Here is a 144,179-nt window from a genome sequence, read left to right as displayed (position 1 = left end):
GATGAAGTGGGAAGATGTGTATGCTATATTGTGAGGTATCTGAATGTTTTTTCTAAAATTATGCCCGAATAATTTTAGTTGAACAAGTCCTTCTTCATGGCAAGCATCCTCATGGAAGTGATTTGTCTAATGCCTATGATAGCTTCACAAAAACCACTATCTAGATAGTTTTTAAACTTGTATACAGTCCATGATGTGCTTCTGATATTAGCTACAAGATATCAATATAACTAGAAATAAAATTAAATGTGGTTCCATACCCAAAAAAACACCAATTCTATTACTCTTTTTCATGATTCTTACATCTAAGTCTACCAATGAAGGAATGCTTAAGGTATCTAAAAAGATGTAGTAAATTTAAATTTTCAAATTTATTTTGAGGTTGAGAAAAGAGTTGATGAATATTTAGAATGCAAATAAAGAAATAAAATATTAACTATTGTGTGAAGATGAAATTAAGCCTAAAGTACAATATATAGAGAAAAAATTTAAGGATTTTAAGGAAGAAAAAAGATTCTTAGAGGATAAAATTGAGAAAGTATTTGATGAGAATCTAGATTATTGAAGTTCATGAGAAGAGGCACATAGATATTGTTGGATACAATTGATTAATTTTGTATTGTCTTTGATGTTACACAAATATCATATCATTATTAGTCAGTATATGCCAAGCTCACTTGGGCAGTGAAGATAGTTTTCTGTGTCTATTGAATATTTTTGTGATTGCCTAGATTAGAAAATAGTGTCTACCAAGTTCACTAGGGCATCAAAGGAAAGTATGCAGAAGATGAGTGTTAACAGAGCTGACTTAGTTAATAAATGAAATTTGAATGGAACCAATGCTAATCGAGCTCACTTAGTTGCCAAAGGATCTTTGTGAGTTTGTACTATTAACAGCTTCTATTGGTTAACACAAAAAATTACTTCTAAGTTAGTTTCTACCGAGTTGGGTCAGCTAACGAAGGATTTTTTTATTTTGGCATATTAAGATTAATTGATTTATCTATTGATTCTAGCTGACTAAGGTGATGAATATTAATTATTCTAAGTTTTATTTGAGCCAATTTGACAATATGAAACATATAAGTATAAGGTTAAGTTGTGGTTTCAAAGTATGGAAGTGTAAGTATGAAGATGTTATTAAAGATTTAATGATGAGAGGAGGAAGCAAATTTGAAGGATAATAAAAATATCCTTGTGGAGTAGAAAAGCTATAATCAATTAGGAAGGATCAAGTACAAGCTAGAACATAGATCTGTAATCAATAATTTAGTTGCATTCAAATCAAGTCATCTCATTGTTACTCTCTAACCATTAGAGCAATGATCTAAGGGATCTGGGATTTATTTTGTATTTTGTACTGACATCTAAGGGATCTGAGATTTATTTTAGTAGTAACTGATTCATCCCTCTCCTCTCATTTACTCCTCTATATTTCAAACAATTGGTATTAGAGCTTCTGGCACTTGTAGAGAAGGTTTCAAGGACCTAAGCTAAAGATTAGGATGTCTTGTAGAAGAGAGATTCCTAAGCTGAATAGAGACAATTTTGCAGTGTGGGAAGGACTTATGAGGTTACACTTGGCTACCATCAGTGATTTATAATGCAAATATCTTGATACTGAATACAAGACTCCCACTAGAACATTATCTATTGAAGATATTTCAAAAAAGAAAAATGATAACATCATGATGATTGATATTACATCTACTCTTAGTTATGCTAAATTTCATGAAGTCAAAGACTACAAGACAGCTCATGAAATGTGGATTAAACTAAAAGACATATATAGAGGGGATGACAATGTAAGAAGAGTTAAGGCTAAAAGTCTTAGAGGTCATTTTGATCAGATGAAAATGAGAGAAGATGAGAACATTGCAAAATATGTGGAAATAATCAAAGCAAGTGTAAGTGCAATCAAAGTATCTAGAGGAGACATTAAAGAAAAAATAGTTGTAAGAAAGGTACTTAGAACTCTTCTTCCTATTTATGCAATTAGAGTATCTATTATTCAAGAAATGAGATGTGATCCAAATAATAAAATATCTTTAGATACTCTAGTTGGAAGATTGATAGCTTTTGAGTTAGATAACTTTGATAACTATATTTCTAGTTCAAATGTTATTAAATCTACTTTTAAAGCTAAACTCTCACTCAAAGAGAAGGGTAAGAAATCAAAGTCCAGTCAATCGAGAAGTGAAGAAGAAGAATTAGAAGAAAATTTAGACAATGATCTTGAAGTTGTTGAATCCCTACTTGCAAGAAAGTATTCCAAAGGTAGAGGAAAGTAAAAAGGTAAAGTTCATCTAATCTACTTTTCCTATGAAGAAGTTGGTCACATTGTTGCTAGGTGTCCAAATAAGGAAATCAAAGATGAAAAGAAAATAATTAAGCACAAAGGCAAGAAGGATTCCAAGAACTACAAGAACTACAAGGAAAAAGGTAATAAATATTTTTTTATAGCTAAAGATTCTAATAACAGTGAGGATGAAATGGTGTACATTGTTGTAAAATATGAGTTTGATGATGAAGGAGATAAGATGGCACTTATCTCTCATGTTAGCAAAAATGATATATATATTATTAACAGTGGATGTTCACATCATATGACTAGAGATAAAACAAAATTTGAGCACATCGAATATTATGATGGAGGAAGTGTGAGATTTGGAAATAATGAACCTTGTAACATAAAAAGAAAAGATATATTTCATTGACTAAAGAACTTGTATTTGACAATGCTTATTGAGTTGAAGGACTAAAGCATAATTTATCAAGTGTGAAACAGTTGAAAAACATTGGATTCAATGTAGAATTCATGAATGGACAGGCCAAACTATTGGATGGAAAAAGAAATTTGGTTGGATTTGGCAAGCAAACAAAAGGTAATCTATTTTATCTTGATCTCAATGATTGTTCATGTTTTATTGCTCAAGTAGAGGAAAGTTAGTTATGGTACAAAAGGCTATGCCATGTAAACTTTGATAATCTAGTTAAGATAAGAAAACATAGAAGAGTAAGAGGCATTACTAGTTTGAAGAAACCTAATATGGGTTTATGCAAGAATTATCAAATTGGTAAGATAGGAAAGACTAGTTTCAAAAGAAAAAGCTATCAGTCAGAAGAAGTCTTAGAAATTGTTCATACAGACTTATGTGGACCTATTGGAATAGAGAGTTATAGTGGAGAAAATTTTTTTATTCTTTTTGTTGATGACTATTCTTGATGCAGTTGTGAGTTGGTACGGGTGGTGTGGCCCGTCATTAGTGGTATCAGAGCAGGAGTTCCTGAGCGTGCGGACAGATCGCCGAACGTGAGGCAGTTTGCACCAGGACCTTGAGTTGGTGTAAGTTTGTCAAAAAGTTCTTGATTGTGTAGATAGATCGCCGACTGTGAGGCAGTTTGCACAAGGTTCTTGTGTTGCATGAGATCTTTCTTCTAAAGACTTGATTATGGAGAAGAGAAAGAAGAAGATGACTTTTGTGATTGGATGGATTCTGAGGATTCCTCGACTTGAGAAATTTAGAGCAAGAAATCAACAATCATTGCTAGTTGATTTGCAGAAGCAAGTGAATGAATTAGAAGCTGAGTTGCGAAAACGAAGAGCATGTCACCAGAAAAGAGATGTTGATAATTCTTTGGATTTGGAAAAGGAAGATGATCCAGTAGAAGAGCAAGCGGATGAAGAGAAAATTATTTGCGAACCAGAAGTTGAAGAAGATGAAAGAGAAGAGGAAGAGCATGAAGATAACCAGATTTGTATGCCAAAAGTAGATGAAGGTGATTGGAAGACTAAAAAAATGGAGGAAGAGTATAGTGCCTTAGTTGGAGATCAAGCAAGTGGAGTAGTTACATGCATTGTTGACGACATGAAAGAGGCAAGCGCAGATGAATATGTCAAAGAGGTAAATTTTTATGGATCATGTGATGTTGTCTTTGATATGAGTTTAAAATATATTGATGATGGTTTCCATGAGGATTTTTTTAGTCATGTGTGGTATGTAAAGGAAGATTGCTATGGTGTTGTTGGGTTTAGTACAGGTGTGATTAATTCAACAAGATTGGATGAGGATGAGAGTTATACTTGGATAGAGTTCATTGTGAAGGAGTATTTTCAGCAGCAAACAGTTGTTCCGACTAGGTGTTGGAAAAGAAGAAGGAAGGAAATATATCGGCACCGGGCACTTGTTCCAGCTATGTGTTGGAGGAAGAGAAAAAAAAAATGTCAACAGTGGCTACTTCATTTTGTGGATCCATATTCACAAAATTTTTCCTACCATGGGAGTCGGATGCAGGAGCATCATGCATCGGCAAAAAAATAAAATGTGGAAGATTTGTATGTTGGTTTTCTTGTCCCTATTGAGGTAGAAGCTTGTGGTGAAGATGAAGATGGTTCTATATCTTTCTTTTGACATCAAAGTGTGGGACACACTTTTCTATCTACTAGGGGAGTCTGATGCAGGAGCATCTTGCATGGAAAAATTAAATTATTAGAAAAAAAAAAAGAGAAAAAAAAAGGGAAAAAATAAAAAATTGTGGAGGAGAGAGAAAGTGACGAAAATGGAAGGAAAATAATTAAAAATAGAAAATAGGAAAAGTGGAGAAAAGAGGAATCTCTATTTTCAAGGTGCATGGGTGGCATAAATAGAAAATAATAAAAATAGTTGTCATTCCATTAATCGAGGTGTGTAGGTGGCATCTTAGAAGTTTGTGGAAAGTTCCTTAAATCATGCATTTAATATTTGTTGGGTGCTTAGTTGTATTTGGGTGGGAATTTAATATTTATTTAAAGGTAGTTGTATTTACTTTTTATCCCACATTGGTTGTGTTTGTAATGTCTTGGGTTAGAAGTACCTATTTAAGCAAGGCTTATTATCATTTGTAATCAAGTTCAAGAAATAGAAGTTCTTGAATTGTAAGCTCTTCGAATGTAATCTCTTTTAAGGAAGCTTGAGAAGTAGAAGTTGAAGGAATGGAAGCTCTTCTAATGGAAGTTGGAGAAATAGAAGCTCTTCAAGACAAGCTTTTCAAGTAGAAGCTCTTTGGATGTAATTTCTTGTAGAAGCTCTTGGTGAGCAATCTCTCTTATATTGTAATAATTTGGAGTTTTTCCATTTGGATAATATTCTAATGAGTTTCAAGTATTAATGGAAGTTTTATGAAGCATTTTGTCATCTCTCTATCTCCATATTGTTGCATTTTTGGTTGTGAGTTGGTACGGGTGGTGTGGCCCGTCATTAATTCTAAAATGATGACTGTAATGTATCTAAAAGAAAAATCAAAAGCCTTTCAAAAGTTCAAGTGGTATTTGGCAAGAGTGGAAAAAGAAACTAGAAAGAGGTTGAAATGTTTAAAATCAGACAAAGATGGTGAATTCATCTCCAATGAATTCAATAATTTCTACATTGAAAGAGGAATTAAAAGACAAGTGTCAGCCCATGGTACACCACAATAGAATGGTATAGCTAAAAGAAGAAACAAATCTATCATGGATTGTGCAAGAACCCTAATGATTGAAAAGAATGTTTCTCTCAAATACTAGAAGGAAGCCATCAACACTGCAGTTCATACCTTGAACAGAGTATATTTGAAGAAAGACTCAAATAAAACTCCTTATCAACTATGGTATGGCTACAAACCTAATGTAAGTTACTTGAAAATATTTGGCAACAATTGTTATATCTTGAAAGAGTCTAGAGAAGGAAAATTTGGTGTAAAAGGTGATGAAGACATATTTCTAGGATACTCCTATGGAAGTAAAGCATACAAATGTTTAAATTTGTCTACTCAAAAAATAATAGAAATTCTACATATTAGAATTGATAACTTTGAAGAAAAGAGTGAAGAAAAAAGCAACAAAAAGCCAGAGGATTACAAAAGATTTCTTTACTATGAACCTAATACCCTACCAAATCTATATGAAAGAAAGGAAGCTTCATCTCCTAAGTCCCCAAAATATCCAATAGTTACTGATTTATAAACAGTGCAACCTGAGTCATAATCTGAGGGACCCAAGCTTGAAATTGAAGTTCATAATGATGGCAGTGGAACTCATTCAAAACCTAAAGAGCCTTTGTTAGCAAGATATGTCAAAAGGCATCATGCACCTAATTTGATCATTGGAAAAAAATTTGATAGAATAATGACAAGAAGAAAATTAAAAGGTACATGTTTAGTTGTTGAATTTGAACCTAGAAATGTTAAAGATGATCTAGAAAATGAAAGTTGGATTGAAGCAATTAATGAAGAGATAGAATAGATAGAAAAGAACAAAACATGGACTCTTCCTCCTAGACACAAAGATAGAAATGTAATTGGTTCAAAGTGGGTATTCAGAAATAAGCTAAATGAAGATGGAAAAGTTTCAAGAAACAAAGCAAGACTAGTATGCAAAGGTTAGCTTCAAGAAGAAGGCATTGATTATGGTGAGACTTTTTCTCTTGTAGCAAGACTAGAAGGTGTTAGAATTGTACTAGCATATGCAACACATAGAGGATTTAAAGTATATCAAATGGATGTTAAATCTATATTCTTGATGAGGAATTCTACATCGAACAACCAGAAGGTTTTGTAGATCCCAGCAAAAGAGACATGGTTTGCAAGTTACACAAAGCATTATATGGTCTCAAGAAAGCTCCCAGAGCTTGGTATCAAAGACTTCATAATTACTTGGTACAAATTGGCTTTCAAAGAAAAAATGATAATAGTAGTCTATATATAAAGGAAGGACCAGACAAGAAAATTTTATTGGCAGAAATATTTGTTGATGATACTCTATTTATAGGAAATGATGAGTTGTGCAAAGCATTTTTGGAAGAAATGAGTAAAGAATTTGAGATGTCCATGTTTGGTGAGATAAAATTCTATTGGATTGTAGATACAACAAAACAAAAATGATATTTACATCACTCAATCTAAGTATATCAAGGAAATACTAAAGAAATTTGAAATGGAAGATTCAAGACCAGTTGGAACCCCTATGTCTACTAGATATAATTTTTCCAAGAATGATGATTCCAAAGAAGTAGATCAGATCACATATAGATCAATGATTGGAAAATATTAGTAAATAGTACATACAAGGCTTGATATTAGTCTAGTAGTTGGAATAGTGGCGAGATTCTAAGCAAATCCTAAAGAAAATCACATGATGGCAATCAAAAGAATCATGAGATATCTAAAAGTAACTGAAGACTATGGCTTATGGTATAAACTTTGAGGAAATTTGGACTTGAAGGTATTTATTGATGTTGATTGGGTAGGAAGTATTTGTGAGGCCTCACCCTAACCCATCATAGCATAGATATTTTATTTACATTTTGATATTTGAGACCTTTATATTTTGATAGCTATTCAAGACTTAGATGGACAATAGATTGTTTTATCTATTGATTTTGATACTATTGTAGTGTTTTACATTATGATATGCACTAAGAACTTGATATTGTGTATGAAATGATTAAACACATATAGATGAAGATTTATGACATGATGTTATTAGATTTTAATGTGATGCAAAATATTAATTTTATTTTGATGACTTATGATATGTAGATGAATGATTATGATATGCAAATAAATGTTAATTTTATTATGATGTCTTATGATATGCATATGTTGATATCTAATGTTTCGAACTAGCTATTAAAATGACAAGGGAAGGACATTGAATTTGAATTATGAAATTATATGCATTTATGATATTTGTATTTTATATGACCTCCTTGGACTATTGATACTTGAATTTAATGTGTAGCAAATGGAACCATGGAAATTTTGGGGGAAACAAGTTCCAAACCTTGTGAACATAGTTTAACCAACACGTATCTTTGGAAGATTCAAAAGCCTTGTTGTGAAAGTATTTTTCTTCATAAATGTAAGGTTGTTTGCTTGCTGAAATGTTTAATCACAAAGATGCATTAGGAGCATGTCATAGTAATGTGGATGTGTTTTTATGTTGTGAACTTTGTGTGTAATTTACATGTCATTTAGGTTTTTGAACATGGTGGCAATTTACCCTAAAACTAATTACCTTATTAATAAGTAAGTAAAACCCACTTGACAAAGGGAAGGATGGGTCTCAATCATTAGAAATTCGAATTTGGATTGATTAGGGTTTTGAGGGGTCATTAGGTGGTGCCAAGGTGTCTTTTATGTTAAAATAAGTTACCCATATGATAGTATATCAAGTTAGGGACCTAATTTTGACAATGTGAGTACCTAGACAACCTAGGGGGGCCCTTTACCCATGCATTCTTCCTTCAATTCGAATTTGCAGTTGTCACATGTGTTTTCTCCCATGTTCCCACTAAATCAAATATAGAAAAGTTAGAGGAGACAAGTTTGTAAGAGTAAGTGGCTAGATGTCTTTGCTAAAATAGTTAGTGAGAAGGCCTTATTAGAGGGTCTTGGTCAAATTAGTGGGTTGTTCACCCACTCTCTAAGCTTAGAGATAGTTAGGTTTTGAAGGGAGATTAAGGGAGCTCTACTAAAACTATCATTGCCTTTAGCTTGGACAAAGGTTGGTGTCTCAAAACATTTTTTTTTCTTCCTTTCTTTAAGTATGGAAAAATAAATCTACAAGTGTGGAGGATTTTTCAATGGAGTATGCATTGTATTGTGAATCTTGCATTGTGGACTTTGGCATTGTGTTGTGGAAATGTGAATATGTTATGTGTTCTTGAAGATTTTCTTTTGGTTTTGTTTTCTTCTTGATTTTCTTGTTTGAATGTGAGTGTTGAATGTGTTCATGGGTGTGAAGGCTTTACTCACCCTTGTGAGGGAAGAGAAACCTTGGGTGAAGGGCTTAGTTGGGCTCAACATTGTAGTTGAGAGAGTTACCTCATGATGAGGATTTTTTTTATTCCATGGAGTATGGGTTCCATTCAAGCCATATACCTTTGTTATTTTGGGAGATACAATGGGCTTCATGTGAATAAGGAGAAGATTTTTATGATGGCCTTGAGAGGAAAAATGCAATGACAATATGATGTTTATGTTTGGTTATGGCATCTCCTTTTTGAAGAGTCCACCTTCACCCAATGTGAAATGATTCCAATGGTGAATCATTGTGCAAGCCATGGGAGGGAGTTTTTTTGTTTTTGTTTGTGTTCATGCAATGGTAAGTGATGTATGTGTGTAACCTATTTGGGTCTTGTTTCCCCTACTTGGTGGGTGGCTTCATAGAAGCCTAGGATGGGAGGTGAGCCTCCATGGTTCCTAATGTGTGTGTTATGTGTATTTTTGATGAAGATGTATCCTTTGAAATTATTAGGGTTTCATCCTTGATAAAGTGGAAAAGATCCAAGTGTCTAAAGAAAGATCAACATTCATGTCATCTTAAGTGGGTTGTGATTTCATAAGTCTCTATTATTATTTCATTGGATGTAAGGATATTGTATCATTGTTTATCATCTAAAATTGTGGAAGGAAGGATTAAGAAGTTGTATATATATGTTTTACTTATAAGGCTTAGATGATCATTTGAAAATGGATGTGTTATGAAAAGATTAGTATGAGTTGTAAAAAAAAAGATTTGTATCATTTTTTATCATTTGAAATTGTGGAAGGAAAAATTGAAAGGGTGTATACATATATTTTACTTGTAAGGAAATCTTCCTTGGGAAATTTGGTGTGTTATGAAAGAAAATTTGTATGACTTTTTCTCCTTGGGTTATTTGTAGATGATTGGTAAACATATTTCATAAATGTTATATGGAAGAATACATTTGGGTGTATTTTGTTCAATTTAAAACATATTTGTATGCTATCAAATTTATGTGCACTCAATAAAATGGAAGAAAATTGTTGAGTTGATAGATCATTTTATTTGCATGATTGTCACTTCCTTTGGACTCCAAATTAAAAAAAAATCCTAATAGGTAACACCATCAAATCAATCACTAAAATGCCATTATGGAATGAAATAAAGTTTGCTTGAGAAGAGAAAATGCACAATGCAAATCTATGAGAAATATGGCTATAGGTGCCTATTAACCTTTGTAAAATGTATGGGAAAGGATTTAATTCTCTCCCCTTGATTATAGAGTAATATTTTAATCCATTAGGATATACCTAGAATCTTTTGATTTGAGGCTAATAAAATAATGAATAGACTAAGGCTCGAATAACAACTATAACCTTTTTCCTAGGTTGTTGTGGGAAAAGAGCATAATAATTCTATGACTCTTAGGTTATCATATTGAAGATTTTCATATATATATATATGCAAACTAGGGCATGTCAAATCAAAAAAACATAATAATAAGTTTAGACACACAACCCTAAAACTAGGGGGTACTTTAAGAAAGAAAAATAAATAAAAAAACCCATGCATTTAACTATACAAGATAATTCCCACACAATATTCCTTAGAATTTCAAATAAATAAAATAACATTTCACCTCTCCCAAGCACCTACTTTCTCCTTGGAAGTATGGACACATCTAACATTAATGTCAGGGCCTATTCCCAACACCCCCACCCTAGGCTTTTCTTAGAACTTTAATAGTTCCTCAAACTCTTACTTGGCAGCCTGGCATGCACCTTCACCTTGGATAAAGGTAAACAATGATTGTTGACTCCTCTTTAAGTGTTTTCATAGAGCAATAAACTTGTCCCTAGGCACCCATTTTGGGAAGGGAGATAAGGCCGCCCTCCTAGGGAGTATCACCTTAGGAAGGGAGGAGAGAATTAGAAATAAAGAGATGTGACTTTTGGGGCCCCATAATTATAGTATTTTAAACATGAAATGGTTGGAGTTGGGTAGAGGTAGGAATTGTTAAAATAAACATAAATACTTTTATGTTATAATTAAAGGTCTAAATAATGAATAGGATGGGTGGAGTAGGGTAGTTTAAGGATAATGTTAATTGCTAAAAAGAAAGGGGACTAGTCAAATTAGTAACCACATGTTAAGGATGATGTGTTAGGAAAAATTAATACTTTGTTATTATTCAAGGGATAGCAAGTAATTAGATATTTCCTTTTTCTTTTCAAATATATTTGTCTATTGAAAAGTTGTTAATTAGGTCATGTAGGAAACTTTCCATATGATAATAGAATACATAATTCATAGTTAAATTATTTTGTGATAAATAAAATTAAATTAAATTAAATTAAAAATAAAATATTAAAAATAAAATTAAATAATAATAAATTATAAAATAAAATGTTAAAATAGAATAAAATAAGAATTAAGTAATAAAATAAATTAATAATATTAATTGTGGATGAATGATTCTCTTTGAAGGTATCACTATGTAGGAAATGGAAAATAAATAATCAAGGATCGATTTAAAATAACTAGGTGGTAAACCACTATTTAAATTGGAAACTACTAAAGGATAAGATGTAAGAATTCTATTGAAATAGTACTAACTATACCCTAACATAGGATGTAATAAGTAAGATTACATGACATAAGGTTAGACCATTGAAACCATGGTCATATTTGCAATCAATAGAATACTACAGTCGCATGGATATACTACTCACACTTCATATGTATACACAAAATGATTTATTGTGAGAATTGGATGTAGAATTAGAATGATAAACTAAACCACCCTTTATGTCATAACCTAGATCCCAAATGAATGTTAGGAGATAATTTGGTACTACTGGGGAGAAAATGAGTACCCGATTTCAACAAGAAAAAATAGCTTTATCATCTCCAAACTCAAAGATCAAATTTGTAAAATTCCAACCCCTCAAGGAAATATAAGATGTTATCTAGACAACTCATTATTCACTAGAATGTTCATAACTAGCATAGATCTATACATAAAATCTAAAGTACACCTTTAAAATAATAAAAAAATTGTTGTGTTTTACCTCATAAATTTAGGGCATGATAGTATTGATGATAGAAAAAGCACTAGTGGTGGAGCATTCTTTCTTGGTAAAAGACTAGTGTCTTGGACAAGTAAAAAGTAAAATTGTACATCTCAATCCATAGTAGAGGCAAAATATGTGGTAGTAGTAGTTAATTGTTCTAACATTGTTGGGTTCAAACAATTGTTGGAAGGAAAGAAGATAGAGATCAAGTATCCAATAGTTACATATTGTGATAACACTAGTGCAATCAATATATCAAAGAATCTAGTGATGCATACCAAAACAAAGCACATTACTATAAAATATCACTTCTTAATAGAGTTGGTGTAGGATAAAGAAGTTAGATTGAAATATGTTAATACAAAAGAATAAATTGTAGACATATTCACCAAGCCATTACCTAAGAATGCATTTTTGTATCTAAGAGGTAAGCTAGGGGTCATTCCTCTATCTAAAGTTTGCTAAAAAAAGCTTAGTGATGCATCAAAGCAAATGAATCAGTAATTAAGGTATATTAGTATCAACAAAATTATTGCCTTTGGCATGTGTTATCAAAGAGGGAGAATTTTTCTATCATATCTCTAAGAAATTTTTGTCATTCCAAAGAAGAAGAAGTTTGTTGTAAGAGGGAGAAAGTTCTGTGAATGAAGATTGAACTTCGCATAAGTTGTTGCAGGTAGAGGAAAAATGTAGTGAAAGGAAGATCTCATACTAACAGAGGGAGTTCTCAAGAATAAATCCAAAATTTTATTGTGTTGTGACATGTTGTGTTGCCATCAAAGCCAAAGAGGGATATTGTTGGATACAATTGATTAATTGTGTATTGTCTTTGATGTTACACAAATGTCATATCATTATTAGTTAGTATATGTCTACCAAGTATTCCTATGATTGCCTAGTTCAAAAGGCAATGTCTATTGAGTTCACTCGGGCATTGAAGGAAAGTATGTAGAAGATGAGTGTTAACCAAGCTCACTCGGTCACTCGATTAATGAGGGAAATTTGGATGGAACTAGTCCTAACCAAGATCACTTAGTTGCCAAAAGATCTTTGTGATTTTTTAGTGTTAACCAAAATTTTGTTTGTTAACATAAAAAATCACTTATGAGTTAGTTTCTACCGAGCTAGGTTAGCTAACAAAGAATTTTCTTATTTTGGCATATTAAGCTTAATTGATTTATCTATTGATTCCAACCAATTGAGGTGATGAATATTAATTATTCTAAGTTGTATTTGAGCCAACTTGACAATATGAAACATATAAGTATAAGGTCAAGTTGTGGTTTCAAAGTATGGAAGTGTAAGTATGAAGATTTTATTGAAGATTTAATGATGAGAAGAGGAAGCAAATTTGAAGGATACGAAAAATATCCTTGTGGAGTAAAAAAGCTATACTCAATCAGGTTGGATCAAGTACAAGCCAAAATAGAGATTTTTAATCAAAAATTTAGTTGCATTAAAATTAGGTCATCTCATTGTTACCCTCTAACCATTGTAGGAGTGATCTAAATCTCTTAACAAAGTTGGCTTAACAACTATTTGCAAATTCTCTAATAAGGTGGTAGTTATATTGAATTGTCTCAAGACCTCTAACAAGGCCACCCCTAACATGGTGATTAAATCCTTTAACAGGGTCACACCTAATAGTGTGTTTTGTAATCTTTAATAGGGTTGGCTCCTAATAGGGCTCACTTCAAAAGAGTTAAAATAGTAACTAGTTTCAATTGGTGGTTTTTCCCAAATTGGGTTTCCTTGTTAAATCTTGGTGTCAAATGTGTTCATACTATTTTATTTTGTGTGTTTGAAACTAAGGTAAATTAATGGTAATCCTATATAACATCTAAAGTTTTTATGTTAAGCATTTACCAAGCATATTCAATAGTTACCAAGTTATAGCATTTTATGTATGTTTACTAAGCTTCAACAGTATTCAGTTTTCAATTTGTAGTTTGTACTAACATCTAAGGCATCTAGGATTTATTTTAGTAGTAATTGATTCACCTCTCTCCTCTTAGTTACTCCAATTATATTTCAAACAAGAAGTAAGTGGTGTAGTCAGCATTAGAGTGCAAGTGACTATATCACTTTGTAAAGATAATGCAATAGTGGAGAGAAAAGCTTGGGATCCGAGATGATCAACTCACAAACACTTATGACCAAGAGATCATAAAAACTTCTACTCTAGGAGTCTAATGCGAGTGGATTCAAAGATTTCTATATCATTTGAACATTTCACTAAACCCCTGTATGACTTGGGCTTCATACTTTTCTACACCTCTGTCTACAAGAATTCATATCTTCATTTTATATGATTATAATTTATATTTTATATTTTTCTAAGGTTGTTAAATGATTGGCACATATAAAATTGATAGTAACAAGAGGGGGAGTTATCTTTGGACCCTAAATCACACTCCCCTTTTCAAAGTGGTTCTTTCCCAATTTGTTTGATATTTTCTATTGTGATAATTGAGTTTTCAATCTTATACAATTCATACTGTTGAAAAAAAAATCTCTTCTTCTCTTTTTTTATTTAACGTAAAAATATGTAGATATATTTTGGGCTTCATTTTGTAGGCCACCTTCATTATGATACTAGATTTACATTTAGGAATTCCTTTTATAACTAATTTCAATTCCAATATGATAGATAAATCAACACTAATAGTTTCTTATAGAAATAGATTGATAGGTTTTCAAGAGCTAGTTGCAAAATTATGGCCCCTAAATGTTTTGGTGTCTAGAGGATATGATTAATATGGATAAGAAAATAATACAATCCTAGTGTTTGAGAAGATGTAGGAGGCATTGATGAAACCATATCATGTCACAATTATTTGTGCCATGTTTTCATGTAGCAATGTAAACCTATTGAATGAAGGAAAACTATAATTCGTTTCAGTGGTATAAGATTATGGCATCATGCCAAATATAAGACATTGTGCCTACATTGCTAATCTTCTTACTCATGGTGGACTTCTTCAAGATGTAAAATATTTGATCAAAAATATTTCATTTGAACCTAATATTGTCATTTGGGAAGCTATATCAAGAGCTTGTAGAATTCACCGCAATATGGAGTTAGTAGGACTAGCTGTAGAATGCCAATTTAATCTGGAAACACACAATGCTAAAAATCATGTGCTTTTGTAAAATACTTATGTTATTGCTAGTAGGTGGGATGATTTAGATAAAGGTGTAAAAGTTTCTAAAGGAAAGTTAGTTAAAGAAGAACAAGGGCTTGGTTGGATTAAGGGAAAAGTAATTGCACATCATACCAGTGAGTTTTAAATTCTAAATACTAAAATGTGACACAATTTTGTCTCGATGTACCATCTTACATCTTTTTTCTCCACAAAAATCAACATTTCCTCAATGTATTATCTTACATTTTCATTTCCACAAAAATCCTATAGCTATGAACTACACTATGTTCCATAATATTTTGTAGCTACCCTACTCGATTCTCTTTTTTTTTACTTGTGGAAAATGAGAGTGTTTTGTGGTACATGCAATCTCATTTTTTTTAAAATCCTACATTTGTAGTGATATATAATAGCTTTTATGATTGGATAAAGATTCAAGAACCTCTATTGATTAGTTTCCTATAGTTGTAGAAACATAAAAGCATCTATTTTTTGTAGCAGTAGAAACATGGAATGTTTGAACCATCATATGAATTAGGGAACTATCAATATAATATATACTCTTTTTATCAATTCCACAAAACATAAAACTTCATTATTATAATTTTTGTTTTACAAATTGATAAATAACTATCTTCCTTATGTAACAGAATCCTAATTAAGAGGTGATAAAACAACAAACATTTAACATATGTCACTATTGGCATTACCAGTGCATCTCATGAGGCACACATGCTAGTTACCATTTTTCATCATTAAAAAAAAAATATAGCAATATTAGAGATAAAGATCTCTGTCACGGCTATAATCTTCAACAATCCCAAATTGATCTTAGACACTATCGGATCTATAAAAGGGCATTTTTTTTGTGGATGGTGGAGTTCAATATCATAAGTTTCTTTTTTTAGGATTTAGCCTCAAAGAAGGATGGTTTGGATTGCTTAGTTGTATTATCTCTACCAATGGATGGAAGTGGCAGTCAACCCAATGGAGCATTGTACTCCATTAGTTTTAGTTTAGAAACCAAAATGAAAGCAAGTATAGTGACTGATGAAGACTCTTCAATACATCAAGGGGACGCTTCTCAAGTAAAAGCAAAAAAAAATTACTTGCCAATGCTTAAAGTTAAATTATTTAGTAGGTTTCCATGGGTTTCTTGTAGTGACATTATCTTTCAAACTTATTGATTGGATAGTGACACTATCTATGCTTAAAGATAGTTCTCACTAATTAGAAGTGATTTTAATATATCCTTTATGCTATAAAAGGATTATCATAGTTGTCTATTGTATCTAACCATGCCTATTTGAGTTTTCGGGTGAGGAAACTTATATAACAATCTCTAAATAAATAAATACATACATACATACATATATATGTGTGTGTGTGTGTGTCTATGTGTGTGTGTGTGTGTGTGTGTGTGTGTGTGTGTGTGTGTGTGTGTGTGTGTGAGTGTGTGTGTGTGTGTGTGTGCATTTCATGAATACATTTGAATCTTGTGAATCTAAAAGATAATAACATCACTTTGAACACTAACATACACAATCAACCATCTTATGGTATTTTTAATGATGGAATGAAGAAAAAACAAAGTATAAACCAAATAGTTGAACTTAGTTTTTGAATGAAAGTTGTATGTCACTGTCTAGGGTTGATATAAGTTGACCTAAGATTTAGCCAACTTCAATAAATAAAAATTGTAACAATGGATATCCCTCAAGGTAGGTGAATGTAGGACTACAAATATCCTACAAGTCTTATATGCTTCTAACATTACAAAATTCAAATTTAGTTCAATTTACAAGGAGATCATTTGCATGGTTATAGGCACTCATAGATCAAATTCTAGTCATGGTGCAAACATTCCATAGGTGCATGTTAGACATGGAAGAAACTACACTTTCTTGTTTTATTTTCTTCTAGCAGTGGCATACCATATTCATCAACATTTCCTAATATTTGGAATATTATCTAATATTACATACACAAAAGCTTAACAATGTTTAATGAAGATTCTTTCAAATCTTTGTTTTCTACATGATGCATTCTTAGCAGCATACCATAACCACTTAGTATTTTATATGTATAAGCTTAAACTGATTACAAAACATGATGCATTGTTACCAACATATCACAAACATTCCATGGTCTATATAAGATTTATGGAGTTAATATGGATTAGATTAAAAAAGAATAGAAAATGTGAGATCAAATTTGAAAGAAGACCCTACATTAATAATAATAAAGCCTTTTATTTTTGTTTAAGAATTAAATTATAGTTATAAAATGTTGAAATTGGGTGAAAACTAACTTTGGTAGAAGAAACTATTGTGAGACATGAAATAAGGGTTTTGAACTAAAATCAGAAATAAGGTTCTTACCTAATGGCGTTGATAAAGGGTTGTCAAAAAAAAAAAAAATTGGACTACTACAAACCTCCACCTCCTCTTCATCCTCCTACTCACCTTCCTCCATTGCTCATGTGCATAGTTTCTTAAGTTCCTCATCTATGACCAATCTTTTGGTGCCTCTAAACCAATCTTTTGGTGCCTCTAAACCAACAGCTCCAACATGTCCACCAAAGCAATGAGACCCACAAGTAGCTTAGGAATTGCAGTATTTTAGTTAGGCTTTCATCCGATTAGGTCATTCCAATATCTATATCCCCACAGAAATACAAAGTTTTTTAGAGCTTCAATTTCTTCTTTATTCCCTAATTTGGCTTTTTCAAGTTGAGAATAATGAAACTTTGACTTCCCTCATTTCCTCTATTTCCCTCTCAATGTGAATTTGAGTAATAAAACAATAAGACATACAAAATGTAAAAATAGTTATTTTTATTAATATTTCATTTTATTTAGACATTATCTTTTAGATCAAACAATTATCGAATATCAAGAGCCTTCTTTTCTTAGAAAGACTAATTTCAATGATTGGTAGTTGTCAATAAATTTAGAAATGTGATTTTATTTTTAATATGAGACATTTTTTTTGGTTTGATCTAGTTTAATTTATCAATGCCTTATAATATATTATTTAGGATTTTAAAAGGTGTGACTATAGATAGTCTAGACTAGTTTAATCAATGAATTGCAAAATGAAGTTGTATTAGAGACGATTTAATAAAATGAAAAATTGAAAGTAGATTAATATTTGAAAAATTAAGAATATAAAAAGAAAAATTTAATATGATTTTTATTTTATTATTTTATTTTTAAAAATTAAAAAGTAATGTTTGATAAATTAAAACTTGATATTTTAAATATTCAATCTACTATTAATTTATCAAATTAGATAAATTTAAATATTTAAATCTGAATTTGAGTTAATCATTGAAGGTGTCCTTAAATTTGGCTTTGTTATATTGGGCCTCACTAACTTCAAATTCATTGTTGAATATTATGTGAATTCATTTCTCACTTTGAAGCAAATGGACATGGAACTATTTTAGTTTTTGCAAGATTTCTAGCATATCTTTGTGGTTTGGATGAAGATCTTGCCTCTTTTCAACAAGCTTGGAGCAACTCAAGGCTATTGAAAGATTGTTGGCAATCAATAAGTTGATCAATCAAGTAATAGGAGATGCATTGAGTGGCAAGTTGTTGGTAGAAAATATACTTCACTACATGGTTATTCCCATTAAAACATGGAACAAACTCTATCAAGACCTTTCAAATAGATAAATAAAGGTAAAAGTTGTAGACAAAGCATTTATAGTGACAATTATTGTAAAAACTAGGGTTTTGAGGCCAATGTCACTTCACATAGAAACCAATGTTTAAGTTGTAAAATACTATCATGGGAAAACATTTGTCATCCCCTCTAGTAAAGAGGATGTAAGGCAATTCTATGTTGAAACCTTAACAATGGAGGTTTCAAATAGTCTGGCTGAAGCAATTTTTGAGCATGTGTATATCAATTCACGAGACTTGTAAGTGATGTTTGATCAAAGGATGTTATCAAAAGAACATGCTTTTACAAAAATATTCTTAATCTTATAGAAATAATTCATTTTTTTCTTCCTTTATTTATTTTTACAAAATGAAAATGCATTAGACGTATGGTTTCATTTCCCTAATCAATTATCATCCCATATCATTCATTTGTTGCTTCTTTTGATTCCTATTGTTGCTTTCCTTTGAATTGCAAGCTCATTGCTCATTATTACTTCTAAGATAGTAACTCATGAATATGTGTAAAATTTATGAGGTTTTTTGTTTTTACTTGTAAAATTTACATCCATTTTCTCATATATAGTCATTCTACAAAAATATTGACCTTGGCCTACCCATATTAAGTTTTTTATATGCTTTAGAAAACTTCACCCCTTGCAACTACAAGTATGAACCTATACAATAATAATTGTTGATAATGATGTTATATAAGAGGTATTAACTATAGATGCCTCATAGAATCAGAAAAGAAATCACTAGATTTAATAACCTCTTATGACAAACTTCTCTCAACAAAAAGCCTAGGTCTATTAGTAGATCAATCAACACACCAAACAAACAAGCATTTATTTTTTCAGTAAAATGTTACAGAAAATGCACAAGAAAAAAGAAGATAAAAATTTAACCATTTCAAAAATAAGATTATCTATAAGTAATTAATAGTGACTTCTTTCATTTTCAAATGAGGTTGCATCTCCTAAAAAGGTGAATAAAATCTCCTACGCTATTTAACAAAGTGTCCTATATTCTACAAGATGAAAAGTGAAATCACAATTAGTATGAGAAAGAGAAGATTCAAGAGCCATGCATGAGATATGGAAAATAAAATCAATCCAATCCATTGATAAATAAACCTTAGACAAAGTGAAGAGAGGAAGTACAAATTACTAGTTATTAGTGACTAATTATCTAGTCACTTATTTAGTCATTTACTTGGTAGTTTATTTAGTAGTTTGTGTTTAGGTGAATAATTATAGGTGACTAATTATCTACTAACATATTTATTCATTTATATGGTAGTCTATTTAGTCATTTATATTGGGTTGATCTTGTGATTTTACCCAGTGATCAAACTAGTCATTTAGTTAGTCACCTATAACTATAAATTGCAAAGAAATAGTAGAATGCGATCAGTTTGAATCACATGAATAAAAATTCTAGTGCTGTGACTAATTGTTTTAGTCACATAGTCACCTATTTGCACAAGTTTATTAGTGTAATAGGTATTCCAAAGTGTATGCCAGTGTGCGTCTCAACTGGTAACTCTAGACTCCTTCCTTCGATTTCTTCCACTTGACCAGTTGTCACACATTTTTCCAATCAAATATTTTGGCCATCAATTACAACACTCAATTCTTCTCTTACTCTTCATACCAAATATGCATTTGGAGCCAATATGATGATTATACCAAACTAATGTTTCCTTATTCTCTCACCCAAATGTAAGAAAATACCTTCTACATGTTTAGAGTTTTTAAGTCTATTGTATATGGTTTCTACAAGACTAGCTTCTATTTTATTTATCAGAGAACAAGTATTCATTTGATTTTCTTGAAATATCATTATGTTTCCTTCTTTCCATAATCCCCATGGTATGAAGGAAGGAGAAATTGCCCATATATCTCTGTATAGATCAATTGTTAAATTGGTAGGCTAAATTTGAGAAGGTTAACCAACTTTCAGTATAAGCTTAGTACAAACATATTTTATTGCATATCTCATTCCAACATTATTTACTTTAAGGGAAGTTTAAAATGATATGATTTATGATTTCCTCTTCTTGCTCACAAAGTATACATCTTGAAGATCCTACATAGCCTATTTTTAAAACTATTTAGGAGTTAATATTCATTTCTAAAGTAATTCCCACAAAAAAATACCATCTTTAGGGGAAGAATCTTCATTCCAATATAAATTTAAATGAATCTCTATATTTTAAATATTTGAATAAAAAATATATATTGTACACATCCTTAACTTTATATTTTCCATCATTAGATCCTCTCTAAACATGATTATCCTTTCTATTTTTTAGTGCTAATTGTTTAGTGTATAGGATGTCAATGGGAATTATCTTATCCTCATCTTCTAGGGGAGTCTTGACCAACGTCTTCTAGTGCCACCTGAGAGATTAACTAATTTCATTTTTTTGTGATGTAATTGTATAGTTTATCTCCCCATAATTATGTCAAAATTTATTTGATTTAAAAATTAAAACCCAATGAATAGGTTCTTATCTTGCCCAAGAGTCCTCCAAGATTCCTACATCCTAGGTTAAATATTAAATGATGATATCTTTACATTCTATTGTAAAATTTAAAATATGAGATCCTTTAACTATTTTTTTTTAAAAGATGATGATAGGGCCCACTTAATTGATATATTTATTGAGGATTACGTAGGCCTATTTTCTCGTAGTTTCTCAAAATACATTCCAAACTAATTGGCTTCCAAAGCCTTATTTTTTCCATTGCATATTTTTTATACCATTTCCTATGGGTGAATTGGTTTTACAAATATTATTCCATTTGATCATTAAAAAATTTTCTTATCTTAGGGGCCCTACTAAAAGAAGTTTATGGTTTTTCTAACTTAACTTTTCTTGACAGCATCTAATATAGGGAGCACTAATATGTGGTATGTTGGGATAGTTGATATGATAGAGTTAATAATTGTTGTTATACTTGAATTTTTGAGCCATCTCCATTTCCAACTATCCACTTTTCAATATTTTTTCTAGATTACAAAATCCCATAACTATCTATTTTCTTGACCTTTGTCTTGAGGGATACCAAGGTATTTGCAAAAGGATTTGTTTAGATAAAAGATTTCAGATTTATCTGCATTCACTTTTTGGCCTAATTATTCAATGTATTTGGTGAGAATATACTTGAACTACCTTTCTTCTTCCTAATGCACATGCTTGGTAGAATTGTATCATCCACAAATTGTTGGTGAGTTGTATGTTCTAAACACTCTAGTACTTTAATGTTTGAGATTTTCCCTTGTTGATGGGCTTGTTTGATGGGTTTTCCTAAGGTTCATACCATATAACAAATAAGAAAGGGGAGATAGGATCCCCTTGTCTAATACCTATAGATATATTAAAAAAACCTTCAGGATTACCATTAAGAGGAATAGATATTTTGGGAGTGGAAATGCAACTAAAAATCATATTTATCCATCTCTTAGAAAAATAAATGTCTCTGATCATTTGCATAAAAATGCCAATCAACTTTTTCATAGTTCTTTTGGATATCTAGTTTTATTAACATATTATGATTCCTTCTAAAATTGATCCATTAGGGACAACATTAATTTTTTTAGTAGAGATTATTTTGGGTAGTAATTTCTTCAATCTATTAGCTAATGCTTTGGATGGTCTTTTCTATATAGTATTTTATAAGCAAACAGGTCTTAAATTTCCCAAATCTTTACATGAGCTTTTCTTCGGGATGAGGGACAATAAATTATTATTAATTTTTTATACCAAAATATGTGAGAGCTCATACTTTTTTAATTTCCTAAATAGGGATATTAACTAGGAACATATATAACTTTACTAAAGGATTATACATCTCAAGTGACAGTCATATCACAATCTAAGACATTATTTAATTATCAACCCAGTGATGTTAAATTTGAAATGGGTCAGCCTAATATATGTAATAAAACCCCTCTTTTAGACATCGAATCTTTCCTAAAGACTATCATGATGGAATGAAAATACTATAAATGAAATTAGTCTAATTCCTATTGCATGAAACAAGACTTATACTCAAATTTTGGAATAAATATCACTTTATTCCTAGTGGTCACAAGAAGAAAAAATACCTATTTATTTATATCTATTGAAACAATAATCATGGTGATCTTCTTCAGAAAATGATAACTAAAAGGATGAATGGAAACATTAAGAGATAATCTATTTTCTAAAAATTAAAGAGAGACAACTCCCTAACTAGTTCCCCTTTGTCTAATTTAACACACTATATTAAGAGAACAACTTCATGAACTTTATTGATAAAGACTTGGAGAGTACATAAAATGTTCTCTCTATTACATTATTTATAATAGTAAACTATGAATTACTCTTTATCTCTATTCATTTGAGGGAGAACAAGACTTATTTATGCATCCTAACTTCTAGCTAACTATTCAAATATTCCCAAGGAATAAGGAAACATTTATTACAACTTTTATCTATTTAAAATGAGAAAAGATAATGAGAAGAAAGAATGAGTTGAATCACTTGAAGAAATTATTAAGTGACCATCATAGATTGTTGAATCATAAAAGGCCTTTTCTAGTGGATCCATGGAGCTTTACAAGACTTATTTTGTAGTTTTAATGTACTCCACCCAATGGAAGATGTTCTTCTAGCAACTTATTTTATACCATTGAACACTCCTTGTTTGACACTATCCTACAGCAACCTAAAGATAGCTACATATTCTCCTCAACAATTGGCATCTATATGATCTAATAAATAGTCCTACAATAGTGGGTTAGCTTGACCCAAAACCTCATATATGACTCATAATTTCATTTATATGTTCATAAAGCATTAAATAGAGTTAAAGAAATAATTACTATATTGGCCATATGAATCTTGATGATAATGGCTCTTAGGAAAGTGCTTCATCTCATGAAATGAAAGAATATAATGTATTTTTTTATTTTTTTTAGACTGCAGGAATCGGTGCAACACAGTCCCCCTATAAACTGCAGTGCGCCTGGTAAACTTTTTAACGTGACTGGTAGTGCTGGCGCGACACACCCACCGGTACCACGAGGATGGGGGAGACTAGAACCCATGACCAACCCCCTGCAATAGGGAAGATTTAGCCAACTGAGCTAGGGGCCCCGCCCCAAAGAATATAATGTATTTCACACTACTTTAAAAATAGTAATTAATTAATGATGAAATAGTATAAAGAAATTTCATAATAATATATAGCACTATTTATAAAATGTCCACATATTATCCATAAGTACCACTTAGATTCTTTCCAACAATATAAAATTCATAAAAGAGTGTCTTAAAATATGAAACAAAAATAAAAAATAAAAATTAATATGAGCCTAACTATGCCAAAAATGGGGCTATCATTCTCATTAACCTAATCTACTACAAAACCCTACATTAGTTTGAATTATTTTTCCTTCTAAACTCCCTCGTATCTCCATTTATTTCTTGTCCACATTTTTTGAGAAAAGCTCCAAAAGTATCCTTTCATTGCCTCTAGATCATGCCAAACCCTTCCCCTAAATCCCTATCATATTTGTGATCAACACACCACATAGCCAGAAATGACCAAAGAAAAATAGGGGGTTGTATTACCAATAGAATTTAATCCTCATTCTTTTCTAAACCATTACATATATATTGTTTAACTCTAATGGCAGAATCTCTAGGGGGAATGAGATTATTTCATTTTTTGATGTACTAAAAAATATCCCCATCTTCTATGGTTGTGAATCATAGTATCAAGAAGATCATTATTGAAAATCCTATTGTATTGATCAAATACCTACCACCTAAGGGGTTATATATATGAACTAGACCTTTGATCAACCCACAAATTCTTTCAATTAAAATATATCCTTTTCCCACTCTTTGATTCCTTTCTAATTGGAAGAGGTTGAGTGGCCTTTGCATACTTATATGAATCAAACTACTCACTCCTAGTAATCTCATTTTTAATCAAAAAGATCAAAGCACTCATATGAATATCTACCCCATAACATAAGGGTTTTGAGACTATGTCTTATGGTAAAAGAAAATCGTGTAAGTAGAATTCATAGATTAAATATTTCATATGCTTAAGAGAATCCCTATATGTCTCATAAAAATCATAAAGACTTTTCAAGAGGGATCTTTTCAATTCCCTAGTATAATTGTTTAAAAATTAAAATATAATTCCTTAAGATACATTGCATATACCAAAGATGGTGATTAACATTCAATAATTTGTGGAACTAATTTTATTACTTGGTTAAAATTTTCCTTTAGTGATGGGCACTCACCACATCCTTATTTTGAATGATTTTCACTTGTAGGATTTCATTGCATACATTGTCTATTGATCAATCATCTTATTATAACATTCCATCACTATGGAAAAAGTTGCTACATGAAGAGGTGGTCTAATGGTGTCTCATTTTCCTCCCTCTTCCTACATATTCCCCTTCTCCTATTGATCAACTTGATCATGAGTTTCTATTAGATGTTCATTAGGGATTGCTATGGGAACTTCTTCTTCCACTCCTTCAAACTCATTATTACAAAGAATATCATCAACTCCAACTTTTGTCATTGTATTTTCTTGTTGATCTAGATTCTCTATTGTATTATTAGAATGGGTCTGTCATGGAGCATGAGGTTTATTTTCCTATGGATTAGATGGAACCTCATTCATTTCATCCCTATTTTTTTGACTACCTCCTTCTACATGTTTCTTTCCTTCCTTGCATTCCTCTATCCACATTTCTCCCTCTATCATTTGTTTTTCCACTTCTTCCTACAATATTTTGCAAGTTCCTCCTATTCTATCTCCTCTATCCTCTTAGGAACTTTTGGAATTATAATCACTTTAGGTAACTACTCATCTAGAATCACCTAATCTTCATTTTCTAAAAGTACCTCTTCAGCCTATACCTCTACCCTTTCACCTACCTAATGTTTTCTAATTTATTCATCTTTCAATTTCTCTACAACTTATGCCAAATCATCTATCCCAGGTCATGAATTCATTTATTTATCCATGGTCTACTCTACTTCTTCATGTGTTATATATTTAAAATGCAATTGAGGAGAGGAAAATGGTATAGGCTATGTGGAAGAGGATTTTTTGGGGTGAGGAACTAGACTCCAAGTTTATAGTGGATTACTTAGGTGTGGTTTGGCAATGTATTCTAGTACTTCTTCTCTAATGAGTGGGTACTAACTTACATTTCTTGGAAGTGGTGGTTGCAATAGAAGTGGTTTTCTCTAGATGTCTTCATTTAATACCCTTATTAGCAATAGTTATAGGGATTGGTTCCTATGGAAGATCTTCATACATTTCCCCTTTTCCCTTATGATTGGAAGGTCCAACTTTTGAGGATGAGGCTGTTGATTTTGACTTGCATATTCTTTTAGAAGAGGTATCTAATCTAAGGAAGATGATGAGACATAGGAAAATGACTTGGATTGAGAATATTCATTTGTAGAGTATTTTTGAACTTGAAATATTCTATTCTTAGAATAGCTTGACCCCTAGGGATGACATTCTAGGATTCATGTTCAAACCTTCTACAAACCAAAAATTCCTCCCAAATCATCTTAGAAACATTCCTAAGTAACCTCTCCACAAATAGCTTAATTAAACAATGATGGAACTGATGCAGGAGCATCCAGAGGTATAAGGGCAATCCTGTGTCACCCAAAAAAAATGTACTTAGACTTAGTTTTTGTTTCATGTGATTTTATTTTTGGATACCCATTTGGGTCAAATAAAGGTTCCAACTCTCACAGTTCCACTATCAGTGTGTTAGAAAATCTCAAAAAAATAGGAGCATGTAATTGGGCCATCATTTTGGCAAACTAGAAGGTGTGAATTGGCCAAATGAATGTATTCATGATTTAGAGAATTCTAGAAAAAGAATCAGGTCAATAGGCCCCACGGTTTGAAAGTTATTGCAATTTTTTGGGTATTGGAGACCTCCTAAGAATGCTTCAAAGTTAGGTTAGGGGCATTAAATGACCTCAAAAAGGGCCAAAAAATGGGGTACGAGAAAAGCTGGTCCACAAGGCCATAGAGCACTTCGAGAGCTTTCTGAAAATGTAAACGGTTCGTCAATCGGAGCTATGGTTCAAAAGTTATGCCTCCCAGAAGTTCGGTTACCGTTTCTAGATTCTTCTAGATTTGCACCGACTTCTATCACAGCTTTCGAAACCTTCTATTTGGTCAATGGATGCCTACTAGCACTTTCTAGAATGTACTCCTAGTCCTTAACCCTCTGGGGTCTATTTAAGGAGATTTTTGGCATTATAAAAGGTAGTTCGGAGTGGAGTTTGAGAGGAGGTACTGAAAAGAGAAATTATCTCTAGATTTATGCTATTGTAAGCCCTTAGGGCATGTTTTGAAATTTATTTTCTCTATACTATTTGTACTAGCTTATTTTCTCAGTCAATACAATTTCCCTTTTCTGTTGTGTCCATTCTATTCTTGGGTTGTGTCCCCATCAAGTGGTATCAGAGTAGGTTTTCCTGAGTGTGTAGACCAAGTGTCGACTGTGAGGCGGTTTACACCAGGACTATGTGGTTGTGGGTTTGAGTTAAGAATATGCCTCCATGAAGAGAGTGTGGTGGAAGGGCCAGATCTATTAATCCTGAGGAGGTTAGAGCCCTCCAAAGGCAGGTATAGGCATTGCAAGAGGAGCTCCGTAGAGGAGCAAATGTTGCCACAGGTGACGACAGTGAGGATGACAATGAAGAAGAAGTAATGGAACCAAAAGGGGAATTTGAGGGGGAAGTTCTGAATCATGCAGAGGAAAGGCTTTTTAGGGCCATTACTAAGTTTGGGAAAAGACCCACAATTGAAGTGGGTGTATTTTCAGGAAATCTGAAATCAGATGAGTTGATCGATTGGATCAATGAACTGGAAGAATACTTTGAGTATGAGGATATAAGGGACCCAGATAGGGTTAAGTTTGCAAAGGCCAAACTGAAAGGCCATGCCAAAATTTGGTGGCAAGAGGTTCAATTGGAAAGAAATAGAAGAGGAAAGGAGAAGATCACAAGATGGGATCGCATGGTGGACAAATTCAACAAGTAGTTCATTCCTGTGGACTACGAGCTTGATTTGTTTAAGAAGATGCATGGGTTAAAGCAAGCAGGAAGATCAGTCCAAGAATATACAGAGGAATTTTACTAACTCTTGATTAGATTAGGACATGTAGAAGCAAATAAGGAGAAGGTTGCTTGTTATATCAGTGGGTTGCGACTTAGCATCCAGGAGGAATTAAGTTTGGTAAGAATGACCAGCGTTGAAGAGGCATACCAGTTTTCCCTACGAGCTGAAGAGAAGCTGAATAAAAGGTTTGAAGGAAGACAAAGAGGGTGTGGTCAAGGAAGAAGGGGAAGCGGTAGGTCATCTAGAGGCCGCAATGAAACCCAAAAGAAAAATGAAGATGAGGGTACTAGCAGGAACCAGAGGAATGAGGGTTTCAACCGCTCCTGTGACCAAGACTTTGGAAATCAGAGAGGAAGAGGTAGAGGATGTGGACAAGGAAGAGGAGGCTTCCATGGTACCTATTTCCATTGCAATGAAGAAGGTCATCATGCCTTTGAATGCCCTCAACGACAAGGAAGGACAGATAGGAGAGCTGAGGGCCAAGCTAGGGTTGCTCATGTGGATGAGGATGCACAATCATCACATTCAAAGGATGCAGAAAGAGGAGAGACCTTGGTAAATGAAAGAGTCCTACTAAGTGGTGAGATTAAACTAGGGCAACAGAGGAGTTTGTTCCGTACTAGATGCAAGTGTGAGGATAAATGTTGTGACGTGATCATTGATGGTGGTAGCACTTATAACTTGGTATCAGAAGAGATGGTCTCTAAGCTGAAGCTCAAGAGGGAGAAACATCCCTAGCCCTATTGGATTGCTTGGGTAAAAGATGATCATAAGGTCTTGGTAAGTGAAAAATGTTTAGTAAAATTCAAAATTGGGAGTTACCATGATGAAGTTCTCTGTGATATTATTTAGATGGATGTTTGCCATCTATTCTTCGGTAGACCATGGTAGTTTGATAGACATGCAGTGCATGATGGACATGAAAACACATACTCTCTGACAAAGGATGGAGTTCACCACAAATTGAAGCCCATGAAAAAGGAATTTGAAAAGGTATGTAGCAGTGCTAGGATTTGTCTTGTTGATGAAAGGAAGTTTTTAGATGGCATGAAACATCATCATATGTGCTATGCTTTGATTCCTAGGAAAGATAAAGAAGGTAGTAGTGAAATGCCACTTGAAGTTTCAGATTTACTAGGGGAGTTTGGAGATATTATCTCTAATAATGTTCCAGATGGATTGCCACCAGTAAGGCAAATCAGTCATCAGATAGATCTGATTCTAGGAGCTAGTTTGCCTAACAAGGCTACTCACAGGATGACTCCTACTGAAATAGAGGAGCTAAATAGAAAGGTTTAGGAGCTGTTGAGGAAGGGCTTGATTCGAGAGAGCCTAATTCCATGTGCAATACCTGTAGTACTTGCACCAAAGAAGGATCGAGAGTGGAGGATGTGTACAGATTCTCGAGCTATAAATAGGATCACCATCAAGTACTGATTTCCTTTTCCAAGGATGGATGATATTATGGACTGCTTGAGTGGAGCTCAGTACTTCACAAAGATAGATCTGAAGAGTGGTTATCACCAGATATGGATTCGAGAAGGAGATGAGTGGAAAATAGCCTTCAAGACCAAGGAGGGTCTTTATGAGTAGTTAGTCATGCCCTTTGGATTGACGAATGCACCAAGCACCTTCATGTGGCTCATGAATGAGGTACTTAAGAAGTTCTTGGGAAAATTTGTTATTGTTTATTTGGATGATATTTTAATTTTCAGCAAGACTTTGGAAGAACATTTAGTGCATATTCGCAGTGTCCTAGAAAGGCTAAGGGAAGAGAAACTATTAATTAATTTGAAGAATTGTAACTTTGCAAAAAGGGAGTTATTCTATTTGGGATTTGTTATATCACCTGAAGGTCTCAAAATAGATCTGAAGAAGGTAAAAGCCATCTTGGAATGGCCTACTCCAAGGTCTGCTACTGAGGTAAGATCATTTCATGGTCTAGTTAGTTTTTACAGGAAGTTTATTAATAATTTCAGTGGCATATGTACACCCCTAACTGATACAATAAGAGGGGATAGAAAAGAGTTCAAATGGACTGTACCAACTGTGAGAAGTTTTGAATTACTAAAGAAGAAGGTAACAGAAAAACCTATGTTGGCACTTCTAGATTTTAGAAAGGTTTTCCAGGTGGATTGTGATGCCAGTGGCAGTGCTATTGGGGCTGTATTAAGCCAAGAAGGCAAGCCTATTGCATATTTTAGTGAAAAATTGAATGATGCAAAGAAGAAGTATTCTGTTTATGATCAAGAGTTCTATGCAATAGTTCAGGCCTTAAAGAAATGGAGGCATTATTTATTGCCAAAGGAATTTGTTTTGTATACTAATCATCAGGCATTACAGTACCTAAATAGCCAAGGTAAATTGAATCAGAGGCATATGAAGTGGGTAGAGTTCTTGCAGAGTTATACATTTGTGTTGAAGCATAGAAGTGGAAAATCTAACAGGGTTGCAGATGCACCAAGTAGGAGACAGTTGTTACTTACAGTAATGCAGGTTGAAGTAGTTGGGTTTGATGAACTCAAGAATTTGTACCCCAAGGATCTTGATTTTGCTGAAGCATGGAAAGCTTGTAAAGAGCCTGTTGCTGTAGATAGAACCAAGTGGTTAGACTATTTGATTCAGGATGGTATGTTGTTCAAAGGTAGTAAATTGTGCATTCCAAGGAGTTCCATGAGGAAAAATTTGATTAAGGAGAAACACAGTGGAGGGATGGCAGGACATTTTGGTCAAGATAAGACCATTTCCATTCTTAGAGAACATTATTTTTGGCCTCAAATTTCACAGGATGTGAAGAATTTTGTACAGAGTTGCCAGGTTTGTCAAGTTGCCAAGGGGTTTAGTCACAATACTAGCCTATATCAGCTATTGCCTGTTCCATCAAGGCCATGGGAGGACATAAGTATGGATTTTGTTCTTGGATTTACAAGGACACAAAGGGGTAATGACTTAGTATTCGTGGTGGTTGATAGGTTCTCCAAAATGGCACATTTCATTCCATGCCACAGAACTCATGATGTTGTCCATATTGCAGACTTGTTTTTCAAAGAAGTGGTAAGACTACATGGTCTTCCAAGGAGCATAGTTTCTGATAGAGATACTAAATTTGTGGGGTATTTCTGGAGGACATTGTGAAAAAAGTTGAGAACAGACTTGAAATTCAGTTCCACGCATCACCCGCAGACTGATGGCAAAATAGAAGTGGTAAACAGAAGTCTGGGCAATTTGCTGAGATTTTTAGTTGGGGATAAGCCCAAGGGATGGGATTTGATTCTACCACAAGCAGAGTTTGCTTACAATAACTCTATAAATAGGAGTACTAGAAAATCACCATTCCAAATTGTATATGGGAATAGCCCAAGGACTGCACCAAAATTGAGGAAGATAGAACAAGGGGAGAGGACAAGTGCTGAAGCTGAGGAATTTGCTGAACATATCAAGCATCTACATGAGGAGGTTCAAGCACACATTACCAAGATGAATCAAGAGTATAAAGCTATGGCTTATCAAAGGAGAAGACATAAGGAATTCCAAGTATGGGATCTAGTCATGGTGCACTTACGAAAAAGAAAGATTTCCAGCCGGTACTTACAACAAGCTAAAAATGAAGAAATTTGGCCCCTGCAAAATTTTGAAGAAACATGACTTAGGAAATGCATATGAAGTGGAGCTGCCAGACAGTATTCACATTTCTCCTCTTTTCAAAATTGCAGATTTAATAGAGTATCATGATGATGGTACAGATGAGGAGCTAGTGTTAGAGCCATGTCCAATTCCTGCTTCTAAGAAGGAGGAGATAGAAGACATTCTAGATCATCGTGTGGGTAGGAGTACCAGAAATAGGCAGTATGAAGAGTATTTGGTCAAATGGAAAGGATGATCGATCAAGGACTCAACTTGGATTTCAGCAGCTGAGGTTTCCCATTTGGGATTTCCTCTACCATTCATAAAGTGATAGGGTCACTTTTCAATCTACCCTGGGTGTCTGATGTAGGAGCATCTAGAGGTATAAGGGCAATCCTGTGTCACCCAAAAAAATGTACTTAGACTTAGTTTTTGTTTCATGTGATTTCATTTTTGGATACCCATTTGGGTCAAATAAAGGTTCCAACTCTCACAGTTCCACTATCAGTGTGTTAGAAAATCTTGAAAAATAGGAGCATGTAATTGGGCTATTATTTTGGTAAACTAGAAGGTGTGAATTGGCCAGATGAATGCAATTGTGATTTAGAGCATTCCAGAAAAAGAATCAGGTCAATAGGCCCCATGGTTTTAAAGTTATTGCAATTTTTCGGGTTTTGGAGACCTCGTAAGAATGCTTCAAAGTCAGGTTAGGGGCATTAAATGACCTCAAAAAGGGCTGAAAAATGGGGGATGAGTGAAGCTGGTTCATAGGGCTATATAGCACTTCGAGAGCTTTCCAAAAATGTAAATGGTTCGTTAATCAGAGCTACGGTTCAAAAGTTATGCCTCCCGAAAGTTTGATTACCATTTATGGATTCTTCTAGATTTGCACCAACTTCTACCGCAGCTTTTGGAACCTTCTATTTGGTCAATGGATGCCTACTAGCACTTTCTAGAATGTACTCCTAGTCCTTAACCCTCCGAGATCTATTTAAGGAGATTTCTGGCATTGTAAAAGGCAGTTCGGAGTGGAGTTTGAGAGGAGGTACTGAAAGGAGAAATTATCTCCAGTTTTATGCTATTGTAAGCCCTTAGGGCATGTTTTGAAATTTATTTTCTCTGTACTATTTGTACTACCTTATTTTCTGAGTTAATACAATTTCCCTTTTCTGTTGTGTCCATTCTATTCTTGGGTTGTGTCCCCATCAGGAACACATAGTTAAATCTACCTTTCTTATACCCAATAGAAATATTTGAAAATAAATATCAAAGAAAATTAGAAACATTATGTTAAGCATGAATTCTTGATGTTGTTGTATGGGGAGTTTTTCAGTATGTCAAATAGATGATTGATTACTAGTGTGTTGCATTCATGATTGTGTTTGTCATTGATGTCAACATATCATTTTTTTGGATAGTTCAACCATAGTTGTAGAGGTATATTTATTTGGTGAGGTTGATGGTTAGTGAGTTATTTTTTATCCACTTTGAAGAGAATTTGATACCATGTTATGATGTTATGTCTATGTTCGTAAAAAGAGATATGTAAATTTACATGATTTGTAGAAGATTTTGTGGAGAATATTATCAAAGCATTATTTTGGTAATCGAGTACTAATAATTATGTTGTATACTTTTTTTGAGGCTGAAGATCATTCATTAGGATTGGATTATGGTAGAAGATATGCCTAGGATGCTATGGTTAACATGGAAGAATCATATGTTCATTATGTTGAGATTTGTAAAGATTGTTCAACATGTTGTTCCTAGAAGGTCAATTTTATTAAAATCTTTATGGGAAGTGTTATTTGTAATGTAATGTGTAATGTAATATCTTAATGTGGTCCTATACCATTAATTATAAATTAAGAAATCCTCAAGGATGACTCAATACTTTTTTAAGGACATGGTATAAAGGAAGGATTATTTCATTGTGGCTAAGCATTTGTGTGGTCCAATGTGGATGGTTATTTTTTATATGAGATTGAATGTAAATTTGGATATGATTAGAGAAGATATTGATAATGTTTCTATCTTTAACTATTGTTGTCTATTAGTGTCAAACAATTAGTCAAATACTAGGTAGAGTCAGAAGGTCATCACTACAATTGAGCTACTCTATATAGGTTGAATCACATAAAGACTTGTAAATAAATATGGATATGTCAAGCTCTAGAGGATGTGAGAAAGTATTTGGTCATTGAACATTTTCAGTATAAGATAAGCCTAATTATTTCCAAGAATTTTGAACATATTGAATTTGAGTTACATAGAAGTTATTGAGCACAATAGAGACCGAGCAACAACAACGTATATAGTGAATCTTGAGTATTCGAAAAAGTAAGTGTTGAGCAATACCAAATTGACATTCAAGTAATGAATGATACAAACTTTGAGGTAAATCATTTCAAACTGATAAGGACAAGATATTTAATACTTGTAGAGATCATTATAGAGGCTATTGCATGTTTTATGACAAGGATCGCACATTCCTATGTTTTGTGATCAACCAATTGGATGAAGAGGAAACATAAGGAAGCATCTAGAAAACCCTTTATAAAATACTTAAATAGAGAAGATCAAAACCTATTTGGGATATGTTGATAATGAGAAGAGGCAAGCAAGCTATTCATGAGATCACATAGTAGATCAAGTGTGATAGTGTGAATATTGTTAAGATGTCAAAAGAGTTTAGTTATTAAGGAAAAAGAAAGAGACCTTTTCAAATAAGTGAAGGACAAAAAAGCTATATTAGATCAGAGATTAGATTGAATAGAGGAGATCCAAAACTAGCTTATTAAAGAAATTTTAGGGTCAGGTACTAAATTAGTTTTAATAGATTGAGTTAGGGATAATCTCTTAATAGAGTGGTCATAACATATATTTGTAAATCTCTTAACCAAGTCCTTAATTTTTTGTAAGTGCAAAATCCTCTCACAAGGTAAGACCTAACATGTTGAATATCCTTTAATAGGGAAGACCCCTCATAGGGTAGATCATCATATATGATCAACATTGTAACCCAAATGGGTTAACCTTATTACTACAGTAGTGAAGATTTTTGGGTGTCATCCCCACCCTATTTTTACCTTCACCTTGGAGGGTTTCTAGGTAACTAAATCTTTGTGTTATGTATTTACATTTCATGCATGTGATTGATACATTAGATCTATATGTTACTAAAATTTTATTTTTAAAGTTATGTTATGCATTCATAAGACATGAGATGATGAATATGGTGAATGCGCTAAAGTATTGTAAAAAGGTTTAAGTGCTATAGATCTTGAGTAACCCACTCTTAGTAATTTATTTTCCTGATTAAGACTTCCAACAATTAGTATTAGAGAAAAGGTTCTCTTGAAAAAGTCCAACGAATTGGGATTTTAGATCATGGAAATGGAGACTCACAAATTGGGAAAAGTTATTGAGAATCAGGTGATTGACATCTAGCTCATATTGAAGAAACTTGTGGTTGCAAGACAGGAATTGAGAATATCCCTAAAAAGGATAAAGGAGTTGGTCATTTAGATAAATGAGTTGAATTATGAATAAGTTGATACTCAAGGACTATTTGAAACTTGAAATTCAAGTGATAGTAATGTAGTCATTGTAAATCTACTAGAAAAGAGCAATATCATGAACAAATAAGTCAGAGGACTAAAAAGGGAACATGAGATCTAGTTAGTGAGGCTATGTGAAGTGACCAAACAAAGGAAGAAAATTGAATAAGACAAGGTTGTCACTAAGGAATAAAAAAGGAAAATGACAATTAGACTTAAATAAAAGTCATCTAATGTATGAAAGTTGAATAGAAAGGATGGGGAGATAATGAATCTGAGATCACAAAATGACTTTGTGAGGAATAAACTGAAGAATGAGAAAGAACTTGTGGCAAAATTCAACATGCCTAATGAAGCTATAAAATACTTTGAAGAACTAATGAGGTCATCTAACAACACCTTTGAATCAAGTCATTCATCTATTGAGCAAGGAGAATTATCCAAGAGTGGAGAAATGAGAAATCCAAAGTCAAAAGGAAAGCCAACATGTTATCATTGTAGAAAACTTGGTCATACTACAAACATCAATAGACGAAAAAATGGTATGCAAAACCCTAAACTTAAGTTTACTAGTAATTAGTTTACTGCAAGAAGCAAGGATGTCAAATACATGAGTATAGATCAAGAATGAAGAATGCATCTACTACACCTAGATTTGAAGGCTATTGTTACAATTTTCAAAAGTATGGACATAGAGAATATGGATGTAGATCAATGACAAGGACCTATTAGACTAACCAAAGGCAGAATTATGTACCTAATAATGTATGTTCCAAATGTCACAAGTTTGGCCAATCCAACAAAAATTGTAAAACCCATGTACCAACATCCAATCATAATCACAGTAAGAGTAAATGCAAAGTGGACATTGATCAAACAAAGAAGGAGATGAAACAAACCTAGAAGAAAAAGGTAGAAGATGGAAATAGTAGAGAAAAATGAAGCTAAGATCACCAATCCAATGGAGAAGGTGATCATATCATCTCAAATTAATCAAGAAAGGTATCTAAGGAACTACATATTCAATTGACATATCTTACATTAGTTATGAAAATAAAATGAGGTAAAATTCATATATGCATAAGTGAAGATGCATAAGAATAGAAGAATCATTTACACAATTAGTCTCAAACATTAGTAAAATTGTCTATATTAACTAAGAATTGCAATATGGACTGAATCCATTAGTGTTGGAAATAAAAATGGGAAATGTATACTTCTGAGGGGGGGAGGGGGGGGGGGGAGGGGGGGCAGGGGGCGTGGGGGGAGGGGGGGGGGGTGTGGATGGGTGGGGGGTGAATTAAATCTAACCAATAAAACTTTTACCTTTAAAACATTGCATGCATAAACATATTGAAATAACATGTAAAGGAAATACATCCACATAAACACTTGACACTAGATATGATTACCTAGAAACTCTCCAATGAGAAGGTAAAACTGGGTTGGGAATGACACCCACAATTCTTCACTACTATAGCAATAAAGTTCACCTATTAAGGCTACATGATTTGACCATTCTCATGATCTATCCAATGAAAGGCCTGTCATATTAAAGGCTTACAAAGGATTGTTAGATACTACCCTATTAAAGGATTTTAACACCCTGTTAGAAATATGCCTAGCTAAAGGACTTTAGAACATTCACCTAGAATGTCACCCTATTAAAGGATTTCACTATGATTGTTAAATCAACCTTGATACAAGGATTTCATCATGTTGATACAATTGTTGGAAAGTATAGTAGAATGTTTGATCTAATACACTTATAATCTAGTATTGTTGATTTCAGATCCCAATTTAGTTCATCTTGATCCTCTCTGATCTGATATGAAATTGTTGTAACCTTGATCCTCTATTTTACAAATTGATTCTATAATTTTTCCCTTCTTCTAAGTCACCTTGATTGTATGCTAACCAATTCACCCCTTTCGCTTCCTTCAAATCTTCACTAGTATCTCCTCTTTGCATGCATTCTCTAATGCTCTCTCATACACTCTTAATTATGGGGCTTCATCTCCCTTTAAAAAGGCTTCGGTGGCTTAGGGTTAGGTATGAATCTACGATTGAGATTCACCCAACTTTCCTACTCAATTCCTTCCATTTTTCTGATTAGTTTCATGTTGATCGCATAGGGAATCCAAGTATATTTGATCTTATCTTCAAAGCTTTGAGATATATCCATATGTCAGCTTTAAAATGGTTTACAGAGTTGTTTGTATCATGACAAACAACCAAGTCATTTTTGTGTCACTCGATACTTGTTTAATACTAATGCTTAGCACATGCTATAAATCTATCTAGCTCAGCACTTGAACTTGCTCAGCATCTATTGTTCACTTGACACTTGAACTTTCTCAACATCTATTGTTCACTGGGCACGTGAACTTGCTCAACTATATCTATTTTCCTGGCACTTACTATTTACTTGACACTCATTGCAACTTGGCATCTATACATATTATACTTGGCATATGCTACTAGCTCGGCATGAACTTAGTAAATTTCTTAAGTGTGTTGAGACTCAATTGTCAAAACCAATCTAAGATCAACAATCTCCCCCTTGACATGAGTGGAAAAAACACTTAACTATACATGATGAATCGAGTCTCCTCGAGTATAATGTACATCCAATTTGACATATATACAAAACTTCAAAAAAATTTCAAAATTTTGTAGAGAACTATGTACCTCAAAATTTTATAATTCCCCCTAAGTTAATGTGTCTTTGTTAAATCCAAAATATACAATTTTGAGGAACTAAGCCATCTAATGTTGAAAGATTGGGATCTTTCTTGAGTATTGTCTTAGCATAGGCTAGTTCTTTTTGTAGAATCTCCATGTGTGGGCTTAGGGAGGCTTGAATTTGAACTAACTTGGCTCTTATATTAGCCTCTTATGCTATCAATATAGCTAGTTCCTTCTATGTATGAAGCGTGGAGTAAAAATGCTTCTCACTTTGTCCTAGATTCTATGGTAACTGCATGCCAGATATTTTTAGGTTTCTCTCCAAACTCATAATTGTGTGGCTTGTTTCTTGTGTGAAGAGTGTGGGGTCACACAATTTAGTGTACAGTGAGAATATATTCTCAAGTACCTTCTTCACCTTTTCTATTTTTGTAGCCAACTCCACCTATGATAGTGCTATTACACTTGATATTTTCTCATTTACCTTACCTTGAAACTTCTTTTCAAACCATTCCTTGAGTTTTACATTAGTCTCTTGGTCTTCATTGATCACCTATTCAATAATTTTAGACAATTCTTCCAATATGGGTTTGGTTCCATCAAGTGTTTGCAAGTTGAATGCATCTAGAAAGATGTCTTTTATCTCATGTAATGCTTACCTTTTTTTATACTCTTTCCTGAGTATCTCTTGATTCTTTTTCTTTTCTAATGCTTCTTGCATCTCATTTATCTATTCAAGGTTCATGGTTGCATGATCATACTTAGGTATGACAATATCTTCACCCAATGTCGGGTCTCCATAGTGAAGTACCCTTGCAACCTTTATGGAGCTTGAGCCTAGTACTAAAATTTGGAGTGGCATTTCTTCAATGCTTAGCTTTTGAACAACTTTTGTAGGAGTTCCAGTAGTTGGTAGATTAACCAACATTTGAATTACTTCTTTTTCCTTTTCCTTAGGAATATTATTCTCTTCTTGTGATCCTCCTTGATCAATGACTATTATCTATGGTGTACCTTGAATTTGTGTAGTAGGAACAAATACTTATGCCTATCATGTTTGTTCCTTTGTAGGCTCCTTGACAGTAATAGCAACTTTAATTGTGGTTTCAACCTTAGCTAATGTATCTGCTAGTGTTTTCTTTTGAGGTTTTCCACTAGTAGTTGTAGGGATGGAAAATGATGTTTCTTATGTAGCCACCTTGTCCCTAGTTAGGTTAGCTACTACATTTTGCAACTCATCTACATTGATCAATACTGGATTGTCACACAATTTTTCTTGTAAAGTTGATTGGTCAAGGATCTTCTTTAGATCCTCTACAATGAGTGGGTTAATTTTTTGAACTGAGTTGTTAGGAACATCCTTCACTTTGATTAGTTTTGCAGGTGTGTTGTTTTCATGAGCACTAGGTGGTGGCAATTGTGTGTCTTGAAAACTCTAATTTGTTTGCTACTCCTCAGTAGTTGCCATTTCATCTTCTTTTTGTGTTCCCTCCTCCACTGAGTTGCCTTCCTTTTCTTTCTCAACTTCTCCTTCTTTCTCATTTTCTTCCTCTTATTCATTATTTCTTCTCTCAAAGGGATCTTCTTCTCCTTTCTTAATAGTGGTTAGCCCATAAATCAACTTCCACATTTGTGTGGACTTCTTGACAACATCTTCAATCTTATTTTGAAGAATGTTGAAGGCTATATACTTTGGTGCAAACTTGCTGCCATGTTTCTTGTTTGCTTTTGTTATTTGGTCTTTGGACAAATCTGGCATTACTTGTGCCAATGTGGACTCCCTTATTTCCTTTTCCATATTTAGGCAATAATTCCATTTATTTTCAACAATGGAATATAAATCCTTAGACATAGTAGTGTTAAATTCAATTGAAGTATTTTGAATTTTTCCATCATGGCATACACTGACTCCTCAATCTTATTTTATTCTTCTCTCCTTGATTTATTGAATTCAAAATTTTTCAAGCTAGTCAGGTTTGCATTATCCCTAATATTTTCACAAATGTTATCAATATTGGACTTGGGTGCATGACTTACCACTCTAAACTAGTTGTTGTCATCTAATTCGATCCTTTCTTCGTCAGATTCTAGTTGTGCAACATATTTCCTACTTATCTTCTTCTGCACTACACCTATTTTCTCAGTAGCCTTCTTCTTCTCTTTTGTTTTCTCTTTTCCCTTTTGGGTTGTGGCCCTTGTAGTTGCTCTTATGGCTAGAGTAGTAGGTTTGGTAGGGCTTGGTTTTGCAATCTTCTTACCCTTGGGTTGAGTTGCAGGTTGTTTCTGATCTTTTCTCTTCTTTGGCTCTTGTATTGCTACTACTTCCTTTGCTTGTTCCTCCTTAGCACCTTCTTCTTCATCTTAACCCATTCCTTGTGTTAGGGAAAGAGGTTCTTGACCCTATTCTTCTTCTTCTTCTTCTTCATCTTCACCTTCAGCTCCTTCACCAAATTTTTCTTTTAGCTTCTTGACCAATTTATCCTTCTTCTTTAGAGTTGAGGCAGTTTTCAACTCCATTTCTACCTTGGATTTCACATCATCATAGTTTCCAAAAACCTTAGTTGATTTGTCAATTTCCTCTACAAGTAATGTAGTAATAGTTTTTGATGCTTCATCTATATTAATCTCAGACCCCAATGGCCTTAGCCATCTTACTCTAGGTACTGCAACTTGGATAAATGTGTAGTCAATATCTACTAGGAAGAAAATGTCATTGTAGTACTTCTCCACCAGAGAAACTAGGATTCTCAATCTTTGTTCGATGGTTTTCTTGAAATACTCAAAATAACTAAGCATTATAGACTCAAAATTGTCTCCCATTTTCTCTATATACTCATTAATTTGTACTACCGTAGACCTATTAGTCTTCCAACCTACCTTAACAAAAGAAGGAAAATCATTCTATACATAGAAAAATATACACATCAAAATTAAACCAAATTTACATTAAGCACCTTTTGATCTCCTTATTGCTCCTAAGTTCTCCATGATTTGTTGCAACTGTAGCTCAACCAGATCATATGTGTGATCTTTCCTTATAATCTTGTACCCTACATCAACTGCAATGCATGGTACACTACTCAGTCAACTTGACTAATAGAATTTATGAGATATGACCCTTACAAAAAATTCTAGAAGTGGATCTTTGATGGCATCAATGGTCATGCACCTCTTGTTCCACTTTGCCCTTGCATTCTTCTCCATGGCTTCTTTTTTCACTTCTTAGGGTTTTGGGCCATTCTAGAGTTGGAAATCCTATAACCCTATGTACAATCCTTTTTGACAACTTGATGGGTCATCCCTCCAACCTTAAACATCCATCACGAATTCTTCTTAACACAATTCATATCCATTCAATCTTAAAGATGATAGGGAAATCTAGGGCATAGGTTAAGCCCTTTCTCTCAATGATTTGGAATTCTTCCTTCAACACTCCATTCTCACATAGTTTGTCATATGCCTATTAAATTTCAATATATCCTATCCCTCCAACCTCATAATTGTAACATTTTCTTACATCTTGAACCATTACAACCTTGGGTGGAATGATTGACAATGCCCCTGCTAGGTCATTCTTATACGCAACTTCAAGAATTGGCCTAAAATCTAGTTGCTTGACCTCATTACTAACCAATTGAACTTCAAAAGGTTCCTTATTCTTGGGATTTCTAGAACTAGAGGAAATTTTTGCAAGCTAGGGTTTCCAATGATATTAAACTACAAAATTGTGTAACTTGGCTTGTGAGGAATACCTTTCAAATCGATGAGATGATGCTTGATCTCTGTTGAAATCCATGTAAATGCTTCAATCTCTGGTTGCCAGTCACTTTTTTTCTTTTCTCACTCTTCTCTATGTTCATAATGATAAATAATGAGTGAAAATTTTCCTTATACCTTTTTCAAAACATTGCATTTAATGCATGGTGCATGTACAACTGTAAACTCAGCTTCTATGCATTTCTTTTTCACTCGGCTTCCATTGATTTTCCATCACTCTGCATCCACTAGAGTTGCCTTTACTTGGCTTCAGTAGAAATTTTCTTTTACTTGGAAACCATTATTGACTTGGCTTCAACTGGCTCTGGTTGACAACTCGGCACACACTAGAATTTATTCGACAATTGAAGAGAACTTTTCACACTCAGTAGTAAGATGAAAAACTTAAAGTTTCACCTTGTCTTTTCCTTTTAACTTGCATCTTTATTCATGCTATTTGACCTCTTTAGCACTAACTTACCTTGGGACTAATGTATGATGAGGCATTTAAATATTAGTCCCACATACCTCTCTTTACTTAGTTTGATGAAGTGTGACCACTTAACCCTTTAGGTAAAGTGATCCCTTCATTTGATCTATTGCATCCATCTTTCTTCTTCCATGTCTTATTCATCTCTCCTCTAATGTGCTCAATATCTACCTTGCCTTTTCCTTTGTTCAACTCTGAATTAGGTGCCTTTGTCCTTGTTGGGTAGTGCTTGTTGATATGACTAGTCTTCAAACAACTGAAACATGTAGTTTGACTCAACCATCTACTATAGCTTCCATTGAAATGTGTTCTTATGCAATTTTTAGGGATGTGTCCATACTCTTGACAATAATGGCAGTTTTACCTTGTATTGTAATCCCAATGATAGGTATTTTCATGGATTCTTCTCTTGTTCGGTGACCATGTGGACTTAGATGTGCATTCAAAAGATTTGTGTCCAAACTTCTGACAATTATAGCACCGTCCTTCAAATCTTGGTGCATGCATGGTCCTTATTTTGCATTCATGTGCCTGATGACCTTATTTATTGCACTTACAACAATGTGTCATGTTCTTTGGCTTGGCATTCTGACTAGCATTCTTGTTGCTACAAACATTAGCTATGTGCCATTTCTTTCCACAATGATGACAAGTAGGTTTAGAGTTCTTACCTTTATTTCTTCTTTCGTCAGTAGCTTTGGATGATTCTCCTTCTTCAATGCTTGTATAGCCCAATCCTAATGTGTCTTTGCTATATCTAGGGGATTTTAGTAATTTCTCAAAGTACTTGATGGATTGATTTAGCTTGTTGAAGCTTTCAGAAAACTCCTCTCTTTTCAAATCATTCTGTAGTTGTTCATTTTGCAACTTCAATGTAGTTATCTCAATATTCTTGACATTCAACTCATAATGGGCATTCATCATTTCACTTAGGGTGTCCAATTGCATGTTTGAGATCCTAGACAGCTTTGCTAATTTTTCTTCCAATATATTTGACAAAATTCTTTTGTCTTCTTCAATCATGGCCTTGTCTTCTATAGCTTTCTTCTTTTATTTAATCACCTCACATAGCAATATAGCTTGTGATTCTTGCTCCAGCTTGAGATTTCTAATCTCTTCAGCTTGTGCTCTATCCTTGTCCATGAGATCTACAATTGTTGCATCAAATTCACAAGAGTTACCATCTACAAATAGTTTTGTGGTGTCAATCTCTTTGTATTGAGTGTCATTTTCAGCTATGGCACTCTCTTTTCTTCTCTTTAGTGAACTTCTCAAGCCATCTTAGCTTCATTCAGTTTTTGCAATAATAGATGTATCTTAATCTCCTGATTCTCAATAGTCTTTCCCAACTTGTAGACTTCCATCTCAAGATCTTTTTTACCAAGTTGTAATGCTTCTACTAATGAGAACTTAGCTCTGATACCAATTGTTGAAGATACAAATGGGAAATGTATACTTCTAAGAGGGGGGATGAATCAGAAGTACTAAACTCTAAAAAATAAAAATAAATTATTTAAAACATTGCATGCATAAACATGTTGAAATAATATATAAATCAAATACATCCACATAAAACCTTTACACCAGATATGATTACCCAGAAACCCTCCAATGAGAAGGTAAAACTAGGGTGGGGATGACACCCATAATTCTTCACTACTACAGAAATAAAGTTCACCTATTAAGGTTACATGATTTGACCATTCTCATGATCTACCCTGTTAAAGGCTTGCAAAGGATTGTTAGATCCTACCCTATTAAAGGATTTTAACACCTTGTTAGAAGTGTGTCTGGCTAAATGACTTTAGAACATTCACTTGGAATGTCACCCTATTAAAGGATTTCACTATGACTATTAAATCAACCTTGATACAAGGATTTCATCCTACTAATATAGTTGTTAGAAAGTATAGTAGAATGTTTGATCTGATACACTTACAATCTGGTATTGCTGATTTTAGATCCCAATTTAGTTCATCTTGATCCTCTCTAATCTGATATGAAATTGTTGTAACCTTGATTCTTTATTCTACAAACTAATTCTATAATTTTTTCCTTCTTCTAAGTCACCTTGATTGTATGCTACTCAATTCACCCCTTTCACTTCCTTCAAATCTTTGCTAGTATCTCCTCTTTACATGCATTCTCTAATGCTCTTTCATACACTCTTAATTATGGGGCTTTGTCTCCCTTTAAAAAGACTTTGGTAGCTTAGGGTTAGGTATGAATCAATGATTGAGATTCATCCAACTTTCCCACTCAATTCCTTCCATTTTATGATTGGTTGCATGTTTATCACATAGGGAATCCAAGTAGATTTGATCTTATCTTGAAAACTTTGAGATATATCCATATGTTAGCTTAAAAATAGTTTACATAGTTGTCTGTGCCATCACAAATAACTAGGTCATTTCTATGTTACTTGATACTTGTTTAATACTGATGCTTGGCACATACTATAATTCTGTCTAGCTCAACACTTGAACTTTCTTGGCATCTATTGTTCACTTGGCACTTGAACTTTCTTAGCTCTATCTATTTTCTTGGTACTTACTATTTACTCGGCACTCATTGCAACTTGGCATCTATACATATTATACATGGAATATGTTACTAGCTCAGCATGAACTTAGTAAATTTCTTAAGTGTGTTAAGACTCAATTGTCAAAAGCAATATGAGATTAACATTTGGATGCTAAACTAGTGTATAGTTCAAATTAGATGGAAGAGACTAAGTTGTATAGTAAAGACCTAGTTCAAAGGCATAATATTGACTACGATAACATTCTTCCACCTACCAGAGTACACAATATTAATGAAGACCCTAATTTGATTAAAAGGAAATATATATTGAAATTTTAAGATAGTATTTCACACCTTGCATACATATTAGGAGAGCACAAAGCAATTTGAGTGATTTGCAAAAAGAGATCTTAAGGCAATTGAGAGAAAAATTGAGTTGTGGTGAGTTATCTAGAGGAAAAAAGTTTAAACCCCTCACAAGGAAATATGGTAGCTTCATCATCCATGCAAAAGAGCCAAGGAGTCGAGGTAAGTAACATTTCATTGGTGAGGACTGGTGCTTGTCCTCTAACTAAATTTTGTCACACAATTTTTCATATTCCTCATGAGTCTCGTAATCACTAACTTCTCCAATTTTACACATGTAATAACTATGGTCACCGAGTATTTTTAGTATAAGATGAGCCTAATGACTACCGAGAAGTTTGAACATAATGAATCTAAGTTATATAGAAGGTGTTGAGTACAGTACACACTGAGAAAAAATGTGTATAATGAATGTTGAGTATTAGAGACAGTAAGTGCCAAGCAATGCAGAATTGTCATTCAAGTTAAGAATGATACAAAATTTGATGTAAACCATTTCAGGCCAATATGGACAAGAAATTTAATACTTGTAGAGGTTATTATGCATTATATGATAAGGATCTATGTGTTGTGATCAACCAATCAGATGAAGAGGCAAAATAAGGAAGCATCTATAAAAAATTTTATGAAATATTTAAATAGAGAAGATCAAACCCTATTTGGATTATGTTGATGATGACAAGAAGAATGAAAGTTAGTCATTTGATCACATAGAAGATCAACTTTGATAGTGTGAACATTGTGAAGAGGCAAAAAGAGTTTAGTTATTGCAAAACAAAGAAAGTGAGCTTATCAAAGTAGTGAAGGACAATAGAGCTATAATATTAGATCATAGGTCATATTAAAGAGAGAAGATCTAAAACCAACTTCTTAGAGAAAATTGAGGGTCAAGTACTCAATCAATTTTAACATATTGAGTTAGGGATAATCTCTTAACAAAGTGGTCTTAATAGATCTTTGTAAATATCTTACCTAAGTCTTTACTTTTTGTAAGTATAAAATCCTCTCATAGGGTAAGACCTAATAGTCATAAGAACCTTTAATAGGGTAGACCCCTTATAGGGTATATCAGTAGATATGATCAACATTGTAACTTTAACACATTAAATTTATTACTACAGTAGTGAAGGTTTGTGGGAGTTATTTGCACCCTAGTTTTACCTTCACCTTGGAGGGTTTTTGGGTAACTAAATCTTTGTGTTATGTGATTGTATTTCATACATGTGATTGAAGCATTAGATATATATGTTACTATATTTTGATTTTACAAGTTATGTTATGTATGCATAAGATGTAAGATGATATATATGGTGAGTGCACTTAAGTATTTTAAAAAGGTTTAAGTGTTATAGATCCTGATTCAATGTGCGCCCCCCCTTAGTATCTTAGCTTCCCAATTAAGACTTCAAATAGATGATAAGGATATATTGTGAAATTTAAAGGAATAATATTGGTAAAGGAGTTGTTTTTTAGTCAGTTCATGCACTTGGATATATTATTCTAAAGATTTTTTTGTAAAGACAATCTTGAAGCAATTTGAATGGTGGGTTTAGTTTTCTTTCTTTTAAATCCTGACAGGCTTGGAAGAACTCCTAATAGGGTTGGAAGATCTTGACAGGGATTCAAATTCTCCTAATAGGGACTCATATATACTAAATGTATTTCATTGGCTCCTAACAGAGTCCATCCTTTCCTAAGGAATGTTTATATTAGTACATTACTTGTCAACATTATACCAACCAAGGTTTTCCCTCTAATCAAGTGTTTCCTTAGTAAACAAATCTAGTGTTATTGTGCATAGTTATCTTCTTGTGGTTGTTGCATCTTTTGATTACATGTTTTAGATTTTATAGTTATGAAAAGTTATTTTAAGCACATAACTAATTTACCCCATTCTTAGTTATCTTGGTTTGACTTTACTTTCTAACAATTGGTATTAGAGCATCACATCCTTGAAGGAAAATTTAAATAGCTTAAGGAGATCCATGGAAACTTCTTATTTTAGGAAAGAAATTTGGAAGTTTTATGGAGTGAATTATGATTGTTGGAATGAAAAGATGTCAAAGACCCACTTGATGTACATGGGTCTAGAATTTGGGCTAGTTGCACTCAACAAGAATGATATAATAGATAAAGATAAGCTTGAGTCCATTAAACAAGATGATAAAGACCTACTCATATAAAACATCCTTTCTAGATAAGCTCTATTTTTACCACTTCTAGAATTTGAATATGCAAAGGTAGAATATGTAAAGCTTGTACATGAAATTTGGCTTAAATAGCATAATATATTTGGAGGTGATTAATATGCTAAGAATTTTAGATTAAAAAGATAGATATGTATGTTTTAAAATGATAAAATGCAATAAGATGAAACTATAAGAGGATACTTTCATAGGATATATGAGATTATTGCAAGAATTAGAAGTTATGGTGAAACTAATACAAAAGATGAGAGTGTGTGGAAGATCCTAAAGACTTTGACACCTTCTTATCATCTGAAGGAACAAATGATTGAAGAAAATATTCCTTACACATCTAATTTTTTTAGATAAAATATTATTGGAAAGTTGTAAGCATCTGAGTTATGGATAAAACTAAATATATTATTACCTTGAGTTAAGAATTCTTTTAGAGTACAAAGGCATAGATCTACACTTTAAAGGAGTGAGAGTACAAGTGGAGACTATGTTAGAGAATTGATTGTAAAACAAGAAGAAGATAAGAATATTAATGAAAGAGTTGCAGTAGTTATAAAGAGGTAACCTAAAGGTAATAAAATTCTTATTTGTTGAACATGTAAGGAAATTGGTTATTATTCATCTAAATGTCCTAAGAGAAAAGAATAACAAGCCTAGGAAGCCTTACAAATCTAGAAATTCCAAAAGACTGCTTCTTTGTTAATGAATATGATGAATTGATTTTAAGATACTAAATTTCCTAGATGATAGTGATGATGAGATAAGATTTGTTACTATAAGGAAGAATGCCCTAAGAAAGAATAAGTTAGAGAAAAAAAAATCCTTAGTTTCACATGTTGAAAAGAAAAGGTCAGATTGGATTATAGATAGTGGATTTTCTCATCATATGAATGGAGATATGAACAAATTTTTTGAATTTAATGATTATGATGGAGGAATAGTTAGAGTTGGAAATAATGGAACATGTTACATTATAGGAAAAGGATCTATTACACTTAATGAGAAGAATGACAATGATAATATTTACTTTTTGGATGGATTGAAAAATAATCCTTTAAGTATTGGGCAAGTTGTTGAAAAGGGATATCAGTTGCAATTTACAAAGGAGACTTGCATTATCAAAGACAAAGATGACACACTAATTGGTTGAGGTACAAGAATAAAAGGTACTTTTTTTCTAGTTGGATCCTACTAAAATGACATGTTTTGTTGCTAAAGTGGATGAAATTTTTTTATGACATAAAATATTTTGTTGCATTAACTTTGATAACATTATGAAGATTAGTGCAACACTTATAGGTGCAAATTTTCCTAAGATTGTGAAACCTTCTAATATGATTTGAAAATTAGAATATTCAATGACAAAGCAGAAGAAAAGTTCATTTCCAAGTAAAATGTTTACTACTAAAATGAAGTTGGAGATTGTGCATCAAGATTTGAGTGGTCCTACAAGAACATGCGAATTTAATGTTGAAAGGCACTATAGAGGTGGAGAATTTATTTGAAATGAAGTTGATGTCTTTTGTGAGGATAATAGTATAAAGAGATAACTTTTAGCCCCTACGATACCATAGTAGGATGAGATATTAGAAAGAAGGAACATATTAGTAATAGAGTGCATATTAGACAAGGCACTGGTAAGACACCTTATGAACTTTAGTTTGGACATACACCTATTATAAAGTATGTCAAGAATCTTTGGAAATAATTTTTATATTACAATAGATGATGATATTGGGAAGTTTTATTCTAGAAGTGATGAAGGAATGTTTCTTTGATATTCATTAAAAAGTAAAGCATATAGATGTTTTAATTAGAGATTGAAGACTATTATTGAGAGTGCAAATGTGAGAGTTGATAAAAAGTTTAGAATTCAAGAAGGGATACTTGATTATGATTTTGATAGAGAGACTTATCAGATAAATAATAATCAAAATATTGAGCTGGAATTATTTTATGAAATTGACATTGGTTTGAAAACTAGATTACAAAGAGAAGAACCAAGAACTAAACCTTGATTAGAACCAAGAAAAAAAATTAGAATTCAACAAGGAACACCTAACATAATTGTTGCAAAGAAACATCATATATAGAATAAATCATTAGGAATATAAACAAAAGATTTATGATAAGAAACAAGACGAGTGAAAAGTTAATTTTAATATATGAACCTAAGAGCATTGATGAGGCTTGTGTTAGAAAGTAAAGTCCACCAAGATAACCGAGAGGGGGGGGGAAGATGAGGGGTGAATCAACTATCCAACTATTACAACATTTATCTACCTTACTAATCCTTAACCATGTGAACAATATAATAAAAACCCATAAGAAGATACACATACACAATAACATTACATATGTTAACTAGGGAAACCCTTAATTAGAGGGAAAACCTTGGTGGGGATGGTAACCACAAAATGATGTATTAATATAAAATTTCCTTGTAAGAGGATGGACTATGGTAGGAGCCAATGAAATATATTTAGTACATATTAGTCCCTATTAGGAGACTTGAAAATCCTATTAGGAGTTATGCTAACCCTATTAGGAGTTGTAGAAGGTAGAAGGACCCACTGTTCAAACAACTTCAAGACAAGACCACCAAACTCACTATCGAACTGGTCTCTATATTATTCCTTGTAGAATAATAGTAATGAAATAACTTGAACTCCTTCTCTATGCTCTAGTTAACTAAACCAAACCTCTTTAGATCTCAATACTAGATCTTCAAACTCACTTCCAATAATCCCTTGGACCACTCACATGCATTTACCAACTTCGCATAATACTTGTAAAATTTTCTTACAATTACTTCATCACAAGGAAAATAACCTTCTTTTATACCATGTCCTCAAAATAATTCACTAAGTAAGCCTTGAGGCTTTCTCAATTAATTATAATAAGATCTCATTAAGATATTGCAAAATATTACATCTTTTCACAATTACAAATCACTGGTGGCTCACAGTAAATATAACTTCTTAAATGTAAAACTTATGACCCTGAACACTCACTAACATCATCATCTAGTTGTCTACTATCACTATACAACTTTTCTCATCATTTTTCTATCCCTGTTAAGAGATATTATCCAAACATCAGAAATCATTTCTTAAGTACTTTGTCTAAACACGATCCTTTGTAAATCTTGAATAACTCTTGCATGTCTTTGACTCTCTGCACTTGCACTTTTCCATTTCATTAAGATACCTTGTAGAACATATCTTCAATTTTTCTTAACCTCATCATCAATACACAACTCATATGACCTTGTTCTCTATCTTCTATTCTCCCAGTCTTTACAGAAACAATACTATGTTGACATCAATTCCAAACACAATCATGAATGCAACATGTCAATCATGCTAACAATATCTACAATGCTTAGGAGAATCCCTTCAAGGAATATCATCAAAATTCATGCTAAAAACTTGTAATGATGATTTCTGGATAAAATCTATGAAAGAAGAACTTCAGGAGATATAAAAGAACAATGTTCCTATACCTAAAGACAAGAATGTTATTGGAACTAAGTGGGTATTCATAAATAAGATGAATGATAAAGGAGAAGTAGTGAGAAACAAAGAAAGGTTAGTTTGAAAAGGTTATTAACAAAAAGCACCAATTGATTTTGTTTAAACTTTTGCACTTGTTTCTAGATTAGAGGTAGTTACAATGTTTTTGTTATATGTAGATAACAAAGATTTCAAGATTTATCAAATAGATGTTAAGTTGACTTTTCTAAATGGAGAACTTTAAGAAGAGGTATAAATTGAACAAAATGTTGTATTTCTTTTGAAAAAATAAAATGGTATGATTTTTAGATTGAAGAACCCATTATATGGATTGAAACAAGCACATAGAGCTTGGCATGTGAGGTTCTAGACAAACATTTGATTAGTTTGGGATTTGTGAAAGGTAATGCAGACAATAATTTATACTTAAGGAATAATGAAGATGGATAAATAATTATTGTATTATTTGTAGATGACATCATTTTTGGAGGTATTGGAAAAGGTAGCAAGACATTTTTAGAAGAGATGAAGAAATCATTTTAGATGAGTATTATTAGTGAGATGAAATATTTCTTGGGATTGTAGATTGTTCATAATAAGGATCGCATTTTCATTTCATAAAATAATTATCTTAAGAAATTGTTGAAAATATTTGGATCAAAAAATTGTAAACCTATTGGAACACCTATGGTGACAAGATACAAGTTATCAAGAAACAATCAATCACCTAGTGCATTAAAAACAAGATACTGATCTATGGTTGGAGGATTGCAATATTTGACACATAGTAGACTTGATATAGGTAATTCAACTAGAATTGTGGAAAGAGACACATCTTGCAACAATGAAAAGGATTTTTAGATATTTGAAAGGAACTTTAGATTATGGGCTATGGTATGATAGATCATATGATTTCACATATGTACATACACTAATGTTGATCAGGTAGGAAGTGTAGATGATAGAAAAAGTACTAGTTGTGGAGTCTTTTTCTTGGGAGGAAGATTGGTTTCTTGGTTAAGAAAGAAATTTGATCATATTGTTAGAAACAATAGTCCAACAAGATAACTAGGGGGGGTTGAATCAGTTATCTGATAATTAAAACATTTATCTTCTTTAAACAAACTTAACCATTCAACCAAAATAAACAAAAACCATAATAAGATGCACATAGACAATTACACCAGATATGTTGACTAGGGAGACCATTCATCAGAGGGAAAACCCCAGTGGGAATGATGCCCACAAGATGATGTATTAATATAAATATTCCTTCTTAGAGGATGGACTCTATTAGGAGTCTATTACAACATTCAGTACATAACAGTCCCTATTAGGAGACTTTGAATCCTATTAGGAGATTCCAACCCTGTTAGGAGTTGTGGTACAATGTATGCAAGAAGAGCCCACTGCCCAAACATACAATTTCAACTACACGAAGAGCTCACTACTCAAACCTGCAATTTACTATTATATTCTTCTTTCCTTTGTTCTATCAATCAAACCAATCACTATCAAACCTTGTAGACTAGTTCATGAACCTTGCATGCAAATATCAAACTTTGGATCACTCACCAAAACCTCAACACTAAAGTTTCCTTCACTTATGCTCTACTCTACTCAACTACACATTTTTCTCTCTACTACTTGTAATCACTTCACATCAATACAATTCCATATATACATGATAAAGAAAAACTTCCTTCCTTTATACCAAGTCCATAATTCCCTAAGTCGGCTATTAGACCTCAATTAATCATTATAGGACCACATTAAAAACACTACACTTAGCAATAAAATTAATCTTCCACCTTGCAACTTGAATATCTTTCTATACACATAACATTATGATGAGAAAACTTAGCCATGTCATCACCAACATGTCTTCTTTACATCCTTAACCTTGATTCTCATAATAACAACTATGTTAAGAGATATAACAAGTTTTCCAAAACATGCTTCTATAAACTCTATCTCAGAACAGACATCACCAAAACTTACATAACTTCTTCCAGACTTATCATTTCTTCTTTTTACATTAACTACATATACCAAATAGTCATATGTATCTCCCTTAACCTTAGATAGTTAGAATATTCAACTAGCCATTCGTACCAACTTTATCTTTCCATTATTCTTCTGTCAAATACCACAGAAAATTGCTATTTTGACATCAATGACACACTTAGTCATAAATGTAACATATCATCCTAGTAACATTTCTACAATACTCCCCTATAGGAATATCATTATAATTCATTCTTTCAACAATCTCCCCCTTTGGCATTGATGGCAACATAGATGAAAAACATCTAGTTCCAAAAATAACAACAAAAGACTATTCAACTTACTTTTCAAATCCTCTTCATCAATCATTCTCCCCCATTGATATGCCTCAATGTGTTTTTTGTCAAATTTTCATTCCATGTTGTACTTCTTTGAATATGTTATACGTATTCTTTCTTTTTTTTCCTTCTCCCCATGATGTTCTTCCTTATGATCTTCTCTCATGATGTTTTTCCTCATGATGTTTTTCATGCTAAAATTCTCCCCCATTGACATCAATGTCAAAGGTTTTGGAAACCATCAAACTCTACAACAACTTATTCTTACTTAGCTCAAGGGTCCAAAGATACTATTTTAAACCAAATCCAGTAAGAGTCCTAGATAACTCTATCCATCACAAATACTTCCCCATATAGGAAGCATCAATATTCAGTCCAAACAACAATGGTGCTCTGTTATGCTGGACTAATGCACTCTTGTATCATTTAATCTAATGTAGGAAGGGGCATAACCCCTATCATACCTTGCAAATACTCAAAAGTCTCTTTGGGAAGAGGTTTAGTGAATATATCTACAATCTACTCTTTCATGCTCATATACTCTAATCTAATTTCCTTTTCTACAACTTTCTCTCTCAACATGTGATACTTGATAGAAATGTGTTTGGTATTAGAATGCAACACTATATTCTTAGACATATTTACCATGCTTTTGTCGTCACAATGGATGACAACAAGTTCACTAATTTCTATACTGATATCCTTCAACATCTACTTCATCCAACCAATTTGGTTATAATTTTTTATTGTTGCAACATATTTTTCTTCCACTATACTTTGTGATGTACAATCCTACTTCTTGCTTAGCCAAGAAACCAATATTCCTCCAAGAAAGAAGGCTTCACCACTCATGCTCTTTCTATAATCCATACTACCTACCCAATCAACATTAGTGTAAGAACTTAGAGTAAAATCATTAGATCTAGCATACCACAATCCAAACTCAAATGTTCCTTTCAAATATCTAAATATCCTTTTGACTACTACATAATGTGCCTCTCTAGGATTGTCTTGGATTCTTGCAACAATTCCAACTGCATTTGCTACATCTAGCCTTGTGTGAGTTAGATATTGCAAACCTTTGATCATGAATTTGTACCTCTTCTACTTAATAGTAGGTGTCTCATCCTTTGTAGATAACTTGTGTCCAATTACCATAGGTGATCCAATGGGTATGCATATTTCTAAACTAAACCTTTTTAGTAAATCCTTCAAGTACTCAGTCTAAGAAATAAAGATTCCTTATTTATTCTATAGAATCTATAATCCTAAAAATATTTTATTTCTCCTATCATACTCATCTCAAATTCTTTCTTCATCTCTTCAATGAATTTGTCACTTTCATCATCATTTCCTCCAAATATGATATCATCAACAAATATTACCAAAATTATCAAACCATCATCAATTTCTTGCCAACATAGATTACTATTTTCCATACCTTTGTTATATTCAAGCTTTGCCAAATGCTTGTCCAACCTTTCATACTAGGTTATGGGTGCTTACTTCAAGCCATACAATGCTTTCTTCATTTTGCATACTATGTCCTTGTCATCTATCAAAGGACAAACCTTTAGGCTACTCTATGTACATTTCTTTAAGTTCTCCATTCAGAAATGTTGACTTGACATCCATCTAATACACTTTGAATTGCTTTTGTGCTGCATAGGCTAATAATAATCTTACTAATTCTATTCTAGCCACTAGAGCATAGGTCTCAACATAGTCTATTCCGTCTTGTAGTGAGTAACCTTTACATATCAATCTTTTTTTATTCTTTACAACTTCACCTTGTTCATTCATCTTGTTCCTAAATACCCAGTTTGTTCCTATCACATTCTTTTTTGTTGGTCTAGGGACCAATTCCCATGTCTCATTATTTACTATCTGATCCAATTCCTCTTTCATAGATTGTTTCCAATAATCATCTTTACATGCTTCATCTGCATGCTTAGGTTCAACTTGAGATATCAAACATAATTCTTCATTGACTCTGCTTCTTGCCATCATACCTTTATCTCTACTTTTTTTGATCTACTTAAATGGATGATTATTTATCATATTCTCTCCTAAAGTAGGAGTTGTTATCTTAACTCTTGGCTCTATTGAAAGTTCCAAGCTTTGTTCCTACCTCAGCTCTCCTTCATGCTGCAAATCATTGTTAGTCTCAAGAAATACTTCATCATTCCTTGGCTTAGCAAAAATATCATCATCTGAATTGTAATCAACTATTCTCTCTTGTATCCTAAATTTCTCATCAATTTTCACATTTGCACTTTCCATAATAGTCTTAGTTCTCATATTGTAAGATCTATAAGCCTTTCTTTTCAATGAATAACCAAGAAACATACCTTCATCACTTCTAGCACCAAACTTACCAATATCATCATCTCTTTTTATATAACACTTAATACCAAAAATTATGAAATACTTAACTATAGGTGAGTGACCAAACCACAATTCATAAGGGGTCTTATTTGTGTCTTTCCTGACTTGCACTCTATTCATAGTGTAGACTCTGTATTCATGGCTTCTCTCCAAAACATCTTGGATACATCATTCTCAGCTAGCATAGATCTTGCAACTTTTGTAACTAACTTATTCCTTCTCTCTACAATGACATTCTATTCAAGGGTTCTTGGAGCTGATAACTATATTTTGATTCCATTTTCTTCGCAAAACATGTTAAAACTCATTTGATATAAATTCTACTCCTCTATCTAATCTAAACATTTAATCTTCATACCAAATTCATTCTTAAATCAATTCTTGAATATCTTAAACTTATCAAATGCCTTAGATTTCTCTTTAATAAATGCAACCCACATCATTCTAGAAAAGTCATCAACTATAATCATAAATACCTTTCACCATAGGATCTTTTAGTCTTTGTAGGACCACTGAGATATGTATGTACAATCTCAAACTTTTTTGTAGTGGTAAACTTCTTGCAAGGAAGAGAAGTTCTGTTATTCTTTTCCAACACACAATCCTTGCAAATTGCATTAGTAAGCTTTACAATCTTTGGCAAATCTCTAACTACAAACATACTACTAGTCTTCACAATACTATCAAAGTTTATATGACAAAATCTCTTATGCCATAACCAACTATCATCTACCTTTGCAACCAAACATGTTATTTCAGTAAGATTCAACTAAAATACATTACCTCTAGATCTAGTTTATGTTCCAATTACCTTTCCATCTTTGTCTCTAATCATGCATGTCTTCTTTGTGAACTACAACTAATAACCTTTGTCCACTAGTTGTCCAACACTCAAAAGATTGTGCTTCAAACCATAGACAAAGTATACATCCTTAGTGTTAGTTTTACCATCAAGAGTTATAGATCCAATACTTTTAACTTGGCATGTTGCATTGTTTCTAACTCTAACAATGCCTCCATCCTGACTTCTGAACAACCATTGTCAATTATCCAATTTGATTTTTTCTCAACCTATAACACCAATGCTACTTTTTCTACACTTTCTTCTTTAATTGCCACAAATCCAATTTTATCATCACTAACACTTACTAATTATTCTTTAGAATCATTATCTTCATTTTCATACAAACTCACTCTATCTTTTCTAGGTTTATAATTTTCTTTATACTTTTTCTCTCTTTTAGGATACATAGATGCATAATGACCATATTCATCACAAGTCCAACAGTTAAAGATTTTCTTACCTCCTTTTCCTCTTCTTACCAGAAGGGCTACTCCTTTAATTTTTCTATCCTCCTTAGATCTACTACTACTAGAAAAATCTCTTCTAGCACTCATGCTTCTTGATAAACTAGGTCGAATATTCAAGGCATTAAAAGTTGTCTATGTTCTGGTCAATTCTCCAGACTATCTAAGCTCATTCTCAACTACTTCAAGTCTTTCAAGCAATGACTCCTTTGTAAAATCTTAGGTACAAGATATCAACAATTGTATCATTTGGCCTATTGACTTAAACGGTGGTATTAGAGTCTTCAATATCTTCCATATAACCTCGCCATCTTCTTTGGTTCCTCCTTGAGATTTAATACTTGCAATGATTTTTGATATCTTGCCTACATATTTTCTTATAGATTCATCTTCCATCATTTTAGCATCTTGAAATACACAAATCCAACTTTATAGCCTCATCTTCTTAGAATGTGCATCACATTCAAAACTAGTTTCCAAAGCTTTCCAAATCAAATGATAAGTAGCAAGTAATTTTACCTAATTGTATTCAATTTCAATAAGTGTAGTCAATGTTGCTTCTCTAGCTCTCATGTTGCACATAAAAAGATCTCTTTCTTCCTTGGTACAAGTTTCCAAATCCTTTTCAACAATGATTATTTTCACTGATTTTGTCAAGATCCAATATCCCAAACCCATACATAATAGACGTGTCTTCATCTTTTCCTTGCAGCTATCATAATTTGTTCCATCAAAATTTAGACTATCTTTCCTAAACATGTTTTCCATGGATCTCTCAAAGTTGTTAAACTTTGTCTTCAAGGACCTAATTCTATGATACCAATTGTTAGAAACAATAGTCCACTAAGATAACTAAGAGGGAGGGGTGAATTAGTTATCTGATAATTAAAACATTTATCTTCTTTAAACAAACTTAACCATTCAACCAAAGTAAACAACAACCATAATAAGATGCACATAGACAATTACACTTGATATGTTAACTAGGAAAACCCTTGATCAGAGGGAAAACCTTAGTGGTAATTATGCCCACAAGATGATGTACTAATATAAATATTTCTTGTTAGAAGATGGACTCTATTAGGAGTCTATTGTAACATTTAGTACATATGAGTCCCTACAAGGAGACTTTGAATCCCTGTTAGGAGATTCCAACCCTATTAGGAGCTATGGTACAATGTATGCAAGAAGAGCCCACTGCCCAAACGTGCAATTTCAACTACAATAAGAGCTCTCTACTCAAACATGTAATTTACTATTATGTTCTTCTTCCCTTTTTTTTTTAATCAAACCAATCACTTTTAGACCTTGTAGACTAGGTCACAAAACTTAGATCCAAATATCAGACCTTAGATCACTTAGTAAAACCTCGGCATTGAAGTTTCCTTCACTTCCGCTTTGCTCTACTCAACTTTGCATTTTGCTCTCTCTATTTCTTGCAATCACTTTGCATCAATAGAATTACATACATACATGATCAAGGAAAATTTCCTTGCTTTATATTGAGTCCATAAAACAATTCCCTAAGTTAGCTATTATACCTTCTCAATTAGTCATTATAGGACCACATTAAGAACATGCTACACTTAGCGATAACATTAATCTTCCACATTGTAACTTGAATATATTTCTATACATGTAATATTATGATGAGAAAAATTATCCAAGCCATCACCAACATGTCTTCTTGACATCATCAACCTTGATTCTCAGAATAATAACTCTACTAAGAGATATAACAAGTTTTCCAAAACATGCCTCTATAAACTCTATCTTAGAACAAAAATCACCAAAACTTACATAACTTCTTCCAAACTTATCATTTCTTCTTCTAAAATTAACTACATATACCAAATACTTAGATGTATCTCCCATAACCTTAGATAGTTAGAATATTCAGCTAGCTATCTGTACTAACTTGATCTTTCTATGGTTCTTCTATCAGATACCACAGAAGAATGATATGTTTACATCAATGACAAACTTAGTCATGAATGTAACATATCATCGTAGTAACATTTCTACAATACTCCCCCATAGAAATATCATCAACATTCATGCTTCCAACAATAGAGGTAGTATATGTAGCTACAACAAAAAATTGTGAACAAATAATTTGGATGAAGCAAGTGTTGAAGGATATTGGAAATTAGTTTTCTAAGCATGTGATCATATATTGTGATAACACAATTATAGTTATCATGTTAAAGATTCCAATGTTTTTGATTAGGTAAAACAAGTTTTACAGGGATCCTGAAATCTAAAATTTTACAACAAAAAGAGTGAGATGAAATAGACTAAAAAAAAAAAAAACTACCACAAAAGGCCAGAGACAAAAGAAGGCCCAAAGCCAAAGTACAAAGGCTAGAGACAGAAAAGAAAAGCCAGGTGAATAGGCTAGTGATCATTCGTGTCCATGGCCTGCAAGGTTTTTGCAGCATCATTGTCCTTCTGACTTGCCATGCCCTCCTAAATCTTGGTAGAAGTGTTCATCTGATTCCCCTGATTCACCTGGTCACTGGTCTCTTTTTGAAATTCATCCTGGTTGAATCCTTGATTTGTGTTCTACTCCACATCCCTTTCAAGGCCATTTGTAGTCAGATAGTCCCCCACATTGACAATATTCTCATTCAAGGTGTGAAGGGTGTCCACTATCTGTTTGGTGATTATCTGGTGGACAGAATTTAGCCTTTGGACATTTTGCTCAAGTTGGGTGAGTCTTTCATCCTGATGGCCTCTGGAGACCTAGCCTCTATCTTTCTCCTAGCTACCCATCTAGTCCTTGCTTCCTTTGGCTTCCTAGTCCTTGTCAGTATCCTGGATGTTGGGTTGGTTGCTCCTGTATGAAATTGTCAATCAAACTATTCTTTGCATTTTTTAGGAAGTTGAAGCCAGTTTCTTGCACATTTTCAGAGATAACCAAAAGAGCCGAGTCAATGAGCTTGTCATAGTGGGTACTTTTGTCAAGGTCCTCTAGCACCTAGATTTTAGCAGGTTCTCTAACAATATCCAAACTGACCTTGTCCCCATAGAAGTTCCTCTAGGCCCTCCTCTTGTTCTTTCTGATTACCTCCCCCCCTTTTTCAACCATGATTTCAATCATCTCCTCCGTGGGAAAAATGGGGACCTCCTGAGGTGAATTGGGTAGGGTGGGGCTGGGGGGCACATCAACAGGGTCGCTAGGATGTTCCTAGGGTAGGGCCTAGTTCACTTTTCTTTTCTTTAGGTTAACCTTGGGGTCCATAGGGGTCAATACCTCCTTGTCATTTTCTAAAAAAGATTCCAATGTTACATTGAAAGACAAAGCACATTTCAATTAAGTATCACTTTTTGAGAGAAAAGATAGCAGAGAAAGAGATCAGATTGGAATATGTTAACAAAATGGAGTAGAATATAGTAGACATATTTACAAAACCTTTGGCTAAGGACAAATTGAGTATTTGTGAGGAGTTATTAAGGTTATGCCCTAACCTTCTTTGGAATAGTTCATGCATAAATTGCATCAGTCAAGTAAAAACTATAGCACTATTCTTTTATTTTGGACTGGATGCTTGATGATTTTCCTTTGGGGGAGTATCTGTGTTTGAGTTGATTATTAAGGACTCTTGGTAAATTTATTTAATAGTATCTTTGAACACTTGAGCTTTTGTAGATTGAATTAGAAATGATTTAACTTTGAGAATAAGAAAAATGGTACCTTTTTCATTGATGTCAATGGGGGAGAGTATTACATGAAAAACACCTTCTTCATGTATGGGGAGAGTTAAATTATCAAGGGAGATTAGAATATGAAAAAATATTTACAACCTTTTTGTTAGAGAGATGTTATTATACAGCCATGGGCAACATGAAATTAGGAGTAGAGCAAGATGAGGTAAAAATGTAATGCCCCACCCAAAGATCCTTGGAACAAGGATGAAATACAAGCCAAGATTTTAAAAAAATTAAATAAGTATGGATACACACAACATACCACATACAAGGATCATAAAGATTGCAACAAAAGACAAACAAAACATTATAACACCAATGGATCTCCAAATGCTACTACTGACCAAAATGACTAACAATAGAAGATGCATAATTGAATTCAAATCAAAAAAATCCAAATTCAAAATGCAACACCAGAGGATTGAGGAGGACCTAAGAGGGTAGCCAAAATACTTCCCAAAAAGTTTGTGTCTTACTAAAAAGTGCCCACTATCTGCCTGGACAAGTTTTTGCAATTACCAAGTGATACTTTAAATCAACATTGGGTGATACTTTCTAGTATCGTATGACCTTTCACAAGAAGGGATGTGACACTTTTAGGGTTTGGGTAACACTTCTCTAAAGGGTGTGTGATACTTTACAAGTATCATACAACAATTTTTCAATGGGGGTGCAATACTAGAAAGTATCACATGACATATCTCTAAGAGATGTGTGGTACAATCAGGGATTGCATGACGGCTCTCTATCCGACATGTGACACATTATTGTATTGCCCCATGCTAACACATGGTTGCCTAGAAAAATAAGAAAAAATCTTAAGGAAAAACTAAAGAGTAAAATAGAGTTCAGAAACTCCATGTCGGGGAGTACCAAATCCACAATTCAAGGCGTAAACACTCAAACACAATATTGAATGATGGAAACACAATCTAACCATCTAGCAATTAGTGAAGGGAAAGTATAGAAGGAAATATTGTAGTATACTAAAGCAACATCATAATAATAGAATTAACATCACAATGAATAGTATAACCAATCTAAATGTGTAGTCCCTCCCAACCATAATAGCATCATATGACCATTGTGGGCCCTAGCCATCCTCCATGCATAACATCCCAAGCTATCGATCAGATCATGAATACTATAATATAAGGATGTCACTACTAAAACATGCTACAACATAAGCATAAAGAAATCTAACATGCTAGAAGTAAAGCATAAGATAATCCTACAAATACAAATAACATCAACTATCATAAGCTAATCATCATAATATGGAAATGTGTCAATAACAACACCATCTAAACATGACATATAAGCATTCCAATGAAAGCATAAATCACAAGAAAGCATACTCTAGAACCCAAAGTACCAAGTGAAAATATCCAGCAACGGTCACACTAGGACAATAGACTGTCTTTGTACACTAGTCCCTAGTAGTGGTATAGGTAGCTACGCCTTCCAACCACATGGAACTCATAGACCCATTCCCTTCATGTTGATGGAGATAATGATCCAACCAAAAACTCACACAAAGCAAACATCCATGGCTACCACACATGCTAGGCAATATGATGACTAAAACCAAAACATAGATAATGCATAAACTAAAGGTCATGTTCAGACACTCAATGGGCTACTAAGTGGGGGATGACATCATGGAGAGTTGCTTGGCATTAACAAGCCCAAGCTCAAAACATGAAAATTCAACTCCCTCAATAGAAAGGCTCTAGCACAGATTATTATCTTGAGTTTTATTACCACCCAATGTGTTTTTTAGTTATTACTTATTTAAAAATGTCTTCTCCAACCCTCTAGGCACAATAATCACCAGGATGTGAGATAGAAGCCCCCTCCATATACTACCCTACCCTACCCGTGCTTATCCAACGATGAGTTCCTATAGGCATGCAAATTCCCAACCCAACCCCAATGATCATAACTTCTAGAAGTACCATGGAAGATTGGGCCTTGCAAATCTCTCGACAAATATACATGTACATACTCATGTGTGGTGCACCACCATCATGAAGATCATAACACAAGGACACGATGAGAACACAAAGCAAAAAGTCACTCAACTAAAAACAAACTTGAGAGAATGGATGTGGCATGCATCTCAAAGCAACATAAAAGTGCAATAAAGGTCTAACTGACATCCAAAAAAATAATCTAGGTCCACAACCAAACTCATGTGAGGAAAACCCAAGAAAAGAAGGTGGCATGCAAAACAAGGTACAAAACCCCAAACATTGGAAAACTTTGAAATTAAAACCCATTTGACCTTTGGGTACAAAACCCCTAAAAATCCAATAATATTTGGGTTTAGACACCTTATGAAAAAATGACCAGCATAATGGTGTGAAACTCCAAACTCCCATCCTAAAAATAGGGGAAAATGTTCATACCTGACCAACTAGGTAGAACCAACAAATAGAAACAGAGGGGAACACTAGTTTTCAGCCTCCAGAAAAATAGCTACCAAAAACAAAACCTAAAATGAAACTAAAACAAGAAAATGGGAAAACCATACCTAACAATAAAAGAGGCTAAAATTGAAAACAACACAATAAAATAATCTGCTAACTAAAACTGCCAAAAATCATGGCAAACCAAGGTCTACCCAAGTCGTATCTAGCAAACTGATCTCACGAAAATCCCATGCTCATAGTTCTCAGAATGAACAAAAATCCAATCCTTCAAAAAGAGGATTTCAAAAAAGCCCTCCAATTTCCAAATTGTAAAATTAAAAAGTGACAATACAAATCTCTTTTTCAATACTTATTCACTTTTCAAGTGAATAGTTGATTAGGGAAAATAGCTAGTTAGACTAGCTAGACTATGAATCCACCCAAATGAAAATAGGTTATTCCTCATAATGAGAATTCACCTAAGGCAAAGCTGGCAGAAAATAAATTTGAATTGATTTAAAGCCCAAAAACCCAAAATCACATAAAATCACTTAACAACTTTTGCGACAATGCAAACCTCTATATGCATAGACATGCTCACTGGTCTAATCACATAATGTAGATGAGTTCAGATTTAATAATCATCAAAAGGTTTAATTTAAACAATTAAATAAGGATACATCGACCACATAGGGATGACATTGGTAAAACATGAATAGTTGAATCACTAACTCCATATGTCACTACTAGGGATATAACTCATGCACACTAAAACACATGATCAAGTGCAATTGCATATAATATCATAGCCGAAGCAATAATGTATTAAATACCTAATTAATCCATTACATCACTTACATTTTCATAAATCATAAAGAGACAAGAATGAAGTAAATAACCATAACATAAAATCCATCACATAACATAATTATAAAATATGTCCAAATACCAGACAATCAAATATCATCATAGATCTACTATCATCTCAAAATGGCACCAACATGCAACTATGATAGACTAAACAGCATAGCAGTAAGGCATCTATGATACTGAATTAAAGTATAACATTCAACCCTTAGGTCATCTCAAAGTACATATAATAAAAGTATCAAGTATCTCTCGAATCAAAAGTAGACATGGTACAGACTACAAACACGACAGGCACTACAAAAAAAAAAGTTGGTACTCATGGTACTTTGATGATTTTTATCATATGTTTCTATTAATGCCAAAGAGGGAGATTGTTAAGCATGAATGCTTGATGTTGTTGTTTGGAACAATTCAACTAGACTTGTAGAGGAAGATTCATTTGGCAAGGTTTGTGGTTAGTGAGTTATGTTAAGCACACTTCAAAGAGAATCCAGGAATGTGTTTTGATGCTATGTCTATATTTGTTGAAAGAGATATGCAAATTTGCATGAGTTAGAAAAGATTTTATGGAGACTATTTTTAGAGTGAGTTCTAGTAAGTGAGTGCTAGTAATTGTGTTATATCGTATTGGAGAGGCTAAAGATCATTCAATTGGATTGATTAATGGTAGAAGAATTTTTAGGATACTATGCTTATTGTGGCAGAATCAAATTCCCATTCTATGAAGATTTTTGAATATTGTTTAGTTGTTGTTCCAAGAAGGTTGACTATTGTTAAAAAATTATGGGAAGTGTTCTTTGTAATATAATGTGTAATGTAATATCTTAATGTGGTTGTATACTATTCATTATAAATTGAGATTCCTTAACACTAACTTAGTACCTTTTTAAGGAGTTGGTATAAAGGAAGGATTATTTCCTTGTGGCTAAGTATCTATATGGTCCATTCTGGATGGTTATTAAATTTATGCAATCTTGAATGCAAACTTCAATATGATCACAAAAAATATTTATGCTAAGGATGTATTGTGAACTTCAAAGAAACTATATTGAAAAAGGAGTTTTTGTTTAGTTAGTTCATGCACTTGGATATGTTATCCTAAAGATTGTTTATTGAAGATAGTCTTGAAGCAATTTGAATGGTGGGTTCAATTGTCTTCCTTTTAACTCTTAACAGGGTGAGCACAACTCCTAATAGGGATAAAAAGTATCCTTATAGAGACTCATATATACTAATTTTATTTCATTGGATCCTAATAGAGTCCATCCTTTTACAAGGAACTTTTATATCCTCTTGTGGGCATCATTCCCACCAAGGTTTTTCCTCTGATCAAGGGTTTCCCTAGTTAACAAGTTTGGTGTTATTATGCATTGTTATCTTTCTATGGTTGTTGTATCTTTTGATTACATGTTTCAATTTTTTTAAGTTTCTTTAAGCACATAGCTAATTCACACACCCTCCAATAATCTTGTTAGATTTTATTTTCTAACATATTCATCAACCTTTGATGTCATAAATGAGAAAAAAGCTTAAAATGATGGGAGCGTAAAACTAAAAATCTACCTTCACAGGTGATATACAATATGATGTGTGTTTCTCAAGGAATCTAATTTGGAGGAAGACTAACCCTCTTCATTCCTATTTTCTCCATCTCAAGAGAAGTGTCTCTTGGTTGAGTAGACTCATCCTATGTGCTTCTAGCATCCTTATTTTGAAGAAATAATTCCCCTTCTTGTGGTAGACCAATCAATTCCATAGTATAGTTGATAGAGACATCAAATACTACCCCTTTCACCTTAGCCCTTCCATCTTTGAATGTTCTTAGAAAGTCCTCTACAATATCCTTATCAAATGTGAACAACTTAAGAAAATAGTCAAACCATCCATATCTTTGAAATTTTGGAAAATGCTTTGCATCTTACAATAATAGATGGAATTTTTTTTGTGCATGTGTAATAGGTGAAACACACATTCTATTCCTTCTAAGATTCCCATTGAATATCTGAATAAACACTCTTTACGAAAATATCTTGTAGAATTTACAAAAACCTAAAAAATTCCTACAAATTTTTAGACTTTAGGCTATATCTACCCCTCCCCTATGCTAAATAAATGATTACATAAGTTAGAAAATATCTAAGCAAAGAACATAGGTTTGAAGATGCAATTTTTTTTTAGGCAATAAAATAGAAAAGAGAGTGAATTTAAAGAGAGTGTAGATGATAACTTTAGGCATTGTTCTTTTGTCAAATATTAAAGAAATCAAATCTCCTCATATATGGGGAATATCAGTTTAGTTAATAATGACAAGGATTGATGATGACATAAGGTAAAATGAGGTAAGGTAAAGGAGAAAAGACACAAGCATTGTAGTGTCTGCCCCTAGTTTGCATTTTGTTATCATTATCGAACTCTTTTAGAGCTAGTTTTATGTTGATGGTTGGCAACATTGTTTTGAGACTATCAGATATTGTGCTATGGATTCAGTTTATTATGTGATGATATTACTTAGACTCTACATTTCATGTATGCATGATGATTATTTTTAGTGTTTGCAATTATTGATGATGATTATTACATTGCTTTCAGTTATTAATGATGATTAGTAAGATGATTTATCATATGCATTTTCTTATGGATACTTACCCCATACTTGCATGTGTATGGTGTGTGTGTTTGCTTTGTGTGTTTACTTTTGTATGGCATGTTTGATGTGGTTAAGGAAGGGAGTCGTAGTCACATGCTAGCCGGGATCTACACAATGCACCACTTCCTGCCATTGCCTGTTTAGTTTAGTATATATTGTGTGTGTACATGCGTAGTTTTTATGCAGGTTGCAGGTACCGGGTATCGACTTCCCTGAATTGCCAGGATGAGCGTACCCTATCACATTATCTCAATAATAAGAGAGGGGAGATAAATTCTCAAGTCCAAATCCCAACCCTTTAAGCCATTTGTTCTAATTGAAAATTAAAACAAGTATCTGAGTTGAGTACCCTCCGAATACGTTGGATAACGTAATTCGTGATATAAACCCTTGGTTTGATTTTGTATGTATTTTGGCTATGATGGATTTTCATATTTTATCCTTGAGAGTCTTTGATGTATTTTCTATTAATTAAGCCTAATTAAAAGATTTAATTAATGGTTTAATTTAATGAAAAAATTAATATGATATTTTAATATTTATTTTATTTAATTAATTGGAAAATTAATTAAATAAAATAATTAAATTTGAAAATAAAAGTTAAAAGTTTAAATTTGGAATGTGACAATATTTATTTTAATAATAATATATTTGGAGTTCATTTTTAAATAAATGACTAAATAATATTATTATCAAGCTAATAAATATTTTAGCAAATTAAGATTTGGAAAATGAAATTTAAAAGTGGAAAATATATTTAAAATTATTAAAAGATTCTAAATCTCATGTGTTTAAAATATAAATATATTAAGATTGAAAAGTGGAATTATTAAAGTTAGTGCATGAGATTTAAATAAATTAATTAATTAAATTGGAAAGAGTAAAGTAAATATTAAATTAATTATTGTGCATTATTTTAATGTTTGATCACATAGGAGTTGGCAAATTCTCGAGAGTTGTCATGTAGACAACACAAGGGTTTCCACTCTAAGAATGCACTAAGTTGTCTACACTTAGAAGTTAGCATTTTATTTGAGCACATGGTGTCTACAACCTTAAGACTCATCTAGAAGGTTGAAGAAGACCCATGCTTGGTTGTCATGCTTATCTTCTAGTTATTTTTAGAGACACTCTAGATGCATCTTAGAGGCCTTCAAATAGAGGCTCTCCTAGTCTGTTTGGACAAGCTTAAATGGAAGCTTCAAGCTTCAAGCTTACATGCATTTGAGAAGCTCATATGCTTCTACATGATCATATGTTTCTAAATGCTCATATGTTTTCTACATGCTTCTATGCTTCTTCTAGCACTTCTAGTCACTTGGAAGATTTGGTTGGCTTGGACCTTGGAGGAATCGCTAATGATCGAGAAGGAAGGGATTTCCTATGGACTTCTGAGGCATGGCAAATTAGCATTAGTGTCCAGGTGCACTCGTGATAATCACATAATTTATTTGCACTCTTTCTCTTCTTGTCTTCATCATGTCTGCTATATGTGTCTGAATATTCTCTGTGATTGGATTGCAATTTTGAAATTGAAATTTAGATATGCTATTTGGTTGCAAAGAAAACAATAGAAAAACTCTAGATCCAATTAAGGAAGAAATTAGATCTAAATGGGTTTGGGTTCGAATTAGAATCAAATTGGAATAGATTTGAAAATGGTTTCAAGATTTATGGCCAAATCCATTAGTGAAACAATTGGATAAATTTAGAGAACAATTACCTTTTAAGAGGAAATTTTTAAACAAATTGTCCTATCGCTGCCCTTGGATAGACCCGAACTCAGTCATTCATAACTTTTTATTGTGATCAAATTTATTTGATCGCTCTAGTCAGAATTGGCACAACTTGGCCCTGTCCAACATATTTCAATTTTAGCTCGATCCAACAGTTCATTAGGGAGATATGGTCCTCGTACTGGGACTGTTTTAGTTAATGACAAATATTTCTCCATTTCCCATAACCAAGAGTTCTTTATGCTTAAATTTCACAAAAAATAATATATCAAAGCATGGAATGAATTAAAGATATTATTGCAATCTTCCCTTAGTAGAATCTTATTTTTATGCATTATTTTTATATGATTTATTAACTAATCTAATTTAATTAAGATTAGTTAATAGTAGAAGAAGTATAATTAATCTATTTATCAACCAACATAGGAAGTATTTAGTTGAGAAAATTATATATGATTTTAAAAGAACAATTCTTCTTAGAGATATTAATGTTTACTTGATGTTCATTGAATGATTGAATGAGCGATGAATATGATTTCAATATTGATCATTATAATAATGAAATTATTAATGGGTTGATTATTTATTAATAATTGTTAAGGTTAGCAATTATTAATTAATGATAAGTATAGATGGTATAACTATTAATTAATTCAATTAAATTCAAATTGAGATTAGTTAATAATTGAAGTATAGCAATAAGTTATAGATCAATAATTGGTTTAGACAAATTCTCGGGAGGTATAAGACGTAAAGTTAAAGTAGGTGTTAGATAATGATATTAAGATATAGTTAACTTTATATCATTTGGAATGCATTGAAAAATAGTTATGGAAGTTTCTCTAGATCGATCAATATGAATTTGTTAAGAAAATATTAGTATGACGAATGAGGTCATTATGGATAAGATTTCCAAAGTAACTTGTTATTATTATTATTGAAATATTAATACTTGTGTATTGGATTGAATTTGACTTTCTACGTATAAACTATTGTTAGTTAACAGTCAACTGATATTCATTGGGTCGTTGATATGGTTATGTAATTATTAATTAAATCAATTAATTAGAGTTAATTAAATTTAATTAATAATTAAGTTATATAATAAAGTTTTTAATTGATATGATTCTTTTAGCAAAGTTGCAAAGTAATTACATTGAAGTTGATAAGTCTTATTCTAATTACTTGAATAATGACTTAGATATTTTAATGGTTATTAGTGATGATTTAATTGTTATAATGATTAAATTAAAAGGCTCAAACTTTAGTAGTATTTAAATAAGTTTTACTTGAGAACCATTAGAATGTTAAAGAGTCATGGATTGTGTACCTATGTTAATTGATTGATTTAATTGATCATTTTATTAAAGTTATGATCTCCTTAATCAAAGATTGATAATTGACTCTCTTATAATGTAACGAATAATGATCATTCAAAAGTTGAAGAGTTAATCAATTAGAATGTGGATCATAATTAAATAAATAGAACAATTTAATTAAGGGTCAATGATGATCTGATTATTGAGTAAAGTATTTACCCTTAAGCTATTCTTAGAATGTAATTTTAAATAATGGAAGGATAATGTTATCAAGGAAACAAACAGGTTGATGTGTAGGTCAAATGAAGAACCTTACACATTTGTATTTGAAATGAAAACTGAAGCTCTACACATTATTCAGCTATGTGATTTTAATAAACCAAAACATGTGTTTGCATTGTGTTTTTTCTATGCTTCTTGTTTTGAGTTTTGAGTTGACTAGTGTTGACCAATTATAGGATGTCTACCAGAGGCTCAGAGGTTATGATTGTGATGTCATAATGATGTCTTAATTCTAATCTTTATAAACCCAACCATGGTAATGTGATCGTATGCTCTATGAAATGTTTGTATTTACTGATTTTTATTGTTTATCAGTCTTCATGTGTGAAGCTGAGATGTATGTGTATGAGATACTTGAGCTAATCATTTTTGAGTCATCGATCAGTTATCCTTGGATTATTTTCTAGTCACCATGATGAAACTGAAAAGTTCATTTATTTCTTGATGATGTCATGTTGTGACATGTTTGACTCAACCATGTTGGAGTCTTTGGCCAGTATTATTTTGAGATATTCTTTTGTTACTTGTTGAGAACCAATGGATATTGTGATTCATATTGGAGATTATATTTATGAGGTTTATTTTGTATGGGAGAACCACCTTAGTATTAGGTTGCCTATTAAGAAACTGGGTTTGATCTTTATGAGTGTTGTGGTATGGGACACAACTATGGATTTGTGTGCTTAGGAGAGGTTGTCTAGCTACATGACTATGGGAGTGGCTTCCATAGGGGTCTGGGGCCCAAAGTGGTCAGTACCAGGGTAACCTAATGCAAGTTATGTAATAAGTGATAATCTAATAATTAAAATTTATGGGGGAAAAATACACAAAAAGATAAGTTAGAGATATTTAAACCACCCATGCCTTGAGTGCTTGTATAGACTAAGGATGGGAGAAGTGTCTCGTCTTCTTGAGAGGGCTTCTTAGTTTCCACATGTGCCACGTTGAGGGTCCGAGGTTTAGAGTAACCAGTCCAAGGTAACTCAATGCTTGAGGGTCCGGGGTCTAATGAGAGACCAGTCCAGGGTAACTCAAGCAGTCATGTGATGACACTCCCTAGTATGTAGCCTGAGTCTCCTCTATAGATTTTGTGTACCTTTGGTGGTGTACTTATTGTTGTGCCTCTGAGAATTAGATGTCAATTTTGTGTGATAGAACCTTTGAATTAGTATACTTTTAGGATTCCTGGCCTTAGAGTATTTTCATGTTATGTGATTTGATAGCCTGTTTGGAACTTGAGATTATCTCCTCAGCACGGTGGGAGTGGACCACTTAGGTTCCACGCGGTCGGGTGGTAGTGTATTTTCCACTCTTATCATTTGAGATTTGTCCGAAACACTGTGGCTGGAGTATTCTTGGTTGGTATCTATCTTCATTCTGTTCTTGGATCATTATGATAGATGATATACCTTATGATGGATCTATTTACTGGTATGTTTCTTATATTGATGATTTGCATATGTTAGATGATGTTGTCTTATGCTTTATTTTGCATGTTAGTAGGATGTTTTAGGAGTGACATTCCTACTATGATAATATCAATGATCTCTTCGGTGCTTTGGAATGTTACGCACGGAGAGATGGCTAGGATCCACGATGGTCTAATGATGCTATTAACGGTTGGGAGGAACCATGCACTTAGTTATTTATGTTTGTGAGATATGGTTATATTTTATAATGGATGTTTATATCTTTTTTGATGATGTATCATGTATGACATGTGGTTTCATTTATGTTATTGCACCATGATTTAGAGTTAGTATGATGATGTACTTTCTTTACACAGATGTTTATTCTTTTAAAGCTTTTCATACCTTGTATCATGTATAGTGGATGATTGAGCTAAACTAAAATGTAGTTACAAAAAGGACACTTGTATATGGTTTAATAATGTTGGATGTATCATTGTTATTTCATAAGGATGTGATGTTAGATGAATGGTTGATTTAGATGTAATTCAACGTTAAGGGATCTTTAAAGAATGTAATTTGTTATGTTATGTTTACTTTCAGTTGGATGTTACTATTGCTTCCGCAGATGGTATGATGGTTTTACTTTCATGTTTTAAAAAAAAATTGTTTGATAACTTAGTGAAATTCTTTGGATCCCTTGGTAGGGCATTACATTTGGTATCAGAGCGCAAGTTTCAACATTGGGAGCTTTGGGTATATTTGAATGCCACTAGTCAAAAACTTTGAACTATCATGTGTATCTCCTTCAAACTAAAACTTGAAACTAGGTGAGTTGAAATAGAACTTAAAACTGTTACTTGCATATTTTTCATACTTCAACACTTAGCTTTCAAAACTGAAAATTCTACTTAAACCTAAACGAGAGCAAAACTGAAAATTAAAACTCATTCTAGTTGCAAAACATGTATCTTTTATTTATGATTTAAGATAGTATGCCCTTGATTATCTTTGCAAGCATTAAGTTTCTCTTGTTTAAAATGTATTAAGGGATCTATTTTAGTAGTTGTTAAAAGAATGAATGGTGGATCAATGTGGTTTTTGGTTTATCATTAAACCAGAATCATATTGCTCTATGTGTGTTGTAGTGTTCTTAGTGGAATCATATTTCCCTATAGGAGGAAAAGGGTTCAATGAGACCTGGATAGTGAGTATTTTAGTTTTTCCTTCTTGTAGGCTTCTGGGAGTAAGCCTAATCCCAGGGAGGCTGGATGTAGTGCCTACCCCTACTTCACATTTTGTTATCATTATCGAACTCTTTTAGAGCTAGTTTTATGTTGATGGTTAGCAACATTGTTTTGAGACTATCAGATATTGTGCTATGGATTCAGTTTATTATGTGATGAGATTACTTAGACTCTACATTTCATGTATGCATGATGATTATTTTTAGTGTTTGCAATTATTGATGATGATTATTACATTGCTTTCAGTTATTAATGATGATTAGTAAGATGATTTATCATATGCATTTTCTTATGGATACTTACCCCATACTTGCATGTGTATGGTGTGTGTGTTTGCTTTGCGTGTTTGCTTTTGTATGGCATGTTTGATGTGCTTAAGGAAGGGAGTCGTAGTCACCTGCTAACCGGGATCTACACAATGCACCACTTCCTACCATTGCCTGTTTAGTTTAGTATATATTGTGTGTGTACATGCGTAGTTTTTATGCAGGTTGCAGGTACCGGGTATCGACTTCCTTGAATTGCCAAGATGAGCGTACCCTATCACATTATCTCAATAATAAGAGAGGGGAGATAAATTCTCAAGTCCAAATCCCAACCCTTTAAGCCATTTGTTTTAATTGAAAATTAGAACAAGTATCTGAGTTGAGTACCCTCCGAATATGTTGGATAACGCAATTCGTGATATAAACCTTTGATTTGATTTTGTATGTATTTTGGCTATGATGGATTTTCATATTTTATCCTTGAGAGTCTTTGATGTATTTTCTATTAATTAAGCCTAATTAAAAGATTTAATTAATGGTTTAATTTAATGAAAAAATTAATATGATATTTTAATATTTATTTTATTTAATTAATTGAAAAATTAATTAAATAAAATAATTAAATTTGAAAATAAAAGTTAAAAGTTTAAATTTGGAATGTGACAATATTTATTTTAATAATAATATATTTGGAGTTCATTTTTAAATAAATGACTAAATAATAATATTATTAAGCTAATAAATATTTTAGCAAATTAAGATTTAGAAAATGAAATTTAAAAGTGGAAAATATATTTAAAATTATTAAAAGATTCTAAATCTCATGTGTTTAAAATATAAATATATTAAGATTGAAAAGTGGAATTATTAAAGTTAGTGCATGAGATTTAAATAAATTAATTAATTAAATTGAAAAGAGTAAAGTAAATATTAAATTAATTATTGTGCATTATTTTAATGTTTGATCACATAGGAGTTGGCAAATTCTCGAGAGTTGTCATGTAGACAACACAAGGGTTTGCACTCTAAGAATGCACTAAGTTGTCTACACTTAGAAGTTAGCATTTTATTTGAGCACATGGTGTCTACAACCTTAAGACTCATCTAGAAGGCTGAAGAAGACTCATGCTTGGTTGTCATGCTTATCTTCTAGTTGTTTCTAGAGACACTCTAGATGCATCTTAGAGGCCTTTAAATAGAGGCTCTCCTAGTGTGTTTGGACAAGCTTAAATGGAAGCTTCAAGCTTTAAGCTTACATGCATTTGAGAACCTCATATGTTTCTACATGCTCATATGTTTTCTACATGCTTCTATGCTTCTTCTAGCACTTCTAGTCACTTGGAAGATTCGGTTGGCTTGGACCTTGGAGGAATCACAAATGATGGAGAAGGAAGGGATTTCCAATGGACTTCTAAGGCATGGCAAATCAGCATCAGTGTCCAGGTGCACTCGTGATAATCACAAAATTTATTTGCACTCTTTCTCTTCTTGTCTTCATCGTGTTTTCTATATGTGTTTGAATATTCTCTGTGATTGGATTGCAATTTTGAAATTGAAATATAGATATGCTATTTGGTTGCAAAGAAAACAATAGAAAAATCTTAGATCCAATTAAGGAAGAAATTAGATCTAAATGGGTTTGGGTTCGAATTAGAATCAAATTAGAATAGATTTGAAAATGGTTTCAAGATTTATGGCCAAATCCATTAGTGAAACAATTGGATAAATTTAGAGAACAATTACCTTTTAAGAGAAAATTTTTAAACAAATTGTCCTGTCGCTGCCCTTGGATAGACCCGAACTCAGTCATTCATAACTTTTTATTGTGATCGAATTTATTCGATCGCTCCAGTCAGAATTGGCGCAACTTGGCCCTCTCCAACATATTTCAATTTCAACTCGATCCAACGGTTCATTAGGGAGATATGGTCCTCGTACTGGGACTGTTTTATTCAATGACAGATATTTCTCCATTTTCCATAACCAAGAGTTCTTTATGCTTAAATTTCACAAAAAATAATATATCAAAGCATGGAATGAATTAAAGATATTATTGCAATCTTCCCTTAGTAGAATCTTATTTTTATGCATTAGTTTTATATGATTTATTAACTAATCTAATTTAATTAAAATTAGTTAATAGTAGAAGAAGTGTAATTAATCTATTTATCAACCAACATAGGAGGTATTTAGTTGAGAAAATTATATATGATTTTAAAAGAATAATTCTTCTTAGAGATATTAACGTTTACTTGATGTTCATTAAATGATTGAATGAGCGATGAATATGATTTAAATATTGATCATTATGATAATGAAATTATTAATGGGTTTATTATTTATTAATAATTGTTAAGGTTAGCAATTATTAATTAATGATAAGTATAGATGGTATAACTATTAATTAATTCAATTAAATTCAAATTGAGATTAGTTAATAATTGAAGTATAGCAATAAGTTATAGATCAATAATTGGTTTAGACAAATTCTTGGGAGGTATAAGACGTAAGGTTAAAGTAGGTGTTAGATAATGATATTAAGAGATAGTTAACTTTATATCATTTGGAATGCATCGAAAAATAGTTATGGAAGTTTCTCTAGATCGATCAATATGAATTTGTTAAGAAAATATTCAAATGACGAATGAGGTCATTATGGATAAGATTTTCAAAGTAACTTGTTATTATTATTATTGAAATATTAATACTTGTGTATTGGATTGAAGTTGACTTTCTACGTACAAACTATTGTTAGTTAACAGTCAACTGATATACATTGGTTCGTTGATATGGTTATGTAATTATTAATTAAATCAATTAATTAGAGTTAATTAAATTTAATTAATAATTAAGTTATATAATAAATTTTTTAATTGATATGATTCTTTTAGCAAAGTTGCAAAGTAATTACATCGAAGTTGATAAGTCTTATTCTAATGACTTGAATAATGACTTAGATATTTTAATGGTTATTAGTGATGATTTAATTGTTATAATGATTAAATTAAAAGGCTCAAACTTTAGTAGTATTTAAATAAGTTTTACTTGAGAACCATTAGAATGTTAAAGAGTCATGGATTGTGTACCTATGTTAATTGATTGATTTAATTGATCATTTTATTAAAGTTATGATCTCCTTAAGCGAAGATTGATAATTGACTCTCTTATAATGTAACGAATAATGATCCTTCAAAAGTTGAAGAGTTAATCAATTAGAATGTGGATCATAGTTAAATAAATAGAACAAGTTAATTAAGGGTCAGTGATCATCAAATTATTGAGTAAAGTATTTACCCTTATGCTATTCTTAGAATGTAATTTTAAATAATGGAAGGATAGTGTTATCAAGGAAACAAACGGGTTGATGTGTAATTCAAATGAAGAACCTTACACATTTATATTTGAAATGAAAACTGAAGCTCTACACATTATTCAGCTATGTGATTTTAATAAACAAAACATGTGTTTGCATTGTGTTTTTTCTATGCTTCTTGTTTTGAGTTTTGTGTTGACTAGTGTTGACCAGTTATAGGACATCTACTAGAGGCTCGGAGGTTACGATTGTGATGTCATGATGATGTCTTAATTCTGATCTTTATAAACTCAACCATGGTAATGTGATCGTATGCTCTATGAAATGTTTTTATTTACTGATTGTTATTGTTTATCAGTCTTCATGTGTGAAACTGAGATGTATGTGTATGAGATACTTGAGCTAATCATTTTTGAGTCATTGATCAGTTATCCTTGGATTATTTTCTAGTCGCCATGATGGAACTGAAAAGTTGACTTATTTCTTGATGATGTCATGTTGTGACATATTTTACTCAACCATGTTGGAGTCTTTGGCTAGTATTATTTTGAGATATTCTTTGGTTACTTGTTGAGAACCAATGGATATTGTGATTCATATTGGAGATTATATTTATGAGGTTTATTTTGTATGGGAGAACCATCTTAGTATCAGGTTGCCTATTAAGGAACTGAGTTTGATCTTTATGACTGTTGTGGTATGGGACACAACTATGGATTTGTGTGCTTAGGAGAGGTTGTCTAGGTACATGACTATGGGAGTGGCTTGCATAGGGGTCCGGGGCCCAAAGTGGTCAGTACCAGGGTAACCTAATGCAAGTTATGTAATAAGTGATAATCTAATAATTAAAATTTATGGGGGAAAACACACAAAAAAGATAAGTTAGAGATATTTAAACCACCCATGCCTTGAGTGCTTGTATAGACTAAGGATGGGAGAAGTGCCTCGTCTTCTTGAGAGGGCTTCTTGGTTTCCACATGTGCCACGTTGAGGGTTCGAGGTTCAGAATAACCAGTCTAGGGTAACTCAACGCTTGAGGGTCCAGGGTCTAATGAGAGACCAGTCCAGGGTAACTCAAGCAGCCATGTGATGACACTCCCTAGTATGTAGCCTGAGTCTCCTCTATAGATTTTGTGTACCTTTGGTGGTGTACTTATTGTTGTGCCTCTGAGAATTAGATGTCAATTTTGTGTGATGGAACCTTTGAATTAGTATACTTTTAGGATTCCTGGCCTTAGAGAGTATTTTCATGTTATGTGATTTGATAGCCTATTTGGAACTTTAGATTATCTCCTTAGCACGGTGGGAGTGGACCACTTAGGTTCCACACGGTCGGGTGGTAGTGTATTTTCCACTCTTATCATTTGAGATCCGTTCGAGACATTGTGGCTAGAGTATTCTTGGTTGGTATCTATCTTCATTATGTTCTTGGATCATTATGATAGATGATATACCTTATGATGGATGTATTTACTGGTATGTTTCTTATATTGATGATTTGCATATGTTAGATGATGTTATCTTATGTTTTACTTTGCATGTTAGTAGAATGTTTTAGAAGTGACATTCCTACTATGATAATATTGATGATCTCTTCGGTGCTTTGGAATGTTACACATGGAGGGATGGCTAAGATCCACGATGGTCTAATGATGCTATTAATGATTGGGAGGAACCATGCACTTAGTTATTTATTTTTTTGAGATATGGTTATATTTTATAATGGATGTTTATATCTTTTTTGATGATGTATCATGTATGACATGTGGTTTCATTTATGTTATTGCACCATGATTTAGAGTTAGTATGATGATGTACTTTTTTTACACAGATGTTTATTCTTTTAAAGCTTTTCATACCTTGTATCATGTACAGTGGATGATTGAGCTAAACTAAAATGTAGTTACAAAAAGGACACTTGTATATGGTTTAAGAATGTTGGATGTATCATTGTTATTTCATAAGGATATGATGTTAGATGAATGGTTGATTTAGATGTAATTCAATGTTAAGGGATCTTTAAAGAATGTAATCTATTATGTTATGTTTACTTTCAGTTGGATGTTACTATTGCTTCCGCAGATGTTATGAATGGTTTTACTTTCATGTTTAAAAAAAAAATTGTTTGATAACTTAGTGAAATTCTTTGGATCCCTTGGCGGGGCATTACAAGCATGCAAATTTATCACAAAGACTAGAGCTAAATATAAAAGTACATGCTAGCACTAAATGCTTACTTAAAGCATAAAAAATGACAAAATAAATTAATATAAGTGTGAGCTTACCTTTTGATGATACAATTTATGTGACTTTGTACTTGCATCTCATTCCTTGTAAAGAGTATTTTTGTAGGAAAAAAATTGTGTGATGATGAGTTGGAACAAAATGATGTGGAAGAAAGAGGGGTGTAGTGAATGAATATGGAAGATGGGGTGGAGTGAAAATAAATGAGGGTTAAAAGGTTTCCTTTTTATTATGAAATTTTGTGCACCTTTAATTAAGGCCTAGTGAATTCAGTTGAGATTAAATGTCTTTGGCTACAAGATCTATGACTTCCTGTGTTTCTTGAAAGTGTCTCAGAAATTCATCCTTGCTAATGGGTATTTTTTAAGGCTTTAGCTAGTGCCCATTAACTAATAAAATAAACCTAAAATCATTAGTTTTTTTAAGCTATACAAAACCATTATCAAATACTTCAGCTATCTCATAAAGTCCCAACCATATTGTCTATATTTTTTGTTAGTTTTCCTTTTATTGTGAATCATATAATATAGACCAATCACCAACCTTTTTCTCTTTGATATACTTGTCATGCCATTTCACTCTTTGATTATGAATCATCTCTATATGTTGTAGAGAACTCTTACTTAACTCATTATTGCAGTTAGTTTCATGATCCTCTTTGTTTAGGCTATACTAAGATCCATATCCAATTGCAAAGTTTCTATAAGAGTCTTATGCTCAAATTCTATGAGTCTGAAAAAATGTTTTCCATAGACCATTTCAAATGATGTGAATACTATGGTAGTGTTATCTTTCCTATGACACCCAAGATCTAAACTTTCAAAAATTGAGCCCAATGGAATAATATGCCCTATTTTCTCAACATTTATATATCAATTTTATTAATAACATTGTTGTGAAGCTTGTATTTTGTAAAAAGGTAGTGTTGTCAAGAGGTGTTGAACTCGAACTCTAGGCATCAAAGTTCAAGGTTCACTATTCAAAGTTCAAATACTCCAAAATCAAATCAATGGTTCGACTTGAAAAGCACGACTTCAAATTCAAAGCATAGCTCATAAAATTAGTAGTGTAGATTCTAACTCAAGATTTAATGGACATGAGATATTGAGCATCTTTTAATCACACTATATAGAGGGTGAATTCTTGAGTTTGATCTTAAAAGTAACAAACTCATATAAATGATGGTGCCAATGGGGCAAATAATCAAACGCCATACCAAAACCAATCTTCAAGATTGTCAAGTGTTCCATAACTTGCTATAGTTTATCATATCTTCATTAATAGAAAATATTAGTCATACTATCTATTAGAGTATAGTGATTAGGTGAAGTTAATCATAGTATGCGTTTTATTTACTTGACAAAATATACAAATCAATATTTGTCAATCTATCATCAAATCATCATGCATGTGGTAAAAAATGTAAAGAGCATATCCATATGCTCAGTCGATAATTATAATGAGTTTCAATGATGGTGAATTAGTAGAATCTATCCATATAAATCATTCCTAAAGTGTATGATATTTATCAGGAGGCTTCTCACTTATAATATGTAGAGATTGGGATGAGCCTTTTCAAATAAAACATCAAAACATAAAGGCATAGAGCACATGAATAAAGAATGTTAGTATCAAGCTATGGCCTAAGTCTCTAGGTGTTAATAGGGATGATTTCAAAATAAGAGTGACACATATACAATGATAATGATAGTGCTTCACTCATTAATTAAGATTCCTCCTTTACTTCCTTGGAGGACCACATGAAATGGACTCGGCCTTGGAAATTAGCTATTGTAAAAGAAAACATAGATAATCAACCATTGATAAAAAAGAGGTCATGGGCCAGTTGATGAGAAATATCCCTATAATCATGAGGTTTCCCCTTTATTCATGGCATAATCCAATGGCATATAAGCTCACAGAAATTGCTAAAATAGAGAACTACTATTAAACATTTTTCATACAAGTTTTCCATGCTAAAGATATATGCATTATATTTGAAAAATTGCTCATAGGAAAGGCATCCAATTTAATTGAGAAATATAAGCATATTGGGCTTCATTTATTTCTAGATAGAAAGTAGTTAAACAAGTTTATATTGTTTTATTTTCAATTATCTTTAATTGGGTGTATGTCTAATGTATGTGCCTTCAAGGGAATGTGGAGATGAGTGTATCAACTATAAAGGTAGTGAACTCTTAGAACATCTTAATAAAAAATTAAGGACATCCTCTAATATTCTAAGATTAGACAGAAGGAACCCCAGCAATAGTATCTAGAGGGGATGTAAAATGCATGGTATACATGAGGGTCATGCTTCTAGCCCCTATATCTCTTCATATGAGTGATTGTGTTTGATTTCATTAAAGATTCATTGAGCCCCACCATTACTAGATGACTTTGATAGACACTATTTAAACTCATAATAGAGTGAGGCACATTGTATGTGTCATTGTTAAAATTTAACTAATTGAAGGTGACATATAATTTTACATATTTTGTCATGGGATACATAGTCCAGAAGTGCAATGAATATGTGCATGATGCCTATTTTTCCATTCACACAACTAATAAAATGTTGATTTTCCTTGGCAATGGTGACTACCCACTATAGAAACAAAAGGCCTAAATTCACAAATGCTTATGTACTTAATTTTTTGGAAGTTAAATAGGAGTCCATGCTCATTCCATGCATTTATTAAAGCATCATGCACTATTGAAACCATTAATTATTTTGATAGAGCATGTGGAGCACCTAAATGATGTTATTTCTAGTTAATTTATTAGAAATTTTCAAGAAAGTACACTCAGCTAGCTTATGGTCTAAAATAATTAGGTGTTGTTTATGCCAAATACCTAAATGATGAAGGAGAACATGATAAGTTATATTCCCATTTGAGATAAAGATCCAAGTGGAAACCACCCCATTAAAATTTCTTTTTTTTGATATGATAGGTGATGTTGTTTAATTTAAAAGTATCCAAGTGTCAAGGATATATAAGTATCATTTTTTAAGGATTCTCATACCAAAAAATAATAGTGAAGATATTAAGATATGAGGAAGCTCCTATAATCAAATAATATATAAGTCTCCTAAGTCTTGGAAGGGTACATGATTTATAGAAATCAATTTAATAACTAAAAAAAAAATTATGTGAAGAGAAAATAACTATGCAATAGTAAGTCAAGAGAGGAGTTTTTTTTTCCTAGGACTTTGTTGGTTATACGAGGGGAGGACAATATTTTCTAAAAGTGCAAATTGTAACATGAAGGAAGAGGAAGTCATTTTTTTCGCAAAACTGATTAAGGATGTGTAGAGATAAAATTATTAGTTAGTTCTTTTATTAAGTATTTAAGAGTAAAGATGATTCTACATATCAAAAGCTATAGGTTTTGGTATATGATTTAATGATTGAAATATATCTGTGGGTGATTTCAATCATTCTAAAAAAAATTGCATCACTATTTTAGGATTATATATACATTATAGGTACATGAGATTGATGTTTTCACATATGCAAAATAAGATATTGAGATCTCCTTTATTTCTCTATTTTTGGAAGATTAGATTAGGGATTTGTTGGTCACTTATTATTTCTTTCTTAGTTTGTAAATCTAATAATTGCATTCATTCTATGTTGATGAGTGGATCTTAGTGTGTCTTTCTATCTTCTGGTTAAAGGGATACCAAGTCATTTGATTCATTGAACATCATTGAAGAGGGAGTTGTACCTCACAATTATGAGGAAAGCTATCAATCTTACAATAGCCTTTCCAATTGTTTGTTCAATTTTTCTTCTTAGTGTGGATGTTTAAGGGTCATTTGTGAAAGTAGTTTTGAGAGGACAAATCTATTTACTAAAAAAAATTTGGTGACTTTATCAGGGAAGAAAGTGAAGCTCCAATGCTTTTCTTCTTAGATATCTGAAGGTGCCTCCCCAAAGATAGAGGTTGGTAATTTTGAATTTAGTTAGCTAAATAAGTCTGGTGTAAAAATGACCTTGATTGAAACTCAATCATGACAAACACATTTTGGCCCTTTGTCTTTGCCTTGTTAATTAACCATACAACCTTACCTATAGGCTCAAGGAGGTACTTTCCTAAATTTATCAAAGAGAAAAATAAAGATATTGACAACCACATTTGAGCATTTAATGCCTCTGGTGGAATCATTGGCATCTTGGGAGAGGATGTTTTTCTTCATCTCTTTATTGAATCCCTTGTTGGAATTGCTACAATTTTATTTTAGTATTTTTAAGATGGATGCATCACCAATTGAAGTATGCTGGAAAATAAATTTATTACAAGGTTCAAAGAAACAATTGATGTGGGTTCCCTTTTACATTAACTTTTCAATATTTAGAAAAGGAAAGAGGAAAGATGAAAAGATAAGGGATTTTGTGGATAGATTTAACAATACACTAGAAAAGACCCCACAAATTAGTTAACAAAGCAAAGAGAATCTATTATCAATATTCATTGTAGTGATGCATTCAAAAGTCAAATTTTATCTCACATAGAGTAAGGTGTATGATTTTGAATTTGCTAAACAAGAGGCTATTAGAATTGAAGATAGAATGAAAATCATGAGGTTGCCAAAGCTATCAATAAGGAACATATTGAGTTGTAATTTTGAATCAAACAATTCTAAGCATTCATCTCGCACAAATGAAAAGTGAAATCTAATAAATATCAACCAAGAGCATTTTCAAATTATTAAATCAAATAATTTGAATGTTGAATCTCAAACAATTGAACTATTCAATTTTATTCACAATAATGATTATGACAACACCAGTGATAAAGAGAAGAAGATGATAATCATCCTCCATTGACCCTATCATCCTTATCTTCTAGTGTCTTGACTAATAAGAAAGGAGAAAATTTAGTTGAATAGATTACTGATAAAGAGAAACATATTTTTGTTATGACCTCAAATTTTGAAAATTCTACTTGTAGAAGTATTAGTGCTACGATTATTGAGAGCAAACAACAAACTCTCATTAGTTTGGAACAACATGAATGCAATACAAATGATAACACTTTTCCATTGCCATTGGAAGCTGAAATTGGTATGTCACCAAGTGAAAATGAAAATGTGGAAGATAACATGACCATTAGTGAAAAACCTCAAGATATCTCATCTTTTTAATCCACTTTTCTTACAAGAAAATCTTGATGAAGTCTTTGAAATTAGAAGCAATTCACTCTTTGAATGACATATTGGTTAACATATAGAGGGGTTAGAAAGATATTGTTTTCATGCTAATTTTATAGGTAATAATAATGTCAAATTAGTGTGTCATGCAAGAGAAAAGGAGAATCATAGTAACTTGGAGCCTATTCTTTGTATGCAAGTCATGGGTGATCACCTTTTAGCTAGTAAAAAGGATAATACTTCAAGAACATCTAACATAGACCTACAAGTTAAAATGGTTGTTGAGGAAGGGATATTGCCTCCTTCAATCAATAACAACTTCATGATTGACAAAGATAATCAAGATGTAATAATTCTAATCATGGCCAAGATAAGGTTGATTCAAATCAAGTTCAATAGGCAGATATTTTTCAAATGAATGACCCTTCCACTTTTGGAAAATAACATAGGGTTGCAACTAATTATAGTAAAGCAGCACATGATAGAGTGAAGACTGTCACTTACAAGGCTACTCACTAGAGTTTCTTAACTATAGTGAATCTTTGGTGAAACCTCCTATGGATACTGAGTTGGTATATCCTTTGCAAGAGTGTCCATCTTCTTCACAGCAATATGTACTTCTCCCAACTAGTAAATGTGTTTATTTGAGTTAGTTTCTTCCCTATCCCACAAGGTAGGATTTTCCTATCTGTGCATATTTATGAATATGTTTTTGGCTATCTATGTTGTGTTGAGATTAGTTTTCTTGGTTTTGGTGGTGCTCTTAGCTTAGGTGTTTTGGTTTGACATGTTGCCATGTTCCCCTTCATCCTCTTCGTAAGAAGATCCCTATGCTTATTATGATGACTCTATTCCTCAATGGCTCTAGGAATTGATCTTCTAATAAAGATTAACAGAATTCTCTAAGTCCCTTCACAATCCATATCCCCAGTCAAAGTCAACTCTTATCTTGTCTATGGAACCCAAGTTCTAAAATTTCAAAAATTGAGCCCAAGGGAATAATCTGCCCCATTTTCTTAGTATTTATATTTTTTTTATTAATAATGTTGTTATGAAGCTTTTATTTTGTAAAAAGGTAGTGTTGGAAAGAGGTATTGAACTTGAATTCAAAACCTCAAAGTTCAAGGTTCATGGCTCACAGTCCAAATGCTCCAAACTCAAGTCAATGGTCCAAGTTCAAAAGCACAACATCAAATTCAAAGCAAAATTCATCATTTCAATAGTGCATATTATAACTCAAGATTTAATGAACATGATATATTGAGAAAATTTTAATCATAGTATATAGAGCATGAATTCATGAGATCAAAAATAGACACATGTCAAGAACCAATCTACAAGAATGTCAGGTTTTCCATAATTTTCTATAGTTTTTCATATATCAATGAATGAAAAACATCGGGCATACCATCTATCAGAGTATAGTGATCAGGTGAAGTTAATCACATGATACATGTGAGACTTGATAGAAAATAACACTTTAAATGTGTCAAGCTATCATCAATTTCACAAGCATGCAGGATAATGAATGTAGAGAGCCTATCTGTATGCTTAGTCAATAATTAGAAGGCATTAAATGAGTTTAAAATATACTTGTAAGATGGTGGAGTCTATATAGATTATTCGTAAAGTGCTTGATAATTATTATGAGGCTTCTCACTTATAATACATAGAGATTGGGATGAGACTCTTCAAATAGAACACTAAAATCTAAATGTATAGAACACATGAATAAGGAAAGTTATATCAAGCTATCGACTAAAATTTCATTATTTTTGGGTTCTAGTCGATGGTTGTATAATATAATACTATTTGAATTCCATCTCTATTTCAGAACTGGATATGAAAGTTTCTTCTCATCTAGCTCTTGTGAAGAATCTATCAGTCTACAAGTATTAATGGGAATGCTTTCAAAATAAGAGTGAACTATATTTAATGATAATGATAGTGCTTCACTCATTAATTAATATTTCTCCTTTAATTCCCTAGAGGACCACAGAAAGTCAACTCAACCTTGGCAATTAGCTATTGTACAAGGAACATAGACCACTAACAAGGGATAAAAAAAGAGGTTGTGAGAAAGTTGATGGGTGATATCCCTATAATCATGAGTTTCCCCCTCATTCATGGTGCAATCCAATAGCATATAAGCTCACAAACATTGCTAACATAGAGAACCATTGTTACACATTTTGCATACAAGTTGCATGTGTCAAAGATATATGCAATTTGTTTGAAAAGTTGTTGATAAGAAAGGCACTACATTGAGTCATGAAACATAAACATATTGGGTTTCACTAATGTGTAGATAGAAAGTAATTAATCCAATTTCTACTTTTTTATTGATAGTTCTCTTTAATTAGGTGTATATCTGATGTATGCACCTTGAAGAAAACCTTCAGATTAGTGTATCACCCATAAAGGTAGTGAAATCTAAGAACATATCAATAAAAAATTAAGGATAGCCTACAGACCTGTTGAAATCCTCTAATATACTGAGAATGGACACAAGGAATTACACCAAATAGTATCTAGAGGGGATGCAAAATGCATTGTATGAGGGTCATGCTTCAAGCCTGTATATCACTTTATAAGGGTAATTATGTTCAAACACATTATAGGATCATATAATCCCACTATTATTAGACAACCATGATAGGAACTATTCAAACTCACAATGGAGTGGTCAAAGGATATGAAGGAATATTCATAGGCACATATGCATCGTTGTTAAAAAAATTAATGTAGGAACATCTTGGGTCTTAAGCAATCTTGCATCAACCAAAAATATTTCTTATTCTTTGTACTTGTTTGTTGTTTGTGAAGTAGTCATTGTTCTTTTGATTTCTCTTTGTGCATAGTTGATATCATGTTGAGGACCTATTCTAGATCATTTTCCTACATGTGCAAGTTCTAACATTTCATAATTCTCAAGTTCTATGTCGTTATTTACTATCCTTGTTTTCCTATTGTTTCATCCAGTGAGACATTTTGTTTTGTTTGGCACCATTTGTTATGCTTGCATGGTATCTTGTGTAGTTGGGAGATGACTATTAACACATGTGTGGACTTACCTTTGAGTGGGTGTGATTTTATGTTTTTCCTTTTCTTGGATTTTGGCTTACTCTTCCAAGGCATGACCTATATTGTTATTAAAAGCTTGACTAGAAGGCTTGTGGCTAAGCTAGCTATAAAAGAAGTTTGTTTAGATGTGAGAAGTTGAGGGAGAGCAATTCTTTGAGATTAGAAGCTAGAAGATGAGATCTTGGACTCTGAATTATAATTATTGATTCAGTATAAGGTCCTAACCAGGAAGGCCTCACAACTAGGCATGTTTTTATCTATATATGAAGTTAAATTATTACACCTAATAAAATGTTGCATATGGCCCTATTTTCTCTATTAATTATTTAAATATTGTATAAATTTTTCGTGTGTGACTCTAGGAAGGTTATACTAGAAGGCTTGAAGCAAAGTTTATTTATCATGTTGCATGTTCCACTCCCCTGTATTTGCATTAGGTGGTATCAGAGTGAATTCTTTCTTGAGGCTTGGATCATGGAGAATCTTATTTAATTTGGTTTTAGGGTGGTAGATCTAAAATCTAATCTATACCTTGCATAAGGTTATGATCTTGCAAGAATAATTGTCAAGATGGTTCATGGTAGAGGAAATGTTGATAATGCTATTATGGACATCTTGAGGTAAATTGCAACAAGACTTGAAGGTATTGAGATAGGGCAGAGAAGAGGTGTACATCTTGAAGATGTTAGTGAATATGAAGAGACGACTCTTAACCCTAACCCTAAACTTAAGGTAAAGCAAGATAGAGAATGGCTTCTGAGAGTTCTTTCTAGGGAGAATGCTAGACCAACTATTGAAACTTCCTTCAATGATGGAAGATTTGAGACCAATTGGATCTCTAAGATGGATAAATACTTTTTATATTAAAATTATTTACAAATCTTGTGCTCATTTAAACAACAACATGAGAATTACAAGCTTAATCAAGCTCCTTTTGAGCAATCACACTAGAAACAACATTTGGAAGACCAAGAGTCACAACTTATAATTCACCTTTTAAAATGAGATAAATAAAAACCAATAGAAGACCAAGTGTCACAACTTAGAATTCCACAAAGATATCCCTCTTGGGATTTGAACCATGGTCTCCACAATGAGAACTCGTCGCTTCAACCAACTAAGCTAAACCCCTTGGACAAGATGGATAAATACTTTGAATATGAAGGTATGCCTAATAATAAGAAGGTTAAGATAACAATCACAAAATTGAAGGGTCATGCTTCACTTTGGTGGGATCATTTGCAAACTGGAAGACAAAATAGGGGAAAAGGAAATATCAAGACATGGGAAAAGATTATTGGAAATATGAAGAAGAATTTTCTCCCTACTAATTACTAGGTGAAATTGTTGAGGAAAATGCAAAAATTGAGGGAAAAGGACATGAGTGTGAAGGAATATGATGGGGAATTCTACATATTGGATATCAAATCTAGATATGTGGATGATAAAATTGAGAAAGTGGCTAGATACTTGAATGGTTTGAGGACATCAATTCAAGATTAGACCAGCTATGTTAAAATGGATAGTATAGAATAAGCATATCAGTATGCTCTGAAAGCTAAAGAAAGATTGGTAAAGAGACATCATCATCAAAGATAGAGAGGAAGATGTGGCAGATTTCAAAGTAGAGGTAGAACATATGGAGAAGGTAGCAGATCTAGCAATGCAAAGCAAGATAAAGAAAAATCATAATGGAAGGAGGAACTTGTTGGTAGAAGAGGTAATTACACTAGAGGTAGCTCTACTAGTTACTCTAAGAATAGTATTAATGGTAAAAAGAATGAAAGATTTTGGTTTAAGGGTACTTGTTATAAATATGGGGAAGGACATAGAGCTCTTGAATGTACTAATTATAATAAAAAGGTTGGGGGAAATAGTTAAAATTTTTTGTCTTGTGAGAAAGTTGTTGAAACACCTAATGAACCTAAGAATGGTGAGAATCTAATGATAAGAAGGGTCTTGTGGAACGAAAGGTCAAATGAAGGACCTATTTTTAGGAGAATTTTGTGTAAAACCATATGTAAAATTGATGGTAAATGTTGTAAAGTGATCATTGAGAGTGGTAGTTCAGACAATTTGGCTTTTGAGCAACTTGTGAACAAGATGAAGTTACAGAGGTTGAGACATATGAACCCTTATCATGTTTTTATTGGATTCAAGATGAACATAAATTACTAGTAATTGAAGAATGTCTTATGAAATTCAAAATTGGGAATTACTACAATGAAGTCTTGTGTGATATTATGCCTATGGATTCTTGTCATGATTTTTTGGGTAGACCTTGGTAGTATGATAGACAAGCATTGCATGATGGTAGATTGAATCGGTATACTATTTGGGAAAATGGAAAGAACAAAAAAATTTTACCCTTGATTGAGGAACTCAATGAGAACTATTGAACCATTGTAAGATTTTTTTGGTAAATGGAAATCACTTTGTTGAAGATATAAAGGAACAGAGCATATGCCTTGCCTTGATTCCTAGGAAGACTAAAACACAAGATGAACTTGAACATGCACCTGAGGTAAGAGCATTGTTAGATTAATTTCAAGTTATTTTTTCTAAGGATGTGCCTAAGGGATTTCCTCCTGTGAGAAGTATCAATCATAGTATGGATTTGATTCCTAGAGCTAGTTTTCCAAACAAAGCACCACATAAATTGACCCCTATAAAAAATATTGAATTGAATAGACAAGTGCAAGAGTTTCTTGAGAGAAGGTTGATAAGAGAAATTTTGAGTCCTTGTGTAGTACCTAATATATTGACACCTAAGAAGAATGGAGAATGGAGGAAGTGCACTAATTCTAGAGAAAATAAGATCATAGTAAAGTATAGGTTTCCTTTGTCTAGGATTGATGACATTATGGATTATTTGAGTGGAGCTAGGTATTTTACCAAAATTGATTTAAAAAGTGGATATCATCATATCATAATTAGAGAAGGAGGTGAATGGAAAACTTCTATTAAGACTAATAAAGGCATGTATGAATGGTTGGTTATACCTTTTGGTTTAACTAATGCACCTAGTACTTTCATGAGATTGATGAATGAAGTCTTGAAGAGATTTTTGGGAAAATTTGTGATTGTATGCCTAGATGACATATTGATTTTAAATAAGACTAAAGAAGAACATCTTGAACATATGAGACAAGTGTTATAGAGGTTGAAGGAGGAAAGATTATTTATTAACTTGAAGAAATGTTCTTTTATGAAAGATGAGCTATGTAATGCCCCACCAAGGGATCCAAAAGAATTAACCTAAAGTTTTACTAAGTTTTCCAAACAATTTTTTTGATATTAAACAAGAAAAATAATCATACACATTAAACACATGGTAGCGGAAGAAATAACATGTAATCATCTAAAAGCATACATAACAGGTTACATTCCTTAAGGATCCCAAGATGTGGAGTCACATTTAATCTAATTAATACTAAGTCTAAAAACTACCACACCCACATGAAAGAATAATTAAAAGGTCCAATGTCCATATTATACATTTGTTCCAAATGCCTTTTGGAAAATTAAATTCGGAATGCTCAATCATCCACTGTACATGTCATAGGGTATGAAAGGGTAAAAGAATATACATATGTAAAAATAAAGGTACATCATCCTCATCAAACCCATGATACAAGTGCAATAAAATAAATGAAACTATTAACATACATGATACATCCATCCATCAATAAAGGTATAACAACCATCATAAATGATAACCATCCATCATAAAACACAACTAACTAAGTGCACAGTTCCTCCCAACCATCAATAGCATCATTAAACCATCGTGAGCCCTAGCCATCCCTCTGTGCATAACATCCCAAGTCACCAAAGAGATCATCAATATTATCATAGTAGGAATGTCACTCCTAAAACATACTACAACTTATGCAGAAAGAAATCTAACATGCTACAACATATGCATGCAAACATTAAGCATAAGATTATCCTACAAATTAGATAACATCATCTATCACATGCTAATCATCAATGTAAATAAATGTATCAATAAATATCATCCATCATAAGATTCAAGAACTGAATGAAGATAAATACCAATAAAGAATGCTCCAACCATAGTGTCTACAGACGGATCTCAAATGGTAAGAGTGAAAAAGCACTACCACCCGATCGTATGGAACCTAAATGGCCCAGTTCCACCATGCTAAGGAGATAGTCTCAAGTCCCAAATAGGATATCAAATCATATAACACAAATACTCTCTAATTCTAGGAATCCTAAAAGTATGCTAACTCAAAATTTTCAACACACAGATCAACATCTACACCCAGAGGCACAACAAAGACATGTAGGAAACCTATTATGGAAGCGGGAAAGTGTTATCACACAAATCATGTTAGAGTTACCTTGGTAGTCTCTCAATAGACCCTGGCCCCCTAGTGATCCCTATGTAGCCACTAGTATCCTCTCGTACTGATGAGGCATACTACGAAATGCAAGGTTGCAACCAAGAATTCTCTCTACTCCCATCCTAGTCTGTACTAGCACTCGAGGCATGGGCGAGAACATACAATTATCTTATTAGGTTCATTTTAATCCCCATTTAGTGTAAATGTTTTCACTTTTTAAATAACTTACAATGAGTTACCCTGGCAGCCACTTAGGGCCTCGACCCCCATTGCAAGCCACTTCTCGACACTACAAGTAGATAACCTACCTTAGGCTCATGAAATCACAAATCACAAAATCACCTCAGTCCTATACAAGTGACTATAAAGCATCATAAAAATAATCAAAATAATCACACCAGTTCTCCACAAGTAATTGAAAAGCATCCAATGATAATCATAATATCCATCGGTTCTCAACGAGCAACCAAAAAATATCTCAAAGTAATACTAATCAAAGACTCCAAAATGATCAAGTCAAAACATGTCGCAACATGACATCATCAATATCAAAACAAACACTTTAGTCCCATCAAGGCAACTAGAAAGTAATCCAAGTATAGCGGATTGATGACTCAAAAATGGTTAAGTCAAGTATCACAAATACATACACCTTAGCTTCACACAAGAAGACTGGAAAGCAATAATAATTAGCAAATACAAACATCTCATAAAGCATACCATCACATTACCATGGTTGGGTTTTAAAAAGATTGAGATCAACATCAGCATGACATCGCAAACACATAACCCCCGAGCCTCTGGTAACAACCTAAGATCGGTCAAAGCTAGGACAAACCCCAAAACACATATAGCATAGAGAAACAAGATAAAAAACACATGTTTTGGTTTGCTTTTGCAATCACATGGTTAAGCCAAATATGAAGTTTCAAATTTTGTTTCGAGTATACTTCAAGAGTATAAGATTCTTCTACAAGTCAACCCATTTATTTTTCAAATAATGCATAGAATTATCCCTCCATTAATTTAAAAAATTTTCTAAAATAGTCAAAAGATAATTTTTTACTTATTTAAATCATTAAACTAATTCCCATTGACTTTTAGAGAAAATCATTCACATTATTCAAAACATTAGAATAATACTTATCAACTTTCAAATAATTAGTTTACAATTTCCTTAAAATACTTCAAGGAAAATCATTTATTTAAAATAAAATCAATCTCATTAATTATTTAATTCCACTAAACACTAATTAATATCTCTTTTCTTTTAATTTGCCCTTATTTAAAAATCCATATCCTTAAATTGACTAATAATTAATTGCGCTTCTTCTACTATTAACTAATCTTAATTTAATTTAATTTAATTAGATTAGTTAATAAATCATGTAAAACTAATGCATAATAATAAGATTCTATTTTAATTTGAATCCAAACTTGAATCAATTTCCAAATCTTGATTCTACTAAGAGAAGATTGCAATAATATTTTAATTCCCATAACTGGATGAAACAATATGATGCTTGAATTCCAAATTACAAAATTGAAGATTCATTCATAGAGAATTATTCAGACACAAATAACAGACTCGATAAAGATAGAAAGAGAAAGAGCGTAATAAAATATGCGAGATAATCACAAGTGCCTACTTGGACACTGATGCTAATTTGCTACACCTCAAAAAATTGTAGAGAAGCTCCTCCTCTTAGAACCTTCTCCTTTTCAAAAATTCCTTCCTTCTCCAACATTTGCAATTCCTCCAAGAACCGAACCCCCTCGAGTGACTAGGAGTGCTTGTAGAAGCATATGAGGATGTCCATACACACTAGGATAGCCTACATATAAAGGCCTCTAAGATGCATCTAGAATGTGTCTAGAAATAACTAAGAGATAAGCATGACAACTAAGCACCTATCTTCCACTGTAAGAAGATAAACATAATGAGGTGTCTAGAATGTTGTAGACACCATGTTCTCAAATAATGTGCTAACTCCTAAGTGTAGACAACACATGCATAATTAGAGTGCAAACTCCTATGTTGTCAACATGACAACTCACAAGAGTTCACATACTCCTATGTGAATAAATATTAAAATAATGCACATTACTTAATTAATTAAATTTATTTATTTAATATTCACTTGACTCCTTTTAAAATTAATTTATTAATTTTAAATCTCATGCACTTCTCATGAAATTTTTAATAAATTAGTTTCTTTTCCACTTTTAAATTTATTTTTGAAACTTAATTGATAAAATATTTATTAACTTACATAATAATATTATTTAGCATTTATTTAAAAATGAACTCTAAATATATTATTATTAAATTAAATTAATATTATCACGTTCCAACTTTAAACTTATACCTTTTATCTTCAAATTTAATTATTTTTATTTAATCAATTTCTCAATTAATTAATTAAAATATCATAATAATTTTCCATTAAATTAAATCATTAATTAAATCTTTTAATTACACTTAATTAATAAAAAATTCACCAAAGACTCACAAAGTAAAATACAAAAACCCATCATAGCAAAACACATACAAAATCAAACCAAAAGGGTTAATATCACGAATTACGTCATCTAACATATTCGGAAGGTACTCGACTCAAATACTTGTCTTGATTTTCAATTAGGACAAATGGCTTAAAGGGTTGGGATTTGGACTTGAGAATTTATCTCCCCTCTCTTACCATTGAGATAATGCGATGGGGTACGCTCATCTTGGCAATTCAAGGAAGTCGATATCCAGTACCTATAACCTGCATAAAATTCATGAATGTACAAGCACAATATATACTAAGCTAAATAGGCAATTGCAAAAAGTGGTGCATCATGTAGATCTTCACTAGCAGGTGACTACGACTCCCTTCCTTAACAACATCATAAATGTCATACAAAGAGAAAACAAAAATGCACACCATACACATGCAAGTATGGGGTAAGTATCTAGAAGAAAACACATATGATAATAAATCATCTAACTAATCATCATTGATAACTATAAATACTATAATAATCATCATACATACATGAACTATGAAGTACCAAGTAATTTCATCATATAATAAACTGAATCTGAAACAATATCTGATAATCTCAAAATAATTTTACTAATAATCATCAACATAAAACTAGCCCTAAAAGAGTTCGACAATGATAGCAAAATGTAACGTAGGGGCAGGCACTACAAGTTAGTATATCTTGGTTTTGTGATTTCAACTGAAGGTTTGAAGATGGATCTTGGAAAGGTAAAACACAAACTAGAATGACCTATGCCTATGAATATTGAGGAAGTTTGATTATTTCATGGATTGGCAAGTTTTTATAGAAATTTTATCAAAAAATTTAGTTCATTATGTAACACTATGACAAAAACTATGAGAGAAGATAAAAAGGATTTGAAATGGACATAAGGAGAAAATAAGAGTTTTTAAACATTAAAAAAAAAAGTTGCAAAGTTACCTACACTCGTTTTTCTTGATTTCACTAAGGCTTTTCAAGTAGACCATGATGCTAGTGGGAATGCAATTTAAGTTTTTTTGAGTCAAGATGGAAGACCTATAGCTTTCTTTAGTGAGAAATTGAATGATGCTAGAAGGAAATACTCAGTTTATTATCAAGAATTCTATGCTATTGTTCAAGCCTTGAATAAATGGAGACATTATTTAATGCCTAAGGAATTTTTCTTGTATACACATCATAAGGCCTTGCAATACATTAGAATTCAGAACAAACTGAATCACATACATGAAATCAGTAGACTTTTTGTAAAATTTTACCTTTGTGTTGAAACATAGAAGTGGATAATCAAACAAAGTTGTTGATGCTTTGAGTAGAAGGAGGAGTTTGCTACAAAAAATGAGGACTAAAGGGCTTGGATTTTATTATTAGAATACTTTGTATGAATCTGATATTGATTTTGAAAAACCTTAGAAATCTTGTAATTACCATTTGATAGCTAAACATGATAAGGGTATTTATTATTTCATTCAGGATGATGTATTGTTTAAAGGAATTCAACTTTGCATACCAAGAGGATCTATGAGAAGTAACATAATTGAAAATAAATATATTGGTTGAATTACTAGATATTTTGGGATTGATAAGACATTAAAGTTGATTGTTGAAAGATACTATTGCTTGTAACTATATAAGGATGTTTAGAAATTAAGTTGTGGAGTTTGTTAAGTAGTGAAAGGAACTAGTTAGAATTTGGGTTTGTGTTCACCTATTCCTATTCATGGAAGACCTTGGGAGGACATAAGCATGGACTTTGTACTTATATTTCCAAAAACATAGAGAGGTTTTGATTCCATATTCGTGGTGTTGTACACTTGATTTGTGTCACTCTCTAGACCCTTCTATCCAAACGATTCTATGAGTTTGGAATATTTGAATGCCGGCTTAGAGCTCCCTATCCACAGAGTGAAAAAGAGTATATTTCAAGAATAAGAAGGCTCTCAAATGAGCCTTATAGATACTCTTCTTGCTAGTAAACCATGCAATGGGAGGTTCCAAAGACAAGATGCAAGAATGCAAATGTCCCAAGGAGTTCCTCAAGGATGCAATGCAAATGAAAATTAAGCTAGAATGAGATGCAAAGTGGAGCTATGCTAAAACATGTACGAGAGTGTTACAATCCAAATATTAAGCTATGTGAGATTATTGCAAAATAGAAGCTAAACTAACATGAAACATGAATCTAAGCTAAAATTCTATGGTATGAGAGAATGTAGACAAGAAATAGAAGTTCTCCACAAAGCTCCAAAGAAACCTATTAGAAAACTTGCAGCATAACAATGTTCAAAAGATGGATGCTTTGAGGGGGAAAGCTCTCTCCCTTTTAAAGATGTACGGATGGTGGAAATCAAGATGAAGATGGTGGATGATCAATGGTTGAATTTGAAAATAGGAGTGATCCATGTGCACACACAAGTCAACCAATAGAATATAAGTTGACTTGTCATATAAGACAAAAGTCTCACAAGCCTTTTCTTTTAATTGTAAAATAGAAAAAGGACTTTATGTGTGCACTTTCAGTGGGTTAGAAGAATGGGGTCTTTTATTTAATTAAAAGGGGACATGTTCTTTTAATCAAATAATGAACTTAGGATAGCATAGTCAAACTATAGGTTATAATCAAATAAATTAATTATTAGCAATTTGGTCTAGGTAAATGATTAAATTAATTTAGCCAAAATGTTGAAAAGGGGGCTAATAGTCTAGATGACCATTTTTAGGTGATTACATTTGCCCCTCTTTGACTAATGTGTGATCGATCTGGGAACACATTATGTCAAAGAAAATAGAAAGCCAAGTAGGCAGTGGTAGATATAGATATCTGATTTTGAAGAACGAAATGTAGAAAAAGATAGCAAGTCCTAAATGTATAGCCTAATAGCGGTAGTACTGAACACTAGGAAGATGATGTTAGAATTCAAGAAGAATGCTAACACTTAGCAAAGTAGATAGATTGAGAACAAGTGATAAGGTAAAAAAAAATGCTCCTAAGAAATAGATAGCTATAACAATCAGCAATAGAGTATTTCTGCCCCCTCGGGATCGAAATCGAAATGAGGTAAGAGGAAGCAGAAACTAGCTAGACATGAGAAAATTGAGATATAGCAATGTCTAATATGATAGATAAATGATTAGAACCCAAGAATGACTATAAGAAATTGATAAAATGCCCCAATTTGACTAGAGTTGACCTTGAAGGATATAGCATAAAAATTAGGTCAAATCTAGTAGAAAGATGATTTAGACATGAAATAGTGAATTGAAGTAGATATGAAGTATGGAAATGATGAAGACATGAAGAAATGAAGATGCCCCAGTGATGATTCGGAGATTAGACCTCAAAAGGTCAGCTAACTACTTAGAACAAAGTAGAATTTTACAAGACAATTTTGACCATCAAGATGAACTCGAATTTGGATTTCGATCCCAAAAATGAATCTAGTACGTTGAATTATTTAAGAGGTCAAAACTTTATATAATGTGACGATAAGATAGAAAAGAGATGAAGTGAAAGATTAAGAAGGTAAAGGACATGAACAAGAAGAAAGTAAAGAAATATATGAAAGGAGTTAGCCGATATGTCTATGAAAAGATGAAGAGAGAGCTCTCCCCATATGCAAGAATGCAAGACTAAGCTAGAAAATGAACCTAAAATGAAAGCTAATATGCAAAGTGGTTTACCAGCAAGAAGTGCATAACATTTAGACTCTTAATTTCATCATTGAGCATTTATTAGGGACATCATGAGATCATACAACCATCACTAGTATAACTATGAGGATATGAATATGATCGATATTAGATAGGTATGTGGAAATCCAATCTAAGCATCAGAGACATGTAAGTCAAGATAACTACAAGATTAGATTCCCTAAGTTTAATTTAGCAAGATTACACCTGTATCAAGGCATAAGCACCAGGATAAACCCTGAGTGCGGTCTCGCAAAACAGTCAAGGATGATACATTTGTAAGTCAATATGTTGAATAGGACCAACATAAATGCTTACAACACTATAAACAAACAAAGTATACCCACAAGCAGAAATCAAGAAGACATGCCCCATGCCCCTAGTCTTCTAGTCAATGACATCCTCGAAAGACTATTAGGGAGGGAACACATGGCAAAGAAATCATCATAGATAGCACACAAAGTAGATAAATGTCAACATAGCTCAGTCGTTTAAGTGTTAAAGTGTGTGTGTGTAAGTCACTTGGCCATTTCTTTCAGACTTGATTTTGATAGTGAGAAATATCACGACATCGGAGACCGTAGGTAAACTATCTGTAAAGTATTGAAAAACACTTGATGTCAAGGTGGGGGAAGTGTTGAGAAACACTATGTTGTGAGTTGTCAAAGAAACCCTAATGCACAAGAATACCTCAATAGGCTAAGTAGCTATGCCCCCAAGATGAGGACAAGAAACAATTCCAAGCTAGGAAATGTGTAGCGAAGTGGATGATTGAGATTGATAGACATAGGTGCGAGGGTTTCAAGTAGCGCTTGTTTTCAGGTTTTCACCACTTGACAGATTTTTTCAAGACTTTTTTTCAATTTTTTTGTATTTTTGTATTTTTGATTTTGTTGGTGATACATCAAAGTTCCTATTGCTAGGTTTTCACTAAGAGGATCTTTTTTTCAAGACATTTTCTAGTTTTTAGGATTTTTTCAGCATCATATATGATTTTTTTTGAAATTTTTTAGAAGGTTTTAGACATTACTAGTTCTCGAGCAAGATCACATCATTTTCTCCCAATGTCTAGCAAGGAATAGGATATGATGGAGCAATGAGCCAGTGGATAAGCAAAGAGGGATGAAAAAAGAGTATGAAGCAAGTGAAAGTGATCCTCAAGGAATGACTCCTCAAGAGTACCCAAGCTAAGGAAAGAGGTGAAATAGTCATATGAAGCATATTTTGGATAAGAAATGGAAGAAATGAGCAAGATAGCGTGTAGGATAAGAAATAAGCCAACAACTGAGATAGCATGAAGTGTGTAGTCCAAAAGAGTAGCCATGTCAAGAGACCTAAGAACCATTTTTCATTTATTATGATCAAGACCAACGGGTCAACTAGATAGGATAGCGATGGGATAGAGCAATAATAATAAAGCTCAAGATAGAGGTTATGAGTGAATGAGAGAGAACAATAGAGAATCTCGTGGATAAGATAGACAATATGCAAAGATAGCTCAACATTGTCAAGATCAAAGAGAGAAGAGGGGATAGATGGATGATGGAAGAATTACGCATGATGCCTGTTTGACAGGTTTTCATCATGGTACTTATCCAAGGTGCCACAAGAAGTAGTTTTCACCATAGGATGCATTTATTTCTCTTTACTTTTGCTACCAAGGTGCCACAAGAAGTAGTTTTCACCAAGGCACATTTTTTTTAAATTTTTTTTTTTGAATTTTTAGAAAGAGCTCAAGCTGTTTGAACGTAGATAGTGCTTCGATAATAAGCCATGATAAGCCAAGAGAAGTCATGATAAGCCAAGACCATAGGAAGAATATATTGAGGATAAGAGTTCATGTATAGAAAGTAAGTGTAAGCTTTAGAGGATTTCATGAGGGTAGCTAAAATATTGAACAAGATCAACATTTACACACACCTTGAAGGGTATTGGAACAATGGAGGAATCATGGATGAAATAGCTTTAGGCTTAGATGTATGAGGTGGTAGAAGAGATTTTGAAAAAAGTGGAGTAGAAGGCTTTGGAATATTTTTAGAAAGATTTTTGGAAGAAGATAGAATGGAAGCCTTTGGAAGCTTGAATGTCAACTTTGAAGTATTTTCAATATTCAAGTCTTTTAAAAGAGACTTGGGAATCCACATAGCTTTACATTTTCCTTGTTCTTTGGGTACTTGAGAGTGCATTTCTTCAATGATGGATTTAGGAACCCACATTTTCTTTGATTTAGCTCTCTTAATAGTGGACCTTTGTAGTCTCTTTTGTGCATTTTCCTTCTTAGCATTCACATGTCGATTAGATGGGACATAGTGATCTTCATTTTTCAATGGATTCTTATGTTTGTTCTCACTTAGAAAGGAATTGGGATTTGTGGATGAATAAGGCTGATATGACTGGTTTAGATGGATAGATGGGTGAAAATTCATCAAGGATGAGTGTCTTTGTTGATCTTGAGGTATTATAGGAGAGCTAGGGAATGAGCTAGGAGTGAATGTAGGAGATGGAGGAACATAAGGCCCCAATATGGATGGAAGGTTTGAATGCTTTAGCTTAGATGGATAAGGACCAAGGATAGATTTAGAAGATGCAAAGGGATAGTGGGAAGGGATATCAACATCTTTAGAGTGAGCAACATGGTCAAAGCCATCAATAGACTCATGAGTACCTTTGATACGAACACCATTTTTAATAGAAGCACTTGAAGCTTGAGCACAATTTTGAAGTGGATATGGAGAAGTAGAACATGAGGGGATGCTTTGATCTTGACCAGTAGCTTTGGATAGCATATGAAGAGAATTTTTCTCATAATTTTTAATAAGCTCAAGGGAGATAATGGAAGTTGTGTCTTCATCATACTTAGGAGGTGGATAAGACATAGGATATGGAGGGGAAAAATCTTGAAAGAGATGAAAGGGTGCTCGATCTTGATCTTTCTTGACATTTATAGCTTTTTCTTTTTGAGAGTCCTCTTGATATGGAGCCACTTCTAAGGACAAGGGAGAATGAAGAGTGAATGGAGTAGTGTTTGGATTAGGCATAGTAGTGCATGAAGGTTGAGGATGTTTAGGATTAGTGGCATGGAAAGGGTTTGCAACCAAGTGAAGGTTAGCTTGAGTTTCTTTTAGAGGTAGCCCTTGAGGATACACGTAGTCTATGTGGAAAGCATTACGTTCTTTATTTGATGGAGGCATGTTGGAAAGATTTGAAGTGTTGGGAGATGCACGAGTGTTGGAAGAAGTGGAGGTATCAAGGAAACCATCACTAGACATAGGCTCATTAATATGATCTTGCTCAAGAAAAGTATCCTCATCACATGAATCATTAGAGGTATCAATAATTCCATTATCAATAAGATCTTGGATTTTATGTTTTAGCTCAATGCAATCTGAAGTACTATGCTCATTATGTTGATGATAAGCACAATAGTTATCCAAGAATGGGTTTCCATATGAGCTAGACTTAGGTAACATGATGATCTTATTGCCAAGAAGTTTTTGCAAAGTGTCATCATAAGAATCTTCCAAGGGAGCAAAAGTTCTATTAGAAGTATGTCTAGAGTCTTTTTTTTGTTTCTCAAGTGAATGGTATGCATCCATGTCTTCATCATTAGCTTGGTCAAAGATAGGTCCATCATGAAATTTTATCATAGGCTCAAAGGAGGTATCACTTGCTTGTTCTCTAAAGAGGTCTTTAGATCTAGAAGATGAAGACATTTGATGTCTTGAAGTAGAGCATGTAGACCTACAAGAAGAGGATGACCTCAAAGAAGGTGACTCACATGCATGTAAAGACCTTAAGGAAGATTCATGTAGTGATGCAATATTCTCCTCTAACCTTTTCTCAAGTTTAAACTTCATTTCTGTCATGCGCTTAGAGAGATGAAGGTAAGAAAGATCATTTGTCTCTTCTAGTTCTTTGTATTACGCATATAGATCTTGAAACTCTTTAGTGACATGGAGGATGTCATGATCATCTAGATTCAATTGAGGTTTGGTAGCACAAGATTTGAATTCCATAGTGATAGATAGATAATCAAGCATGAAAGAGCCTAGAAGATAACTTGATGTTGAAACTATAGGAGGTAGGGTGTTCACTTGCCAAGATAGTAGATAGAGATTAAATTGACTTGTCAAACAATACGTCCAAGAAACTTATGACATGAATGACTCAAGTCAATAGCTAGGCAAGATGCCCAAATAGCCAAATAGATAGAGCAAGCAGGGTGACAAGTGAACAACTTTCCCAACCGAAGAGTGTAGTCAAGAAATCAAGGTAACCATTTTATCAAAAGGATAACTAGCAAGCATGCATAGACCATGAAGATAGAAAGACCAAGAGCACCAAGACCAAAGAGTCACTTTAAGCATGTTCAAGCACTAGAGACATATAAAAGAAAAGTCAAATGATGAAACCCCCCTTAGCAAGCAAAACAAGAAAATGTTTGCATTTGATGTTTTGACTTGGTTGACAAAGTTTGACAATAGTTGATAGCATAGCAAGTTTGATGTTCAAAAGCAATTTATTTCCAAGCAAGATAGTGACACATGGAGTAGTCTTCAAACAATCAAGAAAGGGACAAAGCAACCTTGCATGATACAAGCATATGTGAGGTCTTAAAAGAAAGTTGTATAACTATCATCATGTGTATGTTTCAAATATTTTCACAGGTCTAGCACATTCGAGAACACATCAAGCAATATCTACCTAAAGGACATGGTTCATTACTCAACAACTTGGCTCACGCTTGATGCTCCTTCGCCTCACACCAAGTGGTTGCCCATAAGAGATATTGGCTTTTTCATGGAAATGCCATAAGCATAACCAAGGGAACACATATGGTGAGTGTAAATCTTGGGGTGATCCGGGTAGTCCACTAGGATCAATCCTTGCACCAAGAAGTTGAGTGGCTAAAAAGGGTAGTTACTAACTTAAGGTTTTTAGATTGGGCTTCCATTCATAGTGTTCCTCTTGCTCCCAATTAAGGGACACCTCACCTTGCGATGAGTAACCGATCTTGCGATCACAAGAGTTCTTTAAGCATTCTTGCCTAGTGATCTCCCAATGGTCGAAATCTCATAAGCGATCACACTAGGCGAAGACAAACATTATGTCTACCAAAGTTTTGTGTCTTTGGTAGCCTTGAGTTTATAGTGGGTTGGAAGAGCCAGGTAATCGGCTTGTCCCCACTTGGGTCGTTCCTCTCAGGTTGTCCGAGAGCAGGCCCTTTAAAGGATTCTAAACTACACAAATAGTGGATCAACTTCTGGAAGTCAAGATTTATGATTCACCACAATGGTGAAGAGCATACTCTCCTATTCCAATTGTTTTCTCCAAAACATGCAAAGAATATTTAGTTGCCTCTTACTCTTGAAACCAAATGGTAAGTCAAGATTTCTGATTCACCACAAGGGTGAAGAGCATACTCTCCTATCACCAAAAGATCTCAATTGTAAGTTTTAATGTGCCTAAAAATAAACAACTAGTATGTGTCGCACATGTAAAAGTAAAGAACAAGCAAAATTGGGTTTTTATGCATTGGGCAGCCCTACAAACAATCGTTAGTAGCTCTTGTGCATTTGAAGCTTTGACATGCATTCTTTTTAAGCAATGTTTTAATTTTTTTCATAAGGATGGCAACCTGTAATCACAACTTGTTAGAACCATAAGTTAGTGTGAAATAATATAAAAATCTGCAATAAAAAGTGGTGAGTTGCCTCAAAAATTCAATTTATCTTCCAACCAAGTGCATGCAAAGAAAGTGCAAGTTAATCCCAAATGCTCTCATTTTTACTCTTTGATTTTGACCTAGTCAACAAGATTGGACTTGTTTGCTATGATTTTGTATCCAAAAATAAAAATAAAAAGAAGAGACCCCTATTAAAAATCAGATAGCTTTCCAAAAATGCAAAAAAAATTTAAAAATCTCTTCATTTGCGCTCTAGAGATCAATTTTGTCAAAATAGGAAAAATTTATCAAATCAAGTTTTTTATCTTTAATATGACCTCAAAATTCAAAACACAAAGAAAGAACCTCTATTATAATTTAAAATACTTTTCGAAAATGTAAGTTTTAAAAAAAAATTCACTGATTTGCGATCAAAAATGGCTTTTTATGAAAAATAAAGAAAAACTCATAACTCTCAAAAATCACTTCAAAATTCTCTGCAAATCAGACTGAGACATTTTGAGAATATACTGAACCTGTAAAAAAAATTTCAGAACCAAACTCCAAGCGGTTTAAAAGATATGATCAAATCTTTAAACCAACTAAGTTTTTGGCCTTCAAACCAATTTACTTATGGGTTGGCCTTAAAACCAAAGTGATAATTCTAAAAAAGCATTTTATTAGATCCAATATGCTGCTGTAAAAAATTAGAGATGAAAAATAAAAGCAAATGGAGTTAGAAACTTGATTCAAGCCCCACGGTGGGCGCCAAAAATATACACTTGATTTGTGTCACTCTCTAAACCCTTCTATCCAAATGATTCTATGAGTTTGGAATGTTCGAATGCCGGCTTAGAGCTCCCTATCCACGGAGTGCAAAAGAGTATATTTCAAGAATAAAAAGGCTCTCAAATGAGCCTTATATATACTCTTCTTGCTAGTAAACCATGCAATGGGAGGTTCCAAAGCCAAGATGCAAGAATGCAAATGTCCCAAGGAGTTCCTCAAGGATGCAATGCAAATGAAAATTAAGCTAGAATGAGATGCAAAGTGGAGCTATGCTAAAACATGTATGAGAGTGTTACAATCCAAATATTAAGCTATGTGAGATAGATTATTGCAAAATAGAAGCTAAACTAACATGCAACATGAATCTAAGCTAAAACTCTATGGTATGAGAGAATGTAGACAAGAAATAGAAGTTCTCCACAAAGCTCCAAAGAAACCTATTAGAAAACCTGCAGCATAACAATGTTCAAAAGATGGATGCTTTGAGGGGGAAAGCTCTCTCCCTTTTAAAGATGTACGGATGGTGGAGATCAAGATGAAGATGGTGGATGATCAACGGTTGAATTCGAAAATAGGAGTGATCCATGTGCACACACAAGTCAACCAATAGAATATAAGTTGACTTGTCATATAAGACAAAAGTCTCACAAGCCTTTTCTTTTAATTGTAAAATAGAAAAAGGACTTTATGTGTGCACTTTAAGTGGGTTAGAAGAATGGGGTCTTTAATTTAATTAAAAGGGGACATGTTCTTTTAATCAAATAATGAACTTAGGATAGCATAGTCAAACTATAGGTTATAATCAAATAAATTGATTATTAGCAATTTGGTCTTGGTAAATGATTAAATTAATATAGCCAAAATGTTGAAAAGGGGGCTAATAGTCTAGATGACCATTTTTAGGTGATTATAGGTGGTAGACAAATTTTCTAAGATGATACATTTCATACCTTGCAAGAAAACATATGATGCAACACATATAGAAGAGCTCTTTTCCAAAGAGATAGTGAGGATGCACAAAATTTTGAAGATAATTGTTTCAATTAGAGATACTAAGTACATTGGATACTTTTAGAAGACACATTGGAAGAAGTTGGATACTAAACTTAAATTTAGTTCTGCATTTCACCCTTAGACTGATGGACAAACTGAAGTTGTGAATATAAGTTTGGGTAATTTGTTGAGATGTTTGGTTGGAAGTAAGACTACTATTTAGGACTTAGTCTTGACACAAGCTAAATTTTTATACAACAAAACTGTGAACAGAAGTACTAAGAAGACACCTTTTGAGATCTTAAATGGACTACATACTAAAGTAACTACAGAACTAAGAAACTTGAGTAAGGAAGAAAAGCTTATTGTTGATGTTGAAGGTTTTGTAAGTTTCATAAAGGATTTGCATGATGATGAAAGATACACTTTATAGAATGGTACTTGGGAATATAAACAAAAAGTTGATCAGAGGAGAAGACATAAATATTTCAATGTAGCTAATAAGGTAATGGTCCATTTGAAGAAAAATATATTTCTAGTTAAAACCAACAACAAATTGAAAATGAGGAAGTTTGGATCTTGTAAAATTTTGAAGATATGGATATTTCAAAGTAGAGTTTCCTGAAGATATGAATATTTCACTTGTATTCAATATTTTTGATATCTTCAAGTACCATGAGCCTAAAAGTGATTTGAATGAGAACCCAGATTATCCAAAGAAGAAAGAAGGCATTGAACAAATCTTGAATACTAGAATAAGAAGAAGCACCAAAGGGAAGGATTACATGGAATACCTTTTCTAGTGGAAAGGAAAACTAATTGAAGATAGTTCATGGATATCATAGGATGAACTAGAACTATATGATTAAGGTTGAAATTTTTTTGAGTCTTGATGTGGACATCAGTTCTCTTCTTACCCCATCTGTCCAATGCAAGAGCATTTTGGGTCTTGAGCAATCTTGCATCTGTTAGAGTAAGTTATTTATTACTCTAGTTGCTTTAGCTTTCTTAGGTGCATATAATTAATATTTTATATTAATTATAATGTGAAAACCTAGTTTTCTTTCCTTTAGGGTTTCATTCACCTTAAAAGGTTGAACTTTTGTATTTTGTTTTCATAACTTAAAATACATTTTTTGCTCTCATATTCTTGGGAACTTCTAAGCTTTTCTTTTTTCCATTTTTTGGTTTCTTTTCATTGCAAGATATTTGCATTTAAGTGTTCTTGAGGATCTGTGAAGTTTTTTTCTCAACTTCTACATGATATCAAAGCAGACCTGCTACTTCCTCGTCTGAAGATTCCTGAAGTGTCATGTCCCCTTTTCAAATAATTAAAAAAATAATAATCTTTGCTAAGACAGGCAGGCCCAAGAAAGTGAAGTTTCAGAAAAAGGGAGTTAATCTTTGAAAATCGTTGGACTAATAAATGATAATTATTATTAAAATATGTTTCATTAACCTCTCTTGGACGTGAGTTACAGTTATGCCCTTTTTAAAGAGGTTTGGAGGCATTTTGGGGGGGATTCCAGACTTGATTTTCGCTCATTCTTTGTTATTCTTCAGAGGCTGCCAAACCTGTGGAGAAGGAGACCCAAGAATGGGAGTTTGCAGGTTTCCAGGGAGACCCAAGAATGGGAGTTTGCAGGTTTCTAGGAAGGCTAAGGATGGGAGTTTGAAGCTATTCCATGTGCATGCTCATACAGAGTTTTCCTTTGTGCTGAACAGTGTAGATTTGTGGGTTTTTGGATTTATTAATAACAGGTGAAGCTGTGAAGCTTTTTGGCACTATTTTCGGCATACCCGATTTGGGGTTTCTTGAGAAATTTGGAGGATCTTTGTGATATTAGTTGTTTGATCTTAAAGATCTGATTAAAGGTTGGAAATATCATGTAAAATCAGAAAAGGGACATTTCAGTGGTATCAGAGCCATGATCTTGCAGCCTGAGGGTTTGTAGAAGTTTGCAGGTCAGTTTTGACAACTACCCAGATCTTGCATTTCAGTTTTGAGAACTACCCAAATCTTGCATGTCATAATTTATGGTTGCATGTTGCTTATAATCAGCTACATGTCAAAATTTATGGTTGCATTCTACTTCTAATCATTTTCATGTTAGTTCTTGGTGAATTTGGTGGTTGTAGAAGTTTGCATTTCAGTTTTGACAACTACCCAGATCTTGCATGTCAGTTTTGTCAACTACCCAGATCTTGCATGTCATAATTTGGTGGTTGCATGTTGCTTCTAATCAGTTGCATGTCAAAATATATGGTTGCATGATACTTCTAATCATTTTCATGTTAGTTCTTGGTGAATTTGGTGGCTGTATAAGTTTGCATGTCAATTTTGACAACTACCCAGATCTTGCATGTCAGTTTTGACAACTACCCAGATCTTGCATGTCATAATTTGGTGGTTACATGTTGCTTCTAATTAGTTGCATGTCCAAATCTATGGTTTCATGCTATGTCTAATGATTTGCATGTTAGTTCTTGGTGTTTGAAGAAGTTATATCCTATTGGGGTTACACTCTACTTTATCCAGAATGGACAGGTATAGTACAGAGTCTCAGAGGACAAGATCTTGGACAATTGATAACCAGAGTCAAAACAGTAGAAATGATGGTTATTTAGACATTCGAGATAAACTTATGAAAATAAGCCATGACATGTCTGAACAGTTGGTTGAGCACCACCGTATAATGAATGACATGTTATCTGACCCAGCTAAGGTGGATAAGTTGACTGGATTTCTATTTGGCATATTTTCTCACAAGACAGATGACACAATTCCCAAGAAGTTGCATGAGGAGTTTGAGAAACTAGCTGATAGCCAGGTAGAGGTCTCAGATTCTACTCTACCACAAGAGGTGGTGGGAACGGATATTACACAGATTGATAGTAACGGTCAACTTGATACTCAGATTGAGACAATTGTTTATAGGTCGTCAAAGGGTGATGCCACAGGTATTCAAGATGGTATAGTTACAACAGGCAGTGACTACAGTGTAGTGGGTTCAGATGATGATTATGAGGATGTTGTTGTGCAGGATGGTGAGATACCTGGTAGAGATGAGCAGACATTGAGCATTCATGACTTTGCTGAGAAAGAGTACCAGGCACAGTTAGATGCTTCATCACATGAGGTTGAGGCAGGTAGTACTTCACATGATTTATCCCGCTAGCTGAAGGTGAGTGAAGATAGTATTGTGACTTCATTACCTCATCATGACAGGTATGTGGAGTTAGTTGGTATTGGTCATATTACTCAGGTGAGGAGTTTGCTTGAGTTACCAGTTGATTCTAGTTTACGGATATGGACTCGAGATTGTTATATTGGTGTTTGGGATTCAGTTGACTGGAGATCTTTAACACTTTTTGGTAGCAGTGTTTTTTTGGGTGCTATCATGGATTTGATTAGAAGATTACACGGTGTTGTCTTTTCTTGTCCCAGTATCTTGTTTGATGTTGGTATTAGTTTTTATACACCGGTGTTGGGCTTTGTTCATATATCCAGTCGACCATACTTGTTGGAATGTGTTGATGATCTTTCATATTTGGCAGTGTGTACAGATGAGTCCCAGTATCATATTGGCATTGATGACATCCAGGAGGATGTAGTGGGCAATTTTGAAGACTTAGTTTCTTTGGGTACAGAGGAGTTGGACAGCAGTGCTACAATTTTTGATACGCTGTATGTTGATATGAGCTTTAGAGTTGATTCACAGGACATGGATGGTAATACTCTAGAGACTAGTAACTTTGAGGATAGTCCTTTAGATAGTGCATCAAAGGAGGTTTGTAGGAGACAGTCAAGCTAATGCCATCATGTGTCTAATCAGTTGAGAGTTAGTGACCGAGACATTGCTATCACTTGCCAACATTTTGATGCTGCTCATCAGTTATTAGCAGTTTATGGATGGGGTTCTCCTACTAGTGATGAGCAGGACGGAAGTTATCTTTCCTTGACAGAGATCCACTCTTTATGGGAGGCTATTCAGATTTTGAGACAGAATTATATGCATTTGGTAGCAGACAGAGATTATCTTATGGAGTGGGGTAGTACAGCATATGATGCATTGTTGGCCAAGGAAGATGAGGTGAGTGAGCTTACTGAGCAGCTTGAGGTGACTTCTGAGATTCTTGAGAGTACACAGTTGGCTTTCAAGGAGTCACAGTTTCATTTGGCTAAGGTGACCATGGAGTTAGAGCGACTACAGTCTTTATCTAATTCTATACAGTCACAAGCTATGGTGTTTGGTGATTCGAGGATTTCCATGGCTGAGATTGTCAGAGACAGTGGAGATGGGGATGCATCCATCCTTGATACTAACATTGGCATATCAGGTTCATTCCCACTAGAGTTAGGTTTAGTTGAGTTGGGTATTGTAGCAGATTATTGTATGCCTGACAGGGTGGTGGCATCTAGTACTGAAGGCACAGAGACTAGAGATGTATCAAAGGTCATGTGTGATGTTGGTGAGTCGACAGTTGGCATGGTTCCTACTAGTAATACTACTCCCTTGGTGATATCTTTGGAGGTAGTAGTCAGTTCCAACATGGTTGATGATCAATTGCAGTTAGTTTCATTTGGATTACAGTCTGAGCCACTGACTGAGATTGGCACATTTTATCAGCATTACACTGTGAGGTACGCTCATCAATTTACCTTTGACGACCATGTTGATGAGATTATGATACAGAGATGTACTTTGGTTCCTAGTGCTTATCATCAGTTATGGAATAGTTTGATGCCTCGAGATGAGAGTTGTGATAGGCATGACATGGCGACAGGTTCTGTAGTTGATAGCTTGATAATACATGACTTAGAGCAGGAGTTTTGGAGTGATGCTTCAGCAAGTGTTGTTATTGATTCTACTCCTTTGGCTATGACATCTCCTGACTTAGCTAGTGATCAGTCACAGTGGCTTGTATCACTTGTTCATGGTGAGCTGTTGACTGAGGTTGGTTTTTTTAATCAACATTATATTGCAGGGTATGTACATCAGTTAACAATTGATCCTTATGCTAAGGAGTTGATGGCAGGAAAATTTGGTTTGGGTTCCATTTCTTGTTGTTTATCTTGTGATGGCTTTTCACCATCAGGGGTGCATGGGAGTTATGGTTATGAGACAGTGGCCAATAATCTACAGAGTTGTGTTGACTGCAGGAGTTGTACAGTGTGTGGATTGTCCATACTTGGTATAGTTTCATTTGAGAGCATTCACCATTGTTGCAGAGTTGGATTGTACATTCCATATAGGCCAGTGGAATGCATTGATGGTATTTACTATGTTGGTAGTCCACTTTACTTGGGTTTTGTTATTCTAAGATTTTGTGTCTCATGGGTTTTTGACTATGGTAATGGTGATTTTGGAGTTTGGTTGAGCTATAATTTCCAGTTTGATTATGGATTCCTCTTGGTCATATTGCAGAGGATCTTGCAGGAGTCTGTGTTAATTGGTAATAGTATAGTTCATGACTACATTTGGGATCTAGGAGGATTGATTGGTTTATTGTTCAGCCGTTGCTTGAGGACAAGAAATGTTTGGGAGGGGAGGACTTGTCATGTCCCCTTTTCAAATAATTAAAAAAATAATAATCTTTGCTAAGACAGGCAGGCCCAAGAAAGTGAAGTTTCGGAAAAAGGGAGTTAATCTTTGAAAATCGTTGGACTAATAAATGATAATTATTATTAAAATATGTTTCATTAACCTCTCTTGGACGTGAGTTACAGTTATGCCCTTTTTAAAGAGGTTTGGAGGCATTTTGGGGGGGATTCCAGACTTGATTTTTGCTCATTCTTTGTTATTCTTCAGAGGCTACCAAACCTGTGGAGAAGGAGACCCAAGAACGAGAGTTTGCAGGTTTCTAGGAAGGCTAAGGACGGGAGTTTGAAGCCATTCCATGTGCATGCTCATACAGAGTTTGCCTTTGTGCTGAACAGTGTAGATTTGTGGGTTTTTGGATTTATTAATAACAGGTGAAGCTGTGAAGCTTTTTGGCACTATTTTCGGCATACCCGATTTGGGGTTTCTTGAGAAATTTGGAGGATCTTTGTGATATTAGTTGTTTGATCTTAAAGATCTGATTAAAGGTTGGAAATATCATGTAAAATCAGAAAAGGGATATTTCATGAAGCCACTATTCAAAGTCAGAAACCCTAACTTTTTTAGAGTTTTTTTCTTCAAAAGGGTGAAGGGAAAAATTTTGAGGCACTTTGGGCTCAAACAGACACTGCCATTAGATCCAAAAGGTCATTTACAATCAAGAAACATATAAAATTTGTTATTTTTGGCTTCTAGGTGACTGGGAAAAAAATTTTGCTCCCCTTGCATGTTGTTGTATGGTCGTACAGATAGAAAATTTTAAAATATATATTTAAAAAAAGGGCACTGCCAAAGCACCACCGTGCGCCCACCCACCGGCCACCCACAATCTGCTCTGCTAATGGTAGCAACTTCTCCCCACCACAACACCACCTGGACCTAGCTCTTCCCACAAACCACCTCAGCTCTGCTAGGGAGCCACCACAACTCTGCCAACTCCAAAGGCACTGTCGGGTTCTCCTCTTGGGCACCACCGCCACTGGTGGTCCTCACCTTCTCACTGCTCCAATGAATTATGTCATCTTAACGTCAATTTTAGACATGACACATCATCAATCCATCAGTTAACATCATCATTCCATCAGTTGACATCACTTTTTTGGCACCCCTAGCTGACGTCACTTTCCGGCCACATGACATCATTTTTGACTACTGATATCATCTTTCTCGTGACCATATTTTTTTTGGCAACGGCCTGGTGACGGCCATACAAGCATCAAATTTAAGCCTATGTCTATAATTTTCCAGTGAGCTCCTTTTTTGGACCTGCAATTAGTTTCTTGCTCATAACTTGAGCATACAGACATATTTTTGTGATTTGAAAGAAGCACCGAAAAGCTAACTCAAAGACAGAGACAATGGTACTAGTTTTTTTTATTATGAGTTTGTTTGAGCTTCCAAATTTTGTGTTGAAGTAGAGGCTTCTATTTTCCTCTTCTCTGCATCTGAATTCCAAGTTCTTTTCTCATTTTTTGTGTTTTTCCATAGTTTTTGCTTTGGTTTTGGGGGATATATTTATTCGTTATGGGGGGAGCATTTTCTATTCTATAATTTGCTTCAGAATCATACCCTTCTACTTTTTTCTTATTCTTTCTCTCAATGTAAGATCCTTTTGTAATCCAGCTCATGCTACACAACTATCACACTTGGAAGACATAGATGACCGGGCTTTTCATGTCAAGAGGCTTATGGTCATGCCTAGATTTGAACCAACCTATTCTATAGTGCCCTTTTGAGGTCCTTTAGCACAGAAACAAAATGGATGAAGCCATGGGACTGATTGCACTAAACATCTCTAATAGTCTATTGTTTCATTTGGATGGTTTGACCACTCCACTGGCTATTTGGACCAAATTCCAAACTTTTTTTGGCACAATGAATGAGTTCTGAGCACTACAACTTGATGTAGAGTTGACTTCTTTGACACCTACTGATTTCCCCACCATTGAGGACTTCTTGATGAAGTTCAAATCTTTGCACACAGTCTTGCAGGGATGTGGTAGAAACAAAATAGATGATGAGTGTATTTTTTTTATACTCTCAAAGCTGGGAGGACAGTATCAGATCTTTTCTTCCACTTTCTACTCCACTATGGATGGCTTGGGTAATAGACATCAGATGCCTTCTTTTGAGATATTTTGTGATAGGGTAACTTGTGAGCAATCCAAGCTCACTCAGATGGATTCACTTATAGGTTCACCATCACAAGCATTACTTGCCAAGGATACATAGGAGTAGAAGCTAAAGTAGATATCCGATTCCTCTTGTCAGCACTCTACTAGTCCATTCTCTTCTTCTAAGAAGAAGGAGAAAAAGAAGATTGAGACTCCTTCTTGTTCCTATTGTCAGAAAGGAGCTCATGATGAGGTACATTGTTTTTAGAAGAGATTTGATGGCTATGAGAAATAGATTGCAGATTTGTAAGCTCTTCTTCAAAAGAGCTCTATTTCATCCCCATCCCCTTCTACCTCACAAGGGTCTACCTTTCAGTGTTCATCCACCTCTTCAACATCTTCACCAAATTTTGGATAGGGTCATGCATTATGAGCTTCCATTGCATCCCATTCCCACATCCCTTAGATACTAGATTCAGGTGCTTCTCAACATATGGCATCTTCTCAAGGGTCTTCTTCTCTATTGAGGCTTCTCTAATTCATCATATTCTCATGGGGAATAACACTGCTCTAATAGTCTGCAAGAAAGGTTTAGTTTGCATTTAGGATGGAACATTCAATGATGTATTGTATGTTCCATCTCTTTTTGCTAACCTTCTCTCGATGTATCATATTACATATAGTGGATCAGGGAAGATAGTTGAGTTCACTACATATTTAGTCTACATTCAAGATAGTGCAATAGAAGGCCTTATTTCTATAGGGATAGTTGATCATAGCACCCATCTCTACACCTTCTCACACTTTGGTCCACCATCTCCATCATCGGAGCATACTTCTCTTTCACGAGAGCATCATGTAGTGTAGTCAGGATACGTGAACCTTTGTATTGTTCCTGAGATCACCACACCTCATTCTGTTGAAGTATTTTCTTCTTCATCTCTGCTAGACCCTCCAACTCTACTCATGGAGCCTTCAAGAGCACTTTTTGTAGATTCTACAGAAGACGTTCATTTCCTCTTTCATGATAGTGTCAACAAACTTGCATTGGGGATTCCTTTTCAGGATCCTTAGGTCTACTCCTTTGAGCATCAGTTAGGCCTTCCTGTCATTTAGTGGTTTCCTTGTTCTATGCCCTTGTTTCTTCTACATTGGAGTTCCATTGGTTTGTTCATTTCTACAAGGGGCTTCATCATTCTAGGGGGGCTTTGATGTCTCATCTCTCTCTCATGGGGGGGTTGTTTATGGTTTTGAGAGACTCTCTTGAGCCATTTTCTTTCTGTTATTTTTTCATCTCTTTTTGGAGAGGGTTTTTTCGCACTGGGTTTTCTCCTTTGTTTTTGATTCACAGAGATTTCCTTGTATTGGGTACCTAATCAGGCCTTGTTGCCAGGACCCATTTTCCTACTTTCATAGCTTTGCTAGGTTAGCTTCCTCCTAAGCTTTGCTTAAGGGGGGGTGTTAGAGTAATTTATTTATTACTCTAGTTTCTTTAGCTCTCTTAGGTGCATATAATCAATATTTTATATTAATTATAATGTGCAAACCTAGTTTTCTTTCCTTTAGGGTTTCGTTCACCTTAAAAGGTTGAACTTTTGTATTTTGTTGTCATAACTTAGAATACATTTTCGCTCTCATATTCTTGAGAACTTCTAAGCTTTTATTTTTCTATTTTCTAGTTTCTCTTCATTGCAAGACATTTGCATGCAGGTGTTCTTGAGGATCTGTGAAGTTGGTTTTCTCAACTTCTACAACATCAACCAAAAACATTTCTTGTTCACTATACATGTATGTCATTCACAAACTAGTCATTGCTGATTTTGATTTCTCTTTGTGTGTGGTTGATATCATGTCAAGGACCTATTCTAGATCCTTATCCTATGTGCACAAGTTCTAATATTTCATAATTCTTGATTTTTCTATTGTTATTTGTGATCCTTCTTTTCTTATTGTTTCATCTAGTGAGGTGTGTTATTTTATTTGGCATAGTTTCCTATGCTTACACAGTGTCTTGCATAGCAAGAAGTTAACTCCTAACATGCATGTGAACCTACCCAAGTTATTGTAATTTTATGTTGTCCTTTGATTGTATTTTGGTTTACTCTTCCAAGGTTGGACCTAAATTGTAATTAAAAGCTTGACTAGTTGACTAGTGACTTAGCTAGCTATAAAAGAAGTTTGGTGAGATATAGGGAGTAGAGGAGAGAAATTGTTAGAGATTAGAAGTTAGAAGATACAATCTTGGACTCTAAATTGTAATTCTTGATTCAATATAAGGCCACAACCTAGAAGGCCTCATAGTTGTGCATGTTATTTTTTATATGTGAAATTAAATAGTTGCACCTATTAAAATGTAGCATCTTTCCCTATGTTCTCTATTGATTATTTGAATTCTATGTTAATTTTTCATGTGTGACACTAGGAAAGGTATATTGGAAGAATTGAAGTTGAGTTTATTCCTCATGTTTCATATTTCCCTCCTTTTACGTGTGCTAGGAGGTTACACAAATAGCCAACACAATTATTTCAAATAGAGATACTAAGTTCATTGGATACTTTTGGAAAACACTTTGGAAGAAGTTGGATACTAAACTTAAGTTTAGTTCTATATTTCACCCTTAGATTGATCAACAAACTAAAGTTGTGAATAGAATTTTGGGTAATTTGTTGAGATGTCTGGTTGGAAGTAAGCCTACAAATTGGGACTTGGTCTTGACACAAGTTCAATTTGCACACAACTCTATGAATAGAAGTATTAGAGAAGACAAATTTTGAGATAAAAAATGAAATGCATCCTAAAGGAACTATAGGACTAAGAAACTTGAGTAAGGAAGAAAAGATTAGTGTTGATGCTAAAGATTTTGTAAGCTTCATAAAGGATTTGCATGATAATGTAAGCTACACTTTGCGTAATAGTACTCAGAAATATAAACAATGAGATGATAAGAGGAGAAGACATAAAAAAAAAATGTAGGTGATTAGGTAATGGTTCATTTGAAGAAAAATAGATTCCCAGTTGGAACCTACAAAAAATTGAAAAATAAGGAAGCTTGGACCTTGTAAAATTCTGAGAAAATTTGACAATGGAAATGTTTTTGAAGTAAAGTTTCCTGAAGATATGGATATTTCACTTGTATTCAATATTTTTGATATCTTTGATTACCATGAGCCTAAAAGTGAAATGACTAAGAACCCATATTATTGAAAGAAGAAAGAAGAAGGGATTGAACAAATCTTGAATACTAGAATAAGCAGAAGAGCCAGAGGGGAGGATTAAACAAAATACCTTGTTTAGTGGAAAAGAGAACTAGTTGAAGATAGTTCATGGATATCATAGGCTAAATTATATCTATATGATTCAGGTTAAAATTTCCTTGAGTCTTGATGTGGACATTAGTTCCCTTCTTACCCTAGGTGTCTGATGTAGGAGCATCTTGGGTCTAAAGTAATCTTGCATCAACCAAAAATATTTCTTGTTCTCTATATCTATCTATTATTTTCAAAGTAACCATTATTGATTTTGATTTCTCTTTTTGCATAGTTTATATCATGTCAAGGACCTATTCTAGATCTTTTTTCCTAAGTGCATAGATTAAATTATCGATTGGCTATTTTATTAAGTATTTAATAATAGAGGATTTTGCATATCAAAATATATAAGTTTTGGTACATGATTTTCTAATTGAAATATATCTATTGATGATTTCAATCATTCTTAAATACTATTAGGCATCACTTTTTTGAGACTATCTGTACAATATAGGTTTGTGAGCCTATTATTTTCATATATGCAAAATAAGATATTGAGATCTTATTTACTTCTCTATTTCAGGGATATTAGATCAGTGATCTATTGGTCACTTATTTATTTCTTCCTTGATTTGTAAATCTAATAATCACATTCATTCCATGTTGATGGGTGGATGTTAGTGTGCCTTTGTGTCTTTTGGTTAAAGGCATATCAAATTATTTGATTCATTGAATATCACATAATTGGGAGTTGTACATTAGAATTCAAAGGAAAGCTATCAATCTCATAATAGCATTTCCAAATATTAGTTTAGTTTGTCTTCTCAATAGGGGCGTTGGAGAGTCATCTATGAAGGTATTTTTTATAGAAAAAATCTATTAATTACTAACAAACTTTTGGTGACTCTTCTAGGGAAGAAAGTAAAGCTCTAGTTCTTTCTTTTCTCATAAATATAAAGCTACCCCCTTGGGGAAGGAGAATGGACTGTGAATTTATTTGGTTAAAGAAGTTCGATATAAACATGGCCTTGTTTGGAACTCAATCATGGAAGCCACATTTTGGCCCTTTTTCTTCTTTTTTTGTTAAATAATCATACTTGCAGGCTCAAGGAGGTACTTCCTAAATTTTCTAGAGAGAATAATCAAGATCTCCATAACATTTAATGTTGCTTGTGGGATCCTTGGCATTTGGAAGAGGATATTTTTGTTTGTCTCTTTGTTGATTCCCTTATTGGTGCTATTATAGTTTGGTTTTAGCAATTAGAAGGTGAATGCACCACTAGTTGGAGTGTGTTATAAAATAAATATTTTGCAAGGTTCAAAGCAATAGTTGATGTGGGTTCCCTTTTAAGTCAAGTTTTCAATATCCACAAAAGGGAAGATGAGAAAATAAGAGATTTTGTGGATATTTTTAACATGACATTGACAAAGATCCCACAAATTAGTTAGCCTAGCTACAATAATCTATTATCAATATTCATCACAGTGATGCATTCAGAAGTTAGAGTTCATCTGAAACAAATTAAGGTGTATGATTTTGAAATTGGTAATGTCATGCTCAAAAATTGAGAAAAAACACACCAATTTTTAATTGATATATTAAGTTTACTAGGTTAAGCATCTTGAACTTGTAATAATGTTTGGAACTCAATTGCAATCCCAAAGAGATTATATTCACAAGGTGCAATTATAAGGGGCATCATGACTAGTGTCAATCGTGAGGTGCAAGTTTCATCATCATGACTAACTTAGTCAACCTCCCTCAAAAAAATGTGAGCTTAAAAGTTTTAAGAAGGTTTTGTTAGCTTAACTATTGCAGGTTTAAGTTGTTCATTTCCAAGATATTCTAATGTTTAGCCTTATTAGGTGAGGGTCAACATTACACTATGGTTGAAATTCAAATGTATAGTTAGTCTAGTACAATTCCAAAAGACGTTACCTAGGTTTTAAACGGATGAACCAGATTGTTTTTTATTAGTAAGAAGAGGAAGCCTTGTTGATTATGTTAATTATTAACAAAGGTTACTAAGTTGCATTGTCTATATTCAAATGGGCACTAGTAGGAAAGAACGGAGAGGAAAACCTCTAGTCTTGCATAGGACCTAAGTCCTTTATTATTACAATAATAAAAGGGGCATACCCTAGTTTATAGTATTTGATATCAATTTATACAATTTTAGTCATCCTTTTCATTGTAACTGAGTAAAAAGCCTTTACATAAATATTTAGATGATTGAAATTAGTCTTTACTTATTATTCTAAAGATCTAGCTGAACTCTCCTTCTAAAATAACTTTCGACTTTCTTTTACCTTTATTGATGAATTTTATAAAGTTCTTTCTAGATTGTTACTGCATCTTTATCCATCTTTCAACTATCCTAAAATGTTAGAGCTAAACAAGAAGAAAACAAAATTGATCTGTAATCTACTCTAAATATGCATATCATCCTCTTATTTCAAATTTATTGATCTTGTCTTTTAAATAATTTGATGGATAATAATGCCCTAATCTGTTAGCTTCTATTAATGGAGAAATGAGGTCCCCTGAGAAGGTTATGACAAGAATTTGACATCTAGGTTAATTTCAATCTTAAAGAGGGATAACAATTGAGTATTTACCTATTTTATCAGTTAATGATATTAGATTATTTCTTAAACAGTATTGGCATATAACTTGTTAGTTTAGAAACCAAATTATTATTTCAAAATTCATACTTAGTTTTGATTATACTATTTCAATAGCCAATATCAATTTATAGTTGACCTTGAGATTGAATTTATACGTTTTGATAATTCAAGATTTTGATTTTGAATCATTCCATCTTATTTAGGAAGAGAATTATATTATTCATTGTGATTTATGAACATTTTGTAATATTTAAGAAAAGTTTGTAGAATCTGGATCTACATAAAAATATACATAATAGTTCTAATGTGACTTTATATGGATATACTTGTAATGTTGAAGCTATAAACATGGCAGGGATGTCTGAATACACTTTGTACATATCCTTGTTATTTATAAATTATGGACCTAGAATTCTTTGCACTACTCTAACTACTAGAAAATGTGTTTCCAACATTATTCTTTTCAATCTTCAATCATCAATTGGGCAGTCACAAGAAATTTGGATAGTTAGACCCTAGAGTGAATAGGGGCAGACATTGCTTCATTCATTGATAGATAGAAAGATTAGAAGGCGATGAGGCATCTCTATATTGGGAAATAAATAATAGATTGGAAGGTAAACCATTACAAACTTGGTTAAACAACATACATGAAAGAGTCTAAACCTTGAAGGATTTTAAAATTTTAATATTTACATATTCAATATAGGTTCTATTAGAGTGCTTGGATAAAGGTTAATTTGGAATTTTTTTGTTCCTTTATAAGAAGTATGTTTTCTCCATTCACTCCTACATTTGCAAGAGAGTCGACTTCTTTATTAGCTTCCTAGTATATGTGATGTATTTGGATGTCCTCTAGCCGATCCATCAATTCTAGAGCACTTTCTAATTTGGAGTTAAGTTGCCCATTTGGGTTTTCTCTCTTTTTTTATTGCATTTAAAATTATTTGTTAATCTCCTTCCAATAACCATTTTCTTAATTCCAAGTTTCAAGCTTAGATGAAGACCTTTAGTCAAAGCCTCTAATTTTACAACATTATTTGTGGCTTTTATTAGGAAGTTGGTACATTTAGCTATCCATTCTTGTTTATCATTATGAATGATGCATCCTTAACCTGCATTCCTAGGATTGCCTCTGGATGCCCCATCAAAGTTCAATTTAGTCTACCCCCTAGGTGGTGGGCTTCATTTACAATGTTCTCTAGCTAGCATGTTTTCTTTAGGGTAAATTTTAGGAGGGTTGATAAGGTTATGGCAATTCCTCTTCATTTTTGTGTCCCATTTGGAAAAGGATCCTTCTTCCTTAGTTGAGTTTCTAAGATTATTGTTGATATTTTCTATGATACTAGCCTCTACTTTGTTTAGTACAGAAGAAATAGATAGTTCCTCATTCGTGAATATTCTATGCTTCCTTTCCTTCCATATTTCCCACAATAAAATCAAAGGGGATACCTTCCAAACATTATTGTATATTTTTTAATATCCTAACTTAGGTCATCTTTTGAGATGATTCAAAATATTATTGTGAACAATCAATTGCCAATTTATCTTGTTACATAACCACTCCCAACATGATTTGGAGAAAGGGTAACTAAATAATAGACGTTCTACTATTTCAAAGTTCTTTCTACAAAGAAAGCATCTTGATGGTCCTTCATAACCCATCTTCATAAATTGATATGTTGTTAAGATCTTGTTTTGGATTCTTTCTTTTGGTAGACAAGTCGAATCCCAACACAAGTCTAAATGAATTTCAAGTGAATCACATCTATGAGTCGATATAATGATAGTTTCATATCCTAATTTAACTTTGTATCTTCCATCTTTAGATGCTCCCCAAAATAATTTATCAATTTTATATTAATGATTTGATATTTGTTGATTAATGAACTAATTGTATTGCAACTAGTAGATTTTTTGTTAAATTTGCATGTACAATTGATTTCCATTCACATTTAATTGAGTGTTCTAAGACAATAATATTTTGATAATCTACAACTGATTTACCCCATAGATTAGATAAGATAGTTTTGATATTTGGAGATAGAGTTATTGTGTCTGGGGTTGGAAGTCTATCCCAAGAATCTTCCCAAAATAGAGCATTACTCTCATTGTGTATATCCTAGGTTAAGTTCTTACTAATGAGGAGTCTACATTGCATTATAAAGTTCCACATTCTAGATCCCTTAAGGGGTTGGAGGTTCTCAAAATAGATAACAGATTTGATGTTTTCAGATATTTTTGATAAATAATTTTAGCCCATTTTCTTTCCTTTTCTTGAAACATTCTCCAAACTAGTTTAGCCCCCAATGCTTCATTTCACCAACTTAGTGTTTTTATTCCTAAGCCTCCTACATTTTTGGGTCTACATATGTTATCCCATTTTATAAGAACTTTTTGTTTCTTATCTTCTATCCCATTCCAAAATAAGTCTCTCATATTTTTGTCTAAATTGGTTTTAATCCCTTTATGCAAAGGAAAGCATGACATTTGATGGGTTGGGATTTTTGACAAAACTAATTTAATTATTGTTTCTCTTCATGCCTTGGTTAACCATTTACCTTTCCAAGTGTCCAATTTTTTATCTAGTTTTTCTAATATAGGATTCCAAGACTTATTGTCCCTTGAGCTTTTATCAATTTGAATTCCTAGGAATTTGCAATGAAATGTGTTTTTTATATATTCCATATATTGACAAAAGTTATTTTCTATATTTGGTGTTGTATTCAAGAAAAAAAAATTGATTTGTCTTCATTTACATCCCATATATTGACAAAAGTTATTTTCTATATTTGGTGTTGCATTCAAGAAAAAAAAATCTGATTTGTCTTCATTTACTTTTTGACCAAAGGCTTTTCCATATATGTTGTGATAATATGTTTAAAGTTATGAGCTTCTTCCATGGAAATTTCTCTTGGGAGGATAGTGTCATTCACAAATTGTTGGTGTGTGATTCTGGGTATTTCTTCTGCAGCAATAGCTCCTTTTATAAATGACTCTTCCTAATATTTCTTAATACCTCTTCCAAATGCTTCTTCCATAATAACAGGTAAGAATGGGGATATGGGATCCCCTGCCTTATTCCTCTAGAGATAATAAAAAAAAAATTCAAAGTACCATTAATGAAAAGAGATATTTTTGATGTAGATATGCAGTTACAAATGAGATTTACCTATTGATGCAAGAATCCAAATGCTTCGAGGGATTTACACATGAATCTCCAATCTACTTCGTCATATACTTTTTGAATGTCTATTTTCATGGGCATACACGCTTCGTTATTATATTGGGAAGAATGAATCACTTCTTGGATAATAAAAATATCATCTCAAATCAATCTATTAGGCATAAACCCAATTTGTTCTTTTGAAATGAGTTTAGGTAAGACTTCTTTAAGCCTACTAGCTAAGGCCTTAGAAATAATTTTGTAAATAGTGTTATAGATCACAATAAGGCGATAGTCACTAGGATCAACATGGTTAGCTTTTTTAGGAACAAGAGCTAGGAAAGTATTATTAATTTTTGCTAATAATGAGTCTAGATTCCTAGTTACTTCTATAGCTTCCCATAATTCATCTCCTAAAATACCCCAACATTTCTAAAAGAAGAAAGCTTGGTATTCGTCTAGTCCTAGGGACTTATCTAAATTGAGATTAAAAGGTGTTTTTTTATTTCTTCTTTAGAGAAGGTCTTGACTAATCTTTTATTGAATTCATCCAATATTAGTTTTTTTATTGTATTTAACATTGTTCTTTATGCCCTTAGATTCAAATAATCATAATTATTAAGAATGTTAGGTAGTCTACAAAAAAAAAATCTATTTGTTTAGGATCTTCTATTTCATTTCCTAGCCCATCTTTAGTTTTTGATATTCTATTCATATTTCTATTATTAATAGTATTATTGTGGAAGAACTTTGTATTTCAATCCCCGTATGTTAATCATTTTCCCCTTGATTTTTGTTTCCAAAAGATTTCTTCTTTTGCTAGTATATCTTCTTGTTTCTATAAAAGTTCTTTTTCTTGTGTATACTTGTTATTATCTAGTCCTTCTTTTATGATTTTCTCATTTATTTTTTTCAGTTCTTCCTCTATTTCTAACTCTTCTTTGAATATGTTATTGAAATGATCTATATCTCATCTTAATATTTTTTCTTTTATCATTTTTAATTTTGATAAGAAACAAAACATTTTGGATCCTCCAAAGTGTCCTCTTGACCACCATTGTTTAATAAGCATCATAAACTTCTCATCTTGGAACCACATATTTTCACATTTGAAAGGATTTCTTAAAGGTTTATGTTGTTAAGTTATTTCTAATCTGACTGGAAAGTTATCTGATCTAGCATTTGGGAGGATAGATGTTTGCACCAAAAGGTCAAAGTCTCTAAGATCACTTTTGAATAAGAATCTATCAAGTCTTTCCACAATTCAACAAAAATATTTTCTTCTATTATGTCAGGTATGGTGTCCATTTGTAGGTGCAAAATCAATCAAGTTGTCTTTACTAGTCCACTTTCTAAAAAAATTCATGGCTTGGGAGATATATTGAAAACCCCCTTGTTTTTATTCTAGACTTGAAATAGCATTAAAATCCCCTCCTATCTAGAATATATATGTAGGGAATCTATTTATGAAGGTATTGATTTCTTCCCATAGGACTTTCTTACTAGCTGTCAGAATTGGTCCACATATGTTGATTATACCAAAATGTAAATCTTCTTTATAACTTATAATGCGACCACTCATCCAGTTATTGATTATTGTCCACCTATTGTATTCAATTCTCCTTGGATCCCAAATAATACCACTGCCTCTAGAGGCTACTTTGAATTCAATCAAATTGGTTTTCCAAACCCCATTTTTCCTTCTACTAATTTGCTTAATTTTGTTTCCTATAGTAATATTAATTTTGATTTAAATAAGGTTAGATTCCTCTTTAATAATATTTGTTTGTTAGGGGCATTCAATCCCCTACCATTCTAGGTAGTTAACTTCATTGCCTTGTGGGAAGTAGCTGCTCCTTCCCAACTTTTAGAATCTCAAAAAAAAAAAATCTCGTTATATGCTTTACCCATTTTTGTTCTTAATTATGCCAATGATTTCCTTCCTCTCTTCTTATTTTGATTACCACACCTAGGAATTTTTATCTCTTCCAAAGTACTTGCTAGACATAGAGAGTCAATGTTTTCCTTAATATTGCTTATGCTATGTTCTATTTGGTCATTTTATTTTTCTTCCTCTTCTTCTATTACTTCTCTAAATATCTTATCACTTAAATTTAATTTTTTCTTGCTTAATCGTGCTTTTCTCTTTTCTTGAACCTTGTTTATATAGTTTTGATGCTACATCCTAAATCTGATACAAGTTTCCTTGAACTCCAAATTCCTCCCAGAATTCTTTGGATTTATCTTTTTTACTATTAGTTTCTAGAGGGTTTTTCCCTTGGTTCAATCTATGTCCTGTTTGCAATTATATATGATACCACTTCTACCGAGATACCATTCCATTCATGATCTTTTTTGACATTTTGACTATCATTTGGTTTGTTTGAAGCAAAGGGATCTTTCCCATTTTGAGGAGTTTGCCAAAATTTGTAAGATTTCTTTTTGGTTTATTTGGCTCTTTTCCTATAGCTAACGTGCCTTGTTTGATTGATCCGCTCTACATGCCATGGATCAACTAGATTTACTAGCATATAAAATTTATAATATATTATTTTCCTAATGTTTCACCATAGTTAGATTAATGTATGCTTATTAATATAACTATCCAACCAATTAGACAATCTCTATAACATGTCAATTGAACTTACAACTTGTTAGGTAGGTAATGGGTTATTAATTATTTACCTCATGTTAAACATAGTTTAATTAAACAATTGTCCCCTTTATGAATATGTTTTTGGTTAAACATTGAAATTCTTTGCCTTTGATAATGTTTAGAATGCTCATTTAAACATTCACCTTAAAAGAGGGGTTAATTCCACAAGGTCACTTTACCAAGATATAATAAAAATTGACTTAGTAGACATTTAATAATGTTTTAATTAGTCATTTATAGTGTTATAATTATTCTTTTTTAAATGTTCACTAAAATAAATATTACTTTAATTGGTCAAATTATAACATGTATGTTAGAATAATAGTTTGAATATTTAAAATGTATATTATCGAATGGTCATGTATTCATAGATAACATGTGCATTTTGGGTTAATAGTTTGGATTACTATTTAATGGGTTCACCTAGTAAAAATGATGCAATTACCATTAAAATGAACACGAAGGGATAATATTTGAAAAATATTTTCATACATTCTCCCTTTATCCAACATTAGATCTCCAACTCGATTTAAGCCGCATATTTAATTCTCATTGCTAACATTAAAATGAATATTTATACTTTAATTTACATTTAAATCCTCTATATGTATATACATTCTTTTAATTAAACATTTTATGACATCTTTACATATTCTTTTATTTATGCAATGAAATCTTCTAGATATAGATATTTAATTTAAATTTAAATCTTCTTCTAATTATATAATATTTTAATTAAACATTAAAAGTAGTCAATATCACAATAATCTTCAAAATATATAATACAAAGGCCTACCTATCCTTCATAGCCTCGAAAACCCCATCTTGACACATCAATCCCTAAGTAGCATTATAATTTAGTTTTTTCTAATGTTTCCCATCTAACGTGTTTGACCACCCATCATGTTCTCTCTCTCTCTCTCTCTCTCTCTCTCTCTCTCTCTCTCTCTCTCTCTCTCTCTCTCTCTCTCTCTCTCTCTCTCTCTCTCTCTCTCTCTCTCTCGTTCGCAGGTGGTTGTGCTAGTTGCATGCTTACCATTTGGTTGCTGGCATAGGAATTGAAAATTAGAATAGAAAAATGGAATGGGAATGGAATTAAATTTTTTTTTTTTAAATAAAAAAATAGATTGGGAATAGGAATGGCTATTCCAATTCCAATTTTTTTGGCATAGACATATGCTCATTTTAGGGGCAAAATTGGAATATGTCTTCCTATTCCTTATTTTGATTGAGTGTACCAAACATCAAATATAAAACCTATTCTAATTTTCTCTTCCTATTCCAGTCGTATTCCAACAACCAAATAGGCCCTTAGTGTATTCCCCTTTTTGGTGAACAATGTGAAGGGCTTGCTAATGGCAACAAGCTCAATTGATGATAGAGAAGTTGAGGGTTTAGATAATGCTACTATTATAACATGTACAAAACAAGGTAGAGTTGTGATTTGTGAATCAATAGCCACTTGTGTTGCAGTTTTAGAGTCTACAAGTGGAGCCTAGGCAGTGGTGAGGTTTGGTTGGATGATGATGCAAAGAGAATCAGCTCAGCATGGCTCAGCTAGTCGCACAGGGAGGGAGGTGCTACAGTCGTATCACCACAACCCGCACCTCCAATGGAGGTGGGACTATAGTGTGCCACATCCACAGTACCCTTCCATACTGCTAAGGCTTTGGCCGAAGATTAATATTACATATTTTTATTGTTATATATATATATGGCTAATACATGGTTTGAACCACTTTTTAATTGGTCTATCTTTACATGAAGACTCTTCATTGGATATATGTTCTTTTAAGTTTGAGGCTATGTGGCTTAGGGCAAATGAGTTTAGGGATCTAATCAATAATTGGTGGTTGACTTCTCTAGATTTTGATGGTCAAAGTGTTTTGAGTTGTAATCCACAATTATTGAATAGGTTTCAATGGAGGAAGTAAAGAATGCTATATGGGGTTTAGGAAGGGATAAGGCCCCTAGACTAGATGACTTTCCAACTTTGTCCTTTTGAGGCCTTTTGGGATTTGTTAGGAGAGAGTATATGGGAAGTGGTAGATCAATCTCATCATAGAGGTGACTTTATTTTGAAGGACTTGAATAACACCTTTATTGCTCTGCTTTCTTAAAAGGATGTGATGGCAACCTTCAAGTATTCTAGACTGATAGGACTTTGTACTACATTATATATGATTATTTAAAAAGTAATGGAAAATATACTGAAGTTGGCATTGGATGATTTAATTTCAATGGAGCAAAGTGGTTTCTCCCCTAAGCATTCTATCTATGAAGGGGTTATCATTCTCATGAGATTATTCACTCAACAAGGACTAGGAAACTTGAAAAAATAATGGTAAAATTAGATATCAAGTGGGGTTATGATGAGGTTGATAAAGGGTTTCTTCCAAATGTGTTGGAAAGATTTGGTTTTGATCATAAATGGATTGGTTGGGTTAGGATTTGTATCTCCACCCCTCATTATTTAGTTTTAGTAAATGGTAGTCCAAAGGGTCTTTTGAATCTAAGGCATTAGGTAGGGGACCCTCTCTCCCCTTTTTTATTCATTCTGATGGCTAAGTTGCTTGGGAGGTTAATTTCTTGTAGGTGGGAGAAAATTTTTTAGAAGGGGGTAAATGAGGCAATTCAGGTAGTGGTTGTCTCTCATCTCTAATTCGTGGATGCCACCTTTCTATTGATTGAGGCCTTTGAAAGAGTGCCTAGGGTTATGAAAAAGTTGTTAGTTGTATAAGAACATATTTCAAGGCAAAAAATTAATTGGCATACGTTAGAGGTGTTTTACTTTTATACCCCCCAAAGTAAACGTAGTGAAATATGTAGAATTCTAAACATCAAAAGTGACTTATTTCTAAAGTATATATTTGGGGATTCCTCTATTCCAGAGGAAAAATAAGGTTGACTTTTGGAATGGCTTGGTTGAGAAGTGTTTGAAACATTTGGAAGAGTGTAAAGTGTTGCAGTGGCAGAGAAGAGAAATGCTATAGGAGGCAACATTGTTGAAAATGTAATAGGAAATTTAATGTTATGTTTTAAATGCTTTTAGTTTTGAAGTTTGTAATAACGTCCTACATGTGGTGGCATACCTAGAGTAGTAGTTCGATAAGCTCTCCAAATATAGCCACCTAGGACCAGGTGTGTGGATCTTAAATTAGAATAGTTTTTTTTAGTTCGTAGGTGGAGTGTTTAATGATTTTTAGAATCCAATAATAGGTAGTAGGCAGTTTTTGGAATATTCCTGAGTTAGAAAACGACTATCTAATATTGGTAGAAAATATGTTTCAAATTCTTATCCTTTTTTTGGATAGAAGAAATTCTTCTTTTCTAAAATAAGAAGAAAACGTTTCACATCCTTTAATGGGAAAAAGAAAGTTAGTTTTAAGGGTGAGCCAGTCAGCTATGTAAGACACGAATCGAATTTGGAGAGATATGGAATGTTTTTTCATTTTGTCTTTGTGCAAGTTTTCGATGGTCTGAGTTTTGAATGGATTTTTCTTATCTTCTCACTGGAAACAAGTTGATAGTTTGCAGAAGATTAAAAAGTTTTAGTTTTGGGTCGAATTCGGTGTGTTTGCAGAAAATTAATCTCAGTGCATGGGTAATATTTTTCAAATGCATTATTGGATTTTCATGAGTTTTGGATATGTTATTATAGGCCTAATTATGCCCATCTTCACTAGAGGGATTGAAGAGTTTTGATCTGGTTCAAAAGTTATACATGTCTATTCACAGGTCTATCTAGAGACAGCAAGAAGCAATGTTTTGCATAAAAATGTACTCTGATGCGGGGTCAATATGTTGGGTTTGAACCGTTGGATTTCTCTCAAATTTTTATATGTTGTTTAAAACCTAGTTACACAAAATTTCAATGGTTGGATTGAGAAAATATTGTCTGGTTCAAAAGTTATACATGTCTATTCATGGGTCTATCTAGAGACAGCAAGAAGCAATGTTTTGCAGAAAAATGTACTCCGATGCGTGGTCAATATCTTAGGTCTATCCGGAGGAAGCAAGAAGAAATTTTGGAGGATTTATTTTCAAAGTTTTGTTTTGAATCTGATTTTAGTGTGTGATCTTGGAGGTTGTAGATGCCCCTTGAAGCAACTCAGTTGAGTGACTGATTCCTCTTGAGTTTTCCAAGGTGTGGCTCTGCATCATTTTTGGTATCAGAGCCCAACAAAAGGTTTGGGAAAAAGTAGTTGTGTATATGTTTGTGTGATTGTGAAAGATTGAGAGAAGTAGTCTAAGAAGAAGTCCAAGAGACTAGATAAGAAGAAAATAACCTAGCTGAGGAATGATGGGACAAGAAGAAGCAGCTTTATTGTATCTTTTTAGAAGGTATCAGCAGAGAAAGGATTCTAAACAGAAGGAGATAGAGGAAAAGAAGAAAAGAGAGAAAGAAGAAAGGAGAAAACAAAGAGAAGAGCTAAGCAAGATAGAAGAGGAGATAAACAATTTGAGAAGGAGACTTGAGGAGAATGACGCTAAGTTGAAAGAGAATAAAGCTAAGTTGAAAGAAGTGCAGCAAGAACACAAAGTGCAGCAACGAGAAGTGCAGCAAGTATCTCTTAATGAGAGCAGTAACAAGACAAGCCCTATTAGATTTGAATGCAAACAATCTATGGTTGGAACAGTAACATGTCCTTTGAAAATAGAGAAGAGTAAAATGCTGGAAGGTACTCCTATGAAAAAGATTTTGGAGGCTGAGGATAAGAAGGAAGAAGTAATTCAAAGCACACAGGAAGAGGATGAAGAGTTAGATCAAGAAGAGGAAAACAATCCATTAGAAGGGCATAGACAACAGGTGAATGTTGGTGTAGAGACTAAGAGTGAACAATAGGAGGTTGTTGTTGAACCTTGTGAGGAAAAGGTTCTTGCAGATGAAGAAGAGTTGGTGACAGGTGTGGTTGCAGACAATATTTGCCCAAATGATGGAGATGTTGACACAAATGATCAGAAAGGAAAAGATGTAGTGCAAAGATCAGATGCTGAAGAGAAGACTATTGATGACAAGAATGAAGTATTTGTTGATCATTATGATGCTCTAGAGATATACAAACGAGAAGCAGATGTTGGTATGATAATTTGGTATTTTTATGCAAGTGATACGAGGCTGTTAAATATATTTGTTCCAAGATTCGACACAGGTACCATGGAAGGTATTCATTCTACAGTTTGGAATCAGAATGTTCTGGCAAGCGGCATCAATTCCATCATTCTTATGCTGACATTATTGCTTACATACAATTGGAAACTCCGAAAAAAGATTGCAGCAATTCAATGGGACTTGAATTTTTCTATCCCCGGGAGTATGATGCAGGCGCATCTCATTACTAAATCATTTCAAAGGTCCAAGATTCTCCATATATTTTAAATGGTCAATTTTAATAATTTAGGATTATGTCTTAGTGGATAGAATTAGGTTTTTTATTAAATAAATGTTATAGTTTTAGTCGGATATGTTAGAGAGTTAGAGGAAAGGGTTAATGAGGTTAGTGTCGATTTTAGAAAGGATAAAATTAGTAATAGAAATGCCATGTGGTCAATAATTAAAAGAATCTCATCAGAAAGTTGGTGGCAATTTTAAGAGTGTTCATAATGACGAAAAAATGGCTATGGAATAAAAGAAACCGTTTCATATTCCTTCTATTTGGAGGAAAGTCGGTTTTCTTTAAAAAGCCAATCCTATTCTTAGCAGTTACAAGAATATCCATGATTGTTGCATGGTATTGATGGTAAAGCATCTTTCAGATTCCTATTCTTGGCAGTTACAAGAATATCCATGATTGCTGCATGGTATTGATGGTAAAGCATCTTTCAGATTCCTATTCTTAGCAGTTACAAGAATATCCATGATTGCTGCATGGTATTGATGGTAAAGCATCTTTCAGATTCCTATTCTTAGCAGTTACAAGAATATTCATGATTGCTGCATGGTATTGATGGTAAAGCATCTTTCAGATTCCTATTCTTAGATGGAAAAGAAAACATTTTTATTACTACTGGACAGCAAGGCCAGTCAAACTTTGGTTATTAAAAAGTCAATCTTTTATGTAAAAAAGGATTCGAACTTGGGGAGGAATGTGAAGTTTTATGTCTCTTTTGGTCTCCTGTGTTTTTTTTTCAAGATTATGGTTCTACTGTTATGCTTCATATATTTCTCATGGCAATCAGTTTAGGGAATAACAATTGCAGAAAAATGTACTCTGATGCGAGGTCAATATCTCGGGTTTGAACTGTTGGATTTCTCTCAAATTTTTATATGTTGTTTGAAACCTAGTTACGCCAAAAGATCAACAGTTGGATTGAGTAAATATTTTCTGGTTCGAAAGTTATTCATGTCTGAGTGCGGGTCTATCTGAAGGCAGCAAGAAGATATTTTGGGGGATTTTATTTTCAAGGTTTTGTTTTTGAATCTGATTTTAGTGTTTGATCTTGAAGGTTGTAGATGCCCCTTGAAGCAACTCAGTTGAGTGACTGATTCCTCCTGAGTTTTCCAAGGTGTGGCTCTGCATCAGAAAGGTCAATGGTTCATCTCAACCAAACACGTTCTTATGTTGAAATTTCTTGTTTTAGTTGTTCATATATTTCTTATGATGTGTCTAAATATTCTTAAAAGAATGATCAAATCAATTGGGAAAAAGATGAGGAAGTTCTTTTGGAATGACAATAGTGAGGAGGATAAACTTCCTTTATTGGCATGGGAGAAAATTTGCAGTCTTAGACTTACGGACTAGAATTTGATGAATATTTGCCATAAGAGAAAAACTGCTATGGAACTTGTATAAATGCTTGGATTAGTTGTGGATTAAAATTCCTAGCACAAAGTACATGGACTAAGGGGAGGTTGAGAGAACTTTGACTATCAAGAATCCCCTGGTAGGTTTAACCATTTGAAACTTCATTTTGTCTCTAATGCATGTTATTACCGAACATATCTCATGGAAGATTGGTGATGGTTTAAAGGATAAATTATGGAAAGATTGTTGGATGTATTATCTGGTTCTTGATGAAGTCGAGATGATTTAGAACTCAAAGAGATCCTATTTGAAAGGTGGGGAGATAAGGTTACAGATTATATGGAATGGGTTAATGATCCTATAGGGAGGGGTAGGCAGAGGAAGAATAGTAATTTGGATTGGCTATTATGACAACAACAAGAGATGTTAAACATTGTGTTTAAAAGTAGGGAGGTTTGTATGATGGATAGGGAGGACAATTTATCTGGTGTGTCTTCTCTTCAGGTGAGTATTTAGTGATGATGGGTATAGATTGATGTCTAAAAGAGAAAGGGTTAAATTTGAGGCAAGTGATTTATGTTAGAGTAAGGATTGTCTTCCCAAAGCAGGCCCCTTTGCATGGTTGGTTGTCCAAGGGAGGATTATTACAAGTGAAAGGCAAAAAAGATTGGAAATCATGAGGAAACTGTGGATTAGCTTCTTTTGAATTTTTTCAAAGCTATAACTTGTTGGAACATAGTGAGAAGTAAATTAGGTTGACAAAGCCCATGGATGTCAAATTTAAAAGAATTTTTTGTTAGTTGGCCAAGGGCTAAAATGAAATTTGTATTGTCTAATATATGGAAGATCATCTTGTCAATTGCGACCTGGTAAATATGGAAGGAGAGGAATAGGCACTTTTTTAAAAACATGAATGCTAATGGTATTCATATGGGGGAGTATCCTAGCAGTGTTGAAGACATTATTCAAAGGTTGTGTGTTGCATTCATGATAGAATTTGTCATTGATGTCAACATACTAGTTATTTGTGAAGACTGGCATTCATGACAGAGTTTTTCATTGATGTCAACATACTAGTTATTTGTGAACACTAGCATTCATGGTTATTTTGTGAAGACTAGCAAGGAAATAGATAGAGTTTGGCTTCACGCATTTTAAGGATTAAAGTTCAGCTTATTTGCACATGGGAATATGTTCTAGAGTATGTCGAAATGCTACAATTAAGAGCACATATAGAAATATGAAGATTGGATAGAGTTATCATGGATTTAGAGAAGGCAACTTTCATACAACATTTCTAGAAAGCAAGTGTTGATGTTTTGATTGTATCTCCTAACAGAGATAAAATTTGGTTGAGAAGACTTGCACAAAGGTTAAAGACATGTTGAGGATGCTATGGTTAATCACACATACTTAGATGATCAGTGAGTGAAGAGTTTTGAAGACTATGTGTCGATAGATGACTTGTAATTGTGAAAAGATGTAATATTGTAATGTAACATGTATTGTAATATCTTAAGTTGATCCTGTATTATTATTATAAATTGGGAAAGCCTCAAGGCCAACTCAATATGTTCTCACAAGTTTAAATATTGCAAGTTTTCAAGGTTTGGGGATCTCGCCTTCCATGATCAATGAGAGGTATTTTTCATGCTTCCAAGGTATGGCTTCCATATATCGTCTTTTATCTTTTACTAGAAGTTACTTTACTTTTTTTGGCTTCCAGGTTGTGTGTTCCCTCCCATGTAGCATATTTGTCTTCAAGAAAAGGGATAGGAGGGCACAAGGCCCCAAGAATCATAAATCTTAACCATGGTAAAAGAAGTGTATTTCAAAAGGATATTGGTATTAACATGTGTATAATCCTCACATGTGCTAATGGATACTAGCTTTGGATGATTAGGAAAATCATTCGGGTATGAGGGCAAGACAAGAACTAGTGTAAATTACATAAAATGGGCATTGCCTTGTAAAATAGGCATCTTCAAGCAAAGCTAGGAAGACAATTCCACAAGGGTTCTAGGCCAGCTAGGTCCTAAGATCCTAATCACAGAAGTACCAGTTGCCAACATAGGATGAGAAGTGTCCAAAAAGGGGAAGCTTGGGAAGCAATGATTTAAGAAATGGAAGGGTGCTCATATGTTCGAAACCTTATAATAGGGAGTCCAAAATGTTTATCTTTTGGGATCGATGAGGCTTCCCTTGTTGGAAATGATTGAAAATATCATGAATGAAGAGTAATGGAACTGGTAAAGAATGTTTTCAATCATTTTTTTTTCATTGATGTCAAACTTGCTACTTGCAGGAATGACAATTGCTTAAGTGATCCAAATACTATCAATTGGTTGATTGTCAAGGAGGTGGCAATCAATAAGATGTAACTAAAGTACCTAGAGAAAGGTTGAAGTTATGATGTTGTAATGAAGTATAAGGATCAGCTAAGTCATTGATGAAATAGTGTATTGATAACATACTCTGAGAGCTTGGACACACTAAGACACATCAAAGATGTAAGGTTTAACGAAGTCATTTGTAAAGCCTAACTAAGTTCATTGGAGAGAGCCGAGCAAGCTAGTTAGAGCTGAACAGATTCTCAGTTGAAGCCAAACAAGTTCAACTTTAGTGTGTGCTAAGTGATCTTCAGGTGTCGAGTGAAGATCAAGCGCTGAGCATGATACAAGAACCGAGCGATATTCAAGTGTCGAGTAACACAAAATTGGTCAAGTGTCGAGCATCAATAAACCAATGATGTCAAGTTGCTACATTATTTGTTAAGTCAAAGATTCACTGGATCAGCAGTGATAAGTTTGTTACATCGAATTTTGTGAATTAGTTGGATGATAAGGATGATGAGTAGATGTTACAAAATTTTAGGTAAACCATGCAAACCAATTCAAGGCGAATGCTAATGGATTTATCATGAAGTTTCTAGAAGAAACAATTTGGAGGGAAAACAATGTCATTTTCTCAAGATCAAATCAAGATTTGAGCAAGAAATGAAGAACATAACTTTTTTATAAGGAGTTATAGGTCAGAGATCAAGTGCGCATGTATGAGAGGGAGTTGGTCATAAGTATGGTCATGCGAAGAAGCCAAGAGGTGTAAGTATAGAGCATCAAGACTCTGAGTTGATCAAGTGATCATGGAGTGCATTGGCATAACAAGTGGAAGAACTCAAGGAGACATATCTTGAAGGGTGAACAAATTGTTAGCACTGCAAGGGAGGAAAGCCAAGCAAAGAAAAGAACTGAAGAGTGATATGAAATCTGCAAGATTAGAGTTGCAATCTGAACCAGGTCAAAACCCTTCTAATACTCTCTTACCATTGTATTAGATATTGAAATCCTACATTGCTAGGTTATCTTAACAACAAGGTGGATAAGCCTCAGGAAAAGGATAAAGAGATCCCCAAGAGAAGGATAAAGAGATCCTTAGGAGGAGGATAGGAGATCCTTAGAGAGGGATGAAAGATTCTTTTGAGAAGGTGACTGTAAATCCCATGGAATTGGGTTAGCCTAACAGCTCTATGTAAATCCTTTAATAGGGTGACATTCCAAGTTGGATGTTCTTAAGTCCTCTAACAGGGCACACTCCTAACAGGGTGTAGAAATCCTTTAACAGGGTCACATTTAACAATGTGTTGTAGCTTTTAACAGGGCAGACCATTAGAAGTGGTTGAAATCAATTGCGTAGTTATTTTGTGGTTATCATCCCCACCCCAGTTTTACCTTCTTATTCTTGGAGCGTTTATGGGTCATCAAAATCCTTAGTGTTATGGTGTGATGCATGTTATCTTTCATGGTTGTTTAATGTTTAATTGCATGCATGATAATTTCAATTATGTGTCATTAAGGATTATAAGAAAAAGTTGTATTGGACATTATTGGACCTTGAATAACTAATTCACCCCCCCTCTCAGTTATTCTAAAGAATTCTAACATGCCCTTCTATATTGTATGACATACAGAGTTATCATGGATTTAGAGAAGGAAAATTTCACACAATATTTCTAGAAAGCGGTTACTGATGTTTTGATTGTATCTCCTAACAAAGATACAATTTGGTTGAGAAGACTTAAACAAAGGTTAAAGACATGTTGAGGATGTCATGGTTAATCACACATATTTAAATGATTAGTGAGTGAAGAGTTTTGAAGACTATGAGTCGACAGATTGCTTGTAATCATGAAAAGATGTAATATTGTAATGTAGCATGTAATGTAATATCTTAAGTTGGTCCTATATTATTATTGTAAATTGGGAAAGCCTCAAGGCCAACTCAATATGTTCTCACAAGTTTAAATATTGCAAGTTTTCAAGGTTTGGGGATCTTGCCTCCCATGATTGGTGAGAGGTATATTTCATGCTTCCAAGGTATGGCTTCTAGATATCGTCTTCTATCTTTTACCAGAAGTTACTTTCCTTGTTTCGGCTTTTGGGTTGTGTGTTCCCTCCCATATAGCATATTTGTCTTAAAGAAAAGGGATAGGAGGGCACAAGGCCCCAAGAATCATAAATCTTAAGCATTGTAAAAGTAGTGTATTTCAAAAGGATCATGGTATTAACGCATGTTTTGTATTCACATGTGTTAATGGATACTGGCTTCGAAGGATCAAGAAAATTGTTTGGGTATGAGGGCAGGACATGAACCGGTGTAAATTCTAGAAGATGGTTGTTGCCTTGTAAAATAGGCATCTTCGAGAAAAGTCGAGAAGACAATTCCACAAGGTTCTAGGACAACTAGGTCCTAAGATCTTAATCACAGAAGGACCAGTTGCCAACATAGGACGAGAGGTGTCCAAAAAGGGGAAGCTTGGGAAGCAATGAGTTAACAAATGGAAGGGCACTTATATGCTCAGATACTTGTAATAGGGAGTCCAAAATGTTTATATTTTCATATCGATGAGACTTCCCCTTCTACATTGTTTGATGTACCTTGTATCGTGACATATGAGGATATACGACAAAGACCCTACTACATGCAAGATTTTCAGCATTGGCAAATCCTTTTTGTTTGATTCAATAACTTCTTAGAAGGAGCTTCACTTGCTTTTAGAAGCACCACGACTCTAAAAGGTAAAGTTTTGGATCCAAGATTTTGAAGGTAGTTAATGATGACAAATAAATTCATTTGAATCGTTATAGTTTCAATTTAAGAAAAAGAAAGAACTTTTTTTTTTGTGTGGATTGTTTTTTATTTTTGAAGTTGATTATTCAAAGCTTTTTCTTTAGTTTCAATTATTATCTTCTTTGTGTTATTATGAGTTTTCATGTATTATTTTTGAGAAATTCTCTATGAGATTTTTGAAAGAATTATTCAAGTTAGGGTTTTGGTGTTTAGAGTTTGTACATTATTTTAATTTTAATTTTTTAGAATTTTCTTTTTGAGAAATTCTATTTTTAGGGAAAAACAATGTGTGTGTGTGTGTGCACGTGCATGTGTGTGTGTGTGATCCTAATAATTATATTTGATAAGGTTTTATGCAAATGTTTTTATAGCCAAACTAAATCTTGGAAAACCAATTAAACTTTTATAAATCAAAGACTATTTATGTGATTTTTATATGAACATTTATAGCCAAATTGAACCTTATTTAACACTTGCATAGGCTTATACTTTTGAGATTGGTTTTGTGACTTATCTGTCAGGCATATTTAATGCATTACTGGTGATCTTCATATGGGGATTGTATTGGCTTTAGGTATTAGATACTAGAGGTTTGGAATTTTTCATCTATGTGACATTTGCACTTTTAATATTTTCGTAATGTTGACTTGGTAGTGATTATTCTATCCAACCAGATTTTTTAAAAACTCCTTATTTTGTGAAGTCTTTTGAGAGGGTGTGTTTTGTGATGTCATGGCATTTGAGGAGCAACATACATTAATGACCAAAGGGTAGATCTTCTCAGCACCCCAAGGAATGGTAATAAGGCTTCTAGATCCTTGAAGTTTGAAAAGAAGGGAGAGATACCTAGGAAGAATCAAATCAGAGACTCATCCAAGGCTTCTCCTACAACAACTAGGAGCAGTTGCAAACTTGATGTGGGCTCTACAACCAAAGCAGACAGAAAATCAGAGAGGTAGTCTAGAGAAGAGGAGACCAGAAGATGCTTGGCGAATGGGTGCCAAAGCACTCTGAAGAATTTTTCTAAGAGTAAAAAATGAAGATCATCTCACGGAATATTAGGGGCCTAAATGGAGCCCATAAACAAGAAATTATTAGGAATCAGATTAGAGACCAGAGACCAGACATTTTGATGATCCAAGAAACAAAAATGAAAAAGGATTCTTTGAGAAATATAAAGTTCAGTAACATGATGAGCAGGGAGGCTTCGGACTCTGATGGAGCCTTTGGGGGCCTGCTAACTTTATACAAGTCTAAACTTTTCAGAGTGGAATTAGTTTTCAATGAAGGTAATATTCTTTTTTGTAAAGTGTTCCATATCCATTCCAATGAATTTTGGTTCTTGTTCAATATTTATGCTCCCAATAATAAGAGAGATAGAAAGATCTACTAGTCTAGAGCAGAAGGGCTGGTACAGATTAGTAACATGAAAAAAGCAATCATTATGGGAGACTTCAACACCCCTCTTCTAGACAAGGAGAAGAAGGGTAGTTTGCCTCAGGAATGGGAAAGCAAGCATGACCTTTCTAACTTCACCAATGGATTGGCTTTTTTGGATTTGGACCTAATGGGAGGTGACTTCACCTGGTCCAATAAACGTTTAGGCAAGGAGTGTATTTAGGTTAGACTGGATAGAGCCCTCATTTCTCATGATTAGTTGTAGTCCTCCTCTGGCAAGTTAGCTCTTTTGCCTAGAATTGGGTCAGACCACTCCCCCATCTCCCTCTCGATTGCTCCTTTTGATCCCTGTAGACCTCCTCCCTTCCATTTTGAGAAAATGTGGACTTCCCACCCTAACCTTATAGAAAGAATTAAGGTCTGGTGGAGCATAGATGTGGAAGGCACTGCAATGTTCAGGGTGCCTAGAAAACTCTACAATGTTAAAAGGATGGTAAAAGCTTGGAATAAGTCAGATTTCGATCATTTATTCTCTCTTAAAGAGGATCTCTCTGAAAATCTCTCTTCTATCCAAGCCTCCATTCAGGAAAATGGGTATGATGCCTCGAATAGGGAAGTAGAGATGTCCATCTTGTCTGATTTACATGACATTATTAGCAAAGAGGAAAAGTTCTAGAGGCAAAGATCTAAAATCAAATGGCTCAAGGAAGGAGACCAGAACACAAAGTTCTTCCATTTATCCACTCTTAAGCATAGAGCTAATAACATGATTTCTGGCCTGAAGAAAGATGAGGGTGTGTTGACTAAGGAAGAAGAAATTTCTTTTGAAGCTGTTTCTTTTTTCTCCTCCCTTCTTTCTTGGGATCCTTTACTCTCTAAAATGGACCAAGACAACATTATCTCTTGTATCCCTTAGATCCTCCAACCACACCATAATAATCTGCTCTGGGCCATTCCTTCGAATTCTGAAGTAAGAGAAGCTCTCTTTTCTCTTCTGGCAGACAAATCGCCCAGACTTGATGGATTTCCCACCTTCTTTTTCCAAATGTACTAGCTTGTCATTATGAAAGATGTTGTTAAGGCCACTCAAGAGTTCTTTGGAGCCAAAAGTATTCTAAAGGAAATCAACTCCACATTCTTAGTTCTTATTCCCAAAGTGCCAAGAGCTGACACTCTGGATAAGTTCAGACCCATCAGCTTATGCAACTCATTTTATAAGATCATCTTGAAGGTGCTCACTTCGAGGCTACTTAAGATTCTCCCCCTGATTATTTCTCAGCAACAATCTGGTTTTGTCCCGGGCAAATAGATTTTAGATTCGATTATCATGGTGCATGAAGTGATTCACTCTATGGAAGCTGGAAAGAGAGAAGGGATGTTACTCAAACTAGACATGTCTAAAGCTTAGGATTGGGTGGATTGGTATTTTTTGGATTTGGTGTTGAAGGCTTTCGGCTTTGATGTAAATCGTGCAAGCTAATCTCCCAGCTGGTCACCACCCCTTCTCTAGCTATTTTAGTGAATGGATCCCCCTCTGATTTCTTCAAACCTACCAGAGGCCTACGTCAGGGGGATCCTCTATCACCTATACTCTTTATTATCTTGGCGGAATGTATTGGCAGACTTATGGAGAAGAAAAAGAAAGAAGGGAGGATCAAAGGTTTTAAACTTTCTTCCAAATGCACCCCTTTTATGCATCAGCAATTTGTTGATGATACTATTATGAGTGGAGAGGCCTCGGTCAAGGAGGCCAAGGCTATGAAACACACTTTGGAAGCCTATTCTAGAGGGTCAAGGCAAATCATCAATTGGGACAAAAGCTTTGTTTTCTTCATCAATACTCTGGAGGAAAGACTGAAGAGAATCTCTAGAATCCTGGGATGTCAGGTGGGGAAGCTTCCTTCTACCTACCTTGGTCTCCCCTTGGGAATGACCCCATCTGAATCCTTCTGGCATGGTATCTTGGAAAGGTTCAGTAAGAAGCTGGCTGGCTAGAAAGGAGTCATTCTTAGCCAAGCTGGTAAATGTCAACTAGTTAAATCCATCCTCCAAAACTTGCCGATATATGCGCTGAGCCTTTTTACTATACCAGTGAAATATTCCGAGAGGATGGAGAAAATCCAAAGGGACTTTTTATGGATGGGAACTTAAAGGAATAAAAGGTACCCCCTTGTTGCTTGGGATAAAGTTTGCCTCCCTAAGAAGAAAGGAGGCCTGGGAATCAGGAAGCTCACTCACCTCAATAAGGCCCTCTTGGCTAAACAAATCTAGCGCATCTTTAGTATCATGGGGGAATGGAGAGACACTGTGGTAAATAAGTATATAAAAAGGCCCTCTATTCAGTTCACTCTATTCAGTGAGGATATCCCAAGAGGCTCAGTTGTTTGGAATGGTTTCTTAAAAGCCAGGAACTTGGAAAACTCTAAAGTCTCCTAGAAGCTGGGTAATGGGGAGAATATTATGTTTTGGTCTGACTGTTGGCTTTCTTAGGGCCCCCTTATGAATAACCCCAGCTATGGATCATGGGCTAATGATTGCATCAACCTTTTTGGGCACAAAGTCAGTAATTACAGGACCGAATAGGGATGGAAGGACCTTTCCATTATCTCAGAGGACCTCAAACCAATCATGATCATGCTTAATTCCTTATCCCTAAGCAGTAATAAGGATGAACTGGTTTGGAAGGATATTGCTAGTGGGCTCTATTCGGTAGCCTCTGGGTACTCTTCTTTATGGAGCTTAAAAGAGTATCCCCCTTGGTCGAGGGCTTGGCTCCTAGACCTGATGCCAAAAGTCAACATGTTTTTTTGGTTGGCTCTTCAGGACAAAACTCTCACCCAGAAAAATCTAATCAAAAGAGGTCATATCATGCCTAGCAGATGTGTTTTGTGTAAAGAGGAGTCGGAGACAGATAATCATTTGTTCGTTCACTGCTCTTACTCCAGGATAGTTTGGGGCTTCCTCACCTAGGACCTTGGCCACGGTGCTTTCCTTCTAACCTTTTGGACTTTTTCTGTCAATGGCATGGCATATTCAATGGGTCTACCTTGCAGGAAATTAGCTCCTGGCTCTGGCCCCATTTTTGTTGTAGCATATGGAAGGAGAGAAACAATCGGATTTTTAGAGATAGGGAGGAGCCGACTTTAGTTGTTGAAAGGAAGATCTTCAGTAACATAAAGGATAATTTTTCAGTGAGGAAGGGGGGAGTTTTTGAGATAGGAGGCAAGAAAAAGGAGAAGGCAAAAGACAGAGCGAGGAAAAAATAGGAAGCCAAGTGGCTCATCCCCCCTGAAGGCTAGCACAAAGCCAACTTCGACAGAGCCTCCAAGGGCAACCCAGGATCTTCGAGTAGTGGAGGTGTGATAAGGAATGAAAATGGAGACAGTATTGCAGCTTTTGCTCTCCCATTGGGTTTCCAAAAAAATCATTTTGCGGAAGCCAATGCAGCATGCAATGTTGTAAAACTAGTTTTGAAATTGGGGTCACCAATTTATGGCTTGAAGGGGACTCGATTCAACATTATAAAGTGCATCAATGGCAATTCGTATCCATCTTGGACGATTGCAAATCTCATTGATGAGACTAGAGAGGCCCTTGCCAAATTTAATAGAATCCACATCACCCATACTTTCCGGGAAGCAAACCCGGTTGCCGACAGGTTTGCTAATATAGGGGTCGACACAGACCAAAAAATGACTTGGCTTCCCATAACTTGTTTTCCGGCAGACGTTAATAGTCTGATCGACTTGGATAAAATCCAAGGAAGTATGGAGAAAATCAAGCTTTAATTATGAATATGAAGGGGTTAAGATATAAGGGTACTTTTCATAATAGAAGCATGGGAAATCGTAAATGCAGTAATACATTATTGATTAATCGACACACTTTGTGGGTTGTTTATTGCAATCGCTTTTGGGGCAACAGCAGGATTATTTTTCTTTGTTCTTTGCTTACTCTCAGAGGTCCATTTTAGTCATAGAGTGAAGAGCACATGAGTAAAGTGGGTGTGCAGTGTGCGAAAATGGTTGGCGAGAGATGTAGAAAGGAGCCAGTGGGGGATTTTGAGAAATGGAGAAGTAGGCCAAAAGTGTGGGAAAAGCTTGAAGAGGGTGGGGTTACTAATTATATCATGAAGTTGCATGGATTCGATCAGGAGGTGACCAAAAGCATGGTGGGGTCCTAGAAGGATAGCAGGGTGAAGATGAAGATGAATGGTATCTAATTCCGGATAACGGAGGAGGTGATTGTGGCTGTCACTGATATCCCTATTGAGGGTTTTAAATTCTTTAGGGATAAGAAGCTCTCAGCCAATGCAGTTAGGGACTTTGTGGAGAGTGAGAAGGAATTGAAGGCGTTGAAAAAGATTGACACCTACTATGTCCCTGACTCCATGAAGAAGCAGTGGAGGTATGTTCTAAAAGCTGTTATCAAGTACATTACTTTGGACCCTAGGTTTGATAGAGCCCGAACCCACCACTTTGTCATTTTGAATCATTTTCGGAATAAAGCCAAAATTTCCTTTCCTTATTATATGTTAACCTCTATGAGCAAGGTGGTGGATAGCTTCAAAAAGAAGCCCATCACAAACCCAGCTCTGCACAAGGGGTTGTTGTTGCTTATCCACGAGCACTTCAAAGCTCAAACTATAAGCATCGCCCCCCCTCAGATAGAGAATGTGGAGTCTGGTAGTTCTAGTTATTCCTCTGACTCAGATGACATTTAGAGCCTCAGCTCTAAGAAAGGAGGGATCTCTTCTTCGAGGAAAGCAGTGACTTACCTTGCTAAAAAATCACCCTCCCCCACAACCCCTAGAAGAAAAAGCCCTAGGGATCTCGGGCAGAAGCCTCCGAAGAAGGCAGAGGAGGGAGATAGCAATGATGAGGAGGACCAGGATCTGAGGAGGTGGTTAAGGAGACGCAGGAGGATTTTAAGGAGGAAAGTGGAAGGAAGAAATGCAAGAGGGAGAGTTTGGAGGATGTGTTCTCTCATTTCGAGGAGGCGTCTATGCTGCCCCTTTCTCCTGTCCATCTCCATCCTAAGGAACAGAAAGAGAAGAATGCGGGGGATGCGAAAGGGGAAGTGCAGACTAATGACAGGAGGAAAGCGTGGATCAACTTCAATGTCAAGACTTCCAAGATGGGCATCTTCAGGGACGCCATGAATCCCCAAATCCTCGTAGATGATCAGGAAGAATAGGGGCTGGAAGAACTCATTGATCTAGCAATTGTGGAAATTTTGAACAGAGCCAGGGAGACAGGGATGAACCTCTTGAATAATGCTCATAACAGTATGATTGATAGTTTTAGATCAATCAAATGGCTTTTCCACGAGCTCGAGGAGGTCAAAGATCAGGTGAAACATTTTGAGGCAACAAGGAAAGGGATGGATACCAATAGGAGGATGCATTCAGCTGAAGGCTCAGTCTGGCAGAAAAAAGGATACACAACCTGGAAAACTAAAATCACAACCTTGCGAATCAAATGTTCTCCTTGTTAAGCTCCATTAATGATAACATCATCTCTCTCATGGACTGGATTAGAGACAAAGAAATGCACGAAGATGAGGATGGAAAAGACAGGGATGAGGCCAGAATGGAGGATGACTCTGCAAAGGACAACTCCATTCCTGATCAGGACTAGGGGAACCAAAGGGCGCAATAGATGGAAGCGGAGGAGAATCAACTGGCCTTTGAGGCTGCTCAGGTTATGCAAGATCTAGAGCGAAAGAACGAGGAATAACTCTCGCATGTTCTTTTGTTTATCGTTGTCTTTTGGCTTTTTGTTCTGGCCTTAGTTCGTGGCTTTGCTTGTTTTTTTCCTGGTCTTTTCTCAGAACTCTTTCCTTTGGCTGGGCTTAATGCTTATTATTAGTCTATGAACTTAAACTTTTTTGGCTGGGCTTTCACACTTATTATCAGCCTTTTTTTGTTTTAACTGTTGGGTTTCAGGTTCCCTGTAAAACCTGTTTATCTAATCAAAAACATACATTAATGAGATTTTGGTTGATAATCAATATGTGTTTCAATTAACTTTACATGGAACCAAATTTGATTATCTTTCTTTATGTGATTTTTGAGAGCATTTATGATGTTTTGGGTTTGAGAACTAATGTGAGTTTTGATTGTCTATTATGGAACCAAAATCAATTATTATTCTTTTGTAACATGTGAAACTTTTGTTATTGTGAGCTTATGGAGGTCACCTCAGTATATCCTAAGGAGTGGCTGACAATAGGGGTTTGTGTCCCAAAGAGACCAGTGTCAGGGTAATTTATTTTAAGTTGTATAATATGGTAAGTAAAATTTTAGACATACATTCAAAAAAATATAGATGTTGCCTCACTCATGCCTTGAGTGCTTGTATAGGCTAAGGATGGGAATGAGATGATACCTAATGAGAGGTATCACTAGTATTCCTTATTTTTATGAGAGGGTGTTTTGGTTCCAAATGGGTCATATTGAGGGTTCAGGGTCCAAAGTGGCTAGTCCACGGTAACTCAACGCTTGAGGGCCTAGAGTCTAGGGAGAGACCAAATCAAGATAACGCAAGTAGTTTGACCATGTGAAGAAACTCCTTAATATATAGCCTAAATCTCCTCCTTGAATTTTGTATTTGCCTTTGGTGGGTGTTATTTATTATTGGTCGTTGATACTAATTGATTGTTGTCATTTATTTGTTGGTTATCATTCCTTTGGTGATTGGTATTTCAATTTGGAAGTTGGCATTTATTTAGTGGTTGTTCTTCATTGGATTTGATATTTATTTTGGAGTTGGTATATTGTTGTTGACTTTGGTATGTGGTTTTGGTTTTGGTTTTGGTTGATTGTTCTTGTTTCAACATTCATTATCTTTCCTTTATTAGTAATTTGTGGTACCCTTGAGGTAGAGTGAGCTTTCAAAATCCCTTACCTAGGAATTTCTTTTGTGATTTGATATCCATGTGTGGATCATACATTATCTCCCTAGCATGGTGGTAGTGGGTCTGATTAGGTTGCCACGAGGTCGAGAGGTAGTGTCTCTCTTACTATTGGGGTCCCCCATAGATTGGCACCGATGTTGGATGTTCCATAAATGTAGTTGCAATATTTTTATTCTTATATCTTGGAGACTTACTATTCAAACATTGTATCTATATATTCATATATCATGT

The sequence above is a fragment of the Cupressus sempervirens genome, chromosome 4 (genome assembly GCF_028749045.1).
Source record: "Cupressus sempervirens isolate cs-2001-9-10 chromosome 4, ASM2874904v1, whole genome shotgun sequence".
Taxonomy (NCBI): domain Eukaryota; kingdom Viridiplantae; phylum Streptophyta; class Pinopsida; order Cupressales; family Cupressaceae; genus Cupressus; species Cupressus sempervirens.
This window is presented reverse-complemented; position numbering follows the sequence as displayed.